Source organism: Phoenix dactylifera, chromosome 1 (assembly GCF_051530095.1).
Source record: "Phoenix dactylifera cultivar Ajwa chromosome 1, Ajwa_hap1_PhDact_Kaust_v1.1, whole genome shotgun sequence".
Taxonomy (NCBI): domain Eukaryota; kingdom Viridiplantae; phylum Streptophyta; class Magnoliopsida; order Arecales; family Arecaceae; genus Phoenix; species Phoenix dactylifera.
In genome coordinates, this window is record NC_143190.1 from 48,344,531 (window position 1) to 48,456,216 (window position 111,686).

The following is a 111,686-nucleotide window of genomic DNA, read 5'->3' on the forward strand; positions in this document are numbered from 1 at the left end:
CCTTAGGTAGATGGACTTCTCTGTGCATGATGGGCCTAGATAATTGCTTTTGTTCTTTGTTATCCTTGATGAACTTTTATCCCAGACTGACAAGAGAGACTTCTAAGACCTTAATCAATTTATGATACATGTGGTGTCTGGATTCAGCCTGGTGTTAAATGATTCTATAATGTCTAGGTTAAGTCTAAACAACATTTTATAGGCACATCCTACCTAACACATGTCCGTGTGTCCTGAAGTCTGTGGTTTATTTAGTGAGATAACACGATTGGTCGAGCTGTTCTTGCCTTCTGCGAATTGCTGATCGATCCTGTGTGTTTGTCACTGCATAAAATGCTGCAAATGGAGGGAAAAAGTATTTCTTGAAGAGTTATTTAACATGATTCGAGAAGTGTGCATAGGTTAGAAGTAAAAATAAATGCAATAGTATCAAGACCATTGAACTTAGAAGCATAATGAACTCATCAAATGAAGCTATACATAGGTTCCAAACCATACAAGTTTTCTGTAAAAAAAAAGCTCCCGAAAAGAGCAAATCCCATGATGCTAATCAGTCTGACATTATCACCACTACATGCGTAACCTTAAACGAAACAATTTTAAATTTGTGATGCTATTCATAATTGCAATAGGTACTTAGGAATCTGGAACATTGGTTGAGTATCAAGTTATGTCGCCTAAGTGCAATAACTTCTTCTAGCCGAAGTCAATTTCTGATTGCAGTTGCCTTTTTGGTCATCATTTGGCATTGCAAGTTCATCAAACTGAAATAATTCAGCATTATGATTCTGGTAGATGGCAACTCTTCACTGATCTCTACAATCTGTTGATATGAGTTCTTACCAATTGTTCGATGCAGTTTTAGCTTTTGCTTAAGTACTGTTATATGAAAAGTTCAATTTACTATAAATCAACGCATGGACAAACTAACGCAACAAAATGCGCTTGTATTAATAAATGGTATTCTGATTTGAATAATTAAATGATGTAATGGATGAAAATGATCTGAAACTTGGTGAAGTTAGCAAACAACAGTAAAACAAGGGATTGATTAGAAAGAGATATTCCAGAGACCAACTGATAAGAATTCCCGGATGTTTATCAGAACAGAGCCCTAGGCATGCTTGCTTCAGATAACCAAAGCAGAGTAAGAATGATCTCTGCTTAAGGTGGTCAAGTTTGCATTTCTTTGATTCTGTGAATATTTGTTGTATATATATAACCCCTAATAAAGGATATCTTACTGACAAAAATTTCAAGATCCCTTCGCCTATGTAGTTCTTCATGAGGGCGCAATCGAGGCTACTATTCTCATGCATGCCTAGGTGCTATCAGCATAATATCGGAGGTCGCAGAAGATCTATGATTGTAGCTCCCGATTGAGCTGGAAGGAGAAAATCTTTATGCATGCAAGGCTATCATAATTTAGAGTTCCTCCCCCCCCCCCCATTCATTTTCTTCTTAGCCATTCAACCGAAGAGCTTTGACCTACTAGTCGAGCACACATATTTATCGACATACGTAGTTTAAAAAAATTTATGTAACCATCAAGCTATTTGATGCCACTTTACTATTTTCTCATGGACAACATCACGTGATTAGTGACTAAACTCTTGTCAGTCAAGACTGAAGGCTGGCTCAATGATTGGCAGGATGTTACTGTTTTTGGAAAGGATTATATCTGTTTGCAATGACAAAAGTATGATAAAATTACTGTTAGATGTGGATTCATGATGATCAGCTACATGAACCAACCTGTTGAGGATAGAGACGCGCCTTGCGACAAGGGGCTGATGGAGGTACAGGGTTAGAATAAGTCTAGATTTAGTAATTGAGATGGTTACTTGGTGCGCAACAAAATTTCAGCACATAAGCGGATCTGTCATCCACATTGCTTGTAAAGCTATTTCATCTGATTAGATCTAACCCATGCTTGACCCAATTTAAACCTAACAGGCGAGTAATGCAAAAGAAATGTTTTAGAATGAGTCCCAAGCTAATACTCGAGCTTCGAGCAGATAAGACCCACTTAGCGACCTGTCGCACGATCGGTCTGATTCGGATCTGAAATTTGGAGTAGGAATCGATCGAGGTTGGGTTGGAACTCTAGATCAAATGTATTCCAAATCGACTTGATTGCCAGCCCAATGCTTGATGCTTCAAAAGGGTGTTGGGTTGTGTTTGGTAACCAAAAGGAATTGCCAAGTTGAGTCAAACATAAAAGTTCTTATGCGTGCATCCAAAACATAGCATTTATAATTGGACTGGTGAATTAGATATCTACCAAGAGAGAACAGAATTTCTCCAACCCAACTTTCAAAGAGATGCCAGCAACTCAGGTTATCCAGCCTGAATAGTGTCTGTAGGGAGGAAGATCTAGAAAACTCTTGGTTTGGAGGGTGAGTTCTGAATTGGACAGTGTTGCTGGAAATTGGACCCGGGGGCGACCGTGAGCCGAGAGGGGAGGAGCTCCGCTGCTGGAACAGTAGGTGGCGGCGCGTCGGCTGGTGGCGTCCTCCTGGAGAATCCTGCAAGAAAGCCGGTGGCCGGGATTTCCGGCGCCGGCCCTCCGATGCTTAAGTCAGAGGGGGGCTAGTATATGAGTGGAGTAAAAGAGGAGAATATTTGTTCCTGTGTCTGTCCCTTTTTCTTTCCCCCCAGGTTCCCTTTTATAGAAGGATATTATGTTACCTGAGAGGTGACGGGGTAGATTGTCTTTTTCGTGATAATTGGGCACGATCATGCTCATTAATGGCGTTGTGGAGAATAAGACCGGATCAGACCGGAGTCAGCGAACTGTCATGGTTGATCGGACCTGTTGGAGTGGTTGAACCGCCGGCCGTGGTGGGCCTGGGGTTCGTAGATAGCAAGTGCATTGATTGCTGAGTGAACCAGTGATCAGGGAGAGCCATACGCTTTGATGGTCCAGTGATCCGGAGATCATCTTGAGCCGTGTTCATTTAATGGTTGAGTGCATCGGAGGCCCGCAGGGGTCACACGCATTAATGATAGGGCGTGCCGAAGGCCTGCGGAGGTCACGTGCCTTAATGGCTTGAGGACAGTAACAGAGTACGGTGGAGTTGGGTATCTAGTTGTCAGATCCTCTAGAGGATTAGGCGGGGGTTGGATGTTTGGCTAAGGCATGGGCTCGGCACGGGTGCCGAGCCGAGCCAGTTGCTCAACGGGGTATCTCCAGTTTGAGCGTTGTGAGGTCGGGCGCCTTTCTGGTCGGCGCTCCTTGGTCGGGCGCCTTTGAGCTGGCATGACTTGGGTTTTCCCCCCAACAGACAGGATAAAGGTGGAGATGGAAAAGAAAATGTTTAGGTGCTCACTGAGTTGGTAAATCATGACAGGTCTTTCAGAAAAACCAGGCGCATATTACCAGGCTCCCACTTTGTCTGAATCTCCACATAAACTTTTGTTCAATGTACCGTTTTTCTGGATATGTAATCCCACTTTGTCTGCATCTCAGCATAAACTTCTGCTCGTGCCAATCTGTCATTCATATCCAAGTCTACAATAAGGATTCCAAATCCCCCTCTGTTTTCAGAAGGCGACAACCAGTGGGGAAGTAACTGCAAGAACGCTTCTCTAGGTTGGAAAAGCACTGGAATGGCTCCATGGATATTGTATTTGTCACGCCCCCGTCTATGCGGGGCACGTAAGGCACCTAGTGCCCATATGGAAGCCATATGAGGGAGGAAATATGGGGTTCTCCTGCCAGATATTGTCCGGTTCCAAAGCTTCACGCAAGCGTCCTTCATCCCACCTCGATTTTGTTTTCCTCCCAAAACGCATCTGCAGGATTAGGAGATACCTGACTTATATATCTAGACTCTGAAACGAGTCTTTCCGATGTAGAACTATTGAATCTCACAGTATTTAGTCTTTGATTTCAAACCAATCATCGTGCATGCTCCGTAAGATTCAGAAAAAAAACAAAAATGCAGCAACTTGTGAACGGCTATGTCATTCGGTCGCCTTCCAATCTAATGCAATGAAAGCCACAACCACTATTACTGACCTCAGAGCAAAAGTCTTGCTGTCTCATCACTGATTTTCTCAAACTCTCATGGGAATAGCATATTAATAAATATAGGTTCTTTTGACATGTAAATGTGAACTCTTTTTGCTGACAATATCACAGGCTTTTCTACTTTAGTCTCATTTTTCGTCATCTTTAAATATCTTCAATTCAACTTTAGCACTTTGGCTTTGAACTAAGCACTACTTTTCTCTGTTCTTTTTGCTTTCCTTACCTTTCTTTTAGCGTCTCGGATTCCAGCTGGCGAATAAAATCTAGTCATAGATCCAGACAGAAGGCATTTATGTCATGAGATACTAACCCTTCTTTCACTAACAATGATGATGCTTGAACCAATATTGCATGCAAGCTGAGTATAAACAAAAAAAATAAAAGGATTATGACATTCCTTGTTGATTAAAGTAGTAAAACATTGACCTTTTCTCATTTCAAACCCGTCGAAATCCTCTCTAGATTTCTTACCTCGCATGCCCTTTACCCCTGTCCAAGAGCTTCATCCAAACATGCCCAGTGGAAAGTTAAGGCATGGGGGATGATTCCTAAAGCCCCTCTGACATGTGGATAATCTTAAGATTTTCCTCACTACCCTAACTTGAACGAACCATGGGCAGGTTATGGGCGTCTTTCATTCTGTTATTGATTTAGGAGCTTGGATTGCTAAACTTCATCTATTCCAGGACCCAAGGTCCTAAGATGCTTAACTTCCAACAAGAATATTTATCTGCTTTGATGCAAAAAAGACAGACCTTGTGCACTATTAGTTGACATGAACCAAGAGAAAAGCTGCAGTAGGACCTATTCCACATATGGTTGCATTCATTGTCCTCATGGCCTTGTGGGAGAACTGTGGAGGCATGCCTACCCACCCACACTAACAAGTGATCATGATGAGCGTTAGAAAGGAAACAGTCCCTAATGTCAAAAAGGTCATCATCATCCTAATAATTTCAGCAGAGAACATGGAGTGAGAAGCATCCAAATGGAAAGAGGGCCAAAGTGGAAGGCAGAGTAAGTATAGAATGCACGGGGGGTATTATTTCTATATCTAATTATTGTGAGGCCATGTGCCAACTCAGCCATGGAAGGATACACCAGCAGGTAGCACTCAAGCTCATCATTCACTCAACTGTACTGCTTGGTATTGGTTGAAGAGCATCTTAGCCTTAATGCTTTGCTTTGGTTGATATAAATCTGTCTTTGTGAGAAGCCAGAAGCCAGGACTCAGAGGATAAAGAAAGACATGAGGAATTCGCCGAAATTCCAAGACGCAGTGCCAAGATCTAACGGTGCGAAAAATGTTCTTTCAATGTCCAAACTTGCATCCTTGAAGGGTATTTGAATGCTAGTGGAGCTTGCAAAGAGAGGCTTCCCACGCCTTCTTTTGGACCCCGGCTGAACAATGAAGTGTGGAGAGAAATTGATTCGGTGGTCATGTTTGCTAAATTGTCATATAATGCACGAATGTATATCTGAGGTAATGACAGGTAATTGAGTACTACCTAACCACAAAACAGCCGGAAGAACACATTGTCTAAAGTAAAAACAGTTTAATAGAGATGCAGTCTACTGATGGAAGAAGTGTGGATGCAATTTGTAGCTTATATCACTTTGAAGCAAAGGTAGCTAGGAAAAGATTAAGCACTGATGTTCCAATAGGAGATAAGAAAGGTTATCATTAGAAGCAAAAGAGAAGTGAAAGAGTGACAGTACTCTATGTTAACTCAAAAGCCATTTGAAATGAGTCAGAATACAGCCAAACATGGTAACCAGTTGGATTGCTTATGACTGTCAAACTAAAGCTTCTATGACATTTACAGTGAAAACCTTAACAAGCTGAAACCCAAACTAATCAGTCTGATGCACTAAAATACTAATAATAAGAACCGACACATGACCGAACAATCTTGCTTTACTCTGAACCCTAGGCCAAACTTTTCGGACAGCTGTTTTGTTTTCCTCCCAAAACGTGTCTGCAGGATTTGGCGACACCCGCCTCATATGTCCAGGCTCTGAAACGAGTCTTTCCGATGTGAGACTATTGGACCTCACAGCTAGCGAGCGTAAAATGTTTCTCCAACAATTTTTGACATCGTCTTTGGACTAAGATCCCCATCCAGCTTATCAGTGTAATAATTGGTGTAGCTGAATTGTAAATGCAAGCTGGACTCTGTTTATTGAGAGTACATCCAGAATAACAATTACAACAACATTCGAGCGAGGAAAATCCTTTGGATGAGTTCATTTAGATGCAGGGAGTGCAGTTCTTTGAACCTCACATGCTCAAGGAAGAGCTAGAACTATCGAAAAATCTGGGATCAGAAAGTCGGATCAAGAAGCCTCCTTTTCATGCCCTTTAACTTTCGTCATGTGATTGTATCTTGATTTAAATGAATGAGAGCTAGACTACCAGTAGTCTTCCTCTAGTCATTTAAATTAATGATGGTATATCAGCTGAATGTCATAATCCAGAAAGCCACTTGACGTGTCACCACTATAGCTTCATAAACATCATTTACAGTATAAGAACGATAAATATTTGCATCACATAAATGTCCACAATGACTTATGCCCATCAACAATTTTCAATTTCTTTAAATTATACTCATCTCTTTCCACCAGACCACCACCTCTATTAAATTTCAAAATTTTTGTGGATGAAATCACCAACAAGAGTTATTCTCTTGCATAAGAAGGCTGTTGTTGTCACCTTTTCATTTCCTTTCAAAATTAACTAAATTTTTTGACCATCTGTTTGTCGCTCAAATTCAAGGGTCCTCCTGCGTTCCCCACCCAAATATTTAGTACAGTCAGAACCTCATCACAAACTCTCTCAAAAGTAGGGTGCATAATGAGGAGGTCCTCGTCAAAAAAGGTTTGGAGGATGGTAATTAGTTCTGTATGTTTTGTTTTTGCTCCCTTGTGGCCTCCATCTTCTCGTATTTGTAAATTCTTCAAAACTTCTGTAAATATTGTTCTATGCATGCATCTTCCTTGTTGATTAATAATGGGGGGAATTGTTGAATTAAATTAAATATTTTAAAATTTTGAAAACTAAATTAGTCAACGGCCAAGTGGCAAACATCCGTGCACAAGTAAGGGAGCAAACATGAAAAAATTCCCAAAGAAAGCAAACCATAACAAGTGCCATGCATCCGACGCAAGAGCAAGAATGAAAAGGCCCCTCGAAGAAGGAAGAAAGCATGAACGGCCAAGATGCAATAAGCCGAAGAATCAAAGAAGCACAAGAAGACACGTCATCAATCTGCAGAAGGGGAATTTTCTTCTTTTGACATGCCTGAGCCTATATAAAGGGCTCTAGGGATCATTTCAAAGACAATCAAAAATTTTTTCTTCTTCCTATTCGAAGAATCTAAATAAAAAGGGCTCTAAGGATCATTGGGGAGAAAAGAAATAAAGAAAATTTTTCTTCTCCTCATAATTTTTCTAAGTTTCTTTTGAGGTATCTGCAAGCGTGAACGTGCTCTTCTTTCTTCCCTGGAGGCGCACTGACGGGGAAGACGTGGTTTTGTATTGGATCGTCGTATCTCTAGGAGATCTGTGCCAGCAGACCCGTGAGTGGGGGGCATAAACTTTCCTGGGACAACGCATCAGCGTGCTTCGATCCACAGGCCATCTTCTCTATTTTTCTTCATTTTATTATTATATTATCAAGTTAATTATTTGCTAGTTTATTTTTTTTATTTTCTGTTTTTGAATATTAGAAATATTTCATTTATCAATTATATTTGTGCATCTAGGCTAACAATCCAGAAAAGTTTATGTACTGTTAGCACTAGATTTTAAATTGCTACATTTATTATATATTTTGCTGCATAATTTTAAATTGTTATATTTTAACTGCTACACATTTATGCTAGCTTTACTTTAATACTTAATTTTTCAAGCAAAATATTAGATTGCCTAACCTCCAAGAGGTTTATTAATACCTCAATTTGGACTCCTTACGGAGTAATTTTCAGATTCCATTCAAACGGAAATTCGGAAATTAGTTAATTCATAGGAGCTAGTTTAATATTGTACTTAGGATAAAATTGAACGATATCTAGTAAAATTATCTATTGAATAATGGTGTCTAAGAAAAGCTTGTCAAAAAGGCATACGTGCCTAAGAAAGGCTGGTACTTAAGTGAGCCAAGTGCTTCACCACTGATCTAGAGCTGATCTAGCTGTTATTCTTTGGATTTTTCAACTAGACATCTAAAGTTTAAATTAAATATCAGTGCAATAATTTGACATAAACCTTCTCATTTCCACAGATGTCAAAACTGTGTTAAGCTACAAATTAATGGCTTCCCACACATCTGAAAATTTTAGTATTAAACCTAAAAAGTTTAATGGTCAAAATTTTAGAAGGTGGCATAATCAAATGCGGTTCTGGCTCACCATCCTAGGCTTGATCTCCGCCATTGGTGGGTCTAACCCATCTGCTTCACGACCTTCCACTCGCAACAACCCAAACCTTGCTCCTTCTGATGCTGCCTCCTCCACTAAGACTTCAAAAAAAACCAACTACCACTGTCTTCATAGAATCCTAGGAGCCCTTTCTGATAGGCTTTATGATATTTATTATATAGCTAAGAGTGCCAAGGATCTCTGGGATACCCTAGAAAAAAAATATAGACTTGATGATGCCGGGGTAAAGAGATTCAAAGCTTCTGACTTTAGCAAGTTTAAATTTGTTGATTTCAAACCTATGAATGATCAAATTCATAAATATGAAACATTGATTCTTCTACTCCAGGCAAATGGAACCCACTTAGATGAGTCTTTCCAAGTTGCCTGTATTGTAGACAAACTTCCCTCTATCTGGTCAGACTTTGCCAAGACTTTGAGCCACACCCAAGGTGATCTATCTCCAACCCAAGTCCTAAATTCTATTAGGATTGAAGAACAACATCGCCTTAGAGAAAAATTCCACTCCTCCAATCATTTGCCCAAAGTCAACAATGTTAAATCCAAGCCCAAATCCAAAAATCAAAACCGTTCTTTCCGACCCCACCACAACAAGTCCTTCAAGAAGAAATCATTCAACCATAGGAACTCCTTTCAGCCCAACAACAGAAAACCCAACTTCTCTCAGAACCAGAAGAAAGAGAAAGAAGGAGAATCTGTTCGTTGCTGTTTTGTCTGTGGTTGAACCAACCATATGGCCCACCAATGCTTCTACAAGATCACTACTCCTCGTCAACCTAGAAGTAAGGGTCCTGCCACTTCTGGCGCCCAGGCCAACATGGTGGCCTGTGGGGCTGACTCCTCTGAGACTGCTATCAGGTCTGTTTCCTTCATACCTGAAGTTAACATGACACAATTAGCACTTGATTGGTGGATTGATACCGGAGCTAGTATACATGTTTGTTCTGATCGCTCGTGGTTTTCATCTTATCAGATCTCATGTAGAAGAACTGTGACCATGGGTAATAATGCTTTAGCGCGTGTGCTTAGAGTGGGACGAGTGGATCTGACACTTACCTCTGGAAAGATCCTTACTCTGCAAGGCGTGCACCACGTTCCAGACATCCGTAGAAATCTAGTTAGTGGATCCTTGCTTGTCCAGCAAGGATACCGAATTGTTTTTGAATCAAATAAAGTTGTAGTAACCCATGGTGTCTCTTTCATCAGAAAAGGTTTTCTTTGTAATGGATTGTTTAAACTCAATGTAATTATTTCATCTATGAATGAAAATTCTATTATTCTTCATATTGACTCTCCTATTGTCTAGCATAGTAGGCTGGGACATGTAAACTATAGTTCAATTAAAAGATTAATGCACTTGAATTTAATCCCAAAATCAGAACTTAAGAATAATGATAAATGTGAGATATGTATAGAGGCCAAATTACCTAAAAGACCCTTTCATGCTGTAAGTAGAGATTCTGATCTCCTTGAACTCATACATAGTGATGTATGCGACTCAGGAAGAACCTCAAAGGGTGGAAACAAATATTTTGTAACTTTCATAGATGTCCTTTCTAGATATTGTCACCTCTATCTTATCAAAGCTAAAAATGAGGTCTTAAATAAATTCAAAGTCTATAAAGCAGAGGCTGAAAACCAACTAGATAAAAAGATTAAAATCTTAAGATTTGATAGAGGAGGTGAATATACCTCATTTGAGCTGACCCAGTTCTGTGAAGAACATGGGATAATTCATGAATTGACAACTCCTTATTCACCCCTAATCTTATGGAGTAGCTGAGAGAAAGAATAAAACCTTAATGGATATGGTTAACTTTATGTTAATTAGTTCAGGAGCACCAAAAAATCTTTGGGAGGAAGCACTAGTAACTGTATCTTATATCTTGAATAGAATTTCATTCAAACATAATGATAAAACTCCATATAAAATCTGGAAACATAGAAAACCTAACTTAAAATACTTAAAAGCGTGGAGGTGCTTAGCTAAAGTAAAAATTCCAGAAAATAAAAGAAAGAAAATTAGACCCAAAATAGTAGATGCAATATTTATAAGAAATGCAATTGAGAGTAATGCTAATAGATTTTTAGTGTTTAACTCTCAAATAAATGAAATTAATAACAACACCATAATGGAAGCATGAGATGCGATCTACTTTGAAAGTATATTTTCTTTTAAAACAAGGATAAATGGTTCAACCGCCCGCTGTGGAGGGCCTGGGGTCCGTAGATAACAAGCGCATTAATTGTTGAGTGAACCGGTGATCATGGAAAGCCATACATTTTGATGGTCGAGTGATCCGGAGATCATCTTGAGCCACGTTCATTAATGGTTGAGTGCACTGGAGGCCTGCAGAGGCCATGCGCATTAATGATCGAGTGTGCCGGAGGCCTGCGAAGGCCATGTGCATTAATGGCTTGACGATGGTGGCAGAGTACGGTGGAGTTGGACATCTAGGGTCAGGTTCCCTCAAGGAATCAGGCCGGGGTCGAATATTTGGACAAAGCATTTCGGGGCTCGGCACCAGTCCGGGTGCCGAGCCGAGCCAGTTGCCCAGTTGGGCACCTTCAGCTCGAGCGTCGCGAGGTCGGGCGCCTTCTGGTCGGCGCTCCCTGGTCGGGCGCCTTCGTTCCGGGATGACTTAGATTTTCCCCCAACACTACCCCCCGACTTCCGAGCTCGAGCTGGCCACTAGCTCGAGCGCGGGAAGTAGTTTTAGTTGGGCTATCACGGGTTAGGAAAATTTCGAATTATCGCGCGCTTCGAGGCGCTTTTAATGGGTGGCGTCTCTTCTTTTCCGAAACGTTTCATTATTAGCGTACCTTTTTATTTCTCGAAGCGTCCTTGCATCGTGGGCTCATGATGGGGCCGCACGATCCGACGAGGCGCTTCTGTATTCGAAGCGTCAGCCTGAATTAAATGCGGCGCTCTGACTCTCGGGCCGACACGCGTCATGATCTGAACGGGGAGCGGCGTTCTTTCTTGCTGATCTGGGCCATTGGAGGGATTTATATAAACCCCTACCTGGCCTCCAGCTACTTTCTTATTGTCTTCATCTTCTTTCCGTCTCCTTCGCAGTCCGAAGCGGCCGATTCTCCATCATCCCCGGCGAATCTCTACAGGTGTTCTTCTTTTCATCCGCTTGGGACCTCTCCTTCCTTTTCCCTCTTTTTTAATGGGGCTTTGTTCGAGTGAGGTTGGGTCCACAATGAGTGAGTTAGAGGTGGAGATGTGCGAGGAGTGGTTTTTTCTTCTGCGAGGGTTCCGTTTGGAACCCATTATGTCGGGGGACCGGGTAACGAACCCCCCTATAGGTCGGATGGGAGTATACTCGGAGGCACTCTGGGCCGGCCTACGATTTCCTTTGCATGGGTTTGTGAACGAGTTGCTCGGAGAGTACGAAATCGTCCCCGCGCAACTCGCTTCGAACGCATAGAGGACAATCATCGGGTTTCTGTCCCTGTGTATGGCGTACGGGATCCCGTCTTCCGTGAATGTCTTCCGGAGACTTTTTTCACTAAAGTCTAATCCGAGGGATGGAGAGTGGCTCTACATTGCCCTTCGGGCGGGTCGGCCACTCTTTCATGGTGCCCCGTCGTCCATTCATGAATGGAAGAGGAATTTCTTTTTCTTGGGTTCCGAGCGATGATAAGTGCTAAATAATGTACAAATTTATCTATTTTACATAGCACTTATTATTATTGTTATGCACATATTTTAAATATTAACAGAAGAAAATGTGTTTCCCCTCTCATTTCATTTTAATAAATTATTAGAGGTAATTCAAGTTTGGTTTAATTTTCTATATTGATTTAGTCTAATGTGTATGCAGGTCGAGTCACCCCATTCACGAATTAGTCCCAATCAGTTCCATGTGTGGATTGCTTTCTTCCCCATTTGCATAAAGTTACCCATCCCTTTGTTCACGTCATCTTTTTCGTGTGCACCAAGCTTCCCAACTTAACAAAACAGAGGCCTCTCCCATTTTCTCCACGTATCCAAACTTTCTTTATTCAGAACAGAGCCCTCCCAACCTACACGAGTGGACCCCAACTACCTTTCTAAAAAAAGAGATAAAATAATTCTCATATCACCCCTCATGCGCTTATCTCCCGCATCATTATTTATTCTCTTCTCCTTCCCTGTTTCAGAACAAGCCGCATGATCACTCCCATTCCCATTCAACCCCGTCCTCCCAGATTCTTTGCTCCAAACGTGATCTCCTCCCGCACTGCAATCCTCCCAGCATCCGCAAGCCAAACATCGTCTTCCCAAAGATTTATTTCCATCTGATTCTGAATCTAAACATTTTCATCTCCCACGGATAAGAATCCCCTGTACCACGTCCTCCCCTCCCCCGCTTCCGCGATTCAAATCGGCAGATCATCCCTTTCCTTCCCAGCAAACCGAAGCAAGCTTATCCTCTCAAATCTCCTTCCACAAATAACCCGCATCTCGATCGTATCCCAGCATCCCAGCTCACGGCTCAAATCCGCACGTTTTCCCCCTGATTCAAAACAGAGCATACCTCCCAGCTCAACCGCATCCAATTTTTGATCGCCTCCGGACTCCTCCCGTTCGCGTTCAATTGTGTCCGAGCATCCCGTGAGCACCATCACCCTCATTTCTTGTTCCAGATTTGATCTTCTCCCAGATTTTCTTCCGGATCCCTCCCGTTCGCACTCAAATCTTGCAAGCATCCGCAACCTTCCTCCCATTCGGATTAACTCCATCATCCACGGAATCCGCCCAACATTTAACCATGCTCGTGATTTTCTCTTCCAGATTTCCTTGCTTCGGAACCAAATCCCAGCGGTCTTCCGTGATCCATCCAAATCCCGAGCCAAATGGAAGCTCCCTTGCCTCGCGTGTCCAGATGAGAGCCAGCGCAGAATCCTCTCCACGCCCACGTCGTCCTTCGCGTTGGAGCAGCATCGGCATCCTCCAATCCAGCTACTCATCCGCGGATCCATCGCCTGCATATCCTCCTTCAAGAATCCGATCTCCACGGTCAGGAAGGATATAAAAAGGGAGAAGAGTTCTTCAGACAGGGGGGGAGAGCTTGGGGGAGAAAAGAAACAGAGAATACTCTGTTTCGGTGAAGAAAAAAAGAAGCCACCAGCCGAGAGAAAGAAATAAAAAAAGAAGAGAGAGAGAGGGAAAGAGAATATTTGTGATATTTTGGGAAGAATGAGAGGTGCTCAATTTCATTTGAAGATGGGAGGTCGTCCGGAAGCCATGCTCGGCTAAACATTTAGTCTAGGGCTGGATGAAGCCCTAGCAATGTATCAGGGCAATTGTAGTTCTTATTTTTTTATTATTTTGGAGTCTGTTTAAATTCTTATTTCCAATGAAATATTTCTTCATGATATTTAAACTTTGAGCATGCTAGTTACTAATCATGTTTGCTAAAGTAGTCTAAGATGATCCATGCCTAGGAAGATGAAGTGTGCTGCATCCTAGATTAGCATACTTAGGTAGACACTTCATGCTACACCGAAGATGGATCTTTCTAACACTCTTTATGCTTTTATTTTAAAAGGCTTGTAGCCAAAATTGCATGCCTCTCCAAAAGATAAAAACTAAGAACACAATCCTTGATGCAATGCTATGTGGTGGATTCCAAACCCTAGATCTATTTACTTTGATAAAATTTCAATTCGTACTCATAGATTAATTTAGTTAAATCAAGTTAGCAAATCCTTCTTTTTGATTTATTTTTAAAAGAAAAATAACTTGTCTCCAATCCTTGTGGACCGACACCCGTAATCACTATCCTACAAGATACGTGCTATTGCGTGGTTTATTTTCAAAATTGAAAGAACCGATCAATTTTTGGCGCCGTTGCCGGGGATTGCTAGCATAGTTATTTTTCTTACTAAAAAAAATTATTTAAAAATTAAAAAAAAATTCTTAAAATTTTTTTTTCTATTATTGTTACTTTCTTTTTTTTTTTCTCCCTTACTAATTTTTATTTATTTTTTTATATATTATTTGATCAGGAATCGAGGAAAAAAATCTGGGATGATCAAAAGGAGAACTGCCGGAAAAGAAATGCTGTAGAGGTTTGCCAAAAAAAAAAAAAAAAAATTAAATTGCTGGGGAAATTTCCTTTGGTAACCTCTAAACTTTTCTTATTTAAATTAATTATTGGTTTGAAATTTTGTGGTGATTGTTTGATTTTAATTATAGCAAAATTGTGAATGCATGCTTGATACACATACACAAATCAATTTGCACATAGTAAGGGCAATCACCCCAACAAGATAAGAGCCGGATTTCATCACCGGACTCTTGCCCAACTTAGGTGAACTCAATCTCACATAGTGTCATCTTTAATTAAAATCAATTAGACGTTGGCTCCTAGGGACATTCGAGCTCAATAGGACGAAGATCACCGAAGGTTGCACCAATTTCGCTCTGTGGCTTAGTTGATGTCTAGGCAAGCTTTGTCCCTACAAGGGAGACAGTTCATCTGTTCGAGGCAAGTGGGTTTTAAGTGGGACCTTTGCGAACGCATCGTGACCCCTCCACTTACCTGGGAGCTTACCTGGTCAACTCGGTACATTAGACCGGATTGGAGGCTTAGGTGTCCTCTTCAAACCAGTTAGGAGCTGTCTAGTGATTTTAGGACAAAGACTAGGATTGATATGCTTTTCTCTTTTATTGCATGCTTGATTGATCGAGTACTAGTGTATGCACGGTAGTCGTTCTAGAGTACAAAACCTATTACCTTTTGACCCTGAAATAGAACGAACCCTTAGGAACATTCGAGCTAAGATCAAAACATTAGGATCATCCCCACCTCCTGAGATGGCTGAAGAACAACCCAAACTCCTGAGGGAGTACTTTACTCCCACCATTTACACTTCCCCATCTTGCATTCGATTACCTGAGGTAGCAGCTGTACAATATGAAATAAAGTCTAGTGTGATCCAAATGCTTCCATCTTTTTATGGGCTCACCAATGAAGACCCATATAAACACCTAGATGAATTCCTTGAGATTTGCACCACTGTCAAGATTCAAAATTTCACTGATGATGCTTTAAAACTTAGATTATTCCCCTTCTCCCTTAAAGATAGAGCTAAGCAATGGCTGAATTCTTTAGAGGCCAATTCGATTCATTCCTGGGGTCAAATGCAACAGGAATTTCTTAAAAAATACTTTCCCATAGGAAGAACGAACCAGTTTAGACGTGCCATTACAAGCTTCTCCCAAACCGAGGGAGAAGAATTTCATGAAACTTGGGAGAGATTTCGTGACCTAATCCATAAATGCCCACATCATCAAATACCTAAGTGGCAGCTAGTGCAATGCTTCTATGACGGATTGACTGAACGAAACCGTCAGATGATTGATGCCGCATGTGGGGGGACATTCATGCTTCAAAATGAGCATGAAGCATGGAAATTATTTAAAAATCTAAATGAAAACTCCCTCCACCATGCTTCATGTTCTCGTCAAGCACCCCCGAGTTCTCAAAGAAAAGGGACCATTTGTGAAATAAGTCATTCTATGGACCTGTCTAGCAAGGTAGATGCATTGTCCCATAAGATTGACCAACTGATGATAGGTGGGCATTACATGAACTCTTCCCAAGCACAAGTGTGTACTATTTGTTCTAGCCCATCCCACCCTATTCATGAGTGCCCTTCAGCGCCCCAATTTCCCGAACTCGTGCAAGAACACATCAATGCTGCTCAAACACAGCCTAGACTGGGTAATGACCCATTTTCCAACACATATAACCCGGGATGGCGAAATCATCCAAACTTTTCTTGGAAGCAGCAAGCTTCGAATACTGCCCAACCTTATTCCCAAAACTTTCCAAACCCTCAGAATTTTCAAATCCCACAAAATATTCATCCCTACCGTCCCTCGATTCAATTTCAACACACTCCTCCTCCACCCCAAAGAAACACAGCCTTTGAGGAGAAAGTATTGAACACCCTTCAAGGTTTGGAGGCAAACACACAACTATTGCACTCTCACACGCAATCAATTGCTAAGCTAGAATCCCAAATGGGTCAACTAGCTAATGCATTAAACAAGCGAGAGGAAGGTAAGCTTCCAAGTCAACCAATGAGTAATCCTAGGGGACAATACGTGGCTCAAGAAACTCGACTAAATCATGAGCAAGCCAATGCTTTGACTACCCTAAGGAGTGGACGTATAATAGATAATAAGGTTGGGGAGGGTAACAATAAGGAAGGAGAGAAAGAAGAGAAGAATGTATCACATGAAAACCCAAAAACTTCTTCAGCTAGTCCACCATCTGCCACAACCCACATTCCAAAGGCTCCATTCCCTGAAGCACTTAATGCACCCTCTCCCTTTGGCAAGAAGGGAACTTCATTAGAAGAGATGATGGAGGTCTTCAAACAAGTTAAAATCAACCTCCCACTCCTTGATGCCATCAAACAAGTTCCCTCCTATGCCAAATTTCTCAAAGACCTTTGCACCCAAAAGCGGAAATCTAGGACACATGTGCCTAAAAAGGTCCTCCTAACTGAACAGGTAAGTTCCATTCTCCAATACAACACCCCTCCAAAATTCAAAGATCCTGGCGCTCCCACTATTTCCTGTGTCATAGGAGATAACTCCATTGACCGAGCACTCTTAGATCTAGGGGCAAGTGTGAATCTTCTACCCTATTCAGTCTATGAGAAATTTGGGTTAGGTGAATTAAAACCTACCTCGGTGTCCTTACAATTGGCTGATCGATCTGTGAAGATACCACGGGGGATGATTGAAGATGTTCTTGTCAAGGTAGACAAATTCTATTTTCCAGTAGATTTTATCGTCCTTGACATGGAACATGTGCCGAACCTAAAAAAACAAATCCCTGTGATTCTTGGTCGTCCCTTTTTAGCGACAGCCAATGCATGCATCAACTGTAGAACTGGGGCAATGGATATATCATTTGGGAACATGAAAATTAAATTGAATGTGTTTCATGCCGCTGACCAACATGTAAGGGAAGACGAGTGTTGCCTAATTGACGAAATGGATGATCTTGTAGAGGAAGCCCTTCCCTATATCTTTGCCAATGACCCCTTAGAGGCATGTCTGGCCCATTTTGACATTGACAACTTTGATATAGACAAGGCCATAGAAGAAGTTAACATTTTACTTGACAATCAATCTCCTGTGAGTTCCCTTCCTTGGAAGAGCCGACCTGAACCTCTTCCTCCCATTGCTAGCGCGCCACTTTGTCCTTCCATTGATTCACCACCTAAACTTGAGTTAAAGCCACTTCCAACAAATCTTAAGTATACCTTTCTAGGACCAGAAGATAGCCTCCCTGTAATCATCGCAGCCAACTTATCTACTGAACAGGAGGGTAAACTTTTGAGGGTGCTAGAAGAGAATAAACATGCCATAGGATGGTCTGTAGCCGATTTGAAAGGGGTTGACCCCTCTGTTTGCATGCATCGAATTCATCTCGAAGATGATGCAAAGCCCACCCGAGAAATGCAAAGAAGACTCAATCCTAACATGAAGGAGGTAGTCAAGAAAGAAGTGGTGAAGTTATTAGATGCCGGAATCATTTACCCAATTTCTGATAGTAAGTGGGTGAGTCCGACACAAGTGGTACCCAAGAAATCAGGTATCACTGTGGTTGAAAATAAGGAAGGAGAATTGATACAAACACGGACAACCACGGGTTGGCGCGTGTGCATTGACTACAGAAAACTTAATTCAATGACTAGGAAGGACCATTTCCCTCTACCTTTCATAGATCAAATTTTGGAACGGTTGGCTGGTCAAGGTTTCTACTGCTCCTTAGATGGTTATTCTGGATATAACCAAGTACCTGTCTACCCGGACGATCAAGAAAAGACCACCTTTACTTGCACATTTGGGACATTTGCATATAGGAGGATGCCTTTTGGACTATGTAATGCACCCGCAACTTTTCAACGATGCATGATGGCCATCTTTTCAGATATGGTGGAAAACTTTCTAGAAGTGTTCATTGATGATTTCTCGGTTTTTGGCCTATCTTTTGATGATTGTCTGAACAATTTGACCTTAGTTTTGAAAAGATGTAAGGAGACCAACCTAGTATTAAGTTGGGAAAAGAGCCATTTCATGGTTCAAGAAGGCATAGTTTTAGGACACGTCGTGTCCAAGAGGGGCATTGAAGTAGATAAAGCCAAAGTCGATCTTATTTCCAATCTCCCTCCACCCAAAACTGTGAAACAAATCCGATCATTCCTTGGCCATGCTGGTTTCTACCGTCGCTTTATTCAGGATTTCAGTAAGATTTCCAAACCCTTGTGCAATCTTCTTGCCAAGGACACTCCCTTTGTCTTTGATAAAACATGCGAGGAGGCATTTGAAAATCTTCGCTCGAAATTGACCACTGCACCTATCATACGGCCCCCTAATTGGACACTTCCATTTGAACTAATGTGTGATGCATCCGACTATGCTATTGGGGCAGTCTTAGGGCAACGGCTAGATAAGGTACCTCATGTCATCTACTACGCTAGTAAAGCACTCTCAGATGCACAATTAAACTACACCACCACTGAGAAAGAATTGCTAGCGGTAGTATTCGCACTAGACAAGTTTCGATCTTACTTATTAGGATCCAAGGTTACCGTATTCACTGATCATGCTGCCCTTCGACACCTTCTTGCAAAGAAGGATACCAAACCCCGTCTGATTCGATGGATTCTTTTACTACAAGAATTTGACCTAGAAATTCGTGACAAGAAAGGAACTGCAAATGTCGTAGTGGACCACTTATCTAGGATTCTTCTTGAGCCCTCTTGTAAAAATACCTCACCCTTGCACGATTCTTTTCCAGATGAACAATTATTTGAGGTACAAAGAATAAAAACGCCATGGTTTGCAAACATAGTGAATTACCTTGCCATAGGACGAATTCCTGATGATTGGTCAACTCAAGATAAGAACCGATTCTTTTCACAAGTAAAGTTCTATTATTGGGATGATCCTGATTTATTCAAGTATTGTCCCGATCAAGTCATCCGTCGATGTGTCCCTGAATGTGAATTTCAAAGTATTCTTTCATTCTGCCATTCACAAGCTTGTGGGGGACATTTTGGGGGTAGAAAAACTGCAGCAAAAGTTTTACAAAGTGGATTTTATTGGCCCACACTTTTCAAAGATGCCCATAACTTTTGCCAAACTTGTGAACGGTGCCAACGGATGGGTACCATCTCCCGTAGAGATATGATGCCTCTCAATCCTATTTTAATTGTAGAAATATTTGATGTCTGGGGTATTGACTTTATGGGCCCTTTCCCACCATCTTTTGGTTTCGAATATATTCTTGTAGGGGTTGATTATGTTTCAAAATGGGTAGAAGCTGTCGCCACTAAAACTAATGACCACAAGGTTGTGATTAAATTTTTACATGAAAACATCTTTTGTCGTTTTGGTACACCCCGAGCCATTATCAGTGATGGGGGATCTCATTTTTGCAACCGATCTTTCGAGGCTTTGGTTCGCAAATATAACATCACCCACAAAGTTGCTACCCCATACCATCCCCAAACGAGTGGACAAGTCGAGGTGTCCAATAGAGAGTTAAAACACATCTTAGAGAAAACGGTACGTCCCGATAGGAAAGATTGGTCTCAAAGGATAAATGATGCACTCTGGGCTTACCGTACTGCCTACAAAACTCCTATTGGCATGTCCCCCTACCGATTAGTTTTTGGTAAAGCTTGTCACTTACCGGTAGAACTTGAACATAGAGCTTTCTGGGCTATAAAAAAATTTAACTTAGACATGGCAGTAGCTGGTCCTCACCGAAAACTCCAACTAAGTGAACTTGAAGAATTGCGTAATGAGGCTTATGAAAATGCTAAAATTTATAAAGCAAGGACTAAGGCTTTTCATGATAAAAATATTAACCGTAAGTCCTTCGAACCTGGTCAAAAGGTTTGGCTGTTCAATTCCAAGTTGCGACTCTTCCCGGGTAAACTTCGCTCTAGGTGGGATGGACCATTCGTAGTGAAAAAGGTTTCTCCTTATGGTGCAGTAGAGATCCAACACCTCAATGGTGGACATGTTTTAAAAGTCAATGGTCAAAGGTTAAAACCTTATGTAGAATGTGTTGCCGACGGGCAATTGATCGAATCCCTTAATTTAACGAACCCTGTTTATCAAAATAATTAAGGACCCATTGTGTCTGGCTGAAGACAATAAACTTAGCGCATGTTGGGAGGCAACCCAATTCTCTTAGATTATTTCTTAACATTGAGGACAATGTTAGGTTTAGGTTTGGGGGTATTCATATTTTCATCAAAAAAAAAGTTAAAAAAATAATAAAAAAATCATTTTTTTTAAAAAAAAATAAAAAATTAAAAATATTTTTTTTAAAAAAAATGTGTGTTTATAAAATAATAATAAAAAAAATTATTTAAAAAAAAAGTTTTGTTAAAAAAAATAACCTAATTTATATACATTTATGCGAGAATGATAAACACACAAGGTATATAAAATCTAAAAGCCCAATGACTAGTGGGAAGTAATACAAATTTAAGTTCTTTTTATTAAGTCTCTCTTAGGGAGTTGTAAGCTAATTAATACTTTGGAATTTCACTACACACTGGCCGACCCTTCTAAGGTCTAGGCTCGACATTATGTTGATAGTATAGTAGCAACCTTGGACCCTGATGAATCATACTTATCTAATCCAATAAAAAAAAAAATCAATAAAAATGGATTTAGTCAGGAACATCGAAAAGGGCTACCTATTGTCAAAGGTCAAGTGGGCTTGTGATGAGGACTCCGAGCATAAGTCCGTAGGGGAGTCTTGATGCCCGACACCTTATGCCAACTGGTGTGAGAGTTGTCGACTGATTGCTCGTTACACGGAGAAATCACCACAAGAGTAAAAGTGCACAATTTATATATCTTTCTTTAAAAAAAAAGAAAGAGAAAAGAAAAGAAAAAAAAAGAGGAAGAAATGCTGTATTGATCGAAAAGACAATAGTGTGAAAGCCGTCGTTGTAAAAATTCAAGTAAACTGGAATATTACAGATAAAGCCCGTGAGGTACTAAAGTAAACATCCACAACTCTCGAAATCCTGCAGATAAGATGATTTTGAATCAGTGAACAGGTCCTTTCGACCAATCCTTGGAAACTACTAGTCTTTGCAATATTTTGTTGATCCGAACCCTTAGCTTGTGTACGGTCCAGATTTCACCGAGCACTCCAGTATAAATAAGTCTTACAACTCCCTAACGGAAACTTAATGACTTCAACTTGAATTGCATCTTGACCTAGAATTTGGGCTGACTTAGTAAATAAAACCGTGTGTGTTTTGAAATTCTTATCATTTATGTATCTTAAATTAGATTTTTTTTTAAAAAAAAGAGTTTTTGAAATTCTTTACTAGTATGCATTTGGAATTTGATTTTCACTTAATAGATCAAAAAAAATAAAAAAAAGAATAAAAATAATAATAAAAAAATATAATCATAACAATAAATGATTTATTTTAATATTGAAGTTTGTGGGTATCTTCTCTGGAAACCCTCACGAGACTATAACTCGTCCACTAGGGTAACCTAGGGGTTTAAAGCCTTGTTACATATGGTAAATGCAATCGCGATGCCTGCGAAAGTGAGTTAGAGTTCCTTCTTTTCTAATTTTATTTTGCTCGAGGACTAGCAAAATGTAGGTTTGGGGGTGTGATAAGTGCTAAATAATGTACAAATTTATCTATTTTACATAGCACTTATTATTATTGTTATGCACATATTTTAAATATTAACAGAAGAAAATGTGTTTCCCCTCCCATTTCATTTTAATAAATTATTAGAGGTAATTCAAGTTTGGTTTAATTTTCTATATTGATTTAGTCTAATGTGTGTGCAGGTCGAGTCACCCCATTCACGAATTAGTCTCAATCAGTTCCATGTGTGGATTGCTTTCTTCCCCATTTGCATGAAGTTACCCATCCCTTTGTCCACGTCATCTTTTTCGTGTGCACCAAGCTTCCCAACTTAACAAAACAGAGGCCTCTCCCATTTTCTCCACGTATCCAAACTTTCTTTATTCAGAACAGAGCCCTCCCAACCTACACGAGTGGACCCCAACTACCTTTCTAAAAAAAGAGATAAAATAATTCTCATATCACCCCTCACGCGCTTATCTCCCGCATCATTATTTATTCTCTTCTCCTTCCCTGTTTCAGAACAAGCCGCATGATCACTCCCATTCCCATTCAACCCCGTCCTCCCAGATTCTTTACTCCAAACGTGATCTCCTCCCGCAATGCAATCCTCCCAGCATCCGCAAGCCAAACATCGTCTTCCCAAAGATTTATTTCCATCTGATTCTGAATCTAAACATTTTCATCTCCCACGGATAAGAATCCCCTGTACCACGTCCTCCCCTCCCCCGCTTCCGCGATTCAAATCGGCAGATCATCCCTTTCCTTCCCAGCAAATCGAAGCAAGCTTATCCTCTCAAATCTCCTTCCACAAATAACCCGCATCTCGATCGTATCCCAGCATCCCAGCTCACGGCTCAAATCCGCACGTTTTCCCCCTGATTCAAAACAGAGCATACCTCCCAGCTCAACCGCATCCAATTTTTGATCGCCTCCGGACCCCTCCCGTTCGCGTTCAATTGTGTCCGAGCATCCCGTGAGCACCATCACCCTCATTTCTTGTTCCAGATTTGATCTTCTCCCAGATTTTCTTCCGGATCCCTCCCGTTCGCACTCAAATCTTGCAAGCATCCGCAACCTTCCTCCCATTCGGATTAACTCCATCATCCACGGAATCCGCCCAACATTTAACCATGCTCGTGATTTTCTCTTTCAGATTTCCTTGCTTCGGAACCAAATCCCAGCGGTCTTCCGTGATCCATCCAAATCCCGAGCCAAATGGAAGCTCCCTTGCCTCGCGTGTCCAGATGAGAGCCAGCGCAGAATCCTCTCCACGCCCACGTCGTCCTTCGCGTTGGAGCAGCATCGGCATCCTCCAATCCAGCTACTCATCCGCGGATCCATCGCCTGCATATCCTCCTTCAAGAATCCGATCTCCACGGTCAGGAAGGATATAAAAAGGGAGAAGAGTTCTTCAGACGGGGGGGAGAGCTTGGGGGAGAAAAGAAACAGAGAATACTCTGTTTCGGTGAAGAAGAAAAGAAGCCACCAGCCGAGAGAAAGAAATAAAAAAAGAAGAGAGAGAGAGGGAAAGAGAATATTTGTGATATTTTGGGAAGAATGAGAGGTGCTCAATTTCATTTGAAGATGGGAGGTCGTCCGGAAGCCATGCTCGGCTAAACATCTAGTCTAGGGCTGGATGAAGCCCTAGCAATGTATCAGGGCAATTGTAGTTCTTATTTTTTTATTATTTTGGAGTCTGTTTAAATTCTTATTTCCAATGAAATATTTCTTCATGATATTTAAACTTTGAGCATGCTAGTTACTAATCATGTTTGCTAAAGTAGTCTAAGATGATCCATGCCTAGGAAGATGAAGTGTGCTGCATCCTAGATTAGCATACTTAGGTAGACACTTCATGCTACACCGAAGATGGATCTTCCTAACACTCTTTATGCTTTTATTTTAAAAGGCTTGTAGCCAAAATTGCATGCCTCTCCAAAAGATAAAAACTAAGAACACAATCCTTGATGCAATGCTATGTGGTGGATTCCAAACCCTAGATCTATTTACTTTGATAAAATTTCAATTCGTACTCATAGATTAATTTAGTTAAATCAAGTTAGCAAATCCTTCTTTTTGATTTATTTTTAAAAGAAAAATAACTTGTCTCCAATCCCTGTGGACCGACACCCGTAATCACTATCCTACAAGATACGTGCTATTGCGTGGTTTATTTTCAAAATTGAAAGAACCGATCAAGCGACCATGGGAGTTCGACCCTAGGTAGAGGCGGAGCCGGCTCAAGATCGCTAACCAACTCCCCAGGCTTTCCTCGCGCGAGCAGGGAATCCTTGACACTATCCGCAGCCTCGGGGATGGCATTCTTCTGAGCGGCCTCGTGAGTGAGGATGCCCTAGTCAATATCGGTCTGAGCTCGGCACGCCCTCAGGGTAAGGGTGGTAATTTTTAAGGAATTTTCCCCTTTTGTCTTTTTCTCGCAATATTTGGCCAGCTCCTTTTGCTCGTTTTTGTAGACATTGCAAAAATGGTGACCAAGAGCAACGTCCTATATGCCCATTTTCAGAAAAGGGCAGCCGAGCTTGCAGGAGAACAGCCTGGGCCGAAGAAGAAGGTGAAGATCTTGGCTGCTATGGTTGCCGAGAAGAGCGCTCCTCGTCCCGAGCACTCCAAGGCTGGTCGGGGGGAAGGCTCAAGTTCTAGGGGCACGAGCTCTGCTGGAGCTACGGTGGCGCTCCCGTGCCCGGCGCAGATTTCGCAAGTTTCTGGTCGGCAGGAAGTCCCGAGCACCGATCAAGGAGGGATGAGCTCTACGGCGGTTCTCGCGCTTGCGTGCCCCGCCCCAATCCCACAGCAATCGGATCGGCTGCCTGACCGACCCCAACTCCCTGGTCCCGAGCCAGGGTGCAGCCAGGAGGCTGTAGAACCGCATCCGCCGAGCCCAGCAGGGTCTAGTCCACCGGGCCCGCCGGGTAATCAAGGTCGTCGGGAGAGAGTGCCCTACGCCCCCGGCTGGGCGGTCTTCGAGGGCGATTCGGCTCTCGACAATCCCCAAACGGCGCGCGAGGTTCTTCGGGTCGCGCTGCTCCAGGCCGACCAGGCCAAGATCCGATCCATAAATTATGGTGCCTTTATGGATACGACTGTCTGCTCTGCCATCCGGGTAAGTTTGTTTCGAATTGGCTCGGATTTTGTTTCTTATTTCCTTCTTTTACAGCACCTCCACGAAATCGAGACGCTGATGCATATAGTCCAAGACTACCGGAACCGGGCCCGAAGGTGTCAGCGCGGGCAGGAGCCAAGGCAAGGTGCCTCGCGTCCGAGGCCGAGCAAAAAGTGCTCCAGGCGAGGGTGGAGGCGGCCGAGGACGAGATTCGGGCTCTGATCGCCGAGCTCGAAGAGGAGAAGGGCGCACATGCCCTGGCCAGATCCGAAGTGCGCGCCGCAGAGGCGCGTCTGGCCAAGGCTACGTCGACGCTCGCCATCCGCGAGCAGGAGGTGAAAGAGGTTCACCTCAAGGCCCAAGAGTACGAGGCCCGTTTGTCCGACGCGCAGTCCTTGCTCGTCGCCCGCGAACGGAAAATGAAGAATCTGGAGTGGAAGGCCGGGTATCACGAAGCTCGGGAGAGGGAGGCCCGGGAGCAGACCCAAAACGCCGTCAAGCTCTTCCATGAATCGGAAGAGTTTCGCGACCTGCTCGAAGAGGAGGGCGTGAACGGGCTCACCCTCGGCTTCAATGACTTCCGTAACCAATTACGGCGACTTCTCCCCGACTTCAACCTTGATCTGCTTCAACCGGGAGCGGGGGTTGAAGAGTCGGAGGCGGGTACCCCAGCGGTCGACGAGGCCACCGAAGAGGCCGAGCTGGCCACCGAGGAGGGTCGAGTGGAAGCGCCCGAGGCTACCACCGAAGTTACTGAAGACGGCCGCGCAGAGACTTTGGCCGCGGAGGAACCAGCCGTCCCTGAAGTCGCCGAAGACAATAGGGCCGAGCCTTAGGACCATTTTTCACATCTTTTATCATTTTTGTAAATAGGGATGGCCTTCACATTATTATAAGGCCAAGCCTCGACATTGTACTTGGCCTTCGGGCTCTCTCTTAAATGAATATCCTTTTCTAACTTGTGTGATTGGTTTAAGTTCCGATCCTCTGTAAATCTAGATTTCTTCAATCGGATCTGCTTTAGGTTCTATGGGCCTGGGCTCTGCGGCCTCAACTTCGTCCGTTACGTAGTTAGACATAGGTTTAGGTTCGGCATGTTTGCCGAGTCCCTGAGCTCAGGTCCTAAGTTTCCGTCGCTCGGACCTTCGACCAGCGATGTTGCAGTATTTAGGTCCAAAAGAATATGCTTGGGCTCGTCAAGCCTTCTCGAGCTCGGCTCAGAATTCGGCCGAGCCCTAGGACCAAAGGTCACTAACCCGACTCGAATTTTATTCGCACTCCGCGAGCTCGGACTTCTTGTTGCCGGGGCGGATTGTCGGACTTCCTCGACTCAAGCGGATCTGATACGAGTCCCAAGCTCGGGACAGAGTTTCGCCGAGCTGCCATATAAACTGAGTTAGGGTTCGCCGCCGAGCAGTGCATGCGGGGCGGATGGGACCGGGCGATAATGATCATTGGACTGCTCTAGAAAGAATTCTTAGATACCTTAAGGGTACCATACCTCTGGGATTATACTATTATGGTTATCCTGTTGTTTACAAGGCTATAGTGATGCCAACTGGATCAGTGATACAGTTGACACCAAATCCACCACTGGTTTTGTCTTCATTTTAGGAGGTGCAACTGTATCATGGAAGTCTACCAAACAAACTGTAGTGGCTAGAAGCACCATGGAATCTGAAATGATTGCTTTATATACCACTAGCATTGAGGCCGAGTGGCTTAGAGATCTACTGATAGATTTGCCTCTTGAGACTTCACCATTACCTTTTATATCTATTCATTGTGACTGCAGATCTGCTATAGATAAATGCAATCAAGAAAATGCAAATGTGAAAATGAATAGGCACTTGAAAGCGCGCCATAAATCATTAAGATACAAATTAAAGAATAACTTGATTGCACTAAATTTTGTAAGATCCGAAAGGAATCTAGCTAATCAGCTTACCAAAGGATTATCTAGAACAGTGGTTCTAGAGTTGTCGAGGGGGATGGGGCTAAGCCCACAAGTAAAGTTACCACGGTGATAACCCAACCTGAAAAGGTTCAATGGGTACAAACAAGCTAGATAGGTGACTAATGAGAAGCACTATTTGTTTTTCCCATCCCTAGGGCAACAGTGCTCGTAAAAAGCTAGGGTTAGGTTGAGTTTTTACTCTTAATGAATCCGAGACCCATGAGGCAGGGTACCTACTTGCTCGTACCCTTTTTTAGGATTCACCTATATGCGTGTAGTCGTGAGGCCGCGACTATGGGAAGTGGGTTGTTCCCTAATAACACACATGAAGAGATATCTGCGCATGGCCGTAAAGCGCAAATTCGTTTCGAGCATGTTCACGCTATATTATATGTGCTGTTGATGAAATCTGAGCCATGAACCAAGATTCAAGGCATAGTCCACCTTAGCTCTACAGAGGTAATCAATTGTCACTAAGTGAAGGTTCAAACCGAAAGGTACCTACACCTATTACATAATATAAGATACTCAGCACTTTATTTTGATTTTTTTAATTTTATTTTGATTTTAAATTTTTTAAATATTTAATTTATGTGGAGGATTGTTGAATTAAATTAAATATTTTAAAATTTTGAAAATTAAATTAGTCAACGGCCAAGTGGCAAGCATCCGTGCACAAGCAAGGGAGCAAACATGAAAAAATTTCCAAAGAAAGCAAACCATGACAAGTGTCATGCATCCAGCGCAAGAGCAAGAATGGAAAGGCCCCTCGAAGAAGGAAGGAAGCATGAACGGCCAAGATGCAATAAGCCGAAGAATCAAAGAAACACAAGAAGACACGTCATCAATCCGCAGGAGGGGAATCTTCTTCTTTTGACATGCCTGAGCCTGTATAAAGGGCTCTAGGGATCATTTCAAAGACAATCAAAAATTTGCTCTTCTTCATATTCAAAGAGTCTAGATAAAAAGGACTCTAGAGATCATTGGGGAGAAAAGAAATAAAGAAAATTTTTCTTCTCCTTATAATTTTTCTAAGTTTCTTTTGAGGTATCTGCAAGCGTGAACATATTTTTCTTTCTTCCCTAGAGGCGCACTGACGGGGAAGACGTAGTTCTGTATTGGGTCGTCGTATCTCTAAGAGATCTGTGCCAGCAGACCCGTGCGTGGAGGCATAAACTTTTTTGGAACAACGCATCAGCGTGCTTCGATCCACAGGCCATCTTCTCTCTCTTTCTTCATTTTATTATTATATTGTCAAGTTAATTATTTGCTAGTTTATTCTTTTTATTTACTATTTTTAAATATTAGAAATATTTTATTTATCAATTATATTTGTGCATCTAGGCTAACAGGAACTGCCTTATTTCCTCCACCATTACTCAAAAAAAAAAAAAAAAAAGGAAGAGATGCCATCTCCGTTGTTCTTTCACCACATATTAGTTTAAGAAACATTCCAAATCATTGTAGTGCATGTTCTCATCTCCCTTGCACTTATCTAACATGCTTTCATCCACTTTCTATAGCCTACTGTTCCAATTTAAACAACGTTCGCCGAATGGTTCTCCTATAAAATCCCCTTAGATCATATGCACTTGCTGCTGCCGCTTGCTACATTTGTGAAGCACATATTGTCATGACCCGAGTCCGGACATAATTTGTCGCACCACAAATCCAGCCCATGACACAACCGTGCTACTTTAAGGTGTTGCCCACAATAACACGAAGTCCGTGATAACAACAATTCTTATAAGTAGTAAGATAAAATTTCATCAATTTCATTTCAATATGAAGCAGGTACAGAGCATCTAAATTAAATATTTGAGTTTGCAAGATTACAACCCAAACTTATTCATATAGCTACACCTATAAAATCTTGTATAGTTGTATCTATGCTTCAAACCTCTTTTTCTTTTACTCTTTTTCGCTCCTACCAACCTTACTTATCTGAAATTAAAAAAAAACAAAAAACAAAAAGAGGCATATAAGCTTTGCGGCTCAGTAAGTAACCATTCACCATCTTATCGGATCAAGCATAATATTTCACATGCCAATGCATTACTTTAAGCAAAATAACAGATATTTCTAAATAAGCATTTCATAACTCATATACTAAAACAGGTCATAAAGCCATGCATGCTTTGTCATTATTCCATGTTTTAAAAATCATACTCTCAGATGGTAGTGCAGCTATGGGTGATTATAACCCGTGACAGGGCTGTAATCTTTGCCAACTATTATACCCATTGGCAGGGCCATATATCGAGCTATTATACCTGCGGGTAAGGGTCGTATGTCGAGCTATTATACCTGCTGGCAAGGGTCATATGCTGAGTTATTATACCCGCTAGCGAGGGCCATACATAGAGATGCAAATGGGTCGGGTCGGATCGGGGTCACTCAGGACTGACCCGACCCGACTTTTTGTTCGGGTCCTAATTTTGGACCCAGATTCAACCGGATCGGGTCTGAGTCGGGTTCGAGTTGGGTTGGATTCGGATCTAATTTTTTTTGGGCTTTTGGAAAAGTATTTGGGCAAATCTAACTCGGTCATATCATAATTATGAGGTGCTGGGTGACCTATGACTTGAAAGACTTGCAATTGACCTCCAGTCAGAGCAGATGACACGTGACTTACTAACTAAGCCGGTCTGCAAGCCAAATTTCATATCACACTATTTTTTATCTATATGACTGATTGGACGGAACTTGGTGTCTCCCAGCTCCCCTCTCACGAGGGCAAAAAAAATCCCAGGCCTTGTTCCAAAATCCAATTCCATTGCAGAAAACTGGCACATGACCCATATTCAGTTCAGTGTTCCCTCACTTTCTCCCTTCAAAAGTTAAAAGAAACAAAAACCAAAAACAGAAGGAAGGAAAAAAAAAAAAAAGCCAGCCACCGAGACACCAGAGGTATCAACAGTGTAATAGATCGCCAGAGAATCCTGACGGGCTGGGGTTCCTTTGGATTCTGCGAACCTAGTATCCTCTCTCTCTCTCTCTCTCTCTCTCTCTCTCTCTCTCTCTCTCTCTCTCTCTCTGGAGATCCATTCGGGTTGGATCAGATCCGTTCGGTAAATTCAGATCCGACCCAAAAAATAATTCGGATCCGACCCGGACCCGCGGGTCCTAAAATTCGAGTCGGGTCTACGCGGGTCGCGGGTCGGGGGGTCGATCCGATCCATTTGTAGCCTTAACCGTACATAGCGACTGAAAGTTCATAAATCATTTCATACTTTTTATAAACTATACATCATAAATAGGTTGGAAAATAAATAATGACATCGTTATGCATAATCATGCTACAAACATCAGCTTTATGTAATTTTCAACATCATCATAATTCATATGTACACAGAATATCACTTATTTAAAATCATGAAGCATTTACTACTTTATGCTTAATCCTAATTTATCAGAAAATGCATAATCAATCATACAATTTATAATTTTATGTCTAAAATAATTTCAATAATTCGAAATCAATAAGATTTGTGGCAGGTTACTTACATTGGTTCGCTCACAGAACCTTAATCTCATTCGATAAATTTTTTGTACCTATCAAATAATGTATTATTTATTATTTATTAAATTAAAACTCCGAAATGGTCTTAAATAGATCTCAAGTTCCGATTGGGTAATTCAGACTAAAACCTACTTATTAAGTAGAGAGAGAAGAGATACTACTACAACCGTGATCTCTCTTGTAATTATTATTTTATTCACTTATCCTATTATATATATATATATATATATATATATATATATTATTTTTATTTATTTATTTTTCTTTTCTTTTCTTCTTTTCCTTTTTTTTTTTTTACTCCTCTCTTCTTCTCCTTTCTCTTCTTTTTTTCTTCTCCCCTTCTTCTTTTCTTTTTCTTCTTCTTTTCTTTTTTTTTTTCTTTTTTTCTTTGCTTATTCTCTTCTTCTTTTCCTTTCTTCTTCTCTTCTTCCTCTCTTCTTCCCGAAGCTTCTTCTTTTTTTTTTTATTCTTTCTTCTCCTCATTTCCTCTTCTCCTCCCGCTAGCCCAAGGAAGGGGGAAGATCCCCCTGTCGGATCGCGTGGGAGGGGCCGACTGAGGCCGGCGGCGCCCGTAGGACGCCCGTGGCCGAGCCGAGTCCGGCGGCTACCGCGACGGCGGCGGCCGCTCCCCGTGATGCCGGCGAAGCTCACGGCCGGGCTGCCCGCGGCGGGGGCCAGCGGCGCCGGCGACGCTCGCGGCCGCACATGGGTGAGTCCCCACTCTTTCTTTTCTTTCTTTCTTCTTTTTTTCTTCTTCGTCTTCTTCTTGTTTTTCATCCGTCTGCCTTTTTCTCTTCACCGAAGGGAAGAGGCGAGAGCCGCCCCTCTGTCCCACCGGAGAGAGAAAAGGGGACGAGACTCCGGCCGACTGCATCCATTACATTGTATTTATTTTGGAACAACTAACTTTTTTCCAGGAAAAAATTTTGGAAGGATGAAACCATATTTGTTTCCGACTATTTATCAAAAGGAAATGTCTCCATTATTTTGTATCATCGATGATATAGCTCTCTGTTTTCGAGAGCAAGGGATTATAATTACCTGTGCAAATACTTTGGGTTGCACCACCCAAGTTAAGCCTTTTGTTCTTAGACCAAGGAACGTGGCGCAAGATATAAAACTTAATTATATCTACTCGCCAGCAACTTCATGGAACCTCCTGAGTGGCTGAAGGGTCAGCAGAATATAAAGCCTCCTGAGTTCCTGCTCTTGGTTATTCTGCGACAATGGTGGAGAGGACAGTAAGGCCTGGAGGCCCTCCACTTCAAGTAAATCCATCAACCAAATGATCTCTTGCAAGTCTTTATCAGATTATTTAAGTTGATGAAAAGATTTTTAAGTTTCTCTTCTTTCAATTTCGTTTATCATATTTTTAAGCAGCGAACGGAGAACTATGGTTGCTGGAAACCTCTGTTGTATAGCAAAATTGGTTTCCAGGGATCCTTCTCGATCAACACAATATGTATTTTATCATCCCTACTTCATGGATTTAAGCATCATACTTAGATCAATATTTACGTAAATTTGTCAGAGAAGAGCCATTTTAGATAATTGGTGGCCAAGGAAAGGATTGTCAAAACCAAGGATTGAGGCATGAAAACTCTGTGACATCAGGTCATGCATGTTGGCCAAAGCCAATTGTTGCTGGAAATTGGACCCGGGGGCGACCGTCGGCTGAGGGGGGAGGAGCTCCGCTGCTGGAACGGTGGGTGGCGGTACGCCGGCTGGTGGCGTCCTCCGGAGGACCTGCAAGAAGCCGGTGGCCGGGCTTTCCGGCGCCAGCCCTCCGATGCTTAAGTCAGAGGGGGGCAATATAAGAGTGAAGATAGCAGTAAGAAGTTAGAGTTTTCCTCGTCCCCCCCCCCCCCCCCATCCCTCAAATGGAGGAATTCCCCTTTTATAGAGGGAGCTGGGTTACATGTGATGTGACAGGGCAGATTGTCCTCTTTGTGATAATTGAGCACGATCATGTTCATTAATGGCGCCGTAGGGGATGAGACCGGATCAGACCGGAGTCAGCGAATTGTCGTGGTTGATCGGACCTGGTGGAGTGGTTCAACCGCCCGCTATGGAGGGTCTGGGGTCCGTAGATAACAAGCGCATTAATTGTTGAGTGAACCGGTGATCATGGAAAGCCATACGCTTTGATGGTCGAGTAATCCGGAGATCATCTTGAGCCACGTTCATTAATGGTTGCGTGCACTGGAGGCCTGCAGAGGCCATACGCATTAATGATCGAGTGTGCCGAAGGCCTGCGAAGGCTATGTGCATTAATGGCTTGACGATGGTGGCAGAGTACGGTGGAGTTGGATATCTAGGGTCAGGTTTCCTCAAAGAATCAGGCCGGGATCGAATATTTGGACAAGGCATTTCGGGGCTCGGCACCAAACCGGGTGCCGAGCCGAGCCAGTTGCCTAGTTGGGCACCTTCAGCTCGAGCGTCGCGAGGTCGGGCGCCTTCTGGTCGGCGCTCCCTGGTCGGGCGCCTTCGTTCCGGGATAACTTGGGTTTGCCCTCAGCACCAATCAATTTAAACTTTTGACTAGCATTCAAGAAAGGCTCTTTGATCAAGCCTATGGAGACCCAAATCACCAATATTTTGGTGAGGCAACCCTGTTCGAGGAAAGTAATGCGGGATTATATAAGCAGAGCAAAGAAACTTTCTTGACATCAGCTGCCACATTCATATGGCAGCTCTGACTTCTGGTTGCCAGCTGTTCCAAGGGCCTGCCACAATGAGACTAAATGATTTCCATCTGGCCTAGATGGCCAGCTATCAGCTTCTGGCTTTATCAATGCACCGATACGTTCATATATATATATATATATATATATAACCTTGCAAAATATTCTTCATTTGTTTTGCATGGATACATTGCAGATATAGCTTGTTATATATTCTCTAAAAATTATTATCTATATATCTGTCAAACTATCTTTTTTTTGCCGAAATACTTGTCATGTTAAATTTTTGGCCAATGTCGAATGAATAACCATTTTAGTAAAATCACTTCATTGCCTTCTTGTATTATATCTTAGAAATTATATGTGAGAATATGATTATTTTCAATACAAACTTAGGATGTATTTGGATGATTGAGCTGAAAATTCTATAAGATTCATAAGTTGAGCCAGTACAACTAGCTAGGCCTATACTTATAAATATCGAGACATAGCTTTGGAGTGGGCCGGTTTGAATTTCATAGCAAGAAAAAAAAGACCTCAGCAGATTTTTTTTTTCATAAATATCCATAAATTTTTTTTATAGAATTCGAGCCGACTTACTCTATAGCTACTTTTAGATATTTATGAATATAGGCCCAGCCTATAATCTGATAGTTTTGCTATCTGTATTGATCCCATCTATGAATCGCATAAGATTTTCAGCCCAATCATTTAATCGTGCCCTCAATTTTAATTTTCTCCAAGAGTATAAATGTAAGGGAATGTATAATGTCAATTCATACTCAAAATGATTATTCGTCAACGCGATCAGTCAAAAATCTAGCAAGAAGAGAGACATTCATGCAAAAATAGAATGATTCGAAGGATATATAAAAGATAAAAAATGGAAATATATATAATAAAATGCAAGCGACAGAGACAGACATAGCTAGCTGGTTCTAAATATGAACCATTACCTTGATCACCAACAATCTAGAAATGTATACGACCACACTTGAGGTCTAAAAATATAGTTCAAACACTTGATCTAAAATCGTGTATATTACAAGGATTCCAATCTATAATCAGCTAGGCACTTCACAAACCCATCTACATACCTCTCCTGCCGTTCCTTGTCACTAAAAATGCCTCTCATCTCTTTAGCCTTGGCCCTTATCACCTCTCCCTCCTCCCCCACCATCACCACCTTCACAGCCCTGGCCACTGCCTCCCTGCCAAAGAAGCCATTTCGTTCGTCTCGTTCTACCTCCAACCCCAGCTTCTTCTCCCCCATGGCTCGAGCATTCAGCCCCTGGTCGGAGAAAACCGGCAGCATCACTAGCGGCCGCCCGAATTGCAGCCCCTCTATAAGCGAGCTCCACCCGCAGTGCGTCAAGAAGCCGCCGACGGCCTCGTGGGCCAGGACCTCCACCTGAGGCACCCATCCCACAGCCACCAGCCCTCGGCCTTCGGTCCGACCCTCGAACCCCTCAGGCAGCAAGTCAACAACGGCGCCAGTCTCGACGGTCGTCGACTTCCTCAGAGCCCATAGGAACGGCAGCCCAGATATCTCTAGTCCTAAGGCTAGCTCATGCATTTGTTCCCTGCTAATTGTGGCTTCGCTACCCAAAGCCACATATATGACGGAACCAGGAGTCTGGGTGTCGAGAAAAGTAAAGACCTGTCCGTGCCTTCTCTCACTGCTTTCCGTCAGGGGTGGTAGTAGGCCGACCGGCACGACCGGCTTGTCGTGGAGGCCGATTAATACCTGAAACCAATCGGCTTCAAAGTCCGTGCAGCTCCTCTGGGCTACAAGCTTGGAGTTCTCGAGAGAGAGCTTTGTGCGCAGCCAGTCGGGTACCCCAGAGGCATTGGGCTGCAGCGAGTCGAGGGCAAGCCTGATGGCCTCGTGGTAGCGATAGGCCACCGTGGTCGGGAAGGGCACTCGTTTGGGCGGTATCGTCAGGTCCTTCAACGATCCTCCGCCCGTCCCCATATCTGATGGACGGCCAAAGAAGGCCAAGGTGGAAGCTGGGTAGGTGCTATAGAAGATGCACGGAACGCCGGCTTTCGACGCCCAGTAGGCCGCGAAGTCATGGATGATCCAATCAGCCCTGGGGGAGGATTGGTGGATGAATTGGACGAAGGGTTGTTCGAGGCCATCGAAGGCCTTCTTGAGATCCTGGGTGCTGCTTTGAGGGAGGTCGCAGGTGGCCTCGGCGCCGGCGGGGAGGCCGTCGACGTGGGGGAGGGGAAGGGGGACGAAGCGGATGAGACGGGAGAGGTGGGGAGGGACGTCGGGGAGGCGGCGGAGGTTTCGCGGGGTGGAGATGAAGGAAATTTTGTGGCCGCGCTTGGCCAAGGATTTGGAGAGCTCGAGGAAGGGGTGGAGGTGGCCGAAGGCGAGCCATGGAAGCATAACGATATGAAAGGTGGTGGCATCCTCCATGAAAGAAAATTATGCAAGGATTTGGGAAGTATTTGATCGCTTCCTCCTTTGACACTCAGAAAAAAAGAAGGAAAGAAAAGAATGCAAGAATGGCACAGAACAGAACGAAGGAGGAGAAGAAGAGTCGTAGATGCAGATATAGGAGGAGAAATTGGTAGCCGTGTGATTGGAGTTTCTTAATCAGGAAGAGACATTGATTGATATGTATTTAGTAGTTCATTGAGAATTTTGGACTTGCACGCTACGCTGGATTTCTTGGCTGGTTAAAACGTCAAAGCGTCGGTGTTGACTCAGATGAGAGATTTCTTTAGTCCATTTGGTTGTAGGTAAACTGGTACCAATTTTATATCGAACTACCATATTTGGTATAAAAAATAGCCCAAACAAATGGTAAAACAAATAATGGATCCATATCTATTTTTAAAAAAAAAGAAAGTGAAACAAATATCATCAAAGAAAGTTATTTATTTTTCACTTCATGATAAAAAATACCTTCACTTATATTATATTAGTATTGTATTAATTCTATTAATATTATATTAAAATATTTATGATTAATAATTTTTGTAACTAATAATACATTTAATATATTAATATATTTAGTAATAAATATTAATTATTAATAAAATAATTAATTCATTAATTATCGTGAAATCTGACATACGATTTATTAGTAATTGATATATTTATTTGTATACCAAAACACACTAAAATTATTTATAATAATATAATATATTTTTTAATATATAATTAACTTAAAAATATTTATTAAATCATATAAATACTTAAAAATTTTAAAAAATATTATTTGAATTGTTTAAATAAAAGTATTTTTGGACAGTTGGAGATATTTCTATATAAAATTACTTCAAACAGATTAGTAGTATTTTTCGATACTATTTTTAATTTTTTTCACCAATAAAATATGATAAAATTTATTTTTTTTTCTTAATTATTTTTTTCAATAAAATATTTTTAGAAATCGTCTTTACCAAACGAGCCCAGTAGCATTTGTTTTTTTATTTCAAGAATCAGCAGTGCACACCACCTAAATTGGCACCTAACCGCATCCTCTGATCGGCTCACGGGCCCACAAGTTACACACCCCCCGCTACTTCGGTGAGGGGATATTAGTAGAAATTGAGCGAGGTGCGATTTTTCTACCATAAAAATCGATTTGATCCCGGTCATAATCTATATTGAATTTTTAAATTTATTAATAAAAGGCCAAACATCATGAATAGAAGAATTACATATGAATGCACGGTTCCATCCTGGATCGCATTAATAATATCGCATCATTTTTTTATTACAGTGGATATTATCTTCTCGCTGGCCACGTTATGCAGTGGTTGGAAGGATATGAGTTATGACATGACGCGAGGAGGAAAGTATTTGATGAGATGAGAGCGATGCAACGTCAAAGCTCCAGATTTGTCGATTGTCATGCAAATCAGATCAAAACTAAGGGCGGCTAGTTCTCCCTTGATGGAATTTTTCTTTCTTGTTGAAAATGATGGAATTCTTAAAGGGTAAGAAGGGAACAAGTATCTCAAATTGGATAGACATAGCAGACTACTTCAAATTGGATCTCTCCTGGGAGGAGAGCAGGAATTTGGATTCCATTTTCCTATAACATGCATCACCACCACCTTTTTTTTCCAACAAAAAATTCCTTGTAGGTGTTGCTGCTGTATCCCACAGTAAGCAATTTAATTTGTTACTGATCGTTTCTGTCAAACCATAGAGAACAAAATTCACCAGTCTCCTGCTTCACAAACTGCAGATTAAATGAACCTTGAAAATAAGAATTACATGTGGTCGTCAGCAGGAGTTATTTATAAGGTTCTAAGAGAAAGAGATGGAATTTTTCAATTAACCAGCCAATGGAATAATTTCCCAGTGGAGTCATATTAAGTTGGTGAGATATTATGAGTGCAATATGTTATGGTTGTATTTGGTTGCGGAATAAATTTGAAGGAAATAAGAAAAACTCTCTTACTGTAGAAGGAATGGGCTTATTCTTGGAGATAAGGGTCCTTCGGCGTGTGTCTGGACGCCGAAGTTGGGAGGGGATAAGGAGATGGAACAGGATGTATTTAATTTAACGCATGCTGCATTTCGAGATAATTTGGATTTTATTCAAAGACAAGATTGCGTCCTCACTTTTTAATATGTTCCAGTGAATGGGTAATGCGGTAATGAGGCTATATTATGAGAAAGAATAATCCTATTCCACCCTTTCACATATAATCGACTTGTGATGCAAGCAATGGGGATGTACCTTGGGCATGATAAGGATAGAATAATCCTATTCCTTCAGTTCGAAAGGCCGTTGAGCAGAATAAGGGAAGGAATAGTGGGCTATCCACCATTTTTTTGCCGCTCATACACAGCTTACACAGTTACACATGCTGGTGCTAGTGATCGGGTTTCAGTTCACTATGTTCAAGCATGAGTTTAAATGATCACAGATGACTTATCAATTGATCAGCTATAAATGATCTCGATGGCTTCTCAAATAATCCTCTTTTTTTAGCTTTAAATGATTATTCTAGGAGAAGTTCTACTCATGCTTAAACATAGTTTTTCAATCCAAACAGACTTGATTGTATTCCTGGATGGCTTATCCGTCTAGTAATACTTTCACAGCTTCAAAACAGGGAGTTGACAGGAACTAATACAACAAAGAGGAAATGTTCTACCATTAGGAGGGACTTCGACTCTAAACAAGAATAAGAAAATGATCTTCTGAAATGGATGATTTATCCCTATTTTTCTGGACTGCCAAGCTCGGTGGAAGCTTCTCCTTTTCTTCTGAGAATAAGATGTGCTTGTTAGTTTCTCCTTCCATCGGTCCATGGCTATGGGCATCCAAAAACTGTGAAAACATTTAAGCACAATCATGTAGATATATAATAGAGATAAAGGTTCTAGTGTTGTAATCTGAACTTGGTCTTGTTGTTCCTTTGCTGCCTCTTTGGTGGCAACTCTTGTATCCAGTTCACCTTCTCAATGAATTGGTTGGCTTTGCCTCCCCTTAAAAGAAGAAAAAAAGGTAAAAGAGATAAAGGCTTTCACAAGTTGATCAAAAGCATTGGCATATAATTATATTGCCAAAAGTTTTCCAAAAGCCAGAAAGGCATTGCTCATATTGGGCATCCAATGACAAAGTTAAAGAATAACACAATCAAAGCTCGACAAAATAGTAGCCAAGGGTTGCATCATGTGTCTGCAAGACTTGATCAACTCCTGCTGTTAAAATTCCCTTGATGATGCCTAACATTCCACCTTTGGTCCTAATCCATGTTGATCTTCGCATTCCTAAAGAATTAGGATTTAGGGTGCTGTCCAACTTCAACAAGACCGCTGGACTCGGGAAAAATCATAGTCCAAAATATATCAAGAAATAGTCTTAAGAACCAATTGGTTATGACATAATAATAAAAAGATACCTAGCTACAGTGGTTATGCAGATGCAAATTCATGCAGTGGAGAGGTCCAACCAACAACATGATTTGTAGGAACAATGAAAATATAGAGCTTTTTGCTGAAACCTGTTAAAATCTAAACGTGTCCTAGAAACTTGACAAATTCATTAGTAAGATTGGTATGTGATTCAGAACGTAGTTAAATAGGGCACATACTTACCCAATTTCTGAAGCTGATATTTATGCTTGAGGAAGTACATAGGTTTCATAGGATATGCATGCCTAAGCATGTGTGCATGTGTGTGAGAGAGAGAGAGAAGGGAGGGAGGGTGGATTAAGGCTGACTTATATTTCTTGGAAAATAGTACTAAGATAAAGAAAAATGAAAAGTTCAGAAGACATGGTATTCAGATATTTGTGCTTGTAACAGTGAAATATGAGCTAATATAAGTAGCCTTAGTATTGTCTTTTCTTTTTATGATATAGTAGCCTTAGTATTGATGTGCAACAAGGAGAAACTAATCAAGAGAATGATACATATAGATCTATGAAGCATCAAAATATTAAACTATATAAACTCATCATGCAACCTATTATATTAATTTGCAGTCTTAGCTATTTTCTCTTCTATATGCTAACTGTTGTGGTTCAAATCTGGCCTGAGGGTAACCATGCCGGTGGAGCCGAGAGAGCCGCCGGTGTGGAAAGGGGATGACGGGAACCACCTCCTGCGCGACGGCCGCGGAACTGCACAAAGCCTCACCGGTGTTCCCAGTGAGGGCCCTCTAACAATCAAGTTAGAGTGAGTAAATTTGGTCCAGCCAAAGGTCCCTTTGAAATTACCTGACCGAGCTATTTATAGCCTCGGTGGAGTAGCCCATGTGACGGAGGTACTATCAGTCCCCATCATGAGGGGGCATGGCTCTGAGCCGGATGGCGCGCAGCTCAGGTTGGCTAGTGACATGCGGTACAATCCGTTCTTGAGAATGGTAGGGTGTTGACAGTCATAGCAAGGCATGGTTGGAGTAGGCAGGGTGCCGTCTGACTGCTGTTGGCCGGTTATGAAGATATGACACGGCAGTGTGGTGGAGTAAGATCATATAGGTAGGCGTAGGCCCGTGCACAGATGCTGTCACTATCGAGGCCGAGTTCGTTAAGTAGTCGTATCATGTGTTTGACAAGGTCAGCTTGGCGGATACTGGGAGTAGCTCGATTTCATGGGTTCTGAGGTGTGCTTGGAGGTGCACCCCGAACTCGAGGATTGGAGCGTATTGCTGGGGGTTTGGCGTCCCGAACTTGGTCGGGACAGGGAGTCGGCGAATGTCCGGAGTTGGTGAAGCTTTCGGCGAAGTTTCGAGGACGAGCCGGCCCTGGGTCGAGGTGAAGATTCATCCGATTATTGTGGATGTTCACTGGGCCGAAACTAGGCGGCCTTTCAGTTGTGGGCTGGATGACCTATTTTTCCCTCTATCACTAACAATAAAAGAACGATGCACAAAAAATGTAGTGAATTTTACATCCCACGTTTATAGCTAAATCACCCAATAAGGAGGTAGGGAAGCAGTGCATCAAAGCCAGATGTTGGACCTCTTCGGAAGTTAAAATCCAAAATATAGAGAGAGAAGCTTGAACCGTTCATCCAAACGGTTCAACCACGGTCAAACCGTCCCACCGACCGACTCGCTCCTTTTTGGCTCATCAGATGTACGGCGGTCCAGGGACGACGCAGCACGGACCCAGGCAAGCAAGAAACCGAGCAAAAAAAAGGAAAAGGCGGCGATAAATAAGAGGAAAGTGGCCCGGTCGCCACTCCAGTCCGTAGCCATGGAGTCCTCCCCTTCCTTCTCTACTTCTTTTTCTTCTCCTCCCAGCACCAATCCCATTCCCAATCCCAATCTCGACTCGCAACCGAGGCTCACCGTCACGCAGCTGGAGCAGCTCAAGGTGGAGGAGAAGGTGGCCGAGATCTACCGCCTCCTCAATGGCGTCTCCGCCCACGCTCGGTCCCTCATGTTAGCCTTCCTCGAACTCGGCCGTAAATTTTTCTCCTTTTTATTGCCTACAAATCGTTTGTTGTTTTGCCAGGCAAATAAACACTCCCTCGGTGTTGGCTGATTACCATGGCCACCTCCATCGGGAGCCGGAATCACTTTTAATGTTTCTTTGAACCGACCCTAGAGTTCACAGGAGAAGAAAAAAAAGATTTTTTTTCCGAATTCTAAACAATATAGAAATTTGAGTTTTTTTATAGTGTTTAAAAGCCCAAATTTTGATATATTTGTAATCCTCCTCCATATAGTAACAAAACGATCCTTCTGAACTCAAGTCCGTCAGATTTCGTTGAGACTAGTTAAATTAAACGAGTAGCAGCACAAAGAACAAGCTTAATTCAAGATTAATTGAACTCCAAACATAGCAAGGTTCAAACTTTGACCCAAATAAGTGAAAAGATGATGACATCTCTACCACTCACTAGAAAAGAGTTATCTTTGGATTGCTGGTTGCTTCATTCTAGATGGTAAGATCCTAATGTCAGAAAATCCTTAGTTTTGCAAATTTTTGGAATGGAGTTCTGAATCGCATACAAAAAGGTGATCTCTCAAGTTCAAAAGTTTGAATGTATAATTCAAATTTATTCTTTTATTTGTTTTAGAATGTTATTTATTTTATTTTAATATGCTCAACTTGTAGATCATCAACTTGCCAAATAAATTGTCTCAACATTTTGAAATAAATCAGAGGAGGATTTTTGTAGGTCAGAGCTATGGTGTGATAAGCATGTGGAGTTTCTCACAAGAGGACTGAAACAACTTGGACCGAGCTATCACGTGCTAGATGCCAAGTAAGACTGTATTTCATTGGTGCTCTCTTCGTTAAACAAATCATGTTTCATATTCATTTTACCGTTTGAATTACATTTATAGTTTTCTGAGTCTTTTATTGCTTATTGTGGATTGATTTCCCGAGTGCAGCCGACCTTGGCTATGCTACTGGATTCTTCACTCAATTGCTTTATTAGGAGAGCCACTCGACACTGAACTGGAGAACGGTGTGGTGGATTTTTTATCCCGTTGTGAGGTCTATAGTTCTGCTCAAACTTTCCTTATTGATATATATAACTGTGTTAGGTTGGTAATATTTTATTGACTGATTTATATCTGATGTTTTCATTGATCATCATGTTATTGAAGATTTTATTAGCAAAATAGACACTTTGACTTCTTTAGTTAAACTGAGGATGAAATATAAGCTTTATTGCCATTCTATTTAGAGATTACAATAAAATATATATCATGTTTTTGAAGGAGGAAAGGCTAATTACAGTAGCCTGTATTTTTCAAATTGCTTATTGTTGAGAGCGTAATCACAGTTTTGTTGTTTGGGAATAATTCGTAGAGGCTAAGAAGTTCGGAATTCAGAAAAAATCTGGAAAATTGGGAAAACATTCAGCATATATTATTATACTTAGAGTAAATTACGAAAATCTTCTTGAGGTTTATGTTTATTATACTTATATCCACTAGTTTGTAAAACCTACACTTACACCTAGTTAAATTAACGGCGTTAGTGTATTCATTTACCTCATATAAAAAGTCAAAATTGCCCCTATGTGATGAGTAAATTACAAAAAGACCCTAAGATTAGGGGTAAATTATACTTGCATCCAATAGTTTGAAAAATCTACGCTTATCTTCTTGAGGTTTATTTTTATCCAACACTTTAACCCATAAATTAATAGAATGTTAGCCAAACTATTAACTTAAATGGGGCTAAATGACACGTCAGAAAAAATTTTAAAAATGACCAAACTAGCCTTAAGTGATATAACATCCACCTAAGAAAGAGAACATCTATGAGGCGCCATGGGTCTGAGCATGATCTTGATAAATGAATTATCAGAAAAGAGCCATTTGCCAAGGAAAAGCAATCTAGATCTCTTAAGCGGGTGGATGCCTCTAAAATTTTTTGCTGTAGGAAACTAACATCAAGAGTTTTATCGCCTGAGCCAGTCTATCCATGGTCCAAGCCAGGCTATCGAACTGCAACTGAAACACCCTCCGGAAAGAAGGGTTCTCACGCATGTACTGATTTGAATCTTTTAATGATAGGCTACTAGAGCTATTATAGCTTCATATGTAAAAATAGGAATCCTCATTCATAGCGACAATGTTAAGAAATCATGTCTACAATATTGGACAAGTAAAACTCAAAATCAGCAAACAATACACCGGTATTCCCAATCTATGATGTGATGGGCGGAAAAGCGAGAACAAAACTTGATTAGGAAGGACGGAGGCTGTTCGAGAAGGATAATCATCGTCGGATGTCGGTTGGAAATGAAGCTTGTTGTTGGTCGCTCATTGGAAAGGGACGCTCGTGGTGGGGTGGTGAAGCGGGAAGGGGTGGTGAAGCGGGAAAGAACCCTAGCTACTTAATCTTGAAGAAAAGAAGACTCTTGAAGATGTAATATTTTGAACAGTTCCCAGAGTTGTAAAAGTGAAAGAGGAGCCTTATTTTCTTATAGAGATAATTTTGACTTTTTACAATAGATAAATGGTTTTACTAATGTTTCAATTTAAATGGATGTAAGTGTAGATTTTTACAAAATATTGGGGGTAAGTGTAATAAACATAAATCTTAGGGAGGTTTTTGGAAGGTTATTTCGGTCATTTTTAAATTTTTTTCCTAATGTGGCATTTGAGTCCCATTAAAAGTTAATGGTTTGACTAATATTCGGTTAAGTTATGGGTTGAAATATTGAATAAAAATAAACCTCAGGAGGGTAAGTGTAGGTTTTTTATACTTTTGGATGTAAGTATAATTTACCCCTAATCTCATGGTGGTTTTTGTAATTTACTCTTATACTTATATGTATATACATATATAACTAAATTGACGTCTAGGAGAGAAGAAGAGGAGAGTGAATGACCGTATGAGAGGATGTGAAGAGGAGAACGGATATGTGAGAAGAGAACTAAGAGAACGAGAGGGATGGAATTTGCTCGAGTCCCAACCCTTAAGATTTTTCCAAAGAAAGAACCTTTATTGGTTTCCCCCTGAGGGGGAAAAACTACTATTTTGGGAAAAAAACAACATTTTTTATGCAAGGGAAAGTCAACCCACGAACCACAATGCTTTCAACCCTCTCACGAGTAAAAATTTGAGCCGGATCTAGTGCTTCTGGTCTTTATAAGTTACCATCAAATAATTCATAATTCATGAATGAATCTCAAATTCCATGGATCATTCAAAGTAGATACAGAATTTATGAATTAGTTGCAGAATGGTTCGAAAGATCAGAAATTATGAATTTTCAAATTATTGACAGAATTTTGTTGTTAGGGTTGAGAAGACTGTATCATTACTTCAAGCATTACTTATATATTCTTTTATATAAATCATTTCTACACAAGATGCTCAACAAGTGCATTTTGTTTTGATTATCAGGACCAAGATGCTAGCAAGAGTTTACTAATGTTTAGTAAAAGATTTTGTTTTATCTTCATAATATGGTACCTTGCTATTAGAGACCTCCACATGGTCCTCAAAAAGTGTGCTATTCCTATTCTTCCTCAAAATGTGGTTTAAAGTGGAGCAAGCTGATCTTGTTATGAAGAGAAAAGTGGAGGTCTTTCTTGATTGAATGTTTTTACAGTTTCTTCACTAGCCATTAACTATGTGAAAGGATGTTTAACCTGCATGTATGAAAGTAGAAAACTGATGGAATATGCAGACTAGGATAATTAGCCTCCTTGGAGGGCATCGATGATGGACATTTTCTTTCTATAGACTATCCATGGTTAACATTTATGATAGTTCTATTAACAACACCAAGGGATATAAGTTTTTTGAGCTTTATATTAATCTGAAGGTGTTCTTGCAGCAAGGTCATGGATGATTTGAAAGTTTCCATGGAAGATAAGTGTGGCTATTTCATGTTATTGCCATAGGGATCAACTTATCTGGCTGCTATACTAATTGGCAAGTTTTAGAGTTGCTCTACCTTATGAAAGTACTGCAAGAAACAGCTAAGTTCAGTCTAAACCACATTAATGACGAACAAGATTTGTTAGTGAATGTGTTTTCGGTTGAATGAGAAGCAAAAGTGTAGACTCAAATGGTTTTGATGTAGGGAAGCTTGAGATTTCGCTAGCACTACTCCCACACAACAAGCAGCAACTATTGTGATTGATACAGTTAGAGGATTAGTAGATGGTTGAGAAAGAATTTGAGCAGGTAGCTGAGACATGATAGTAGAGGTTGAGCTTTGGAGCCATGGCAAGATTGCTCCATTTTGACCTGGGTGTCATGGGTTAGAAACACAATAATAGGCTTCGACACATGGGTAAGGCTGCGTACATTTGACTCTCTCTAGACTTTGCAATGACAGGAACCTTGTTCACTAGCTGCCCTTTTTTTTAACAAAGAGGTGATAGTGAATTGGAAGCTTCATTTGTCAAGTGCATCAAATTAGGCAACAAAGGATTATGATTGGAAGCACAATGAAGTATTCCCATTAGAGTAGTCTGTAATATTGGCACTAGCTTGATACATCAACTCAGGGAGCAATGAAAACCTTGTTTTCAGTGAATTGGTGAAGAGGAGATATCGTCTTTGTGAACATGCTAACTAAACTAAAATCTGTATTATTGTTGGAAGAGGACAAGATTCATTGAAGATCCTTTTGGTCCATAGTAAGTAATTTTATTAAGAAATGGATGTTAATAGCCTCAATGAATAATGTAGTGCTTGCCTTGAATATTTCTTCTTGAATGGATTGGAAGAAGCATTAGAGATACTTGAAGCTGATGGATGGAAGAGTTTGAAAAGAACAAAATCTTAATGCAGTGGCCTATTGTCTTCTGGAAACACTAGCTTGCTACTCATCAGCAGGAGTGCTCCCTTTATCTTTCCACTTGTTCGAAGCCCAGCCTAAGTGCCTCGCCTAGCCCAAGCACAAGAAAAACACGTCTTTTCATCTACTAATCTCAGTCACGGGATCTTTTAACCATTTGATGGTGACAATCAGCCAAAAAGGGGAGGGGAGAGTGGATTAGGGATCTGAAGGCCCGATTGGGAGAGGAACCAGCAACCCTTCTTCCCCTCTCGTGCATCTAGGGCTTTGACTTCTGCTCCAACTGATTTCTTCACTCTACTCCTTCTCCTCCTCCTCCTCTTGTTCGCTGCCAGTGCTGCTGCTGGTGCTCCAGCTCGTCGTCTTCTTTGCTGCCAGCTTCTTCTTCTTCTTTTATTATTTATCTTCTGATTTTCTCTTCTTCTTCTTCTTCTTCTCTGCCGACAGTCCTCTTCTTCTGCTCCTCTGACCTATCTTCTTCTTATTCTCAGCAACAGCTGCTGATTTGTGATGGCAAACTGTGGCAAACAGGGGACCTATATTCCCTTATTTTGCTTCTTTACTGGTGCCAAACAGGGGACTGAGTGCCTTTTTTTTCCCTCCAAACAGGGGACTCAGTTCCTTTTTTCCTTTATTTTTTCTTCTTTGCTGCTGCCAAAACATGGGACTCAGTCCTTTTTTTCTTCTCTGAAGCTGCCAAACAGCGGACTGCTTCAGTCCGTCTTTATTGTTGCTCATTATCTTATTATATTCAAATTTTTGATATTTTACGAGCCACGTCCTTAGTGCATGTGTATGAATCTTAATTCTAATGTTTCTTCTATTTGTATTTATGTTTATAAATTAATAATTTCTTGTTAAATATGCTTTAAATCATTTTTTCATTATTATTTAAATCTATGTTGATATTTTTGCACCTACTTTATCAAGGCAAGTGCATTGCATTGCGCCTTGTGCCTAGGCTCCAAGAGATCTTGGTGCCTTTAGCGTGCTTTGGGCCTTTGACAACTTTGGTTCCCTACACCTTGGAAAGTGGTCTTTCCCTTGTTATTCTACTCCATATCATCTAATTGCTGCCACCATGCTGGTGAGGATGTCAATTATTTGCTTTGTTATTAATATCTACTAGATATGGATTCGTGATGATGAATTTTATTCAGGAGCTGAATCAATTTAAATTAGTTCTGATGCAATTTTAAGTACAATGCTTCAAGTTTTAAAAAACATATTATAACTTTGTCCAAAAAGCTAAGATCTCTTCAGATTATTACTTTCTATTTCTGCTTATGATCTCTTGCTGCCAATCCTTTATTGTGTATGACTTACTGGTACTAATGATGGAAATTGTTGCCTTTGTAAATTTACAGGATGAAGATGGTGGATACGGTGGTGGACCAGGGCAGGTAAATTTTTTCAAGTAATTGCTGTGTTTTAACAAGAATTTTTTATGTTTTTTGTAAATTTAAGCCTTCACTCAAGATGTTGACAAACTTAATTCTAAACAATCGCTCATCATCTTCTAGATAGACAACAAATTCTTTGTGCTGGAGAGAAGAATTTGTTAGTTACTACTTCATACCAAATTGTATAAAGTTAAAACATCGTTTGATCCATCATATCTACGCAGAAATCTTTAATAATTTAAAGGTTTTGCCATGTGAGATGTGGAAAGTTGAGAAGATTTTGAGGATTCATCTGATCATGATGAAGCGTCTAATGAGGAGGTGAAAGGTGTTTAAAATGTCATTGAGCAGAAAAGCATTGATGAGAACAGGCAAACTGTTGGACACTATGACAATATGTTTGATCTTGTTACCATTAAGTTTAGTTACCATTACAAATATCAATCCATTGCTTTTATGCTTCTTTGACATAAATGGCTTGATTGGCAGTCTATATATCCTATAGAATTAGGCACTGAACAGTTGAACATAATATTTCATATTGCCTTGATGTATCATGAAAATAAGACATATGCTACATGTCATATTGATTTGTATTCAATTGGACTTCCTTATGGTCTGCAAGGAAGCACAACATAGAGTATTGTTGGCATCAAAGATGTGCAAGGAAGCTAAGCAAGGTTTGGGACCCAGCACCAGAGTAGCTCCATGTGACATTTATCAAGTATTGGATGAGTGTATGGTAAAAATCATGATTGAAATGGACCGAATAACAAATATGGTAGCTTATAATCAAATTCTTTGTAAGGGAGAAGGGAGTCAGGAGGATGGCCTCTTGAAGTGTAAAGGAAAATCTATGAGAAGCATCTACCATTCAGGACCTTTGGTGGCATCTAGTTTTGTCAAAGCTTTAATTTTTTTGCAATCGTAAAAAGAGATATTGGGCTACCCTTGGATGGAAATTAGTTAGTTCTCATGAAAAACCTTATTATATGTTAACCATGAGTATGGGCAATTTTGGAAGGAAAATCCTGTTGTAAAGATAATACCCGGTTGCTTAACTACCTCTGTAATATTTTTTTCTAACCGATCGTATCTCTTCCCAAATATCTCTCTCTCCAAACCCTTTTGATTTGTTTATATTGATAAATCTCCTTTTTTTTTCTAAACATGCATTTACATGTGTCCATATAGTATTATGTGTATGCAATCACATATGTATCTGATGGTATACATATTCAAAGGTGTGCATTGGTCTATTTCTTTCCTGTCTTCTCCCCTCCTTTTCAATCTTTTCCGATCATTGACTGACATGCATTCCTCTTGTAGCTGCCTCATCTTGCAACAACTTATGCTGCAGTAAACACACTTGTTACATTGGGAAGCGAGAACGCCCTATCATCAATAAATAGGTCATAATTTCCTTTTCTATCAACATCTCATTGTTGCTAGTGTATCACATGCTATTTGGATAACATCTAATTATTCTTCAATTTGCAGAGATAATATATACAAGTTTTTGCTGCGGATGAAAGACTCTTCAGGTGCCTTTAGGTATGGTCTGCTCTTATGCTAATAATTTTGCATTTTGAACTATATCTGGATGTATCTTAATATTTCATTAATGAGATTTTAGTGAGTTTAGTAATTTGACGTTGCAAAATGTATTTGGTTTGTTGGAAATTTGACATAGCAAAATGTATTTGGTTTGTTGGAAATTACAGTTTCGCTGAGTGGTTTAGGCATCCGTTTCATATAAAAAAGTTGCAGGCAGATTAGTACAGGAAGATCATTATTAAGGATGAATGAACCTCCACCGTGGGGTGTCACATTTCCCATGTGCCGTAATTTACTTATTATTAGGAACCACATCAGTGTATCGGGCATGCCAATATTTTGCTATCATTCTGTTGCATTGACCTGCTACATGAGAAGGAGATGTATCTAGTTGCTTTGATTTTTTATTTTGAATATCTTTGACATTCCAATACTATACCATAGGTGTCATGGTTTCATGGTTCTACAGATCACTTTCTAGGGCTTGTCATGATTTATTTTGAGCTTTACCACATTGGCTTGTCCATTGCTGATATGCACTTTGCTATGCTATCATTGTACTATTTAGAGTTTGGACTGCCAAGTATTTAAGCTTGTTGGAGCCCCTGAAAATTAGTTATGTGACAGGGCTTTGGCTATCTTTGTGAGGGGCACCAGAGATTACAAATTATGTTGCCACTCCTGTCTTTCTGCACTGAAAATAGCCAATCTTATTTTTAATCTTTAGATTTAGGGTTACTGCTGCTATCTTTTCTACCTACAAACAGTGGCTGGAATGTCTATTCAAGGAACAATCACCATTAAACTCGAGCTCAACTAATTTTTTGTGCTGACATAGTTTTTCATTTTGAAGTTGAGTTTTGAGTCTTTTGACTTTCAAGGTTCTTGATTATTTTTCAACAGTCCATCATTTTTACTCACCCAGCACTGTTCACTGTACAATTATGCCTTGAATTCGATGGAAAGTGAATTAAAGATATTTTTTTATCAAATCACCTTGAAATACATTCTCTTTACAATTTGGGATTATTTTGATAAAAGATTAAGAAGCTATTATTGTTGTTTATAGGAAATGGTGGCCTCACATAATAGGGTTTGAAATTATTGATCTGGTGTAAGATGACATTCTTTTGCTTTGATGACATAAAACAGAGTAGGGGAATTTGATTTCTCATTAGGATATTAACCCATAATATTTTTGTCACGAGGAAGTTACACCTTTGAGAGGCTGCACTAAAGGTAGCATGTGTTATGGCCCACATATAAGCTCCATAATAAAAAGTTATTGACAGTCTTAAGCAGCACATAAGAATGCTAATTTTTTAATGAGAAACATCATGAACTTTTGTTCATTATTCTATTTACTAATACAGGATATTGTACTTCCTTGCATCAATTTATTTTCCCGGCTAGAGCAGTGTTAAAGAGTACCTCTCTCTCTGATTACTTTTAAATGAATGAATCAAGTTACCAAAATGTTAGGCTTGGTGATTTTTTTTTTTGAATGGTTTCATTTTTTTATCTTTTGTCTCCTCTGTTCACCATTACAAAGTTTATTCTTTCTGTAACTTTATAATTGTTGGTTAATAGACACTTCCATTAATGACCCTTTACCACATAACGTGTAACGACTTTTTATACTATGTATCCAACTTTTCATGTAATACACATTCATCTTCTTTTCATTAGAATGCATGATGCAGGCGAAATTGATGTCCGTGCTTGCTACACTGCAATATCAGTAAGTTGATTGTAACCCCCTTCCCATTTGTTTTTTTTCCATGTCAGATTTATTGGTTTTATCTTTGGCAATTTTAGAAACAATAAAAGGAATCTTAAGGATGTGACTATTTGTGAATTGAACAAGATTTAAGAACTGTGATGTCTGCATATAAATTTCAATATCTTGTTATGGGTGCTTGCATGCATGTATCCATGTAAAGTAAAAATTTTATTGCTTTCAGCTTCAAACGATTGCTTATTAGCCAAAATGAAGTCAGAGAACACCTACATTTTATTTAAATTCAATACTAACATGGTGCATAGACTTAATTAAGGGGAAGTGACCAACTTGCTAGTATTTTAACTTCTATAACACAACTAATAAAATTGCATGGTTTTTTAAATTAACCATTGGGATTAATTATATATTTGCTGATTTCCCAGCACCATAAAGGGCATTTTTCAGTGCCCACATAAAAAGTCCTTTGTGGGTTTTAAGTTAACCAATGAATTTTCTTTGTTTTTTATGAATTATATCAATTTACGATGCAGATAAAAGAAGTGTTGCTGTTTGGTAATCTAGTAGTAATTTAATAGAAAGCCAAATAATGGAACGAATCCTAACTACTATAGTTAGGTTAGAATGGGCAAGGATTTATGATGGCATTCCTAAGATACATGCACTGAAGTGGCAAATAAGCACAGGTTCATGCACCAAATAACTTGACAGCCCTAGCATGAGTTTCTTAAATAAGTTTTCTTGCCACTTGGAATAGAAAGAATAAGTAATGAGCTGTACACCACATTTTATCATTATATATGATGCTCTGACAGCTGTCACTGCATTAGTAACTTAATGTCCACTTCGAGATACTGCAATGTGTATGAAGTGACAAGTGCATGTAAAATGGACACAGGTTTAAGAATTATGACAATCAATAAGAAGAGACATTATGAATGAGCTTGATGATAAGAGATATAGCTTGAAACTTACAGAGTGAGCTTGTTCTCTTTTGAATGTTATTTTGATTCTTTTGCCATTTTCTAATTCTTGGTGTTCTTTGACTTGATTGCAAAAATTATTTAGCAGTTTATTAATGCTGCTTGTTTACAGTTAAATTTGTAAATTCTAACAAGAGTTCAGCATGTGTGGAAGAAATGTAGGTGGAGATGCAACTCATTAAAGGGTTTATTCACAATTATTAGATGTTAAGGGTTTCTGTTGTTAAAATCTTGTTTGAACATTGATACTTGAGATTGACTCTGATCTGAGGATTATGAGAATAATATTAATATCCTCTTTTACACTAAAACATGAGGATTTTTTAAAGGAATTTCTTGGAATGCATGAAAGGTGAAAATCATTAAACATGTCAAACAAGCAATGAATGATGTAGGGAACCACGGGTTATAGGAATGAATAGATATTCAGGCTACATCTTTTCATGGTTCCAATTGAGCACAAGTATGTTATATTAAACAAAAAAAAAGTGTTTCAGTTCATGGATATTTAAGTGTCTTTCCTTCTGATATCTTACTCCTATATATGAAGTTAAAACTCTTGTTTCGTGTGAAACAGGTTGCAAGTATTTTGAACATTTTGGATTATGAGCTTGTAAAAGATGTTGGAAATTACATCTTGAGGTTGGTTCTTCTGAATATCCTGTTCATTACACTTGTATGTCTTTGCAGTGAACATTTCTTCTTCGTTTGCCACTCCATGTCAACAGCTAGCTCTGGTGGCACTGTTTTATCAGAAAATGAAAGAAAGTACTCTTTAAAAAAATTCTTTTAGAAAAAACTCTCTCCTGTTCATGAGTAGCATTTTTCACGTCTATTGAGCTGTTAATATTTCTGACTGAAATTAAATGCAGGACAGGAACCATAAGTTCTGATTCTCCAGTGTATACGTTGGTTGAATACATGAATTTGGTTTTTGGATCTCAAGTTCTGCTTTCAAATTGAGGTCCATACGCATTTCTTTTCTGAGCTTCCAGCACTGATGCATGATAGGTTTTGAGTGCTATCTGGGTTTCAAGGACAGTTTTTCCCTTTAAATTAAAGTTGCCCATATGAAAGAAAATTTGAGTTTGGGTGCTGGAATGTCGTTTGAGAAAAGCTTGAGTGAAGGGACACTTTGAAGTGTGAGGTTGTATATATCACATGTGCACCACATAGAGTACTTGGATTGGAAGCCTTGAATGCATGAATGTGTTTGTCCTGGACCCTATCCCTGTTATTCTGTTTGGAGGCAGCATGTTCTAAATTCAAGAATGTGCTAACAATGATACGTGAAAAGATATTGCTGCTTTTATGAGCCTTACGTTGCCAAAACCAAATGTAATACTGAGTCCATCTTTTGGACTTGCTCTCTGCTCTATGGTATAAAGTATCACTACATAAGAATGGACATGTAAAACCCTATAGGAAAGTATAAAGTAAATTAATTTGGATGATATCTGGTAATTTGTACCCACCTGCACAGCAAATGCTTGTAAATGGCTATTGGGTAGAACAGCCATGAGGTTACTTGAATAAGATGGCAGGGGTTTAGTTATAACCCTTTTTGAATATCCCAAGAACAACAAACAAGTTGGACTGGTTTGGTAAGCATTGACAATCCAGTGGGATTGCCTGGAAATTCATGAAATGGAAGGTTGATATCCCTAAAGCACTACTGGTGTAGAGGTTTGTTTTTTGTTTAAGAGTGTCTTGATGGGTATGATTGATCGGTGTATGGACAGGGGCTAGAAATGTAATATCAGTCATTCACTAATAAGAAGAGGAATAAGTGAGAGAAGACTTCCACCTCATATGGATCTACACCCCATGATTCAGCTTCCCCTCGTATGGTAAATCCACCACACCAACATGTGGTTCACCCGAACACATGGATGATGGATCTGTAAATTGTGAGCAGTGTATCCTACTACAAGGAAGGCATGATCTAGGGCATCACTTACGGTATAATGTGTATACTGTATAGACTGATAAGCAGCACAGGCTCAGCTCAACTGTCTTGTTTACAGTGACCTTTGTTTTGACTGTTTTTTGAAGTATAATGCTTTAGTTTGTTAGTTTGGACATGCCATTAGCATTCAGGGATCTAGCATTTTACATCTCAGCAAGCGAAAAAACTGGATGTTATTTTCTTAAGAGCAGCTTTCTGTCAGATTAAATAATATCCTTGGTTATTTGATGCATAAAAGTGATGGAATGTGCAATGAAGATATTTACACATTCGTTATAAATGTGATCGACTCTATAAGTCGAGGTTTTTCCTGAAGTCATTGTCTATATTTCCGTTTCAAATAACTCAGGTGCTTTTCAGATTAAATAATATGACTTCTTTCACGAAATATATGGAACTGATTATTTGGGTTTGCAGATGTCAAACCTATGAAGGTGGTATTTCTGGAGAACCTGGTTCAGAAGCTCATGGTGGGTATGTTTCATTGAAAACTTTCTTGTACCATCTCTATGTGACATTATTGGCTACACAATTGTGCTTTAGAAAGATGCCTATCTTTCTTCTCAGAGTCCTTAATGAATCCATTTGTTTTTTGAAGGTACACATTTTGTGGGCTGGCCACTATGATTTTGATTAACGAGGCTGATAGGCTGGACTTGTCAAGTTTGCTTGTAAGAAATGTCCTAAGTTGCACATGATGCATTTTTCTGCCTTTTAAAAATGGATTGCCTAACTCTGTTACCTGGACATTTCAAATTCCTAGAATCCATTCTAATTTTCCTACTTGCAGTTTCTGAAAATCGGTAGAGATTTTCTCTTCTAAAAATGATTTTAACTTGCTATTTTAGTGTTAGAAGTGAGGTTTTATTCTTCTTATTAGATTGGTCAATGATGCATGTTGACACTTTAGTATCAAAATAACTTTAAAAAATGTGAAATTTCTATAATCCTTAAGCAAATTGGGAATTTTGGATGAGAAACTGAATTTTAGGTGACCTTAGCAAATAATATGTTTTAATGTTCAACATATATATATACATATGTGTACATATATGTGTGTACATGCATATATATATATATATATATATATATATATATATATATATATATATATATATATATATATATATATATGTTCATGTCTATGCAACACTGCTGCCTAATTCGCTAGGCAGTTTGTCAGGGATCCCTGCTGACTAGGACTGCCCAAAAGCGCTGACAATCTTGGCAGCAGTCAAAAATTCTACATGTCACTTTCAAGAGATGTTTTTTTATTCAAATTCTAAAAGTGCATCGATTATTTTGTTCTGGATTTTCATTGTTTATGCTCATTATTAATACCTAGGCATATCATGTAAGGAAAAAATGTTTTTAAGTATAACTACAAATGAGTACTAATTTTATAATTTCTTTCCATCTTTTATTATGAAATAGAAAATATAGCCCTAAACTAAGCGGAATGAACGAAAAGAATTCATGTAACCAACCTCAGCTAGTTTGGAATTAAGGCTTGGTTGAGTTGAGTTTTGTTATGAATAGAAGACTTGTAGTATATTTATTCCATGAATGGCAACCTTATGATTGGGATCATGGTCTGTCTTCTTGCCCTGTATCGCTTGGTACTGGGTGTATTGTACTGTACTAAGAGGAAACCGGTATGAAACTCAACCTCGAGTTGATACAAGCTCCATACCGCTTCGTATCGAGCTGTGCCTCTCTATACCGTAGTGTACCAACTTGTACGGAGCCATATCGAGGTGTACCGAAATGTGTATTGACTTGTACCAAAGCATACCGACCTATATTGAGACGTATCAAGATAAAAATTAAGAAAAATAGTTAGAGAGCTATTTTGTATAGAATGTATAGCATATCGTACAGACCGTATTGTACCAAACTGATAAGGTACTAATACGATATCCAATGTCGAGATTGCAGACCTTGATTGGGATACATGAAATTGTATATTGAATTATATGCTTCTATACTAATTAGCTAGCTTTTATGTATTCTTTATTAATTATTGAAATTTTTAGCTAACTCATACAAAGCAATCTTTAATCAAGCTAGTTCTAATATTGTTCTCCTATTTTCACTAACACCTTCCTCAGCTCTGATTAAGTCCTTTGACGTTTACTAAGAGATGCTTCTTGCCTCTTTTTTACATTGCAGAAAAACTTACCATCTTGGGAACTTGTATGGTTCTAAATTTCTAATGATATGTATCATTATGATTAGGACTGGGTGGCATTTCGTCAGGGAGTAGAGTGTGGATTTCAGGGCCGAACAAATAAGTTGGTTGATGGTTGCTACTCCTTTTGGCAAGTAATTATTTTTCCCATCCCATTAGTTTGTATATTGACCAATCTATATACTAAAATTTCAAGATATCTCTAGGGAGGTGTGCTTGCTTTGATGCAAAGGTTATTGCCAATTGTTGCCAAACAATTGACACCATCATCTGTCAGTGGAGAGTCATCTCTTGGAAGTACATGCAATATTAAATCTTCTGATTTGGCTGGACAGGGAAGTGGTATGAAAGAGAATGTATTTAAAGTTGTTTAGATTTATTATTTTGAATTTGAAGATGCTTTTCCTAATTCTGTAGAAAAGAAAGGCACTCTTATATAGTGTCTTTTTTTTTCTTCTGCAGTTAGTATTGTTTTAGTAGATTCTTTATGACACCCTATTTTTCGATTAAGGAAAATTGCATGTTTCATCTTTTTGTCGTGCTATGTAGCAAAAATAGACAATGTTATGTGCTAAACACAATACCACATTATAACCATCAAAACTTATCCCCCATTATTTTCAATCACAAAGTTGTTTATGCTGAGCTGATCCAAGGATTTGATTACTAGTACATATTGGTCTGGAATGACTATTGCACCAATAAGGTACTGGCACCGATATGCCCCTTAGTACCAATCCATACTGGCACGACACATCACCTTCTGCGCTGTGCAGGCACCAAGAGGTATACCATGCATCTGTAGGTACATTACTGTACCAGTCCATACTGTAGCCATAAGTTACCGAGACTAGTACTGGTACAGTACTTCAAACCTTGACCAGTTCTGGATGGAAAAGGTGGAGAGTGACATTCACAATCAATTTTAAAAAAGAAGCTGACTATGAAACTAATGCCTGTTGGGTTTCTGGTCATGTATCCATAAAATGTTAGAACTTTCTATTCCAGATCTGTATGTTAGGCAGGAGACATTTGAAGGGAAAAAAGTTGATAATTTAAAGACAAAACGGGTTGATAATTTAGGTTTATAAGTACCGGGATCAAGAGGCTTAATGCATTTAGATGGAAGGGATGATGAAAATTAGAGAAAAGTGGGATAAAAGTCTCAAATCGGTTGATGCTGAAGCAGAAATGCCAGATATTTTCCAATCTCAATATTGTAGCTGATCATACACACACTATTAAGAGTACGTCCCTGACAGGTTGGACAAATACTAAAATCTCCTTTTGTTTTCTTTCTGAATTTTTACAAAAAGAGAAACAAAGGTATTGGGCACATGAAGGCATGAGAGCATGCCTTTAAGCTAATTTAAGCGCGGCAAGTCAGCAGTCTAAAGGGTGGTTGGGTATGTGAGTAGCCAGGTGCTCACATAGCACTAACATGAATACCCAGGTGATTTGGGGCAGAAAGTCTTTAAAAGTCAACTCAAACTCATAACTCTATAAAAATAACTAGAAGATTAGAAATAATCATAAAAAAAAAGGGAAAACAGTAAATTAGAGAAAACAACTTTACAGTTATTAGAGGATCTTTCTCGTTAGGTAGTAAGATTATGAGTACTATAGATCACTCATTAAAATGTTTATTTGTTATAATAATTATTGGAAAATTATAATAGATTTAAGCAAAAAAATGAAGAATTAATTAAATTTGCAAATCTTATGTGTTTAAGGCATTTTAGATTGTTTCCTAAAATATTTTCAACATGATCTTCCGTGCAAGACATGGTTGGTTAATAGAGGAGTCTTATTCCATTAGATCAAACCAATCAAAATCAGATACCTGCTTAAACAGAGTAAAAATGGAATAAAGAATAAGGTTTTCGTCTTGGTTGAGATTTTGGTTTGATTTGGTATCGAGCACCCCCTGATATTGATCCATGACAAATCTTGGCCCCTAATATCTTGGTGCATATAAATTGATAGATCCCAAGAAATTGGCCAATACAATATATACATATTGGCCAATATTGTTCGATCACCTTTTTACCTCCATAAACAAATTTGTAATTAATAAACTTCAAAATCAATGTGTGAATCCCTAGCTCAAATCTGATCACTGCACAATCTGGAACAGTGAATCCCTAGGACTAGAAACTTATCCATCTTTGTTCCAAAGTGTTGTAACCCAACCCTGGGTCACATCAAATATGTAAACTAGATTATGTTTATAAGACAACTCTAATAATTATGGCTTTGTTACTAGATGGCACAAGGTTTGATAATCGTTTAATTTATTAAAGGTCATGCATCTTGATTATAGGAAATCCTGATGACTGAGTTATAAATAATGGCCTCTTAAGTTGTAAGGCTTCCAAGTTGATGCATATTTGTCTGGAGGTCCTACTGAGCCCATGGCCTTCTGTATCAGGTGCATTGCTTGTATTTATCAATGACTGAAATCTACATATAAGCTGTACTGTAAAATAGATGCTAACTCTGTCTTGATCTGTACTTCATGCTTTTGTGGCATAATAGATTATCAATAACAATTATATTATCAGTTGTGTTGAGCTGAATGCACTCAGTTATGGTATATTTTTGAAACAGGAAAACTTTCAGATGTCAGTTTCTCTTTCATAAAAAGACATACCGAATCTGGCCCTCTATTCCATACCATTGCCTTGCAGCAATATATACTCCTTTGTTCCCAGGTAATGATGTAACACAACTAAGAAAACTTCATTTCAAATGAATGTGAAAATGTGTTTCCAAAAAAATTATGCACAATATGATTTGGAGAGTTTATTTGGAAATTGCAGTATATCTTTGTTGGAGATATCAAAGTAACAGCTCTGTTGAACTTTTTTAGCAGACTGAGTTGATTCAGGATGAACAACCAGAGTAAAAATAATTAGAAAAAACTTACAGGATCATGGATTTAGGGGTTAGATTCAGGAATAAAATGTTTTAATCTAGTTTAAAAGGCTATAATAACAAACCATAGTTTAAATTTCAGCTGAACCCTGAAACTAAAACTGAAAGTTGTAACTCATTTAATGGGTTGGGTTCAAAACAATTTGTTATTTTTTTTATTTTTTGGTTGGAAGGCCATACTTTCATTTCCTTGGTCTCACAGAAGAATTTATCATAATTAAACTTGAATTTTGCTAGTTTAGCAAGATTTCGAAACATTGTAGTATTTGGTGGAAAAATAGATCTTTAACATCGTTTTACTTAAATGAAAGGTCAAATCTCGTGGGCATTTAAAAAAATATTTCATGAGATATTCATCAAACTATAGCATGATATAGGTCTCTATAATAATTTGAAGCATAATCCTTTTAAAATTTTGGTCAATTTTTTTGCTGTTTCTTTATTTCGCTATGAAATCACCAAAATGATTCACTCGCATTTGTCAAACAAGTCAATATACTCTAGGCGATGCTTGCTTTTTCATTCTATTTTTCTTCTCATTCCTTTTTCTTTTTTCTTTAAGAAATTTATGAAGAAACAAAATTGCTGAAACGACTGAAATCTCTAGAAAAACTCATTTGATCTGAAAATTTATTGAGAATATATATTATCAAAGAGAAAACTTCAAAACTCTTGTGTTGGTTAGCATGGTTTTCATGGTGAAACGGCGGACCCAGAATTAAACAGATGGGTTCTGTCTCATGTTAACAATTATCCATATTAATTGGTTATGGCAGCAGAACATTTCTGAATATGCAATACTGTCCTGTTTAACACCAATACAATCTATATTGTAATGTTTATATTAAGATTTATGTAATTCAAGTTGCCCGGTGTGCATGCAATATTAAGAAATCTTTCTAGCTTTGTGATGTTCTTCCAATGATAGACTCTCATTAACATATTGGCAACTGTAGGTACTGGAAGGAGGGTTCAAGGACAAACCTGGGAAGCAGCGAGACTTTTATCACACGTGTTACTGTCTCAGTGGGCTCTCTGTTAGCCAGTATAGCTGGTCAAAGGATGCTGGTGCATGTCCATTGCCCACAGCAATTTTGGGTCCTTACTCTAACCTGTTGGAGCCCATCCATCCACTCCATAATGTTGTTTTGGATAAATACTATATATCACACGAGTTCTTCTCAAGGTCCTGAGCAGCAAGGTACCTCCATAAGCAGCCACTTGGTGAGAACACAGGAGTCCTAACGTTACTGCTTCTCAAATTAATCCCATGAAGACCTGACTTATAATGTGTGGCAAAAGATCTGGCTGTATCCATCTTACCCAAGGGATGATCATTTCAAGCTGATTCTTGTAGCAGGAATGGCAGCTCTTTCTTTTCCTTTTGCAAATTGAACTGAAACATCATTTAGATGTGGTAACTGCTGTTTGATTTGGTACACTCCTTTGGGCAATGGAAGTCTCATAAGTAAAATAGTCGACGCATCATTAAAAGGCATGTAGAAACCCAAGGCAAAGGGGGGAATGGGAGGAACAAGGACCAAAATGTAGGCTTAAATATTTTGTTTGTGTATGGTCGTTGAAGATATCATGCTAGGGTGCAGTGTTGTTTCTTAATATATCAAAAATATGTTCTCAAACATGCTCTACGACCTGCAGTGCAAATGCACGGTAGTGTTTGAAGTGCAACTCGGGAGTATTTCATGTGCTGTTGGAGCAGCCTCCCAGGTGATCAGTGGTGAATTGGTAATGGAATTATATCACTACAGATATCAGGTTCATTTTTTTCTCCGACATATTTGTTTTAACTAATGTGGAAGTTATTGTAGCCGGCGATAGAAATACATTTCATGGTGAGTATATACATGAACACCTAGCTTTTCCATTAGCTCCATTAGCAAACTAATTTACTAATCAAGAGTACAAACACCCAGTGGGTTAGCTTCTAACACTGCAGCTGAAGTGGCTTCAGAGAATGTTTCGAATTTACCTGCTGGAGGATCTGGTCTGAGATATAAGAGAGAATCCCTAGGCGCCTACGCCGCACTCGGTGTTGGATCATCATTAACAAATGAAGTTGGTTAATTTAGCTGGTCTCAAATCAGTGAGGCTTGCCATAAAATGTTTATGCACAATTAAAAAAAAAAATCGAGATGCTGTTGAGACCCCAGAGTTTCTGCACTCCTCAAAAAACAAGTATAAGGTATAAGAGAGAGGCCATTCATCCTACAATCTCAAGAGTCGTGGAACAGAAACCCGTCTTTTATATGATTGTGGCGAATGGGAACCTATACAACGCTTGCGTGCAATCAACGGCAAATAAATCACACGGCATCCACAAAATAAGGCTTTCTGAATCCAGACTCCGCGACGCCTTCCCAACCCTCACTTCGATCAAGAAATTCAAGTGCATAAAAAGGCAGACAGAGTCCAATGTGATTTATTGGTTGTTGTAGCCTACCATCTAAGTGAAGATGGTTAATTTTTGTTACTTTCATCCTTTCCAAACATAACCCTCCATTGAAATCGATAGAACAGCAGTGAATTCAGGTAAGCGTCTCTAGAGCTTCCAATGATGGTACCAAAACCTTCCTATCAACTTAGTTTTCTCGTCACCTCAGCTTCGAATCTGCACCATCAATTTTGATCACATGATCCATCAGCTTCCTGGTGAATCTCTAATTTGCTTGGATGGTTCCTTGCTGGAGCAGGAGGCTATTTACGGAATCAACAAACACAACCCAGCATGCTGCAAACCAAAACCGAAATCATTTCTTTTATGAAAGGCTTCCATTACCCATATGATTTCAACTAAATACCTGGCTCACAAATACCTGCCAGAAACCAAAATGTTTCACACAATTTCAGATAAGCATTGTTAAAACTAAAACACTTCCGCAACTAAAACTCAGTTGATGGCAGTTGAATAATTTTTGAAGTCTCATTCTACACAGGTGAATTGAAACTAAAACACAGAACCACATGTTCTTATGCTGCCCTCGCATCGCAACACGCTCCTTGCTGGGGTTTCCAACAGATGGGCGAACAAACCAGCTGTGGTAAACAAACCATGATGAGATGAACTGTCATTGGTTCCAAAATAACAACACATGACAATCTTGGTAGTCCTCAAGGAGTGAAACTGACCTAAGAAAACAAATTTGTCAACAAAATGGCACCTGACTGAATGCTCCATTGGATCCCTGATAAAACTTCTCTGCTGATGAGAGAACAAGCACGCACACCCAGGTATTCAAACACTCCAGTGAGCAAATAAACAAATTTCATATTCTACTCCGGAAGTATCTGCTCGTTGTCTGCATCTCCTTCTTCCTCTATCTTAGGTTTTGATGGGGTTGGGCCAGCTCCAGGAGCCTGCTTTTTCTTTATCCCACTCACAATATCATCAATCCTCAAAATCATGCAAGCAGCCTCAATAGCTGTCTTAAATGTTTGTGCCTTAACATTGTAAGAGTCCCATATCTGAGAAAGGAAAATAGGTGAGAGAGAGAGAGAGAGAGAGAGAGGTTAGGGAATGGTCCAAGGGGGAGCCTGAAGCCCATACCTTTGTCTCTTTCATATCAACAATGGCACCCGTGTTTCCATCAATGCCAACCCATGCATTTTCTTCATTAGCATGCTGCAGCAAAGAAACACATAAATGGTAATTAGGAACCCATTGTTTTGTTAAGCTTTAAACTATCAATAACTACCATAATCCTCTCATAATGGCATTCCTCCTTTGCATGAGTGGGTGACGCATTTCAAGTTCAGTCAGTCTGCCAAGGTTGGGTGATGTACCACTGCCCATACCTATGCCTGTCTGCTTACCTGCACGAACCCACTCACTCCTACACAGGAGAGTGCCTTGTACGATGTAGTAACAAATGCAACTATTTTTAAATAAGGCTTTTGCTTAAGTAGTAGCGAGTCTTGTTGAAATGTAGGGTGTGGCACATGGGATAGAAGTAATTACGCATGAAAGGTGATCTTATAAACAAGAAACAAATCAGGGAATACATTATTCCAGCATAAGATAATCTACATGAAAGTGTAAGACCACTAGCATAAGATAATCTCTATGGTTAGTGCAGTTCATGCATATTAGGATACAGTTCAGGCTTTTGTGAGTGGCGTAGTCCAAGTGTGGTTTAGTACAGTCTGACCAAAAATCATAACTAGGTTTACTAAAAGGCAAATGCAAAATAAAAACAAGAGGGTCAGGTTCTGCCTTTCACCTTTCCTTGGAGAGCAGTCATTGTCCGAATAACATTCACCCCACAATTTTGAGCCAAGGTTCGGGGGATAGCCTCAAAAGCTACAGCAGCAGCTTCATAGGGCCACTGTTACACAATCAGACAAATGTAGAGCACATTATCACACAAAGGACTACAAGTGCATACAAGTAACAACATTCATTAAAGCTCAGCCTAGGATAACACATCAAGTAATAAGCAAGAAACAAATCTTACCTTTTCAATACCTTCAATCGATGAACTCTTCTGTTTCAATGCTGCAGATACTGTTAACTCCGTGGCACCACCTCCAGGAAGGAGTTTTGGGTTTTTCAATATGTTCCGTGCTACCGACATGGCATCCTATGAAAGCAAAGTTAGTCAAAGGTACATCAAGTCCCTAGTTTAGATGAACATGTACTGGCACAAACCAATACCTGCAAGTTTCTCTCAACCTCGTTTAAGAGATCCTTACTTGCACCTCTTAAAAGAACAGTACATGCTTTTGGATCTTTGCAGTCCACAACAAATGCAAAGAACTCATCACCAAATTTCTTGACCTCAAATAGCCCAGCTCCTGTTCCAACATCAGATTCTTGAAGCTCCTCTGGCCTATTTACAATAACTGCTCCACAAGCCTTAGCAATCCTATTGTTGTCTGTCTTCCTCAATCTTCGGATAGCACTGACACCAGCCTTGCTTAAATAATGGCATGCAAGATCGCTGAGCCCTTTTTCCGTTATAACCAAGTCAGGTTTGAACTTCAGTACCTGCATACAGAGATTCTCTATATATTCCTCTTCCATCTTCAGCAAAACTTCCCTGACAACAAGACACTTCTTAGCGCCAAACTTTTAGCAGAGCACTACAGATTAATTGTGCAAACCAATTTCTTCTAAGATGCTCGGATATCAATAAAGAATGTTCTTGATAATATGATGTCCTAAAGAATATTTTTGCCTTCATAACAATGTTAAGCTATCAACGGAATTATGGACAAGACAAATGAGAACCGATAAAGAACATTTGACATATGTTATCTACAAAATGAAAAAAAAAAGTAAGTCCACCAAGGTGGCAAGTACAAAGTCAAGATTATCTTTAAGAAAGATACTAAAATTCCTGAATAATTACACCAAGTTATCTATATAATTTATTCAAAACTTTTGCAAACAAATTTGGACATTAAAATTCAGCTTATTGGGACTTTTAGATTCTCAAAGAGAACAGAACTTGTACTTCTTGCAAAAGGTTCATCTGATCATGACTGAACAAGTGCAATTGACACTTACAATAGGCTGTATAGTTTTATTGAACAATTTCAATTTGAATCCAACTAAGCCTACTCAAATTACAACAACTAGATTGAGCATTGTGGAACCAAATCTACCTAAGTCCTCAAGGAAAAACCTACGAATTGGTATTAGCTATGACTGACTTCAATAAGTTGATTGCGTTAATAAGGGCCTGTTTGGATGATTGGGCTGAAAATTCTATGGGATTCGTGGGTTGGGCCAGTACAACTAGCAATATCATAGGATCACAAGCGGAGCTAGGCCTATATTCATAAATACCCAGGAATAGCTTTGGAGCGGGACGGCCCGAATCCCATAGGGAGGGGAAAAAAATGCCTGTAATCCTATGATTTTGGTGGTTGTCCTAGCCCAACCTGCAAATCCCATAGAATTTTCAGCCCCATCATCCAAATAGGCCCTAACTTAAATGAAGTTCCAAAATTGTTTAGACACATCTTAACAAAGCTTAAAGGCACTCTATTCTGAACAATATCAGGTAAATTAGCTAAAACTGAAGCCATCACTTGATGTTAACACATCCCAGTAACAGCAATTACATGCTAATATAACATAATATGATTTAGAAAAGTTCAACTAAATTTTCTTTGGATGCTTATTGTGTTTCTAATAAGGGAGAGTTATCTTGAATTTCCATCATCTTCCAGCAAATTACTTAAGTTTGTGCAAGCATATTGCTGTAGAAATGTGTATTATTATGCTTCAATTAATTAACTAATTATGCCATTTGAGTTCTTTTCAAAAGAAAATGCATTTCGTTTTCTTTTTGCAAAGATTGAAGCTCACCAAAGAGCTTCTTAGTCCTTCAGAGCTCACTTATTTAATCATCAAATAGCCTCAGTGACAACATCATTACCGGTTCTACAAATATTTATAACATTTCCCAGCCAAAAGAATAAACTTAACTTCATGATTAGATTTTATGACAGCTGGATTTCCAAGATAAATCAGTTGTAGAATCAGAGAAAATTTTCCATCTTAAGTAAATGAGTAACAAAAAAGGAAAATATAATTATAACAAATGACTAAAGTTAAAACATGGTCTTTGCAGTTTGCATCTTCTACAAAAGTATGAATATGGATGCACTAGCTTGTTTGTGCAATAGATGACAGAAAAGAACATAAAAGTTCTTACCAATCTTCTTCTTTTACCAACTCAGCATTAGTTTGATTTTCTCCTTTCTTATACTCAAGGGGGCAGTCAAGGAGAATGATACGCGGATTCAATATTTTCCTTCTCATTTTTCCAGGGGCAACAACATCTTTGTTAATCATAACTCCTTTAAGAACCTTAGAGTCCTCCAACTGGCCACCAGGAACCTTCTCAATTTTTATATACTTTTTAATGTCCACCTCACGCACACCTTGGCCAAGGTCCACACCAACTGTTGTGGTAGAATCAATGGCAAGATCCTAGATATGATACAATGCAAAACTATTAAACATCAATCTCAAAAGGGTTTAACAAACCATACATCACTTGGAAAATAATAATGGACAAATCAAAGAGAACGCTATAAGAGTTGTTCAGAAACTCAAATCAATCTGATAGTTTTATTGCGATATGGTCAACCTCAAATTTTATGAAATACAATTTAAGCAGTTACAAAAATCTGCAAAATGTAAAATTTTCCCTGCATTATCTTTGTTACCAATAAAAACCAGTTGATGTCCCTGGATAGATAAATACCTATAGAAAGAGACCTGCTATTTCAAACAAAATCCTTCATGTCATACAATATAAATAGAGTAAGCAGATAAATATGCAATAGATGCATTATTATACTAGAAACCTCCTTTTGACTAACACTAATGCAAGGATTAAAATGAAGGTTTTGAGATTAAAATTTATAAGTATCATTATGGATATGAATCAAACATGACCACTATCCATATTCAGTGTGAAAAAAAAAAAATTTGGAACTCAGTGCCTTTTACAAATTACAGAAGGGTCTTATAAAGACAGTCAAACAAACAGGGAAGGTACAAACAGGTCAGGTTGAATATGAATCATGAATTATCTTAAGAGACCTTATGGTTCAAGAATGCCTGTAAATATTTGTACATATTTACATCCATAATTTATTCAAAAATGCAAAATAATCAGACAACTAATACAGCTGAAACCTTACAGCAAAGATGATGGTTTTATAAGCTGTGTATGTGATAAGAAACTTTAATAGCTAGATATGAATTCTTCAGTTATCTGTATGAAAAAAGCCTGATCAAAAGAAAGAAATAAATAATGAAAGAAAGAAAGAAAGAGATGATACGAGATACCGATGTCCAAAATTTAGGGTGTGCAACAGATGACAAAGGAGACAACAAAAGCATTAAATATTTTTCGAGAACTGCAGCATTAAGCATTCTATATTACAAATTTTACCAAGATCATTAGGACCAATTAATATATAGCAAATTCAAATTACAGAAATTACTAGAAATTACTAGTAAGAAAGACAATAAGTTCCTCTCATAAAGCCTACAAAAAAGCAACATAAAACAACAAAAAAGATGGATTAGAAGCAATACATTGGGCATACCATACTGGCACCAAACCAATACAGGAACGTACAGAGTTTCAGTATGTTTAATTGAGCCCCATACAGAGTTACCGACACTACAATAACATGGTACCAATACGGGGTCTGGTACCAAGATTGCGAACCTTGATTAAAAATATTGCTTGCATATGCTTGTTGTGCATATAAAGCGTATGAAGACATCTAGAAAAAAAAAAGCAAAAATTTGTAATTATGAGGAAAATACTCACAGCAATTAGGTCACCAAATTGTCCGGTAAATTTTGTACCTATACAACTTTTTACCAGACCCAGCGTTGTGGCACCTGCCAAAGGATATTCACAAGAAAGGAAGTTAATTGAAATACTAGTTCAATACACTACTACCCATCAGAAATGTAAAGAGTGTTTGAAAGAAAACAAAGGAACAAAGTTAGAGATAGAAGAAGAAGCTCGCATGATCATATTTTCATGAGCTCCAAGGTATCAAAACAACTACTGCACAATACTGAGATATAAGATGTGTAGAACTTACGGTCATTCACATCAATGGGCATTGCAATCTTGTCAATAACTGATATTGCATCCTCGAGAGCTTTATTATAAGCTGTGAGGGGCATTTAATGGTGTTAAAGGAAGAATTTAAATGGCACAAATTAAGAGAAAGGTCTAGATGTACAGAAATTACCTCGACAGATAATTGTAGGATGATAGTTTTTTTCAATGAAAGCTTGCGCAACATGAAGCATCTCACCAGCTTCAACAAATTTTCAATCAAACAATCAGTGAGATATCTTCTCGAGATTCAAAGAGAAGCATCCTTATTGTCACAAATCAAAGATAAGAAATAAAATTACAAAAAAAAACACATAAGTGTAAATACCAAAGGTATAGTTCGTATCCAATCCTGTAAATTAACAAGCACGACAGATAATCTAGATAGCAAAACTTCCTATATTGACAGAGTGGTTGCATTTATTGAAAATGAACTAAAAAAAATTGTATGATACATTGACTACAATAATTCTCTACTAAATCCAAATAATCTAATGATTAAGCTAGTCTGCTACTAGAGTGAGGTAAATGTGATCAAAGCACTTCATTGAGGAGACATGAACAATATGCACAGAACATACCAAGAACAATGACAGATGTTGTGCCATCCCCCACTTCTTCATCTTGTGTGCGGCTTAGTTCAATCATTGACTGTCAAATTGCAAAGCACAGTTAAGAAGAAGTACATATTCTTTTTAAGTATAGCACCTGTATAAAAGATCTCGCACACATAAAACACCATAAGAATTGTAAGAGGCAACAGATGAGAGTAGATCCATGGCATGCTAGCTATCAATCAAAAGCGAATAAGCATATGCAAATGATAATTATTTTTTATGGCTACAGCGGCAGATGACTGATGGCAACACAGGACCGCCTCTTCTTTCCCTCCCTCTCAAGCTAACGGCCTCCCTCTCTCAAATCCTCACTCCTGGCTTCTCTCTGTAACCCCCACTCCTGCAACCCCATCCCGCCCGGAGTCAGTTTCTGCTGGCAGCCAGTGGCAGGCAGCTGATCCCAACCACCTCCACCACCCCCGCCCCCCTGTCTCCTCTCACTCTCCAATTCGGCCTGATGGCAGAGGTTAAGCCTCCATCCCAATGCCCCCCTCCTCCCCCACCCACCTTAAAAAAAAAAAAAAAAAAAAACCCACCAACCACCACCAAGTCTGCTGGATGTTTTCCCTCATCTGCCCCAACCTTCACTATCTCTCTCACTCACACGCGCACACACTTAATGCTGCCTGTTACAAAATTAATTTTGATGGAAATATAATCTGAATGGCTTTCCATTTAACTGTATTATTAAAAAATCAATACTGTGTTTTCTCAAAAACGAATGGGCCATAATTTGCATTTGGGAAAGTCATATATTTGGGAAAGTCTACTCTTTGCTAAGAGCATGAGATTATTGAATTTAAGATGCTAAAGGTATTAGATCTTAGATGATAGCAGCAGGACAACTTGCCCTATACAAGATTGACATATAATGCATTTTTATCCATGATTATTGTTTCTAATATAGTTACCATTACTTGTTAAAAATCAACATTATATATGAAAAAAATGATGCTATGCATTAGTATGATGTTAAAATGATAATAAGGAGAAGTAATCAATTCAGAATTTTTAACTAAGTTTACTAATTTATAGAAATTAAATAATGCTTAATATATCTATCTTGTCATTATGATGTCATAGTTCAACCTAGTTGATCCAATGGTCGACCCACTACCAATGACCAGTTATTTTTCAAGTTTGATCAATGGTCCGTGTTTTAAAACACTGCAACAAATTTGAATGATATCGGACAAACATAAGAGGCATAAGTTACCTTAGCAGCTGGATGGGCAAGATCCAACTCACGTAGGATAGCATTTCCATCATTAGTAACAACAATACCTGTTACCAACCAAAATTATTTGAAGAAAAAAGAAGGTGAGGTTAGATAAGTCAAGAATATCAAATGAAAGTATGAAAAAGAAAATCTATGGCACAAGAAAGTGTGACAAACACATGCTGGCCAAGGTGCTTTAACGCAACAAAGTATGAAATTTGCAAGGAGAAAAAACAACAAGGTCTTTGAACACACAAGATAGATTCATTCTTGATAGTTTCACTTGACAGACAATTCTATACTAAAAATATGCAATATTAAAAGGTCAAGCATCCATGATGCACCTCCTCCAGCATCAAGAAGCATCTTCAACATAGATCGAGGACCCAAAGTAGTACGGATTATGTCAGCCACAGCCTGTGCAGTAAAATGCACAAAGATTAATTGAATGATACATCCTCAGAAAGAAGTCACAAGCCAAGTTTCAAGTTTAAATTTAGAAAAAAGTTCTCAAAAGATAATTATCTAACACGATAACAAGCAAAAGAAAATCTGTTACAAGATTGATGCATTAAATTCCAAAGACACTGACATTACAAAAAAAATGATGATGAAGTCTTGAAATAGAGAATTATCATATTAAATTGTTCATAGGCCAACTAATATAGGTCCCAATCTAAACTGTAGGAACCACTGGATGATTACACACCATTTCCATTGCCAACAAACCTTACACCAACAGCTTTGTCTAATCATCCATTTCTATAAAAGAACGTAAACTCTGACTGGAAAGCAGTCCAAATCGTGCTCATCAAATTTATTAAAAAAATCATGTAGTTCTTTCAGCCTAGCTAACTCCTCACAAAGTTAACTTTTAGCTACAAGTGCATGTCGCTCAGCCTCACTAAATGACCTCAAAATCTTTAACCAAGCCATATCATATGATCCCTCCTCATATACACCAATTTAATTTTCTAATGGTTCTGTATTCATTTTAGAATTAAGTCCATACTTACGAACATTTGTACAAACATATACATATAATATGCATACATAAGTATGTGGGATTTAATTTTCATCATTCTACCCACTTGTACAGTCATAAAGCTAATGTACACAGAATGGTTGAAGCAAAGATTCAATATACTAAATGGGATAAAGAGGCCACAGAATAGAAGAATGATGAGACCCTCTTCGGTATTTAAAGTTGCCCCCGTTAGACCTTTTTATTTGTTGCATTTACTTTATTAGTGGTGGTCATTGTTGGGAAGGGTGCTCTGGGCGCTTGCCTAGGCACTCAGGCGAGGCAAGGAAGCCCCTGAGCACTTCAAGAGTCCCCAGGCGAGGCAAGTTTACCAAGGCAAGCACTTGAGGCAAAGCAAGAGGTATTTGGGCAAACCCCTAACCAATATCTAGCAATACCGGTCCTATCACTTTTTTGCCTATTCTTTTAGAGCTTTATTAGCTTTACTTTGGGGGGTTATTTTGGTCCCTTGCAGTCCTTATAAATAAAAGGCTACTCTAGGATGGTCAATAACTTAATTTTTTGCATTATATTTTGTTTAGAAACATCAAATATGTTTTGGGAATTGGTATTTTGCTATCATGTTTGAACTAAGAAGCTACTAAAGTATGTCCTTTTTTTTTGCTGATTTTTCTTTAAAAACATGTTATGGGAGGGGAAGTGGTATCTTTATGTGATGTTCTTAAAGATGTGAAAAATGATATCTAACATACAAGATATTTATGATTTTTTATTTTGAAAATTGGTATTTTTATGAGATGTTCTTAAAGATGTGAAACATGATATCTAACATACAAGATATTTATGATTTTTTAATTTGAAAATGGAATAGCCAATCATATAATGCTAGTATTGTTTTTAAATGCAGATAATATTTATTTCTAATACATTTATTTAACATTTTTTTAAGTTAGAGCCTTGCTTTCTTGAGGCAAGCACCTTTTTGGCACCTAGCGCAGTGATACAGGTCCTATCTCCTTAAGGTCACCTTTTGCTTTTGACAACCTTGGTGATGGTAGTTAGCTTTCTTGAGGGTTTGTTTAACAAATCCCTACCGGAGAAGGTGGCTGAACGTAACAAAAAAAGACCATAGCAATAGATGAGGGAGATAAAAAGAGAAACATAAATATGAAGGATGAATGAGTGAGACAAAAGAAAAAAGAAAGAGATGCCTCCCAGCCGGGGGGGCAGATCGAATCGGAGTTTCCTTAGGTAGCCACCGACCTACAGCAAGGGAAGAAAAAGAAAAAGACGAGCAGTGCGATCCGGACATGTTGAAATCTAGGATTTTTGCTATGTCCAAAAACCTAAACATTTCCTGACACTCCTTGACAATTCAAATCAGCAAATAATAATATCATTATGATTACATACCTTCTTTTAACACGTATACCTAAAAGCTTTCAGGTCTAATATAACATTAAGAAGGTTTTCTGAAATTCTATCAAATAACAAAGCAATTGGTTGAACAAATTATTCATTATGCAAGCAATTGGTTTGACAAATTATTCATTATGTATACGATCTGTGCATATTCATAAAAATATCTAATATAATATGGATATTTCCCTATATCCAATTTTTAAAGAATCCCATGTCCAACTCTCTTAGACACTTGGACATTTGACACCTGTGCCCATGTCCAGGTAATATTGGACAAGAAGGGAAACTAGAGGAAAAGAGGGAACAATAAACAAAGAGAAGGCAGAAAACAAGAGCAATAGAAAGAGGATATTTTTTTCAAAAGCCCAAGCACACACTTCATTCATAAAATTCATTAGAATGCAAATCCAATTTGTCTACCTCCTCCAATCACCCTTTCTACAACAACCCAAAATCCTCAGAGCTTGTTCTTATGATACCATTAAGAAGTGACATTTTAGAGATACCTAAGTAAATTGTTATTGAGCAATGATGACCGCAAGAAACCTACTTCTACATAACTCATAAAATCAAAAATAGGGTTGTTATGGCAGCTAGGCAGTTCTTAATCAGTAGGGGCACCTCAATTCCCAATTTTTCCTCGATGCATGGTCAAACTACCTAAAAACCTGCATGATAGGTTGCAGAAAATGGAGAAGAAGAAGATCCAAAGGATGAAAGCATAGAACTTAGAAAAAGCATGCATGCTACTGATTGGTAATTATGACAATGGAAAGATTGTATAGGTCCTACAAAAGAAGTAAATAGATGGTTAGCTGAGTGGATAGAGAAGGCACTTTCACCTCCATCTACAAACCCTTGTTTAGGAAAAGGAAGATGGAACAGAGATTACACTATGATAAAAGCTGACATCTTTCATTAATGCTACCCATAAGACAGAATGAGAGTAATGGTATAATAAGAAAGGTGAAGATAATAAATTTTACTTCATCATTAGTTATTAAAAAATCCATAATGGCATTGTACTGGCTTAGTTATGTCAATATTATAAAAAAAACTTTAAATAAGCATATTAACTTAATTTATAGATGTCTTGAATCAAAACTAGCTGCTTATATTTGACGAGTCAACATTTTGCTTTAAAAAAATAAATAATGAATTAATGACTAGACAAAATGATAATTTTTAATATAAATACATTTGCAAAAATGTCACGATTAGACAAAAAATGATTAGTTATTTCCAATAGTCAAAAATTTATACACCATCAAAGATAAAGCATGAAACATGTACTAGTCAACGGAATAAAGGTGATCCATGCAAAAAAGTACTTTGATTGTAACAACTAATCAGAAAAGGTGGCATCTTGCACTATGCAAACTCGAAAATCAGCATAGGAGCACACAAATCATTAATTCCACAAATCTCCATTCCCAGATGTAATATCAAAGGCAAGCATCTAACATCCCACAACAAGGCATCCCCAACCAGCAAACAAACAGAAGTTGTGAAATGCTCACCTTAGATGCTTGGATGTTGGCATGGTGCACCTTACTTCCAGATTCCCGTTTTAAAGAATCTTCTGCTCAACAGTGTTAGCACAAGTTATCAGAGACAATGCAATAAAGGAAACTGGAGGCTTCCAAACAACTTTACAAGAACAGCACCCAACAACTTTAGAAACAGAAGGAATGAAAGAAAAATCATAAAATGGGAGGTAGCTTAAGGCAACACTGAGTCAATTGTAAAACCAGGCCACTGGGGTAACAACAGAACATTCGTGCCAGATGTGACAACATAGATATCATGCATGGCTGACAAAGCAATCCAAGCTCAGTCATTTCATATTATTTCTTTAAGGAACTTGTTTAAGCAATGAGATTTATTTTCATATGAAAGGTAAAAGAAACCAAAAAAGAAGCATACTAGATGGAAATTTTGTTGCATTCCTTTATTGCCCCTAAGCCATGTGACTTGATGTTTTCAATTCTACCCCGTAAACCTTGAGAAACTATATTTTGGTTGAGCTTTCAGAATCATAGAATGCCATTGATGATTATTTCTTCCTGATGATTAGAATTAATGGGGGATGTAGGTCGGCATTTGTCACCGTGCACTTCTACGAATTTCCGAGAAAAATGAGGCTATAAAATATGAGAAAAAAAATCTTGTTAATCTAATTTAAAACCAAGATAAGAAATTTTTGCGTGACCAAACAGAGAGCTTTGCAACGCCTGCCATCTCTCCCCGTCGGTGCATCCAAATATCTCCCAGGAAGTCAAGAAAAAGAATATGAAATCAAATTTAAAACCACATTATACGCCTTTTTAATCCCAGAAAAAGGCAAATTTTTATGCAGCAAATCGGAGAGTTTCAAGCACCCTATGGCAAGAAAACCTAGACACCAGATTTCCCGGTCAACCAGCACCCAAACACCGCTCGTCTTCGGCAAGAAACACGCGCATCAAAAACCCTAGCTTCCAAGCAGGCAAAAAAAGATCGTAGGGGAAGAGAGAGAAAGAAGCCATGGAGAGGAGCCTTACTCATTTAAAACTGTGATAAAAAGAAACCATTAGAAAGAAGCCGTGGAGAAAGAAAAATATTGCCATAAAATGTGAGAAAAAAGGCGTGTTTTCCCATTTAAAACCAAGACAAGAAATTTTGGGGGAGTGAGAGGGGCGTACTGAGGACGAGGACCGGGGCGTGCATGACTGGAGAGAAGAGAGATGGATTCCGAGAATGGCCTTTTGTCCTTCTGGAGGCGATGCCTAAAATGGCGGCGTTCGTTCTTGGGACAGCGACGCCCGGGTAGACTCGATGGTTCTTGGCGCTTCGGAGCGACAGAGAGCAAAACCCTTGCCCCCGCACCTTACTGTTGTCTTCTTTAGAAGGTGAGAAGATGGACCCGGTCTGGTGTTTTAGGAAGTGGGCACATTAGACCAGACCGGCTTCTGGTGGGCCGATAGAGTCTTCTTGCCCGGCGGCTCGAATTTCTAGAGCCAAGCTGCGACTGACCGGACGGACTGGTTCGTTCTTGTGATGGATCGCTTCCGGACCTCCGATTCATGTAACCTCGCCAGTGCCGAGGATGTTTGCTTGTTGGCCATAATGAGGTGGATGGATGAAGCAGGATACCCTCGGCTTCAAGATATTTGGGCGGTGATTAGAGATGAAGTGATCTTTTAGGGTCAGCATGTGCATTAAGAGGCTAACAAAATAACGGACTGGGTGGTTGCATATATGCCTAGCCACTCAGAAGGCATCCTGTGGGCCGGAAGAGAGAGAGAGTTGGCTAAAACACTTGGGAACTTATTGTTTATTGATTCCATTGGATGTATCTGTATTTGTAATGTATGAAATATCTATTTTTAGTATAAAAAAATGAATGGATGGATATGGATGGAAGTTTTTAGTAAAGTACGAGGCCATTGTTGTAGAATGAGCATATCGATTTTCTTTTTAATAAATGGCTCTAGAGGGTTACATTATAAATGTTCTATTGGTACAAGGATCAACGTTGGATAAAAATAATGGCTATGAGGTTTCAAACAGCAAGTAGTTCTATCATGTGAACAACTGTGTGTTAATCAAGCTCTTCTTTTTTTCTTTTTTTTGTGCTAAAATGGACATTTCATACATCACGGGTACGAATACATCAAATAGAATCAAAATACAAAAGGTCCTGAAGTGTTTCGGGCATCTCTCTCTCCCCAGCCCATAGAGTGCCTCCTGAGTGGCTCGCTATATATGCCGCCACCCAGTCAGCCGTCCTATTGGCCTCACGATATACATGCATAGCCTGACATGTAACACCCTCCCTCACCATCATCCAAATGTCGCAGAGCACGGGATGAGCATCTCCATGACTATTCAGGCCCCTATAGATCCAGCTAATCACTGTGGCCGAATCATCCTCCAGAAAAACAGAGCTCGCCCGAAGCACCCGTCGCGCGTAGGACAGGCCCATCCAGGCCGCCCGCAGCTCTGCCCCTAGAACCGAAGTATCAAAAATTTGACAGCCCCCTGCTACCACCGCATCGGAACTCGGGCCCCTGATGACCAATCTGGCCCTTCCCCTCCTACCACCATCCAAGACAGAGCCATCAAAATTGACCTTGAGAAAACTCAGAGGTGGAGGCTCCCAGGTAAAGAATACCCTATGTGAAGCTGCCGAAGCAATGTGGGGGCCCCAGATGTCCCGAACTGTCAAAGGTCCATGAGCTGACTCTGCATGGATAATCTCTGCAGCCTAAGCACGAGCCCGCTCCATCACGAACTGCAAGAACAGCCGGCGCTCACCAAACACTCGAGCATTCCTGGCCAATGATATCCGATACGCTATACAAGACACCCTAATAGCCAAACTCCGCATCTGAGGAATACCAGCCCAATGCCGAACCTCCTCCAGGAAAATATCCCTCCCACTCCAAGCATCTCCCAGGATCCTATTCATACTCCAAACATCTCTCGCCCACACACACTGGAATAGTACATAATCTATAGGGGGAAAAGGCTCATACCTTGTCTACTCAACACTGAGCATGTCAGTAGATGCTCCCAAGCCACCTTCCAAAGGAAGAGAGCAACTCTGGTATAGCCCAAACCTCCACACCCAACCACAGTCTAAGCGTGGCTCTGAACCCGGTTGAAGAACCCGGAAAACCTCACCAATCCCAACGTTGGCTCTACAGGTAGTACTCCAAACTCTGACATCTGGACCTGTGGATCCCGAAATGGGAAATGCCCGAACCCGCTCTGCTAGATGCTCTCAAAACAGCTTGGCCAGCCTATCGGCATTCCACTCTGCCTCCCCCAGCCTAAGCAGGTCAGAAACCCGGAGTCCCACCACTGCCTCAGCACTAAGCATCGTCGGCCATAGTCTCAAAAGAAGTGCATCCACCCATGGGTTCTCCATCACATCAATGCTCCGTCCGTTGCCGATCAGCCACCTGGAATGTGCCAGGGCCATAGGCAAATACCTCCCAATCTCTCGCCACATAAAGGATCTCCTCCGGTGAGCTGTCGCCTGCTCCTCGAATCCCACTCGACCATACCTGGCCGTCATGACCTGACTCCAGTGACCGTGTAGCTCCAGGACAAACTGTACCGCCCTCCGTACCAACAAAGCCTTGCGTCGTACCAAGAGTGGCTGCACCCCCAGCCCACCCTCGCGCAGTGGTAGATATACTCTCTCCTAGGCCACCATGTATATCCCATGCCCCCCAAGGGAGCCCCAAAGAAAACTCCGCATAAGCTGCTCAATCCCCTCCAGCACGGTCTTTGGCACCGCTGTGTGAGCCATCAGATAAATGGGCATGGAATACAGAACTGATCTAATCAGCGTCAATCTCTCCATCATAGAAAGTGATGATGCCCTCCATCCCTCTAGTCTGCTCCACACCCTCTCCAATAAAGTAAAGCACTCTGGCACCCGTAACCTCCTGTGATGGGAATCCCAAGATAAACCGGGGCCTCCGTCTGCTCCTGCATCCCCAGAATCGTCCTGATCTCCCGTTGCACCCTCCACTCAGTGCTAAGACTGAAATAGATGGTTGACTTTTGTAGATTGACCCTCTACCCGGACATCGCACAGTACTCTGTCAGCACGCCCTGAGGGGCTTTGGCATCTTTCACCCTCGCCCTAGCTAGTAAGAGACAATCGTCTGCAAATAGCAAATAAGAAATAGGACGGGCACCTGAGGCTGGACTATAGGCTACCAGCTCTCAGTTCTTACAAGCAACATGCAAAGCACGAAAAAGCACATCAGAGCAAATGATAAATAAATACGAAGACAGAGAACATCCCTGGCAAAGTCCCATAGTAGCACGGAAGAAGGGCGATGGCGTGCCGTTGACCAAAATGGAAAAGCTAGGCCCCTACACACATCCTAGAATCCAGTCAATCCAAGTCCAGTGGAATTCGAAGCTCTCTAATGCTCGCCGTAGAAAATCCCACCGAATCCGGTCATAGGCACGCTCCATGTCCAGTTTCACTGCCATCAAATATCACCTCCTCAAGGCTCACTACAGATCCTCCATTATCTCCTGAGATACTCCTTCCCCCACAAAGGCTTCTTGCTCCTGACTGATGATCCTCGGCATCAGGTTCTTCATCCTCCCCACCATAATCCTCGTCACCACCTTGTACAAAGTAGTACATAAGCTAATGGGTTTGTAGTGCCTTGGCTCCGAAGCATCCAGATGCGTCGGTATCAATGTGATGAAAGTGGCCTTCCAATCGTCTGCCATCCTCGCCCGGCTGAAATAAAGCGGTATTGCCTCCACCACTGCCCTCCAAATAATGCACCAATATCTACGAAAGAAGAATGGTAGAAAACCATCCAGTCCAGGGGCCTTATCCTCTGCAAGACTCCATACCGCCTCCGGCACCTTCATCTCCAACACTAGCCGAATTAAGGCTGCATTCTCTATCTCATTAATTCTGACCTCCGACCAGGGTAGCTGACCTATCTCATATGTCCCGCCATCCTCCATCCACTTGACCTGAAGAACTCAAATAATACCTGTCTCACTGCCGAATCCTCGTCCACTCGGTGGCCCACCCCAACCTTCATGGAGCGGATCATGTTTCTCTGCCTTCTGATGACTGTCGATCGGTGAAAGAAACTGGTGTTCCGGTCGCAATCCTTGACCCACTGGATCCTGGACTTCTGTCTCCAAAAGATCTCCTGCTAGCACAATAAAGAATGGTGGGAGGCTAAGGATCGCCGTAGATCCGCCATATCGGCCTCCGTAAGCTCCTCCCTCGATCCTCCCACCCCTGGACGTCTAATATCACAGCCTCCACCTCCTCTATTCTCCGAAAGACATTGCCGACAATCTTGCGATTCCATCGACGAAGACGACGTTTGGTGAGCTCCAACCTGCACGACACCCTCTGCATGGCATCACCCCGTACTGACACACTCCAAGCCTCCCTGACTACATCCCAAGACTAGGGATATGACAACCACAACTTCTCAAAGCGGAATGGGCTATAATGTACAGATCCCAAAGCTATAGATATCAAGCTCTTCTTCGCTCGTATAGTTTTTGGTGATCAGGCATGCTCTATTGCAGTCACTCATAAAATTGTGGTTATACTTCATAATCTACGTCTATATCTACTTAATAGGCTTCTTACGAGATAGCAAAACTGTGAGGGGGGCTTATTTTGTTAAGAAACCTACAATGGCAAGATACCATACATTAGACTCTAGCATAGCTAGAGAAAAAGGATGGGAGTCGAGAATAGAACAAAATCTAGAACAAGAGAATGATGAATCACTACGAAGACAAGTCTATTTTGACATGGATTCCAAGAAGGCTTAAGGGGGTGTGATATATTAAAAAAAAAAAAGAATGCAGGGCTCACGTAGACTGCATGCATGCGTGCATGTATCAACGAGCAATGATCATACTAGGATGGATACACCGATGGACAGGTGTTCTGCACTCTAGAGGTGGTTGTGCAGGGATACACGGATAAATGTATGCTTGACAAAGGGAACAATTAAAGGGAAGGCACAACAAAAGCCAAGCGAATAGGGATTGAAAAGCCTTGAACTCTAATTCAATGTTAAATAATGGTGTTAATTGGCTAGGATGGTGAAAGAGTAGATGTCCTACAAGCCAATCGCAATATGTATTGTGAAGGATTTTCTTTTGATTTTCCAAATCATGTACATGACATTTAATATAAATAAAGGCATTGTGTTTCATCATATGTTGTTGATTATATTTGTGATGAACCCCTTAGATTAAGGCAATGATTTTGAGGCTATGATGAGATCATACTAGTGAGACCTAAAATCCTAAAATCCTAATCTTAAATATTTTCAGTCATTGGTACATTGAGTCGCGGATCAATATTTATCGGAAAGACTGGCACATCTTATGTATGCTCGATGCAGAGGGTGATTGATCTCACAATCACTTGTGTGGAGACACTAATACAAAGATGTGGGTGCTCATTAGAGAAATAAGTTCACTGAATTGACCTACAAAGAGAAATCTTATGAAGTCTTACTTATATGTCAAAAGATGATTCTCTTAGTGGGAGTTGTGCAACTAATCCTTTGACCTGAGATCACCATAGTATCTTGTGCACATAAATCCATGTTTTGGTTTCCACTCATTCATGACAATAAGTTATGTACGAGGTCTTCTGGATACGGTGGATTGTGTACGAAGGTTATGAGTAGGTCAACAAGGAATTAATCACTTCTAGTAAGAGAAGATCGCATCCTATTTATTCTAATCATATGATAATTCAGGAAGTCTTTGATCAAAGCACAATGAAAATTAGAAAGAGTTTCTAATGTTTCATTATTCGAATTATCATTAGAAGATTGAGAAATATATGAATATGAAATTGAGTTTGACATATATTCATACTCATATACATATTCGGGATGCAGTTTGATTAAAGGATTGAATTGCACGGTAACTTGCTACTGAAGGGTATTTTTGGTATTTTCACCAAATTTCATATTTTTCGGGTAGACATGACACGTTGCTAGACGTCAATCTTGTCTTATAGGTTTGATCAAATTAAAGAGTTTAATTCGATCACCAATTAGAAAGGATTCTAATTGTTAAGTTCGGGTTCGCGCAGTTTGGACTTAAATCGATTAGAAGAGTTCTAATCAAGTTGGGTCAACTCGCACTCACACCTATTGCTGGCTAAGTATGGAACCCAATGGGTCACACACAAGAAAACTTATTATGGGTCTAATTGGATTAGATCATGTTTGCAAGATAGACATCCTAGCAGGTGTTGCAAATCCTTAGCTCTTAATTCGAATTGGATTCGAATCCGATTCTTAATTGATCTAATTTGATTAGATCATGTTCTAATATAGGTTAGCCAAGAGTTGGCACCTAATTGGCTTGGTTTGAGTCTAATTGGATTAGATTTAATAAATCATTCAATCTAGACCGTTAGATCTTGATCTACCGTTGGATGAAGACATAATGGAGAGTTGGTTTAACCCAATTGGATTGGGTTAGAGGATGGCTATCATAATTGACCATTGGATCTTAATCCCATCATTGGATGAAGACATATTGGGTCAAGTGAATGGCGCCTTGCATTGGAGCCCTTGGATCATCATCATGAAAGATCAAGAGGTGAGGCGTGATGGACATGTGATTAGCATGTGATGTTGACTTGGTCAAAATATGGCACCACATGAAAGGACATATCATTTGATACACCTCCTCACTTGATCTGCACCTCCTCTTATTTGATATGGCCCTTTAGATGATGCTCTTTCATGAGAGGATGTGTGGAGGATGCATCCCTACACCTATTATAAATACGTTAGCACTCCATGGGTTTCATCATTCCAACTCCACCCCACTCCTCTTTTCTTTCTTTCTTACATTAGTTTCTTTCTTTCTAGCATTGCTTCTAGTGTGTCCTAAGCCAAGACAATATGGTCTTCTTTAGGACAAAAGGATTAGAAGTGATTTTAGAAGGTTAAAGAAAAATAGAAAGAAAGGAAAGCAAGCCATTAGAGTTCTTTAGAAGAATTCTGCATTAAGGATCAAAGTCTTTGGAGCTTAAGACTTAAATCAAGTTTTCATGTGGATCAACGTTGGAGGGTGAACACTTGGGCCCATAGTGAAAATTCTTCACATTGGATTAGCGTTAGAGGTATTCTTTTATTTCGGCATTTATATTATATTATTTGATTGCTTCCATTAAGGTGATCTTGGCTTATAAGGGTTTTATGTTAAAGAACTTTATCAAGAAATTTTTAAAATTCATAGCTTCCGCTGTCCATTATAGCATGCTAGAACCCTACAGATGAGCCGTGTCAGGACTAGGATGGAAGAAAGCCTACACCGTAAACATCAAGCCTGAGCCTGGGCTGGCCAAGTCATGGCTCCAACCCCGAGCTCCATTGGAGAGGGTACTTCTTCTTCAAGCTGACACAAACCTTAGACGGGACTATTGAGTCAGAAAGATTTGTACCTCCTTTGGCTATGTTTTCCGATTTGCTGGTTCAGCTAGTACAGGTTCGGGTTCAAAATTCGAAAAATCGCAATTGGTTAATGAATCCGATCCGTTGGGACTTGGGAGTAGGATTAGGAAATACATTTCCAGATATTAGAATGAATGTCTTAATTTGATATGATAGAAAAATGCTGGAATTCCTTTAATTAAATTGGACTCTTGATTAAATAAAAAACTAAATAATACATGTACTGCGGACTAAAATTTGTGTATTGTTCAATCCTAGATTCATATTACTCTCCATTCAAATAAAAAAAAAAATACTTGAGAAATATAAAATCTTCTCCAGCCCACCCCTCTATAATTTTAATTTTTCTTTTCTTTTACTTCTGCATAAGAGAACCCCGCTTCCTTGTGTTGCCCAAGTGACACTATACTTCTTTGTCCTTTTTGGGTCCAAAACCATGCTCTTATTGGCTTAGCTATCTTAGAAACCCCTTGCGACTCAAAAGACTTACAATTACAAATTTTTGAATCTTAATTGTCCAGTGTTTTTTTTACTCATCTCCTTCCTTCCAAATTATAATGAGTTATATGGTGAATCAACTCCAAATGTGGCAATTGGCAAATCATCTCTATCATAAGTAATGTATATCTTGAGTTAGATGTAAAGTTTTAAATCTTGTGAGGTAGAACTATCTCAATTTTTTAATAGAACAAGATATATCGCTATCTCATCCCTATTCCAATACTTGAAATAAGAAATGTACCAATTCGAATTCTAGGATAATAGAAGAATGATTATGTCTCGACACTTTGGATGGTACCTTACCTCAGCATTCTATAAAATATCTCGATGAGACTTATATTCATGGTTGATCACTCAGACTTTTCATACATCAACTGCTAGCTTGAAATGTTAAAATAAAAAAAAAATTTATGCCTTACTATTACATGGCCGGCATATAAATTAACTTTTTTTATATATTTTGTAAAAGTAAAATTCTAATTCTTTATCTACATTGAAACTCAAATATATTTTTGATTTACTTTGTGTTTTTAAAATATATCTTTGTTTGATGGGTTTAAGGTGGCATGGAATAAATTAGAAATATTTGGACCTGAAGATGGTGTAATTTTTTATGAAAACATGTTGGCAACAATAAGTTTATCGTTTATTTATTTATTTATTATTTTATTATTAACATAATTTATTATATTTCACCGGAAAAATTTAAAAGCTTACCAAGTGCGTTACTATACCCACAAGAGTGTCGGACTCACTCGTTCACAGTATCCGAGATAGGAAGAGAAAAGCTACGAGATCCACAACTTCAACGGAGGGTGGATAAAGGGGACGATCCATGGCTACGGTGTCGCCTCCAAACCCCCACCACATCTTCCTCCACCCAATCCATCGCCGCCGCCGGGGCTTCCTCCTCCTAACTCTCGCCGCCCCCTTCATCCTCCACCGCCGCCCGCTGGCCGCCGGCGCGCGCGGTCTCTTCCGCATGCCCCCGGCCCGGCTCGCCAACCGGTACTTCTTGGTGCGGGCGGGGGAGTCGGAGTACGAGAGGGCGGGGGTCGTGCGGACGAACCCCGTGGCCAAGACCGCCATGGACAGCGGCCTCTCGCCGGAGGGCGCGAGGCAGGCCGCGAGAGCGGCGCTCGAGCTCAAGAAGATGGGAGCGTGCGACGATAGCTGCTGGATCTGGCCCTCCATCACCCAGAGGTCTTATCAAGCGGCCGAGGTCATCGCCTCCGTCAACGGCGTGGATCGGAGGTTAGTCCAACCAATTCAATTGATCTTTGGTGCTTATAACTTGAGTCTTTTCCATTTTTTCTAATGTATTAACTGTTTTTTTCCCGTTGGTTTGTAGCCGCATAGTTCCGGAGTACAGTTTTTTGGATGCTCGGGGTCTGGGAGCATTCGAAGGAAGGAGATTAGGTTCTATAGCTGAGGTATGATATGAAAGAAATGTCAATATTTTATTCTTTTACTTGATATATTGTTCATGAAAATCTATCTTTTGGAGATGAGCATTTGGGTAAAATGTGTCACAATGTTTTTTTGCGTACATATCCTTCTAAATATTGGAATTTGCATGAATACCCCTCCAAAATTGATATTTACATGTATATCCTCATCAAATACTTGTTTTGTATGTATATCCATGCCATCTAATATTTTACCCATTAAAAAGTTAATGATTAAAAATTAAAAGGAGGAAAATATCATTAATGAGTAAACATACAAAAAGAAACGTTTATAAGAGTATAAATGAAAGTAGCAATTTTGAAGGGTATTCATACAATTTTATATATTTAGAAGGGTATACACGCAAAAAATTCTTAGATTTTTGGATAAATACCCTTCTTAATATTACAATTTGCACGAATGCCCTCCAAATTGATATTTATTTTTCTGCCCTCACAAAACACTATTTTTGTATAAATACATTTGATATAACGATTCAGCTAACGTAATTTGCCAAAATTATATTTATTTAAATTAAAAATTAATTAAAATTATGAAAGTATTTTTTTATTTCTAAAGTGGGTAACAGGTTAATAGATCTCACTAAAAACTAAAACATATTGAAATAGAAAAAATAAAATTAGATTTTTTTACATGTAAACCCTCATAAATATGTGAAATTGCATGAATACCCTCACAAAATATTATTGCATATATACCCTTATCAAAATATATTTTTTTTTGCACATCCACCTATTAAGGGTATTTCATGCAATTTCTTAACGATGTTAGATGGGATGGACATATATGCAATAAAAAAGAAAAATGAAGGGTATACACGCAAAATAAGTATTTTATAAGGGTATACATATAAATGTCAATTTTGGAAGAATATTCATACAAATTTCAATATTTAGAAGGATATGTATGCAAAAAACCTTTAATATTTAATCTGAAGAAGGACCAAGAGAGTAGCTTGCAAAGATCCTGGTGTAATGTAAGGAGAAGTCTGAGCTCATAATACGAGTTGGTTCGTATGAATGTGCACACTTGGGGAACAAAGCACATCAGAAACTGGAAAGGAAACTAAAGAAATTTTATTTGAAAACAAATATTGAATAAACATCTTCTTAAAGTCGAAACTTTTACTGGATTTGATGTTAGTATTGATGCTCCATTGCTTTATAAAAGAGTAAATAAATAAATCGTGGAATTGACATCATAAGGAAAAAATGTGAGGAGTGCAGCGTACTTCTTATAAGGTGCAAATAGATGCTGGAGCTGTTGTCTGTAACAACACAAGACCTCACCCAAAATGGCTAGCCGGAAGGTATTATTTGGGTTCCTTGATCCTGTATAAGTACCCAAGATCTACCCAGTAAATAACCGATGTGGGACTAAAACACACGCCCGCACGGGTCCTCACATACTCCCCTCGTTTAAGCCCTAACGTCCTCGTCAGGCTAAGGGTTCAAATCTAATCACAAACACTACGATTGGCCCGTAGTCAGCCCCAATGGATCTGTGCTGCAGTGTCCCCTAGTCCACATAGGTTATGGGCCAGGTTCGCTCTGATACCATTTGTAACAACCCAGGACCTTGCCCAAAATGGCTAGCCGGAAGGTATTATTTGGGTTCCTTGATCCTGTATAAGTATCCAAGATCTACGCAGTGAATAACTGATGTGAGACTAAACACACGTCCGCACGGGTCCTCACATTGTCAGTTTTGGAAACATCCTCCTTCATCCTTGTCTGTGCTGCAGACTCCCGCTTCTTATTTTTTTTTTTTCGTATCATGGATGTCGGTTCGCGTTTTATGGTGCTTGGCTTTCACTTGCCTAATGTAAAAACAAGACCAAGCTATGGCCCATGCCTATTGCCCCAGCCTTACCAACTACCATAATGATGCCCAAAAGGAGAAACTACGAAAACAAATTCGTAAGGCTGTAGCCAAAGAATCTTAAGGGAATCAACATATATACAAAGGGACCTGCTGTTAAAATGTTTAAATTCAAAATGCAATCAAATGGAAATATCAAAAGCTAAGACAACAAAGAATATATGAACACTAAAAAGGTCATACTTATGTATGATATGAGAGAGCTTGGGTTTAAGCCTGAAGATTGTTACAGGGGCTGTGCAACTCAGCATTGTCTAGCTGAACTCCGGTGGGAAGCCATGTGTGCGTTCATCGCCTCCATCTAACTTCATTCAGACTGAGAAAGTGAATGATAGACATGTTTGAAGTGACATTGTCTTCTGGTGCTATATCAGGTGACCAAGATAGTTTTAGACGGTCCCTTTGTGCAATGAAAACAAGACATACTAACCTACCTATCTTTTTATATGATTGATGGGATCTGAGAAAAAGTTAAGAAGCTAACATCAGATGAGAAGTTTCAGAGGGTATATATATGAAATTTGGGTGCATTTGAATGAGGATTCCAGCAGTTTGGCAAAGGCTGGTAACGAGAGAAGAAATTTCAAAACAAAGTTGTTGAATGAGGCTACAGTGTATACATCAAAGGTCCCTTGAGATAGCATGCATGTGTATCATCGTTAAAGTTGGATAACTGATGTATATGTTATTCTGGAAAGATGAATGGGAGGAAATTTGACCAATTTCAGGGAACAGTCAAGTTATGGAGCATCGCAGGATGTACTTGGTTGATTTGGTTGATAAAGCTGAAACATAAAATGCTCAATGAATAATGATTGAAGAAGTATGCTGGTGCTTGCTCGTAAGAAGAGCAATACTACAACCAAATACAATTTTCTGATTTACTTTGGTGAATCACCTCTCCTGGTAATGGAAACTCTGTCCTCAGAGGGACTGCTAGCAGACACAGGGCTATTCATTTCATCCAAAATGAAAATTACTTAGATGCTAAATGTCTCAGCATGATGGGATTCTGAAGTGTGGATTACTTCTTCTTTTTATTTTTTATATCTTTTGGGAAGAGAAGTGTGGGTTACTTTTCATTTGCAAAGGTGTATTTTTGCTTACATATATATTAGATAATCTTGATGCTCTAAGAAGATAGAATCATGCTATGGATCCAACTAGGGAAAGACTTTAAATAACTAGGTAAAACCTGGGAGGGAAGGATTTGAAAATGCATTTGTTGAAAAAGGATACAGCTCTGGTAGGAACACCTGTAGAATATTCAAAAAGCCGACTGAAATAGATGCTGTAAAAAATATCGATTAGGGATATGGTTATGGAACAACTAAAGAACATATCAGTTTTCACTAATACAATCATCAAGTCAGTTGCAAGTGTTATTTATTTATTTTTAATAGTTTACTTTGGTACAAATTCTTCAGGTGTATGAATCGGATAGTATTTCTCCAAATATTAAGCCACCTCCAATTGATGATGGAACACCAAATGAGAGTGTGGAAGATGTATTTGTTCGGGTGACACAACTTATGTCTATATTAGAGACCCAATATTCTGGAGATACTATAATTATTGTTTCACCAGATTCAGATAATTTAACAGTCCTACAAGCTGGCTTAGTAGGACTCGACCTTCGCAGGTAACAATCATTTCTTTTTGCTCTCTGAAATCTTTACCTGATGAATGTCAATTTATAGCCACTTTGCTGCCACCATATATATTAGTCTTACATATTTCAAGAGGCTCTCTGAAATCTTTCTGTTTGTCAGGACCTTTTCTTTCCACCCTGGTAGTGATTTGTCCAATAACCATCCCCTAGAAGTCACATGGAGGATGGTTGCTCCTCTAGACCTGTTTATGCCAAACAATGTGACCTTGAGAGTTAAAATCTATCTATTGATGACTGGGTTTTGATCAGCCTATGCTTGTGCCAAATCCTCTGGCCCAAACCTAGGCTGTCCAAAATTTGTTCATTCTGAGCCTGGTGCAAGTCTGGGTAGCATTACATGGCTTTGATATGCGTCCCAGACAAATTTTGCTAAAACCTTCCATTTGCATTGCTTTGTATGAAAGAAAAGACATGCCTCCACTCCTGATTTCTTGGAGACATTTGCAACTAAAATGCCTTTTCCTTTGGATACAGGCATAGCGATCTGTTCTTTGGTCCTGGTGAGATAAGGTTCGTTGATCCCGATAGCATACCTGATTACAAGCAACCAGCATCTGCTGTTTATAAATGTACAAACCCACCAAGCTGCAAATAATTATTTGTTGTCGCTGTGAGATTGGAAACTCAATCTGTACATTTGCTTTTATTTATTTTCATGAGCCCAAACTCTACAGCTGCTTTGATTTCTTACCTTGCTGATCTGGCAAAGCTAGTTTGATCCTATGACTGTCTTGTTAGCTGGGTTTGATTCTGTACCTACTTAAGTTCCACATATGACTGAACTGTAACACTAATTGCTTGAGACAAGAGGATATCTTTTTATCTTTAATGTTACCAGTGATTCAGATGATTCAATTCACCGTCCTAATCTACTTCTCCAACTCCTGAGGAAGCTGATAAATTAAAAATAGTCGACTTGAGCAAATTTCTGACACCATGAGATCACAGTTAAGCTGTGTGAATAATAGAATACAATTTAAAGGTGCTGTACAGTAATCGGGCATTCGGATATTAGCAGTCTACCAAGCATAGTGTTGTTTATGCTTATGAACTCCAATAAAAAGAATGGATTGCATGGGGGTGAGTTAATCATTTAGTTGGAGAGCATTCTTCCATATACTCAATGCCATGATCATTTACAAGGTGATTTGTAGCATGTCAATTTTCAGGAAACAAGAGATATCCTATGCCGGACTCATCCATGACAAAGGAAAAAGGAAAGACTCTCAGCCAGTAAAGCGCCTTCTAATTACTGGAAACTGATGGATCTGCAAGTATAGCATGGACTGTACATCCATGCCTATCCTAGACATTGCTGGACAGTTGCTTCACAGTAGCTACAGTTGTATCTAGTTTGGCAGGTTAAACACCTCCATGAAGAGTGAGGTGATATGATTTATAGGCCATAACCATTCCATGCAAACGTTACTATTCAGGCAGTTCATAGATGACAACGATAAAATTTGGTGGCGCATGGCAGCAGACACAATTGTTTCAGTATTGCTGTTGCCAAATAGACAACCAGCTTGAAGCTCTTATTCCTTCTCCTTTTTGTGCTAATGACTATTAATAAAACTTTAATGAGAATAAACACATTGAAGAGATAGATGTTCTTTTTAGGAAACGATAAAAGTATAGATATTGAAATGTTCCTGCTTCTAAAGAACCTTTTGAAATAATGCATGGTGATATTTGGGGTGCTTTATCATACTGCTTTTCTTACGGATGCTTTCCTAATGCTGCTCTCACGCTGGGGAAGAAAAAAAAAATAGGTCTGGACTTTAGGATGGTGGCTGCTAGAGACTACCAAATTTTTGATGCCTCAGTTTCAAAGATCGAGCTGAAGGTGACATGGGCCGGCCTGAGCTATGCTCGGCGCGTGTTACGGAACAATATAGTTATGCTTGAGGATGATTCAGCTACAGTAATTGGCTGGATTCGGAGTGGCATCGACAGCGCAGGAGAGTGCTAGCTCTGCTTCAGAGGGTATTCTTATATGTGGCCAATCACTTCTAGGGTGTTATGTAGATTGGAGACAGAGAGCTGTACTGTGATTTATTATTTTCTAATTTTATTAAATTATTTTTTTAAAAAAAAATAATCAAATCTCACATCTCACGAGTCACAAGGGCATCTTTTGTTTTCTTTCAACCCGGTTTTCCACATTTTTTGCTTACTTTATCGCCACTCTTCCGGTAACAGAGTTCATTGTTCCTTTCTCTTTCCTTGAACTAAATACTCTTGACGCTTCCACCAAGCTATGCGTGCCAAGTGGCGAAAGGAATCCATTTTATGTCCAGCTTTTGCCTTTCCAGCACTGAGAACCACCCTCCGCCAACCATCTTGCTGGCCAGCAGCCACTAATCCCATTCCGTGTATCTTTATCTGCAGAGCATCACAACCGTCCATCCAGCAAATAATCCCAAACCCAGCACTAATACCATGGCACTGGACATAAATTAGTAGATTCGAGAGCACCGTGACGCTGCTAGCCTTCGCCAATTCTTTCCTCCACAACTAATTGACACCGCCAAATATTTACTAGTGGCCCTAAACCCTTCACTTAATAAAACCCAGCCGAGAATCGGAAAGGAAAGAAGAGCCAAATTTATTGCCCAAATCCGCTGCTTGAAGGAGGAGCGATGGGTTCACCTCTCCGATCGCTGCCGCCTCAGGAGAAAAGAGAGGAAGAACCGATAGGCTCTCCTCCGCCATCGACGATCCGGCACGCGGAGAACCCGTTCCCGTTCCCGCTACCGCTTCCGGCGCCGCCGGAGAAGAGCCCCCTCGACGGAATGAAAGAAGAAGCCATGGATTCCCCTCTCCGGAACCCGATCCCGCCGGCGCCGCAGAACAGCCCGGAGATGCCGCGGTCCCCGGGGCAGGTACTGAACGCGGCGGCGCTGGCGATTGCGAACCGGCTCACCCGGACCGAGCTGGCGTTTGCGACGAAGATAGCAACCGGACGCGGACGCGGAGCAGGGGGCGGGGCTGGGGGTGGGGATCATGGCTCGAATGCTACTAGGGATGCGGAGAGGGGGTTACGGGGTGTGCCGCTGTCCGTCCGGCGGGCAGCGGTGTGGAGGGCGGCGCTGGGGCTTAGGGTTTCAGCGATGTTGCTGTGCCTCGTCTCGTTCTCGGTCATGGCCGCCGATAAGACCCAGGGTTGGGCGGGCGACTACTTCGACCGCTACGAGGAGTACCGGTACGATCCGACTCTCCCAACGCCACAAACTACGTTTCCGATGGCAATAAATTGATCCATATTTTTTTTAATTCCTTTTTTTTACTGCGTCTTGCTTTTAATTGCAAAAGTGGTCCCAGTGGACCTGTGGTTCAGAAGAGATGAGTCGACCTACGGTATGATCTAAGATTGGGCGGTTTGGTTTTTTGCTGTCGTTCGTTGGCCACCGTCTGATGGAGTTCGGACGGTATCCGATTTTTTTTATTTAATTGTTTATTGATGTGTATGCATGGCGTCTGCTTTCGGTGCAGGTACTGCCTGGCGGTGAACGTAATTGCGTTCGTGTACTCGGCGTTTCAGGTGGTTAAGGAGGTTCACAATTCGATCACAAAAAAATTAATCATGCGCCGTCGAGAGGGATACTGCTTTGATTTCTCTATGGATCAGGCAAGTATTCTTCTTCTTCTTTTTTTAAAGAAGTTAATCTTATGTGCAATGGCTGTGGATTTTTAAATTAAAGCTTTAGTTTTAATTGATGTCGCGTGGTCGTCGTCTCCCAGGTTGGACGGTCACGGACAGTGACTTGTATTGGTTTAATTTGGACTGAAGTCTTACGCCCGCCGTAATGCGGGCTAATTAACAAGTCTCACATACCGGAGTCAAATTACAGCAGTTTTATTCCACGTTAAAAAAAAAAAAAAAAGCTTTCCCTCTTTCACAAAAAAGTCGCATTCATTCTCACCAGAAAACGAAATTCAGAAATCTCATTCATAGTAACATGGCTACCAGAACATTTAGTTGAACAAAAATATTCTTAATTTAATCAATGAAGAGAGCTAGTAGTACACGTACTGCTTCGCACTTACGGGTGGAAATCAGGTTAATGTTAGATTTAGTCGTAATTTGAACCTAGTCAATAGCCAGTAATTTTACCAATGAAGAGCATGTTTGGATGATCAAGTTGAAAATCCTGGATATTTATGAATATAAGTTTAGCTCAGCCTTTTTTTTACGGTTCTTTTTTTTTTCCTCCAATAATTTTGCTACTTGTACTAGTCCAACCCATTAATCCCATATGAACTTTCAGCCCAATCGTCCCAATAGGCCATATAGAATATTGACCCTTCGGGCTTATTTGGATGGTTGGGCTAAAGATCGTCTGGAATTTATTGGTTGAGCTAATACAATCAGCAAGATTGAATGATGACAGACTGAGCTAGGTCTATGTTTGTAAATACCCAAAAATAGCTATGCAGTAGTCTTATAATGTTGCTAGTTGTATTGCCCTATGAATCTTAGAGGATTTTCATCCTAATCATCCAAACAAGCCCTAACTTTTTTTTTTTTAAAAAAAAAGTTAGTTTTCCTTCCAATCTTTTCACTTGGTGATATAAACTGATTACAGAATTCAATGGATTTAGTTGGTAAATGCTAGTAATTACCTAAATTTTGCCACTCACAACTCCAATCTTTTCAAATTGTAATGAAACATGCCACCTATAATGGCCTATGGTCATAGCATGTTGAATGGTCATGAACATGTTAAACCATGTCTGCATGAAATGAACTATGGTGCTAATTTGCAAAAGCTTTGTCGAATTCTTGTGAAACCCCCATGAGTTTTATATCTAATATCCCCTCAAATTGTTGGAAGGGGTGCTACAGAGGGCTATGGCACCATGGTATTTTCAACAATTCATTGCTTTAATGGACCAAGTTATGATCCATCAAAGTTTTGTAAGAATTCACATTAGGTATGTGTCTTATGTTTATCCAGTATAATTTAGTCCCAAATTTCTGGCCATGCAACTTTGACTTACCAGAGGACTAGTTGAGGCTATCATGAATTACAGAGGGCTAGTTGCTAGAAAGAGAAATCTACCTTCTTGTTCTATGACTTTGAGTTACCACTTTGTTATCCTAGACGTGGTTTTAGGGCTATATGTGTTGTCTAAGGTATCAACTAAAACAACCCCAAACCTCACCCAAAAGGACTAATCGGAAGGTATTATTTGGGTTCCTTAGTCCTGTATAAGTGCCGAGAATCTCTCCGACAAATAACCAATATGAGACTAAACACATGCCCGCACGGATCCTTACATACTTTTCCCATTTAAAACCTGGTGACCTCGTGATGCTAAGAGTCTAAAATTTATTCAAATCCAATTACAAACACCACGATCATCTCGTGATCAACTCAAATGGATCCATGCTGCAGTGTTTCCTAGTCTACATAGGTCATAGATCGGATCCACTCTGATATTATTTATAACAACTTAAGACCTTACCTAAAAATTAGCCGAAAGTTATTATTTGGGTTCGTTAGTCCTATATAAGTATCTATGATATCTTCGGTGAATAACCGATATGAGATTAGACGCATAGCTGCATAGACCCTCACACAAACTGCAGCAGTGCAGCAAAATCTCGTCTTGCAGTGTCTCTGCCCGGCAATTTTTTCAACCTCAGCATTCTGAGCTCTATTTTGGGTTTCTTTCCTGAATGTTTTGTTTGCTGCAGATACTGGCTTACCTTCTGATCTCAGCATCATCAGCAGCAGCCTCTCGTAATGATGTTTGGGTGTCGAGATTTGGTGGTGATGACTTCACGCACATGATCAATGCTTCGGTTGCAATGTCGTTCCTTGCATTCATTGCCCTCGCCCTCAGCTCACTCATCTCCGCCTATAATTTCTTCAGCTCGGTCTACTAAACTGCGGCACAGGGAACCAGTGCCTAGTATGCTTGTAAATTTGTAATCGGAGCATTACCACTGAAACTTAATAAAACTTCAATTTTTTTTTTTCTGGATTTTTATTCCAGCCTTTTATAAGTTTACAACTGAGGAACGGATGTACCTTGGCTGGACTCCTGTAAATTCCTGGTGACTATGTAGAAATGTGTAGATAGCGAACTAGTGGCCGTATGAACTTTGTGAATGTTCTATAAAACGATCAATACAGCAAATACTTGAATGTGGTTGATGTCACCAGCTTAATTACTACTGAACGGACTGATGCTTCAGAGTAGCCACAATTATCCAGCCTTAGTTTGCTCTCTGGAGGGGTTGTTTTGGGAGTTCATGGCATCTGGAGCTGCCATGAAATACGTAGGCATGTTGAGAAATCAAAATTGAGGCAGCCAGAAGCTCTACACAATTAAAATATAGCATGCACAATGGTGCATGGATCGCTGTTATCTTCAATCTAAGAAAACTTTATAAATACTTTTCTCAAGTACAAACGATGCCTGCTTCTCTAATTTCACTCCCTTGGTGCCAACGCTAAACAAAATCAGGTGAAGCACTCTGGAGCTGCAGCAGAGCATCAGAACAGCTTTTTGTGCTATTTATTCTGTTTCCATGGCTGATCCCGAGAGTCAATTACATGCTCGATTTTTGTTTTTTGATGATAAGGGAGGCCCAAAAAAGGCCACCCAAATTTTATTGAGAAAAAGGAATATACTTCATAGGAGACCATGTACAATAAAGAGATGAGTAAAAAGTGATTAAGTTAAAAAATCTAAAGTTGTAAGATTAAAACTTGCCAGTTAGCCAAAACATAACTCGATTTGATTAATTATCAGGCTTTCGGCCGGAGGTTGAGTTCTAGACTTCTAGTCCTTTGTCCTTTTGTTTCCTTTCAAGAAGAGTCCTTCCCTTAATCCAGTGGAGAGGCAGATGAAGTCCGGGAACTCCCTATTCCCTTAATCCATCAAGAGGTGAACATACCGGCTGCTGAAAGGAAATCATCGTTTCATCTACCGACTCTTAAGGACTGGATTCCAAGAAGAAAAGCTGAAACGCATGCATTTCCCATGGGAATAAGAATATCACTCTAATCTTGTTGCCACTCTCCTCAGTTGGAAGTTGGAACTTAGAAGTTCTTATAAATAGCAGCACCATTGGTCCTTCAAATATGTATGCTCTTGCTCAGAAATTGGATGTGGGGGTTTGAACGTGAGATCTTGGAAGAAAACAAATCCTTTGGTGACAGGGGTTGGATTTCTTCCAATGTCTCACCTTCATTGGCTTCATGCCCTCCAAACCAATCTCTGGAAAGTAATGTTAGGTTTTTAGTGTAAGAGTTGGAGGTGATCGAATCTGCTCTAGTGACAATTGGTTTGGTTTCCTCCAACATCTCACCTTCAATTGCTTAACCATATCCGGACATTATTTTTGGGTGCACAGTGTGAGAAGTGGAGGGGCTCAGTCCAACCATATGTTGGATTATTTTCCTCAATGTCTCCCCATTTCAAGCTACTGATTTCTTTGAAACTTAGATGTTTGCTGATTCTGTGTTGGTTTGATTCTCCACAACATGGATGAGAAATGCAGGTTTGGGGTTTTGAACATGAGAATTGGAGGAAATCGAATCCATCCCCAGTTGGTTCTATGGATTCAATTTCCTCCAATATCTCACCTTCAGATGCTCCACTATTTTTCTGCATGCTGCACAAGTATCGGAGAAGAATTGAAACAGCTTTGGATGTAGGAACTGGAGAAAGCCAAATTCATCATGCAAACTATGAGTTTGATTCCTTCCATTTCCTCAAATTCACATGCCCAAAACATCCCCTTAAAAACTGGAGCCAAGTAGGCAAAGTTGAATTGCAGCAAATTGAGCAAGCTATTGTAACTTGTATTCATTAAAAAAATATATAACAAGGCAGTTGAGCTATCCCAACTCATTGTTTTTATATTAGATGGTGACTGTAAACTCATATTAGATAAATGGTTTCACAAGAAAACATATTTTTGCTCATGAAAAGCTTGCCTACTAGCATTATAGGAAAAATAGAAAATCGCTAACAGCATGATGGAAGAATTACCTTTTTCCAGAAAAGAAGTTCAAAAAGGATAAAGGAACAAAAGATAAGCAAAAGAATGGATTTCTTTTTCTTTAGATTTTACCAGGAGCCTAGCAGGTGAAATTTTACTATGAAATGTGTTCTGATAAATTCTGTTCATCTTCATACCAAATTTTGTTATGAAATTATTTATTTTTCTCTGTCACAATCATAAGTAAATTTATTAACATGTCTGACCTTGCCCTGTATATAGTTGTCTGAAAGTACCTTAAAAGATGTTCACATCCATGAGAATTGAATTTGAATAATTTTGGCATGGAATCAGATTGGGGGTTTTTGTAGCCGACCATTCAATAGTAATTATACTTCAAGCCTTGCTGCTTGGAACCCATATCTGATGATTTATTTCAGAAATTCAGGAATCCAAAGGCTTATTATATAGACTGCATGTGATACCTATATCTTAGCATGCCTTGCACAAACATATAGAATTCCAGCCAAAGATTAAGCTCTTCATATCATCCATGAAATTCAATATTAAGGCACCTCAAATCAGCAGCTCTAATCTCATTACAGAGTGCTGTCTCTTGCTCATGCATTTTCACATGTACTAATTTTTCAGGCAAAGACAGTGCACTCGGATTAATCACTCTCTTCATAGCAAGAGTAAATTAATTCACATCCCATCACCTAACAAAAATGCTCCCCTTTGGCCTTCCTATGTGCGAGCAGAGAATATTCCCCAGGAGACCGATCGATCTCTTCGCCTTTCCATATGTGAAAGACCATATTTCACGACAGTGTACACGGGGAGTCAAGATAAGATTTCAGACTTGGAAAGAAGGAAGTTTGGCCTAGTAAAGAATTGGTCATTAGAGTATGCTAAGAAGTACTTAGTATAGAGAGAGGAGCTAGAGTATGAATATAAAGTCTTGTTCAATGTTCAGTTACTATTTAAGAATAGAACATGAAATAATCTCAATTTTCTGGTCTACACAGATTTATACTCAACAAGAATGAAAGCATAACATGTATGCATTCAGAATGGGGAAAGTAACCTGTAATCAACGATGATGAACTACATGTGGCCAGTTTAAATAAGAGGATGGAGGAGGAAGAGAGCTGATGTATGCTAACTTAAACTGTCTTCAAGATTCGACGGAGAGGAGTGCCAAAACCACCCTTTTCCTTTCTACACAGTATTGGGGAAAAAAGCCCGAGGGAATTGAGAGCTCTGGCTGTTGGTTGTTGGCAACAAAGGCTTCAAGTTGATCCACTCCGACAAAGGTTTGGGTGGCAGGTGGGGCTGGTCAGCCTGGTCAATCGACCTGTGTCTTCAGGGTTTGGGTTGTATCTTTCGCACGAAAGAATGATTGATCTTCTTTTGCAATGTTGACCCTTGCACAGCTCTCAAAAGCATTCCAAACTCCACTCATCTGACTACACAGATCTTAAAATGATCAATGCACGATCCAACAGTGGATCCACACGAAGGGAGGTGAAACCTTCTTTTACGCGAAAGATACAACCCCACCTATGTCTTAAAACATGGATCTCTGGTGCTATTGCAAGTTTTTCCAAATTTTTCTTTCATCCACTTTATTGTTTAGATAAACACCGCACATTTATAACCCTTTCTGCATCAGTTTATATTCTTTTGATTATATCATATCATATTATGTTATACTATGCTATACTATACTAAATTACTTGTTTCAAAGTGTTGCTTTTTCTTTTTCTTTTTTTTGGTGAATAAAGTGTTGCCCCTCATCCATCAGGTTGACAAAGTCATTTTGCATCTGTTTATTTTGTCTTAGGATCAGCCGCGCAACCTTCATCAGCAATAGTTTACTTTGGTCGCAGCGACACAATCGGATCTCACCCATCTGACCTAGGTCCTTGTGTGCTACTTCCAGAGTACATTGAAAACATGAGCAGGATTGGCGAACATGTTACTGTGTAATAATTTGGACCTGAAGGTTATTGATCTTTGGACTGCCATACAGAAGCCTTCACTTGAATCTGCTTCCTCATGCCTTGTTAGTAGACTATTCTAAATTCACTGAAAGTCTGAGAAAAACCTTTAAATTTTCTCATGCATTCTCTTGTTTTAATTATGACAGGAAATCGCATGTTCATATGATATCCTGTCTCACGTCGCTGCAATTTTTCCTTGTAAAGATCTTTGCAATACTTTGGCATTTCCTTGTCAGAACTGACCAATATTGTATAGCTGCTGCATTTGACATGCAAATCATTCAATAAGAACAGACCAAAAAATTGATTATAAAATCATATTAACGGTCATCTCTATCTAACTTAGATATTGAAGCTGCCCTGTGAGAGAAGAGGCCATGCCTAGCCAAATCTGAGGTAACAACCCAGAATTTCACCCAAAATGGCAAGCCAAAAAATATTATTTGAGTTTTTCGATTATGTACAAGTACCTAATATGTATCCAACGAATAACCGATGTGGGACTAAATACACACTTATACTTATCCTCACATCTGATATACTGAAAATAATGCTGTTCCATTTGTAACCGGAGCGAATGCTGTTCCGTTGGGTGCTCGAAGACAGAGCGCTGAGAATTTTGTTGCCTTGGGATCCAGAAATCTGGCCATGGTGCCTCAAAAAGCAACTTTAATGGCATTCAAGCACCCCCTTCCTTGGTTGGAATCCTTGGTCAAAAGCCTCTTTACTCCACGTTCTTGCTTCAAGATGTCCTGCTCCTCCTTCAAACAGAAGATAAAACGGGACTCGAACAACGAACGAACATAAATCACCAAAAACTCCAAGATTTTGAATATAACAAATGGAGCGAGGTCCGGATCGAGATGATCATCACAAATCACAAATGCCAAAACTAGACTCTACACGGTAATCACCATATAAAAATTAAGAACCTTATCTAGAACCCAAATAACACGGCAACCAAAGTATAATTCAAGAACCGTCCCTAGAATCCAAAGAAGAGGCAGCAAATGAAGAACAAGTAATCAACTAATCGAGAAACCAAAACCAATCGGGAAACCAAAACCAATCGTGAGACCAAGAATCATCTCCAAAATCCAGAGAACACCGAAACTAAACTATAAATCAACAATTGTCTCAGGAATCCATCGAGAAAGCAAGAAGACAAGAAAACGGCTATCAAGAAACCATATCAAGAACCCAAAGAAAACTTAAGAAGAGAGGAAACGGGAACGGATCGTCTTCCATATAGGCAACGGCACCGTCGGCCAGCTTCATCTTCCCGCAATAAAAAATAAACCATTAACTCACCAAAAATTATATGAATATTAAAATAATAGAGATAACAACTAACGTTGTAAAGGCCGTTGAAGTCACCTTTGTAGCCCTGGCTTAGCTATTACATAGAAATCATCAACTTGTATCAATATCAAAAATAAAATACATGGACCTTATAAAAATATAATAGTTATTTTGTAACTGAAAAATAAAAAAAATAAAAAAAGACCAAATCCTTTATAAAAAATATGATCATGAATCATCAATATCATCTTCTCCCATATCAAAAACATGGACCAAAGCTCTAGTTTCCATTGTGCTAAAACAACTACAATGCATGTCTGTACTTCCATAACCTGTTGTGTTATGTTCATGAGTTCAATATGCATTTAATAAACTATAATGTCTTGAATTTTTTTGAACCATTTGTGTTCACCAGGTAGGCCGTGGAAAATGTCAAAATAATTTTAATTTATTAAAATATTATGAAAATATCATCATGTAGACTCAATAGAGATAGGCAATATCAAGTGATGTTGGTAAGTTTGTTGCCTAGGCAACCACCTGCGTAGAGCTCTCTGCATTGCCGGAGTTGCTTGGGTTTTTTAACAACTTTAGTTTTTCTTTTTTTTTTTCTTTTTTTTTTGCTAAGACAGGTTGATCATACCTGACAAGTATGGATACACCCAATAAAATTGAAAAACAAAATACCTTGGAGTGTTAGGGACAACTCCCCATCTCCAACCCATAGGGTACTATCGGAGTGACTGGCTACATAAGCAACAACTCTAGTTTCAACTGGTAACCAATATAGAAGGAAAGCTAGTAAAGTACGGAAAAAAATTAGAGAAGGAAAGTTAGTAAATGGTACATGGAGCTCTTAGTTAGCTAGCAAATATCTTCTCTTATTTGATTAGTGATGCATTTTGAAGCATAACCCTTCATGCAGATAGAACAAATAAATCATTATAAAATAAAAAATTGACCAAGAAAAAATGATATAAGATGACAAACAAACTAATACTGAATAACAGGAAGTAAAAATGCAAAAGATTAGCTGCAATTATGAAATTATAGCGACAAATCAAAGAGGATAATGGAAAAAATAAATAATTAGTTCAAATCATTGACAAGAACTGAGCTCTTATGTGAGCATGACTGAGTTACACTAATTAAATGAAACAGAAGTTGGGTAGTCTATAAGATCATCACTCAAAATAAAGATACTGCAGTTTGATGTTGTTCGATTTCTGCTTACCTAAAAATATGCTAAACAAATCATTGTTAGAACCGACAAACAAAATTTAAATTAATTTTACTCTTACCTGTTCTACTTGAAGAATAGTAGTCGTAAGAGGTTGATCCACAGGGAGACGATTGGAGTTGCATAAAAATTAAAACGTTCACTCGGATTCGAAATCGATTTTTGAATGATAGAAGAATAACATTACTTCGAGGATATTTGAATGATTCTCTGGTTTACCAGAGAATGTTTTCTACTTGAAATTGATAAAAAAACAAGTATTTAAATTCGAAAGGCATTTATATATTGAACTAATCAAAGAAAAGCTTTGGCATAAAATGGATGAAAACAGTGCTAGGAAAATTGCAGACTGGAATATAGATTATATGAAAGAAGATTTAATGTATTGCAGAATAGGAATTAAAATTGCAGAATAAATACAACTTTCTACCCAAATAAACTCTCAAAAATTAAAACACAAAACAAAACCTAAAATAAAATTAAAAATAAGAACAACATGCTCTGAAACTCAAAACATAACTTCTCAATTAAAACTTTCAATTCAAATAAAACTTAAAAAAAATGCATTGCTCTCGTAAACTCAAACTAAAGAAAAACATTGCTCTCATAAATAATAATAAAAAAACTAAACTCAAACAGAAAACTAAAATACTCTCTCTCTTTTTTTCTTTCTTTTCTTCCCCAGAGCTTCCTCCCCTGTTTCGTTGGCCTCAAACCCAACCGAGCACTCCATTCTTTCTTTTCCATACTTCGTGGGTGCAACATCAACAAATTCGCTCGCACTTCAGCCCTAGTCTCACCTCCTTATAGAAGAATGGAGCCTTTTTTCTTCGATTCGGTGAGGTTGCCTGAATTGGTCTAAGAGTCAGGTAAGACCCTGCATTACCGTAGAGATAAACTGAACAAATCTCACCCACGAAAGATGAACCAAAGGGATAGCGCCCACGCGATCGACCGATGAACGCTCTTTCAGGAAGTAGTCCCATCACCCTCGGGCCCGGCGCCAACCAAGAGGAGGCGGGGCTCTCTCCAACCATTCCAAAGAGCCGAGATCTTGTAAAGGAAAAATGAGCTAGCTCAGCTGGTTTGGACCTGCGTGAATCAGTTCCACCAATTGAACAATAAGAAAATGACCAACTTCCCTTATTCCCTTAGGAGGGATTTCCTAGAAGGCGTTGGTGTCCGCTATAGGCTAGGTCTGTATCTGCTGACGGCACCAGAAGTCAGAGGGGCAGGCGAATAGCTTGATGAAATTCCGTGAGGTGAAAGACTAAGTCGAGATCAGCAAGCAGCAAGCGGGGGAGAGTCGACGTGTTGCCGTAGCGCGCGTACTCTTGGAAACCATCCCCTCACCTGATCCAACGGAAATAAATTATCGAAGAGAAAAGATTCCCCCTCCCCTTTGTCTCCCCTTCTTATACCCATTCTCCCCCTTGATGGATCCCTTGAGAGCGCGCTGGAGATGCAGATGTGAATCACGGGATGCCCGGACGCGGCGTAGGCTGGGATCACGGAAGGAAGGAGAGGGCGGAGGAGGGGGTCGTCTGGGATGATGGCGTGGTCCGTGGATTTCCTTCACGGGATGCGGAGAGGGGCTGATCGCATGCGATGCTGGAATCTGGGAGGTGGATCATGGTGACTGCGAGGAAGAACACGGGATCGCTGGATCACGGCATGGGATCACGGAGAAGGTGGGGAAGGAGCTGCAGACGGACGCCTGGGGTTAAAGCTCGTTTGTGGATGATTCCTCGTTGGAGTGAAGAAATCGCGTTATAGCGCGATTTCGTCTAGAAAGTGATACCTTAAAATGACACCTTGTGTCATTACAGCGCGCATGTGTGCGCGAATAAGTAAATCCCCCTGAGGGGGACGAGGCCACAGGCCGAAGGGGGGTAACGACCAATTCCCAGGTGGATCTTGAATCTGGAAGAGGAGCGTTGGGGGCGTTGATCACGGAATGGAGCTGGGAGGATGCGGCTTGCTGATTTGGGAAGGAGCTGGGACGCGGAAGATGAATGCCGACGGACTCTTGGGCTGCTGGGATCATGGATTAGCATCCGCATCACGGGCGGAAGCAGAGGCGGAGGAAGGGGTCTTGAATCCGGAAGAGCTTGGATCACGGTGCTGCTGATTTCCTCCTTCACGGGTGGCTGGATCATGGCTTGATTGTTGGGAGGAATGCACGGATGCTGGGATTTGGGATTCGCTGGCTCAAGAAGAAACGGATGCATTAGTGTTGATTGCGGGAGAGGAACTTTGGAGGATGTGGACTGCACGTGGGAGATTGGAAATGGAAGAAGTTCCTGGGATGGATCGCGGATGCTGGGAGGAGTCGATCACGGCTTGATGGGCGCTGGGAGATTGATGGGTCGAAGGAGACGCGGGCTGGACACTGGATCTTGGATGCATCACGGGTGATTACTGGTACTCCGGTTGGGATCTTCATCGCGGGCTGAGCTCCATCACGTGAAAATGCTGGCTTAACGTGAGCTCAGGCTGCCGGGCATTGGGCTCAAACCCAATGTTATTGGATTTCTTGGATTACTTGTACTCAAACACAAATACAATGTTAATTAGTTAATTTTCTTATTAATGATTAGGTATAATACTAATTAAGATGGTATGACGATTGCACTTTTGTGCTCTCATCATTTGACAAAAATAAAAATGATCAATGGTAAATATGAGAATATCAGTCGAAATCATCTAGAATCAATATTGAAAACATGAAGATCAATTTTGAGATGAGTGCATGCAGGGCTACTTTATTTAGGTGGTCATGAATATAATAATTTCAAGGTATATCTAATTAGGATGAGTTGGGCTTGGAAATAGAAATGAGAATGAGTAACTCTCATTCTAGCGGTTTGTTTGGAGGGAGTCTCATATCCATTTCAATTTCAGAGGAAAATGGAAATATCCTTGTAATGTCCGGGCCCACTACCAACTGGGCCCAATATTTTAAGGCCCAGTTACGGGGGGAGTGGGGCCCGATTTTACTGTAGGGGCAGTACTGAGAGGGGGCAACCGTGAAAGGGTTGCCACCTCTTGCTGAGAAGGGAAGTGACAGGGCCATAGCTGGCCGGCAGAGGGAGAGCCACCGCGCGCCCTTGAGACAAGGGGGGCAACTGGGAGCTCCTGGACCAGAGAACAGGGGAAGATGGGACCTCACTGAGGGACCCTCACCCATGCAAAACTGGGGGCCACCACCTCACCCCCTTGCTGGCAGCCGATTCCGGCGGGCCTGAGACAAGGGGGGGTAGCTGGAAGCCCCCGGAGCAAGGGGGAAGAGAGGATGGGACCTCTCAGAAGGGGGTCTCATCCCTTAAACAAAAGTATTTAAGCCCCAATACTGTACCCTCTATTCCCTGACCCCTTAGAACAAAAAAAAAAAAAAAAGCAGAGAGCCGAAACCCTGGAGCTAGAGGCGGAAGAAGCCCTGAAGCTCTAGGAGAGGAAGGAGGGACTACCAAGGGGTGGTATTGCCCGACTGCAACCGGCCAAAGCCAGGTAAGGACCCTGTTAATGAAATTATAAGTAGTAGAGAAACCCTCTGTGGGGTATTCTCCCCTTTGTTTCAATAGTGAAACAGAGAGGAGGAGATCGGCAGAAGGAAGAAAGGGCCACAGGTAGGGCCCACAGGCCGCGGGCCGGGCCGGACTCACAGGCCGCGGGCCGGCCTGAGAACGGCCGCGGGCTGGCCTGAGAACGGCCGCGGCCCAGACCCAGGCCCGACAACTACTCGGGCCGAGCCCGGCTGCAGATGAGCAGGGCACCGCAGCTTCGGCTGCGGCTACCCTAGGGCTCGTGGGGCAGCCCCAGGCCGCCGGTCTGGCCGAGCCGGCAACCGGCGTGGCCACAGGGCCGCCAGCCCCGGCCGGACCACCACCTCCTCTCCGGCAAGAGGTGGTGGTGCCGGAGGGAAGGACCAAAGAAAAAAAAAAGAGAAAAAGAAAGAAAAGAAGAAAAAGGAGAGGGGAGCCTACCAGTGTTTCGACCGTGGATCCGGCGCGGTGACCTTGGCCGCAGTCGTGGTCGCAGCATCGATGGCCGGAGGCCCTTCCTCCCCTCCCTCGGGCACGGTGAGCTCGACCGCCACCTTCCTTGGTCGCGGCGAGTTCGACCGCAGCCATGGCCGCGGTGGTGGGTTTCTTTCCCCACCACAGTGGGGACGAGGGAGCCGTCGGCTCCGACCACGGGCTCAGCCGAGGACGCCTTGGGCTCGGCCTCGGGCATCGGCCGTAGGTACCGCCGGCCGTGGCTCGGCCCCTCCGGAGAGCACCTTCCTCCCTTCGCAGGCGAAGAAAGGGGGAAGGAAAAGAGGGATCGGGAGAAGGGAAGAAAGAAAGGAAAAGAGAGAAGGAAAAGAAGCTTCGGGAAGGAGAAGAAAAGAAACAGGGAAGAAAAAGAAAGAAAAAGAGAAAGAAAAAAAAGAGAGAGAGAGAAAAGAAAAGAGTGGGTTAACGGGTCGGAATCGGGTTCGGGTCCGAAAACCCATTAAGCCCAATAATAAGAAATTGGTTTAGCCAATTGAACCTAAACCCGAGCCCAATCAAATTGGGCTAAGCCTGGACGAGCCAGACTATAAATTTAACCAAAATTAAGCCCAAATGGAATGAGGCCCAAACCCAATTCGGCTGGGATTGGTCCTAACAGACCAAATTAGTGGAAATAAGCCCAATTCAAGCCCAATGTGACTAATTTGGGGCCAAATTGACCCCAGATTAATCCTGACTCAGGCCCAAATAGACCACGGTGACCCTAAACCCGGAATTAAACCCAATTAAGTTGGGGATTAAGCTTATTGACCAATTAGCAGGCCAATTAACCCATATGGACCCAATTAAAGCTCCAATACGGATGCATTAGACTTGGGCTATAGTTCGGGTAGGATCCAAACAAGTAAAAAGGAAATAATATGCTTATTATGACGTGATTTTAGGTGACTCAGGATCCGTCACCAGGACGTGAGAAACTTGGGAGAAAGCGAATCACGGTAAGTAACCTGTCCTAATCTTTTATAGATCATGCATGAAATTTAAACCGTTATACTTGTACTGTAGGTCATGTACCCTAAATTATAAGTTATGAACGGTGAATGTATATGGCATGCTTTAGTTATACAAGTTATGATTATATGTGCTTTATGATTTCCATTATGCCTACGAAATAAGTAGATTACGTTATATCCTAAGATATGGATTATGAATCATGTATATGAGTGGCATGCGTTAGCCATATAATTGGTGATTATGCTTATATCATGCTTATGTAGATTTCATGATGCATGTAGGATGAATGGAATTACATGTCATAATTTTCATTAACATGAGCATAAAAGAATGATGATGAATTGCCTCTAGTTATTTGCACTGCTTGCAAGGGGTACCTAAGAGTTTTCGATGCTACGGGCCGAATGCAACTGAGCCGGCCTTGCCAGTGGCCGATAATGACTGAGCCAGCCTCGCCAGTGGCCGACTAATAACTGAGCAGGCCCTGCCAGTGACCGATAATGAATTCGCCGTAGCATCCATAAGGTACTACCTACAAGAAGTATTGTTTACGGACTCTTAAGAGCTACTGAGCGAATGCAACTGAGCCGGCCTTGCCAGTGGCCGAGAATGACTGAGCCAGCCCCGCCAGTGGCCGCCTAATAACTGAGCGGGCCCCGCCAGTGGCCGATAATGACTTCGCAGTAGCATCTGAGAGTATGACCACGGCATGCCAGCGGCACGATTTTCTTTATATATATATGCATGTACAAGATTCCTTAATAATGTAGGATACTGAATTATTTACTCAGCATGGATATTTTATCATGATGATTTATTAGATAGCATACATGTCAGCTTCTCAAACCCTGATAAGCATGGTTAGCATTTTTAGTTGATTCAACAAGATTATACAGGATTACTTACTGAGCCGTGTAGCTCATATCTGTTCATTTACATTTTTTCCAGATCACCACCAGTGACAGCTGCTAGAAGCATTTTTCTTTTGCAACAGGGCTTCTTTATTTTTGGGATGATATGAATATACTTTTGTGTATATAAACTATGTAGAAGCTCTGTACCTTATATATACCCTCTGTTGTAATGCACATATTTTGATATATGCAAGTTTGACTGCTTTTGACTACCCTGTTACCTATGTATGAGGCTGCGTGCTATTGTGGGCGGTAGTCGGCAATAGCACGACCGTGTCACGGATCCGGGTCCGGGGCGTGACATCTCGTGGTATCAGAGCTCTAGGTTTAACACGATCATGGCTGTAAACATCTGGGTTAATGGGTAGTTAAGAATATTATGGCTTATCAAGATATGTTGATCTTACGTTAAACTTTGGCTGCAGTAACCACTGTAAGATATGGATGACGATAGGAGGGTACCGTCAGCATCCCCACATCCTGGCTACCTCTCAGACTCTCCGGATACGCCACGCGTTGCGGCAGGAAACGCAGATCTAGTTGGGGTATACCAGTTGATGGCGCAGTTACTCCAGCAGCAGCAGCAGATGCACCTGGCTGCCATACAACCAGCTAACTCCTATTATGAGAGGTTCCGACGGTTGAACCCACCAGTATTTGACGGCGGATCGGACCCGATAGCAGCTGAGACATGGATTCGGAAAATGGAGAAGATGTTCCAAGCACTCCAGTTCCCTGAAGAAACAAAGGTCCGATTGGCCATTCCCCAGCTGATAGGAAGCGCCGAATTTTGGTGGACAACCATGGAACCAGCATACCCTGCCAGCAGGATAACTTGGAGGGACTTCACGAGGCTGTTCTATACAGAGTACTTCCCGGACTCGGTGAGCCAGATGAAACAAGATGAATTTTTGACACTGACGCAGTCCGAGCAGATGTCCGTCCTACAGTATGCCAGCAAATTCAACGAACTGGGCCGGTTCTGCCCCCAGTTCATGGACAATGAAAGGAGTAAGGCAAGCCGGTTCGAGCGGGGGCTGAGGTACAGGTCAGATCTCGGATATCTTCTCACCTATTCACCTGCTACAGAGACGTGCTGGATCGGGCCTTGAAGGTTGAGGCCGACTTGATGAGGCTTGACATAGAAAGAAATGATCTGATAAAGGCCAGGCCAGTAGGAGGACAGAGCAGTAGGCCTAGGGGCATCAAGGGGTCTATGATTAAGAAAAGACAGAACCGAGGTTGCCCCAGCTGCGGCAAGCATCATAGTGGGCCATGTCTGAGGAAAATTGGGGCCTGTTTTACCTGCGGGCAGATCGGACATATAGCACGTGACTGCCCAAGGAGAGCCCCCAGACCTCCTGCACCTGAGGGCCAGAGGCCAACGAACAACCCCCGAGTGTTCGCGCTGACTCGCCAGGACGCCAGTGCGAGCGATCAAGTGGTGACAGGTACACTGCCAATTAATTTGATTGATGCCTCTATTTTGTTTGATTCTGGTTCTACACATTCTTTTGTGTCTGTTAGCTTTTCCAAATAGTTACATTGCACATCTGAGAAAATAGAACCATTGCATGTTGCCACACCCCTCCAAGAAACAATAATAGTCGACACTAAATACAAGAACTGCATAATTCAGTTGGGAGGAAAGGAGTTAGAGGCAGATCTTCTACAGCTTGACATGCATGATTTCGACATTATTTTGGGAATGGACTGGAAGTCCCAGTACCACGCCCATATTGACTGTTACCATAAGAAAGTGGTATTCCGGATGCCAGGGGAACCAGAGTTCTTCTTTCTGAATGACGATACACCCCCTCAATGTAATTTAACACTGCATTTCATTTCTGCCTTGCGAGCCGCCAAAGCACTAAAAAAGGCGTGTACGGCTTATCTGGCATGTGCGGTGGATACCCAAAAGGAGAGCAAACTAGAAGATATTCCGGTAGTCAGGGAATATCCGGATGTTTTTCCTAAGGAATTACCGGGACTACCCCCTGATCGCGAGGTCGAATTCACTATTGACCTCACACCAGGAGCAGGACCTATTTCCAAGGCTCCTTATCGAATGGCCCCTGCTGAGCTCAGAGAATTAAAGACACAATTACAAGAACTTTTGGATAAAAAGTTTATTCAACCCAGTGTGTCTCCATGGGGAGCCCCAGTACTATTTGTAAAAAAGAAGGATGGGAGCATGCGACTGTGCATCGATTACCGGGAACTAAACAAAATAACTATAAAGAACAAATATCCTCTGCCCCGGATTGATGACCTGTTTGACCAGCTGCAAGGTGCCCAAGTCTTCTCCAAGATAGATTTGCGGTCCGGTTACCATCAGTTAAAAATCAAGCCTGATGACGTGCCAAAGACTGCATTTCGAACCAGGTATGGACATTATGAATTTCTGGTTATGCCATTTGGACTAACCAATGCTCCAGCTGCTTTTATGGACTTAATGAACAGAGTCTTCAAGCAGAATTTAGATCAGTTCGTGATAGTCTTCATCGACGATATACTGATTTACTCAAGGAGCAGGGAAGAGCACGAAGTTCAGTTGAGAATGGTACTGCAGACCCTTCAGAAGAAAAAGTTATATGCCAAGCTGAGCAAATGCGAGTTTTGGTTGAACAGCGTGGCATTCCTCGGTCACGTGATCTCCGAGAATGGAGTGTCGGTGGATCCCAAGAAGATCGAAGCAGTGGTAGATTGGCCTCGTCCCACCAACATCAAGGAAATTAGAAGCTTTTTGGGACTAGCCGGGTATTACCGACGGTTTGTGGAGGGATTCTCCAAGATAGCCACTCCCTTGACCCGATTGACCAAAAAACGGGCCAAGTTTATTTCGGACGGCAGTTGTGAGAAAAGCTTTCAGGAGTTAAAGCAGAGGTTAGTATCTGCTCTAATTTTAACTCTGCCATCCACAAATGGAGAATTTACTATTTATAGTGATGCTTGCAAAACTGGGCTAGGCTGTGTATTAATGCAAAATGGCAAGGTAATAGCCTATGCCTCCAGACAGCTGAAACCCTATGAGCAGAATTATCCGACCCACGACCTGGAGTTGGCTGCAGTGGTTTTTGCCCTGAAGATATGGAGACACTACCTATATGGGAAACATTGTGAGGTATACACTGATCATAAGAGCCTAAAATATATATTTACCCAGAAAGAATTGAATATGCGGCAAAGAAGATGGTTGGAACTTCTGAAGGACTATGATCTGAGTATTAAATACCATCCAGGCAAAGCTAACATGGTGGCCGACTCTGAGTAGAAAGTCAGCGGTGACTTTAGCTGCACTACTCACCGCCCAGGCGCAGATTCAAAAGGATCTGGATAGGCTACAAGTCGAAGTAGTTGCACAAACTACAAGGAGTCTGTTGGCCACTCTGAGGATACAACCGACACTGACCGACAGGATAAGGATCGCCCAGCAGTCTGATGTACGCACAGGTCAACTCAGGGATGAAGTAGAGAAAGGGTTACGACCCGAACTCCAGATTCACCCAGATGGTACCCTGAGGTTTGGTCATCAATTATATGTTCCGGCTGATGCTGAATTGAAAAAGGAGATCCTAAAAGAAGCCCACCAATCTCGTTTCTCCATCCACCCCGGCAGTACCAAGATGTACAGAGACCTCCGAGAGCATTACTGGTGGAAAGGTATGAAAAGAGAAGTAGCTGAATATGTTGCCAGATGCATGACCTGTCAGCTGATAAAAGCAGAACACCAGAGGCCGGCAGGATTACTAGAGCCACTAGAAATTCCAGAATGGAAATGGGAGCATATAACTATGGACTTTGTTACAGGGCTCCCAAGAACAGTAAAAAGAAATGATGCAGTGTGGGTGATTGTTGACCGCCTCACAAAGTCAGCCCACTTCCTACCTTTTTAGGGTTGGAACCTCATTGGACAGGCTGGCCCAAAAATATATTGATGAAATTGTGCGCTTACATGGAGTGCCAGTGAGCATTGTATCTGATCGCGACCCCCGATTCGTATCCAGATTCTGGGGAAGCTTTCAGAGGGCTATGGGTACCGAATTGAGGCTTAGTACAGCATATCACCCCCAGACCGACGGTCAGTCAGAACGAACAATCCAAACTCTGGAAGACATGTTGAGAGCATGTACCATGGACCTAGGCGGAGGCTGGGACGACCACATACCTCTGGTGGAGTTTGCCTACAACAACAGTTACCATTCCAGCATCCAAATGGCACTGTATGAAGCTGTATATGGACGAAAATGTCGATCTCCTCTGCATTGGGATGATGTTGGAGAGCGAAAATTACTGGGTCCTGAATTGGTTCAGAATACTAGAGATAAGGTACTTCTGATAACGCGGAGATTACAGGCCGCTCAGGACAGACAGAAACGATGGGCTGACAAGGGCAGGAGGGAATTGGGATTTTTGGAGGGGAACTTTATCTTCCTAAAAATTTCTCCGTCAAGGGGTGTTACTCGATTTGGGCGGCATGGTAAGCTGAGTCCCCGCTACATCGGCCCATTCGAGGTTCTTGCCAAAGTAGGCAGGGTCGCCTACAAGCTGGCCTTACCTCCGGAGCTATCAGGCGTACATGACGTCTTTCACGTCTCTCTCCTACGCAGGTACATCCTAGATCCCAGCCATGTAATACAATATGAACCCCTGCAGATAAATGAAGACCTGACCTATGAGGAAGTCCCTCTACGCATCGTCGATAAGAAGGAGCAGATTCTTCGGAGGCGCACCATACATTACGTCAAAATCCAGTGGACCAATCACACCGAACGGGAAGCTACTTGGGAACTTGAAGAGGAGATGCGTCAAAGTCACCCCCAACTCTTCGAAAATTGAGGTATGTTTAATTTCGAGGGCGAAATTTATTTTAAGAGGGGGAGGATGTAATGTCCAAGCCCACTACCAACTGGGCCCAATATTTTAAGGCCCAGTTACGGGGGGAGTGGGGCCCGATTTTACTGTAGGGGCAGTACTGAGAGGGGGCAACCGTGAAAGGGTTGCCACCTCCTGCTGAGAAGGGAAGTGACAGGGCCATAGCTGGCCGGCAGAGGGAGTGCCACCGCGCGCCCTTGAGACAAGGGGGGCAGCTGGGAGCTCCTGGACCAGAGAACAGGGAAAGATGGGACCTCACTGAGGGACCCTCACCCATGCAAAATTGGGGGCCGCCACCTCACCCCCTTGCTGGCAGCCGATTCCGGCGGGCCTGAGACAAGGAGGGCAGCTGGAAGCCCCCGGAGCAAGGGGGAAGAGAGGATGGGACCTCTCAGAAGGGGGTCTCATCCCTTAAACAAAAGTATTTAAGCCCCAATACTGTACCCTCTATTCCCTGACCCCTTAGAACAAAAAAAAAAAAAAACCAGAGAGCCGAAACCCTGGAGCTAGAGGCGGAAGAAGCCCTGAAGCTCTAGGAGAGGAAGGAGGGACTACCAAGGGGTGGTATTGCCCGACTGCAACCGGCCAAAGCCAGGTAAGGACCCTGTTAATGAAATTATAAGTAGTAGAGAAACCCTCTGTGGGGTATTCTCTATTAAAACAGAGAGGAGGAGATCGGCAGAAGGAAGAAAGGGCCACAGGTAGGGCAGAATGGCCGCGGCCCAGACCCAGGCCCGACAACTACTCGGGCCGAGCCCGACTGCAGATGAGCAGGGCACCGCAGCTTCGGTTGCGGCTACCCTAAGGCTCGTGGGGCAGCCCCGGGCCGCCGGTCTGGCCAAGCCGGCAACCGGCGTGGCCACAGGGCCGCCAGCCCCGGCCGGACCACCACCTCCTCTCTGGCAAGAGGTGGTGGTGCCGGAGGGAAGGACCGAAGAAAAAAAAAAGAGAAAAAGAAAGAAAAGAAGAAAAAGGAGAGGGGAGCCTACCGGTGTTTCGACCGTGGATCCGGTGCGGTGACCTTGGCCGCAGTCGTGGTCGCAGCATCGACGGCCGGAGGC

At 40.6% G+C, this 111,686-nt stretch overlaps 3 protein-coding genes, 1 long non-coding RNA gene, 1 other non-coding gene and 1 pseudogene across 14 annotated transcripts; 3 read left to right on the forward strand and 3 right to left on the reverse strand.

Moving 5' to 3' along the window:
* Nucleotides 1–15,668: 15,668 nt before the first annotated feature.
* On the reverse strand, nucleotides 15,669–15,774 carry LOC149768713 (small nucleolar RNA R71). Its single transcript, XR_016398584.1, has one exon. It is a non-coding gene; the product is annotated as a small nucleolar RNA R71 (small nucleolar RNA).
* Nucleotides 15,775–31,323: 15,549 nt separating this feature from the next.
* Nucleotides 31,324–31,703, forward strand: LOC148715357 (uncharacterized). The gene is made up of 2 exons (XR_015968854.2): nucleotides 31,324–31,459; nucleotides 31,668–31,703. It is a non-coding gene; the product is annotated as an uncharacterized LOC148715357 (long non-coding RNA).
* A 2,599-nt stretch (nucleotides 31,704–34,302) lies between these two features.
* LOC103715283 (putative UDP-rhamnose:rhamnosyltransferase 1 pseudogene) lies at nucleotides 34,303–36,005 on the reverse strand (annotated as a pseudogene). Its single transcript, XR_015968853.2, has one exon. The product of XR_015968853.2 is annotated as a putative UDP-rhamnose:rhamnosyltransferase 1 pseudogene (transcript).
* Nucleotides 36,006–40,975: 4,970 nt separating this feature from the next.
* ERA1 (Prenyltransferase family protein) lies at nucleotides 40,976–60,570 on the forward strand. Of its 2 annotated transcripts, XM_008802862.6 has the most exons (14): nucleotides 40,976–41,305; nucleotides 42,049–42,135; nucleotides 42,266–42,371; nucleotides 47,517–47,552; nucleotides 48,882–48,964; nucleotides 49,053–49,106; nucleotides 50,799–50,850; nucleotides 52,411–52,475; nucleotides 54,220–54,276; nucleotides 54,401–54,473; nucleotides 56,041–56,127; nucleotides 56,200–56,335; nucleotides 58,604–58,707; nucleotides 59,887–60,570. In XM_008802862.6, the coding sequence occupies exons 1-14, from the start codon at nucleotides 41,118–41,120 to the stop codon at nucleotides 60,121–60,123; spliced, it is 1,365 nt and encodes a 454-aa protein (XP_008801084.2). In that variant the 5' UTR covers nucleotides 40,976–41,117; the 3' UTR covers nucleotides 60,124–60,570. The 2 variants fall into 2 exon arrangements, with proteins under 2 accessions (XP_008801084.2, XP_088560573.2); XM_088704447.2 differs by lacking the exon at nucleotides 58,604–58,707 and having other exon boundaries at nucleotides 40,977–41,305; nucleotides 59,887–60,371.
* A 1,131-nt stretch (nucleotides 60,571–61,701) lies between these two features.
* LOC103715281 (T-complex protein 1 subunit gamma) lies at nucleotides 61,702–74,827 on the reverse strand. Of its 3 annotated transcripts, none has more exons than XR_605363.6 (15): nucleotides 74,482–74,698; nucleotides 73,318–73,379; nucleotides 69,735–69,807; nucleotides 69,388–69,455; nucleotides 68,136–68,205; nucleotides 67,688–67,756; nucleotides 67,535–67,606; nucleotides 67,252–67,325; nucleotides 65,614–65,891; nucleotides 63,603–63,987; nucleotides 63,403–63,528; nucleotides 63,169–63,273; nucleotides 62,496–62,570; nucleotides 62,078–62,413; nucleotides 61,702–61,984 (listed from the first exon to the last, which is right to left on the reverse strand). XR_605363.6 is itself a non-coding variant. In XM_008802859.6 (14 exons), exons 1-14 carry the CDS (start codon nucleotides 74,504–74,506, stop codon nucleotides 62,222–62,224), a joined length of 1,674 nt encoding a protein of 557 aa, XP_008801081.1. In that variant the 5' UTR covers nucleotides 74,507–74,827; the 3' UTR covers nucleotides 61,702–62,221. The 3 variants fall into 3 exon arrangements, 1 of the variants encoding a protein (XP_008801081.1); XR_605364.6 differs by having other exon boundaries at nucleotides 62,110–62,413; nucleotides 74,482–74,682; XM_008802859.6 differs by having other exon boundaries at nucleotides 61,702–62,413; nucleotides 74,482–74,827.
* An 8,198-nt stretch (nucleotides 74,828–83,025) lies between these two features.
* LOC103715279 (CASP-like protein 4A3) lies at nucleotides 83,026–93,485 on the forward strand. 6 transcript variants are annotated; one of them, XM_088704469.2, is made up of 5 exons: nucleotides 83,028–83,544; nucleotides 83,642–83,723; nucleotides 87,069–87,283; nucleotides 90,809–90,944; nucleotides 93,018–93,485. In XM_088704469.2, exons 1-5 carry the CDS (start codon nucleotides 83,126–83,128, stop codon nucleotides 93,207–93,209), a joined length of 1,044 nt encoding a protein of 347 aa, XP_088560595.2. In that variant the 5' UTR covers nucleotides 83,028–83,125; the 3' UTR covers nucleotides 93,210–93,485. The 6 variants fall into 6 exon arrangements, with proteins under 6 accessions (XP_088560610.2, XP_038981552.3, XP_088560595.2 ...); XM_088704484.2 differs by lacking the exons at nucleotides 90,809–90,944; nucleotides 93,018–93,485 and adding an exon at nucleotides 88,468–88,915 and having other exon boundaries at nucleotides 83,026–83,544; XM_039125624.3 differs by lacking the exons at nucleotides 90,809–90,944; nucleotides 93,018–93,485 and adding an exon at nucleotides 88,483–88,915 and having other exon boundaries at nucleotides 83,026–83,544.
* The last annotated feature ends 18,201 nt before the right edge of the window (nucleotides 93,486–111,686 follow it).

Coding starts and splice junctions, on each gene's coding strand:
- LOC103715279 (XM_088704469.2), top strand. CDS start 83,126: ATGGCTACGGTGTCGCCTCCAAACCCCCACCACATCTTCCTCCACCCA. Junction 83,545..83,641: donor GTCAACGGCGTGGATCGGAG/GTTAGTCCAACC, acceptor GTTGGTTTGTAG/CCGCATAGTTCCGGAGTACA. Junction 83,724..87,068: donor GATTAGGTTCTATAGCTGAG/GTATGATATGAA, acceptor CAAATTCTTCAG/GTGTATGAATCGGATAGTAT.
- ERA1 (XM_008802862.6), top strand. CDS start 41,118: ATGGAGTCCTCCCCTTCCTTCTCTACTTCTTTTTCTTCTCCTCCCAGC. Junction 52,476..54,219: donor GTTGGAAATTACATCTTGAG/GTTGGTTCTTCT, acceptor TTGGGTTTGCAG/ATGTCAAACCTATGAAGGTG. Junction 56,128..56,199: donor GTTGCTACTCCTTTTGGCAA/GTAATTATTTTT, acceptor AGATATCTCTAG/GGAGGTGTGCTTGCTTTGAT.
- LOC103715281 (XM_008802859.6), bottom strand. CDS start 74,506: ATGCACGCCCCGGTCCTCGTCCTCA. Junction 73,380..74,481: donor CGCCCCGGTCCTCGTCCTCA/GTACGCCCCTCT, acceptor ACTGTTGAGCAG/AAGATTCTTTAAAACGGGAA. Junction 63,274..63,402: donor CGATTGAAGGTATTGAAAAG/GTAAGATTTGTT, acceptor ATTGTGTAACAG/TGGCCCTATGAAGCTGCTGC.